This window comes from Aquarana catesbeiana, unplaced genomic scaffold (genome assembly GCF_042186555.1).
Source record: "Aquarana catesbeiana isolate 2022-GZ unplaced genomic scaffold, ASM4218655v1 unanchor233, whole genome shotgun sequence".
Lineage (NCBI taxonomy): Eukaryota > Metazoa > Chordata > Amphibia > Anura > Ranidae > Aquarana > Aquarana catesbeiana.
Window position 1 is genome coordinate 2437119 of NW_027362661.1, and position 121896 is coordinate 2559014.

The following is a 121896-nucleotide window of genomic DNA, read 5'->3' on the forward strand; positions in this document are numbered from 1 at the left end:
GTTAGGTAAGGAAGCAGTGGTTTTGGGAGTGTTAACCCATGATCCACAATTGTGTCAGGCAATGTGAAAAGTGCGAGAGTTTAGTGTGAATTTTTCACTGTTCTACCTCGTGGGAGATGGAATAGTCCGAGTATACGCTAGTCCTACTGACCTGGAAAATACCTACCCCTGGATATCAATAGGAGAGGATATTTCCAGGTTCTTTACATCTGCTCTGCACTCTAATCTGATGAAGTCTGCACCATTTAATCTCAGGGCTCCCTTTTTGTCCTTGCTGGGAGGCCTGGGATTAAACAGCAAGATTCGTGAAGCCACTACCCTTTTAAGCCAGTTGGGGGAGCTAGAGGCGACTAAAACCAAACCTGTCAGGGCAGTAGATAAGATCAAGGCCAGACAGGAAGAATACAAGCAGAAAATAACTTACAGAGAAGAAAGGGAATGTAGGAGAGAAGACAGGAGGTGAAGAGAAAACCAGGCTAGTTATCTCTAGAAAAGAAATGTGGGTAGACTTATTAAAGACAGGAGTACCTAAAGATGAGATAGATGGGATTTTTACTGCAGAAATGCTCAAGAGGTGGAAACATTTATTAGGGAAAACTGTCAGGGCTAGAAACACTACTCCTAGTGAAGATATCAGCCTAGACCTAGAGAAAACTGAACAGAACCCTCCTGTTAGCCCCAAACCAATTCCCAAAACTGAACATGAACCTAAACCCAAATCCCTTTATCCTGGGGAGGAGTTAGAGAGAATCAGAAAAGGGGTCATGCGAAATGGACCCCTGTCTACATTTCTTCACCAGGGAAGCCAGTCTGTCTCAAGCAGTATAGATTCCTCAAAGCCACAAAGAAATTAGGGAAGACTATTCAAGAACTGTTGAGAGTAGGGATCATTAGACCTTTTGTAAGTCCTTTCTCATATCCGGTGTTCCCAGTAAAGAAACCTGATGAGACGGACAGAATGACTGTGAATTACAGAGGTCTAAACAAAGTGGCACCTCCATTGAAGTCAGCTGTACCGGATATGGTCTCAATTGTTGAGAAAATCGCTAAAGAGGCAGGAGAATATTATGCTGTGATAGATCTGGCTAATGCTTTCTTTTAAATTTTGATAGACCCAGTTTGCTATGGTGTGGGACGGCTGCCAGTACACTTTCACTGTCCTTCCACAAGGCTATCCTCCTTCTCCAACAATTAGTCATGGTCTGATTGCCCGAGATTTAAGTACCCTGAATTTGAAAGTCGCTGTGTTTCACTACATTGATGACATCATGATCTCTGGGACAAAATAAGATCTATCTGAAGCATTGCACCTGCTGATACAGCACATGGAGAACAGAGGGTGGGCTATCAACAGAGACAAAGTCCAAGGACCTGCCGCAGAGGTGAAATTCCTACGAATGATGTGGACTGGGCGACAGGAAAATTCCAGAGACAGTTGTGCAAACTATCCAGTCACTGTCGCCCCCTATTACCAAAAAAGGGGCACAGAAGTTCATTGGAGTTGTGGGATGAAGGATGTTCCAGAATCCCACATCTTGGACCAATCCTGAGGCCTATATACAATGTCACCAGAAAAAAGACTGAGTTCTCATGTGGTTCAGAGCAGAAGACCACATTCCTTGCTGCTAAAGAAGCCATTTTGCATCATCAGGGATTGGGACCTGTAAGACAAGGAGTACCATTTCAGCTGGATGTAGTGGAGCAGAATGGTACCATATCTTTGAGTCTGTGGCAGCCAAATGAAAAGAAAGGACAGAGAGCAATACCCATTGGATTTTGGTCCAAGCAATTGACAGGGGCACAGAAGAGATACATGCCGCAAGAGAAGTACCTGTTTGCAGCCTACACAGAACTTCAACATGTAGAGACCATTACAGGAAAGGACACAGTCATCATCCATACTACATTGACAATAGCAGGATGGGTGAGAAATAATGGACTGACCACTAGGGCAGCTGTAGCCCAGAACCAGACACTGATGAAATGGAAGTGGTACCTTCAAGAAAGAGGGGGTATTGCAGCTAGGGATGTCAGAGACATTTCAAAACAGTTGGCAGGGCTTGTTACTTTCACCAGCACCTGTGCTGTAGTGATCCACCATTCACAAGGCTCCACCCTTTTGAGTCTCTGTCAGAATACATGAAGGAGTCAGCATGGTTCACTGATGGTTCAGCCATAGTCACCTCGTTTGGGCGTAAATGGACAGCAGCAGCAGCCTACAACTCCAGAACAGACACAGTCCAGCAGGAGACCGGAATTGGAGGATCCAGTTAGTATGCAGAGTTGAAAGCCATAGTGATGACTTTTCAGGAGGATCCTTCCCAAGTCACTATCTACACTGACAGCTGGGTGGTTTTTAAAGGACTGACAACTTGGATGCCCACGTGGAAGTCCAGTGAATGGATGATTCATGGAAAGGTGGTGTGGGGAGGCAAGAAAGTCTGGGACTACATCTGGAAGGAAGCTCACTCCCACACCATAAAATTGGTGCATGTTGACGCACATTTGCCCCTGATCCCAGACTTTTAACAGAGTGGCAGATGAAAATGCCAAGGTGAATGCAGTTGTGCCAATTGATCCTGTCTTGATGAACTTGGCCAACTGGGCCCACAAGCAATTTGGACATTTGGGGCAAAAAGCGACATATGAATGGGCACAGTAGAGAGAATTGCCCATATCCATGGACATGATAAAGACTGTAATAGGGAGCTGTACAGTGTGTGAAGAAGTGCAACAATGGCCATCAGGTAATGTTAAAACGTAAAAATATCCCACCAAGTTTTAACTTGTTTCTCCAAAAGATATTCCAAATTCTTTAAGGATCCCGAGACATCTTCCTTGCCATCAGTGATTATCTGATTAACGGAGAAGATATCTTCCGGGATTGTCCGTCTGTTAGACAGAAAATTAATGGCATCCATGGCTGCAGTCTAACAGATGGACAATTCCGGAAGATATCTTCTCCGCTAATCAGATAATCACTGATGGCGAGGAAGATGTCTCGGGATCCTTAAAGAATTTGGAATATCTTTTGGAAAAACAAGTTAAAACTTGGTGGGATATTTTTACGTTTGAACATTAAGCAAAGTAGAATCTCATTTTTATAAGCCTGAGATGGGAGGTGTCCCCTCAGGATGATCTTACTGAATAAGTATATGGATGAATGGCTTGAAGTGACCACTGATGATATATCGCTATTTTCCTTTTCTTAGACTCACTTGCAGTCATCCATAGTTTTTATCAATGGGATTAGATTGTGTTTCAGTCATGGTTTGTCCTATGCAGCTGTATGATAGTATCATGACTAATATATATAGCTTATATTTTTAACTAGACAAATTCATTATCTCCTATTGAAACATTTATTTTAATTTAATAATATATAGATTTTATTTTTTCATTTTTATTGGTTGCTTTTCCACATTATCACTGTAACTAGTGGTGGATTATAAGTTAGGATATGTCATATAAGGTAATGCTGGACACAGCATTCTAACTACACACCATAAAAATGTTTGTGATCCAATAATTTATTTTAGTCTTTGTACCTGTGCTTCATGGTCATGGGGACACGATGAGTGAGCATGTGCGGAGCAGGGGATCACATGACTGATGATGATCACATGATTGATCATGGGTAGTATATTAGGATTGAAGGACCGCTTGTGTAACCAATCCCATTTGAAGAAGTCTTTTCGACGAAACATGTCTGGGGCATGGTTACACGGTATTCCATCGCACTGACATTAGACACTGCTGTCTGAGGAGGACTACACCGATCGGATTGCTGGGCCTTAGAAGTCATAAAAAGAAAAAAGGGGGGTCAAAAAGGACACCCTGGGCGGACTTTAGAGGCACAACAAACCTGAGAAAGTATAGTCAGAATAACAATATAATCAATTTTATTAAATATAAATACATTGTCATGGTTATGCAATAGAGTTTGTCGATCAGCATACCTGTCTCCATGTGTTCATCTCTAGAGACCAGCTGACCCTCACCTGACTGCTTTTGTAACCTCTCCTCTAAGCATGGCCCCACCCCAGGCCCTATCAGGGAACCCTATATTAACCTGTGCACTGCAAGCCAGCAGTGCTGATCAACCTTTGTGTGTTTGGCTTCCTGTTCCTGCTTGCCGTGTGCTCTACATTTATTTCTGTTACCGACCTTGGCGTGTTCTATACTATTCCTGTCTGCTCGTGACCCTGACCTTTTGGCATGTCCCCGACTATCCCTGTTTGCCTGTGACCCTGAACCTTGGCGTGTACTCTGTTGTCCTTGTCTGCTTGTGGCCCTGACCTTGGCTTATTCCTTACTATCCTTATCCTTCTGTTGCCTACTGTGGGTGTGAGCTGGGGGACCCTGGGGGTCGTGACCTGGAGCCAGTTGCAGCCCAGTCCATCCTCACCATCAGAGGCTCTGGTGAAAACCTGCTGGCTCTTAGACTCCGCGCCCCAGGGAATCCTACGCTCTAACCCCGGTGGGATCTGTGTTGGTGGTCCAGCGACCCTGCCTTCCTTATACCCGGATTCCCATCCGCAGCAGTCAGCCGTAGGGTCCACTGCCTTGCGGTGCACTTCTGATCCCAACGGTGTGCATCTGTCACCTAGCCTCAAGGTGACCTGACATACATACAGTACAAAGACATTGACAAAAAGTAATAAAAATCATCTATATAGAAATATACATGATACAAGCCCAGATGTGTCTACGCGTTTCGTATAGAACTTCTTCAGGAAACATTCAGGTTTCAGTTAATACGGAAAGGGGTTTCACTTGTACAGAGGCTTTCGCAAGCTCAAGAACAGTAATTCAAATTCATTCATGTATAGACGTCAAGGTCTTAGCAATAGATGTTAATAACCATCAACTGTTTCCATTTACAACCAATTTTGGGGTTCCTCCTGGGAACAGCTCTGTATCCTCCTGGGGACTTACATCCAATTTTACTTCAAGCTCCCCCAGTGCATTTTGCACGGCTCCATATGGACCATTGAGCAGATACGGTCCATGAGCTCTTTGATGCCCTCTGATGGTTGCTGCAGTGCGACTATTTATCATTGGCTATTCATAGGCTCTTTCTTTGTTGAAACCAAACCCTGAGATTGGTTATAACTGGAAATAGGCTCTCACAGTGCATTTTTGCACGGCTCCATATGGACCATTGAGCAGATACGGTCTATGGGCTCCTTGTTGCCCTCCCATGGTTGCTGCATTGCGACTCATTATCACTGGCTATTTATTGGCTTTTTCCTTGTTGGGACTGAACCCCGAAATTGGTTGTAAATGGAAACAGTTGAGGGTTATCCACATCTATTGCTAAGACCTTGACATCTATACATGAATGAATTTGAATTACTGTTCTTGAGCTTGCGAAAGCCACTGTACAAGTGAAACCCCTTTGTGTATTAACTGAAACCTGAATGTGTCCTGAAGAAGTTCTATACGAAACTCGTAGACACATCTGGGCTTGTATCATGTATATTTCTTTATAGATGATTTTTATTACTTTTTGTCAATGTCTTTGTACTGTATGTATTTATATTTAATAAAATTGATTATATTGTTATTCTGACTATACTTTCTCAGGTTTGTTGTGCCTCTAAAGTCTGCCCAGGGTGTCCTTGTTGACCCCCCTTTTTTTCTTTTTATGATATACAATTTATTCGGATGTGGCTATAGGAGTGTCCCTTTTTTTCTATTTTTGTCTTAGAAGGTTGGGTGAGAGATACACCAGATCACACTTCAGGTCCGCTGTGACCACGGTGCACTGTTGGATCATTGATCCTGTTGCTTGCTGTGGTTTTGTTCAAAGGCTTTTTTGTTTCAGTTTAAAAGTGAGTGTAACCATTGAAGTGTGTTTGGAGTGATTTTAATAAATCTGTCAAAATGGTATCACACTATGTGGAGCACTTTATTCATTTTTTCACATATGGAGCTGGCTTGATTGGAGTCACAGTTCATCACATGCAACCCAGGTGTGGTTCAATTGCTGTTTTGCCAAACACGAGAGTGGGAGGCTATACAATCTGGTGAGTTCGCTCTTCAGAGGGAGTCGTGTCACTATCATGGTGGTGTGGTGGAAGAGTAGAAGATTTTTCACACAAGAAAATTGAAAAACAACTGTTGAGCTTAATCATTTAGTTCATGTAATTTATTATCTTATAGTGACACTCTTCACTGGGTGTTGAAATTTTTTTTTCATGATAAAAATAATTTTTTTTCATGATACTATTATTTTTATGTATAATTAGAGGGTCATAGGCATCATGCTGCTCTGACTCATTATTTTACACAATTTATATTAGCGTTACTATCTCTATCTGTACACATGTGAGAGGTATAGTTTTGGGATTCTGATCAACATACCGTAGGTCTGCCCTCTACATTGTACACACCCCAGGACATGACCCATGTGCACAGCTGGAGATCATCTTTCCAGAATCATTCCACTAACGGAACGCACACCACCAGATTTGTACTGGTGGTCCAATCAGAACACTCCAGGCCCTTAGCAGTGCACACCCCCAGATTAATACGATATGGGCACTGGTGGCCCAATTAGGACACTCCATGCCCCAGCAGTGCACACCCCCAGATTAATATGACACATGTATTGCTGGTCCAATCAGAACACTCTAGGCCCCAGCAATGCACACCCCCAGATTAATACAACATGTGTACTGGTGGACAGAACACTCGGGGCCCCAGCAGTAATCACCGGCCCTGAATTCTCTTCAGTGGAACTCTCCAGTGAAATCTACACCTATCAATTACTAGCTGGATTCTCTATATTACCTCCTGTATGTACAAAACTACCCCAAACCCCTCCCCCCTCCTCACCATCCAATAGAAATTGGAGAAATTGTTTCTTCTTCCTGAAATCCAGACTTAGAGAGGAATAGAAAGGATCTAACAAACACCACAAAGTCTTTTTATAGAGATTTATTACATCTAATCCAAAACTATTTTACACATATTTATTCCATGGAATATGAAGAGATTTTTATATCAATAAGCCATCAAATCTCCATTTTTGTTGGACTTCATGCCAGCAATAATCAATCAGGAATCCATGTCAGATCAATAGGGATTTTTCCAATATTCAGTAATAACGGTTTTATCCTCCAACATAACCAGTGCACAAAATTATAAATCTATCACATGACATGTATCTTATTGATTGGTTGATGTCATTTATTGATCTATTGATTCCCTTATATGATAGAATAGATTGATTTCTCCATGTATTGATCATCTTCTCCATATATCTCTTCACCTTGTCTAACATTGCCTAACATAATACAAATCCTAAATGTAATAAATCTCAGTCATGTCCATGAATTGTATCTGAATTGGGTCTTTATAATATGATATACTGGACTTTTACTTTATTCCCTATTTGTATATCGTTTTCTTACACCTGTCCTGATGAAGTCACACTTTAAAGCCATGAAACACGTTGATGGTGTATTTTACAGTTGTTGTCCAATAAACTGTCTTTTTGAAGAAAACATTTAAAAGTTTCCTCCTTTACTATGGGGGCCTCTGCCGACTTCACTCTAATTTTTTATTGGGGTGAAACTTCTCCACCAGGATACGAATACTGCTTAGTATGTGACCATCTGGAATTCCCCAATGACCATGGAGTGTGACCACCCATTGACGTCAGTGAGGAGACAGACATATTCTCTACAAGTCCTCAGATAGGTTTTCTGATCCCTGTATAGGTTCCCCACAACCTCACAGACGTGAGTACATGCACCGTACTTCTACCCATCTTCTAGAACAATCTCACACCTTCTGGTATTATCACTATACTTAGTCCCATCTCTCCCATTGTCTTTTATCCTCTTTTGGAGAATTTCTACATATCGCCCTCATGACAGGTCCAATTTAATTGTATGCAGAGTAGAGGGGAAGGAGTATAAAGACTCCTCCCAGTGTTGGTTTATGAGGGAGAACTATAGGGTATTCTGACCTGTCCAAACACAATATCCCCCGAGGACCCCCCCCCTGTGTGCAGGTACCCCCCAGACATGAGACTGTCCTCCAATCTGGTCATTTCCTGATAGATCAGATGACAAAGTCCTATCCATGATGGTGTCTGTCATGTCAGGTCTATGGGTCCCTTATATAACCCATCCCCCTGCACCTCCTGACCTGTACTGGGAAATATCCAGGCTGTGATTGGTGAAGACAATACTGCTATTATCTCCAATATTGTTCTATGTGTGTGATTTCTATTTCTTAGACCTGTGTCCGGTGATACAGAGACTGGTGGTCAGAGCTCCTTCAGATTAAAGAAGAGAGTCCGGTGTGTCCTCATCCGTCTACAGAGGAGAGTTGGGATGAAGGATGGAGATTGCCCCCCCCACTGTCCTCATCCATCCACAGAGGAGAATTGGGATGAAGGATGGGGATTGTCCCCCACTGTCTTCATCTATCCACAGAGTAGAATTGGGATGAAGGAAGGACAGTGCCCCCACTGTCCTTATCTGTTCACAGAGGAGAAATGGGATAAAGGATGGAGATCCCCCTGTCCTCATCCATCCACAGAGGAGAATTGGGATGAAAGAAGGAGATCACCTCCCACTGTCCTCATCCACAGAGGAGAATTGGAATGAAGGATGGAGAGCACCCCCCACTGTCCTCACCATACCGCCACTGTGTGTTTAGTGTTTTCTACTTGTATAGTAGGAATGTTCATGTCATGAACAGGAATTTCCCAGCATGCTGGTCTCATCAGTGATGGCAGTTTTGGTGTGAAGATCCACAAATCACATTTTACAACCAATTATCATCTGAAGGTAAAGAAAAGAAAAATGATGAATATAAGTTCTACGAACAGGTTAATCTAAAATAATTCTATTCTGGACATTCTCTTCATATCAAGATCAGTGTATTACCTGCAGAGGAAAGGGAGATGACTTCATATTGACCATTTTCTAAGATGCTTCTGTATATATTTACTTTCCAGCGTGCATCCCTTCATAGAAGAATAAAATGAGAGTGTTAGATGAGGAAATGTTGCTGTGATGATGGAAAAAGGGGGTACTCACACTGTGCTCTGTAAGAAATGCTGGTCATTTTTATACACACTAAAGCTAACCACAGTTGGTTTGAAATTCACTGTGGTTGAACAGAAGTCAATCTATGATAAACTTCTGTACAACCACCTGGGAACATCCAGCTAGAGATTTGACCAGTACAGCAAATCTCAAACTAACACTTCCAAATGCATCATTAAAAAAAAAAAAAGGAGACCACATTTATATAGGCATCACAGTGCTGTTTACAAAATCCAATCCAATCGCACTTCCAGGGAACACTGCGGTAGTGTGGTGATGTCAGGTAGCATGTCTCCACCCCACTAATTTCATCAAATTTGATGGCTTCCGAAGAATGGAAGCCACGCGTAACTTCACGCATTAAATACCCTCTAAGTGCCGTAAATAGGACAAATAGAACCAAGTCTCAATCTCAATTCTAGAGGGGAACCAAGCCTCACTTGGGATTTAAGATGGCTCTTGATCTTCTCAAAATAGAGAAAACAATACCCGGGGTAAGACAAGGACCAAGCCTCACTCTCATCTGAGGCATATGCCTTTCCGATCGTAAATCCACTTAGTTTTTAATCAGAATATTTCACATCCTTCACCCACTGCCCCCCCCCCCCCCCCAAAAAAAAAATATCACAATTAGAAAATAAGTGGATCTGAACAAATACTCCCCTCAGGGTTGTAATGTTGAGTGGGATGGTAATGTGTTTATTAACAACTAAACTCCTTCTTTTACATTGTCTTGTATTCTCCACCATTTTTGCACATATTGTGCTTTTTATAAAGTCCTTTATTTTCTTCCCTTTTTATATTTTATTGATAACATTGAAATATGCTTTTTAGATGGCTTTTATTGTTATGTTATATATGTAGCAATACCCCCATAGGGGCTGCAAGTAACAGGGTTCCCCACTGCTGCACAGCCAGGCACATAGCATCTCTAACTTGCATCCAGACACAGAAAACAGTCCTTGAGCTTTGTTTTTTGATGTTTTATTAGGGGATAATATGGGGATAGGAATTATGGGATGCCCACATTGACAGTAACAAAAAAGGAACCAGAAACAATTTCCTCCCTATTTACAGCTTCCACTTGATCCTCCTGCACATATTCATTCACAGATTCATTCATTCAGTCTTTTTTTAGCTTAGCAACAGCTCCTTACAAGCTAGGAACTCTCAGTCCCTTGAGAAAAGTAGCACATGTGTTTGTGAACTGCATTCTGGAGCACCTAGACTTCCTTGTAGACACTGGTTCCAGCTCTACCACTGCAGGAAATGCTAGCCCACCTGGCTGCCTCTTCACTAGCCCACCTGGATGCGTATTATTTCCAGTCTGACTGATAATCTGCACCAGTCCACCTGGCTGACACTCCGGAGATCTCCCAGGGCAAGTCTGAAGACTTAAGCACATCGCTGTTTTCAAGAGAGACCTGACACAATTGGCAGTCTCCCCACTTGTCTGTCCCGGCACTGTGCTGATCTACTCACTCTGTCCTTCCAGGCCAGCCACCTGAACCTCAGCCTGAGGTAAAACCCCTCAATAGCAGGGGTCCCTCAAGGGCCACCGACAGTCTCCCTCAGCACTGAATCTCCATCTTCCATCCTACTCCCCTGCTGGCATGACTCATATCTATTTAAGTCCCCTGCCAGACCCTCTTCCTGGGGATTGGCTAAGGGCCCCTAAATATGCAGGGCAATCCTCCTAGCCTCCACCCACTAATGTCTAGAACATTATCCAACATTCTAGAACCAGGGTGAGGCACCAGAGAGCTGCCTGGATGAGTTATCCATCCCTCAACTCTAATGAACCCTGACCCAGATTCCATGACTCAGGCTTAGCCCTGAACCAAAAACTATATTTTACCTACACTACCACTAGAAGCACACTAGAGGGTGCTACATATGATATGCAGTATATATATATATATATATATATATATATATATATATATATACATTCACACACATATACAGTATATACAATATACATAGTATACACTATATTGTCAAAAGTATTGGGACACCTGCCTTTACACGTAAAATGAACTTTAGAAGAATGGTCAAACATTCCCATAGACACACTCCTAAACTTTGTGGACAGCCTTACCAGAAGAGTTGAACCTGTTAAAGCTGCAAAGGGTGGGCCAACTCAATATTGAACCCTATGGACTAAGACTGGGATACCATTAACGTCCATGTGTGTGTAAAGGCGGGCGTCCAAATACTTTTGACAATATAGTGTATATACTCTATAAGTGCCCTGGATGAATTATTCATGAATTTATTACCTTTTATTTAGGAATAGTGGGAGCCATCTTCCATCCCGAATGAGGCTTGGTTCCCTTTTTCCTATCCGCGGCACTGGGAGGGTATTTAATGTATCAGGGATAGCATGGCCTCAGTGCCCTAAAAGATGTCAAACTTAAAGAGGAAGTAAACCCTGATGGGTGTTACTTCCTCTTTGTTTCCCTGCAAAGATAAAGCATAATGGGTCACTTACCTGCAGGAGAAGCCTGCGATGTCCCCATCTTCTTCGTTAGTCCATTCTTCACCCCTCTTTGTTCCGGGGCCGCGAACTCCGGCTCTGTGACTGGCCGGAGTCACGTGATGGCGCATGGCGTCACTCCCGCGTGCCCTTTCTAACTCCGGCGCATGCACAGAAGAAATCGCCTCACGGCGATTTGCAAATATCTCCTATCACCATGCAGGTCTGGGAGATATTTCAAGCACCTACAGGTAAGCCTTAATCTAGGCTTACCTGTAGGTTAAAGTGGTTGTAAAGAGTTTACAACCATTTTAACAAAACACGTAGGGTGGAGCCACACAATGTGACATTATCACGCTGCCAAAGTGTTCCCTGGTAGTGTGATTCAGCCATATTTTATGCTGTACACAGCACTGTAATACCCATATTAATATGAGTAAAATATATCCATTTTTATTCTACATTTTTGGGATTTTACACTATGTGGAGTGTTGGTCTTCTTTCTTCTTTTTTAAACATGGTGCATTTGAAAGTGCGAGTTAAAGAGGTGCTTTAGCGGTCGTATCTCTGGCTTTCCCAAGGTCTGAGCTTGTGTCCTGCTTTCCTGACTGTATTATTAACATGCCTAATATGACTTCTCTACAAATTGAGGGTCATATTTGTCCAGTAGGTCTCTGTTGTATCTCTGTGGTGGTGGCGATTCTAGTGGAGGGAGATTCACACTGTTTAGATTTCCTGCACTTTTGTGGAATATTTCATGATTTGTGGACTCCAATTTTGATAAATTTTATGTTGTTTATTATATGTATGAAATACACAGTTTTGATTAATATTTGAGTGCAGCACTTTGTGACACATGCAAATACACCAAAAGCTGAATCACCCACCTAATACTGAGGGTCTATCACCATGGCAGGAGACCACACATTTAATGTTGTCCAACCATTGGGATACCAGACTGTGTGCCCGGTGTGCTGGGCTGCCATGTGTACAGGCTGAGAACACACATCAGTTATACTTAGTTAAACTGACAAATTTGATAGGCAGTGGGGATGTTTTTTTTAAGTTATTTTTCTGTAAAGGTTAAAGTTTTCTGGAAGATTGAAGGACTTGACTAAGATTATTAGTAGAGGATCTGATTTTCCTCATCCCCCATCTGTAATGATAAAACTTGGGAAGAGGAATAAATTCTCCATCATCTGGGAAATCTGTGACTGGCACAGGAAATATCAATCATCTCTCTCATTATCTGTATAACTACAGAGACCTCCAATGGGTTCTACAGAAACTGTAGAGAATGTTTGTCACCTCGTCCTTCCATTTTCATTACAGTGCAGATTGGGTGTCAGAAGACCTCCCAACAACGTCCCACTTCCATCATCTCATCACCATCCAATGTTGTCTGCATTTTACTATTCACATTCTAAGGCTTTGTATGCGTGTTACCACATATATGACAGTTCTTACAGTTTATACCTCCATAACAACTGTTTTTGCTCTCTTTTCACAGTGAAACCCACATGCTGGAGAGCATCACAACAACGATCCACTTCTGAGTCCAAAATTTTCTCATCATCATCCAATGTTGTCTCGAGTATGTTCAGAGTTCGGTTTGTGGTGATAACTGAGCAAAGATCATCACAGCACGAAAATGTCACTTTACAGTCAGAAACTCTGGTAAAGGAAACAGGAAAGAAAGGTGAAATGTTCTTCCAGGGAGAGGCAGAAGTAGACACATCCAGTGAATAATCAGTGGGCGGGGTCTTAGAAAATGAAATGGTGGGACATTTGGATGGATGATTTCATGGAATATTGGTTGGACCTCCCCTGTAAAATGGAGGTAAGTTGTCACCCACCTGAAAAGTCTGGAGTTACACTGGTGCTAGTACATTGCAGCGTACGTGGTAATGCACACATTGGAGGTGTGAGTGGCTCCATATAGATTCCCTTTCACACTAAACTGCAGCACATCGATGTGAACCGGCCACATAAGAAATAATGGCATTTCTACTTCATATGTGTCTCTATGCAGCAAAATCCATGAGTATTGCTGCATAAAAACAGATAAGTGTGAATAAGACCTTAAGGCTGATATCACATGTATGAAGGAGACTCATCTAACCAATACTAAACTCCATCACCTAAAAATTGATTGGGTAAACCCACCATTATTGTTCTCTTAAAAATAACAGTGGTGGGTTGACAGTCCTAGTCAGTAGGTATCGTATGAACTCTCAAAGTTTCTTGTAAATCCATCAAACCGTTTAAAAAAAATAATGCACTTCATGACTTTTAAATTATGACCAGCAGGCTTAGAATAGATAAAATGGGGGCGTCTGGATAAACCACCCCCCTCATTATAAAAGGGATAAGGTTAGAGAAGCTGAAAAATTGCATCAGGGGACATTAAGGATCGCATTTCTTGCTTTTTGAGAAATCAACTAATTTGCAGATTTTTTTTTTAATTATTATTATTGAGGGCTTTTTTGTATTTAAGTTAATTTTAGGGGGTGGTAGGGTGGTATTTGGGGGGGGGGGTCCATTTCTTTTTGGACTAAATTGGTGTTTATTTTATACTAAAAAGGCCCTGTTTTATGTTTGGGGTGCTCAAAGTGGCACGTTCATTTGTTGCTGATCCATCTGTTCTTGGAGGTTCCTTTTGTTTGCCGAACACCACTGCATTATGTGAAGGAAAAAAAAGTGGAATAAAAGTGTGCTCCTAAACCACCTACATATTATCACTCACATTCCCTATAGAAAAAAAATAAAAAGTTTAGTCCTAGTCTCCATGTTTTAATGTTTCCTACTGTATCCCAAATATATACTGTGTCATCCGTGTCTCTGAATTGTAGTGTAGCACCCTCTAGTGTGTGCTACTAGTAGTGGGAATAAGCAAACTATACTCTGACTCATGTTTAGCTTATGGGTCTGTAATTGGGTCAGGGTTACTAGAGTTCAGAATAAGGTGACTCATTCTGGCAGCTCCCTGGTGCCTCCCCATGTTTCTAGAATGTTGGAGAACATTCTAGAAGATAGTGAGCGGAAGCTAGGAGGGGTTGCCTTAAATATTTAGGGGCCCTTAGCCAACCCCCAGGAGTGGGTCTGGCAGGGCACTAAGGAGCTGTACATAAGGGAACCAAGTTTGTGCAGGAGGCAGGAAGAAGAGGAATCTGTAAATAAGGAAGAAGTTGTCCCTGGTTTTGTGTTGAAGATTTTCAAGTTGGGCATTCCATAAACCCTTATTACCAAGTTATCATCCCCTAATAAATCATCAAAAACAAACCAATGGACTGATTTCTGTGTCTGGATGCAAGAAGGAAAAGCTGGTGATGGGGGGTAGTGCAACAGTAATAAAATACTTGTCTGTGCACTAAGTCTCTAGTACAGTCTGGCCTAGTGTTGCTCACTAAAACTGTCCTACTGTTGGCCAGTTTTACACTGCTTTATCACTGTCTCCTAATTCTTAATGAGTATTACTACTTGATTAAAAAGCATGTGTTACTACAAAGCTACCTGTATTGTTTTTGTTAAATTGTTACTAAACCTACAACAGTAAAATAAGTCTGTATTGTATATGCAATAAAGCATGCTTGTTTTACTAACTTTAGAACGTAAGCAGTTAATCCTCCTCATTGTGTAAAAAAGCTGTTTGATCCTATCTCCTCTGATCCTTCCCTTCTTCCACTGTCCCCAATCCATCTCCTGCATAGTACAGAGCCTTGGAGTCGCTCTGCACATGCTCAGTTTGGTGTGTATTGCTAGAGAGGTTTTTTTTTTTCTTGGGAGGGTGCATGTGATCAGCACAGGGCCAATCAACACTGTCCAAACAGAGGGTCAGGGATCCTGCAGCCTCATAGGACAGTCCGAGGATAATGAAAACTCCTCCTACAAGCTTTAACCAGACATTGATAGAAGTCACAAGACTGCTACATACTGCTGATGAGAAAATGAATTTAGCAGTTTATATTTACTAAGATAATTGCATGTCCATGTTCTGAGTACTGTGGGAGACCAGATATAGTGAATGCAGGCTCCAGGGTAGAAAAGATATAGTGAATGCTGGCAACTGAGGAGACCAGATATAGTGAATGCAGACTCCTGGGGAGAGCAGATATAGTGAATGCAGGCTCCTGGGGAGAGCAGATATAGTGAATGCAGGCTCCTGCAGAGACCAGATATAGTGAATGCAAACTCCTGGGGAGAACAGATATAGTGAATGCAGGCTCCTGGGGAGAGCAGATATAGTGAATGCAGGCTCCTGCGGAGACCAGATATAGTGAATGCAGGCTCCTGCGGAGACCAGATATAGTGAATGCAGGCTCCTGCGGAGACCAGATATAGTGAATGCAGGCTCCTGGGGAGCAGGGACGTCTTTAAATGGGGCAGCTGCCCAGGGCCCTGTCACTGTTTGGGGCCCAAAGCAGAGCTGTCCGTTAAGCCCGCGTGTGCTGAAAATCCCCACACACACAGACAGTCTGTCAGGGCCGATCCTAGGCGGTGCAGTGCACCCGGGCGCCACAGAGGTGGGGGGCACTGAAGCGCTAGAGTGCTCCCCTTCCTCCTCCTCCTCCTCTCCTTGTCCGTGTTCAGAGCTGGTGTTCTCTCTGCCGGTCACCGCCGCCGCCTTGTTTCCTGCACAAGCCTGTCCTCCCTCCCTCCCTCCTCCTGTCAAAGAAAGAGAGCGAAGCAGCTGGAGATCGGAGACCAGCCACGCAGTGACGTCGCTGGGGGGGGTGGTCCGTGCCTGACATGATCTGTTCTCCACCCGGGCGGCGCGGCTGAACACTGTCCTCTCCAGCTGCCGTTGAGTGTATTTTTGTACCCTAATGCGGGGGGGGGGTGGTTTGTCCTGGGGGGGGTCTGTACTAATGGAGGGGGGTTTGTCCTGGGGGTAGGATCTGCACTAATGGGGGGTTGTCCTGGGGGGGATCTGTACTAATGGAGGGGGGTTTGTCCTGGGGGGATCTGTACTAATGGAGGGGGTGGTTTGTCTTGGGGGGTTCTGTACTAATGGAGGGGGGTTTGTCCTGGGGGGATCTGTACTAATGGAGGGGGGTTTGTCCTGGGGGGGCGGATCTGTACTAATGGAGGGGGCGGTTTGTCCTGGGGGGGGTTCTGTACTAATAGAGGGGGGTTTGTCCTGGAGGGGGATCTGTACTAATGGAGGGGGGCGGTTTGTCCTGGGGGGTCTGTACTAATAGAGGGGGGTTTGTCCTGGGGGGGATCTGTACTAATGCAGGGGGGTTTGTCCTAAGGGGGATCTGTACTAATAGAAGGGGTTTTGTCCTGGGGGGATCTGTACTAAAGGAGGGGGGTTTGTCCTGGGGGGTCTGTACTAATGGAGGGGGGACGGTTTGTCCTGGGGGGTCTGTACTAATGGAGGGGGCAGTTTGTCCTGGGGGGGTCTGTACTAATGGAGGGGGGTGGTTTGTCCTGGGGGGGTCTGTACTAATGGAGGGGGGCGGTTTGTCCTGGGGGTCTGTACTAATGGAGGGGGCGGTTTGTCCTGGGGGGTCTGTACTAATGGAGGGGGTGGTTTGTCCAGGGGGAATCTGTACTAATGGAGGGGGGTGGCTTGTCTTGTGGGGGATCTGTACTAATGGAGGGGGTGGTTTGTCCTGGGGGGGCCTGTACTAATGGAGGGGGTGGAATATGTACTAATGGAGGAGGGTGGTTTGTCCTGGGGGGTCTGTACTAATGGAGGGGGGGAATCTGTACTAATGGAGGGGGGTGATTTGTCCTGGGGAGTCTGTACTAATGGAGGGGGGGTGGTTTGTCCTGGGGGGTCTGTACTAATGGAGGGGGGCGGTATGTCCTGGGGGGGTCTGTACTAATGGAGGGGGCAGTTTGTCCTGGGGGGTCTGTACTAATGAAGGGGGGTGGTTTGTCCTGGGGGGGTCTGTACTAATGGAGGGGGGCGGTTTGTCCTGGGGGTCTGTACTAATGGAGGGGGCGGTTTGTCCTGGGGGGTCTGTACTAATGGAGGGGGTGGTTTGTCCGGGGGGAATCTGTACTAATGGAGGGGGGTGGCTTGTCTTGTGGGGGATCTGTACTAATGGAGGGGGTGGTTTGTCCTGGGGGGGCCTGTACTAATGGAGGGGGTGGAATATGTACTAATGGAGGAGGGTGGTTTGTCCTGGGGGGTCTGTACTAATGGAGGGGGGGTGGTTTGTCCTGGGGGGGAATCTGTACTAATGGAGGGGGGTGATTTGTCCTGGGGAGTCTGTACTAATGGAGGGGGGGTGGTTTGTCCTGGGGGGGGTCTGTACTAATGGAGGGGGGCGATTTGTCCTGGGGGGTCTGTACTAATGGAGGGGGGCGGTATGTCCTGGGGGGTCTGTACTAATGGAGGGGGGGCGGTTTGTCCTGGGGGGGTCTGTACTAATGGAGGGGGCGGTTTGTCCTGGGAGGTCTGTACTAATGAAGGGGGTGGTTTGTACTGGGGGGAATCTGTACTAATGGAGGGGGGTGGTTTGTCATGGGGGGGAATCTGTACTAATGGAGGGGGGTGGTTTGTCCTGGGGGGGTCTGTACTAATGTAGGGGGGGTGGTTTGTACTAATGGAGGGGTCATGGTTTGTCCTGGGGGTCTGTACTAATGAAGGGGGGGTGGTTTGTCCTGGGGGTCTGTACTAATGAAGGGGGGTGGTTTGTCCTGGGGGGAAATCTGTACTAATGGAGAGGGGTGGTTTGTCCTGGGGGGTCTGTACTAATGGAGGGGGGGTGGTTTGTCCTGGGGGTCTGTAATAATGAAGGGGGGTGGTTTGTCCTGGGGGGGTCTGTACTAATGGAGGGGGGCGGTTTGTCCTGGGGGGGGTCTGTACTAATGGAGGGGGGGTGGTTTGTCCTGGGGGTCTGTACTAATGGAGGGGGGGTGGTTTGTCCTGGGGCATCTGTACTAGTGGAGGGGGGCAGCCCTGCAGTCTGTCACTGTTATCAGCAGCGTGCGCACAGTGCAGCAGTGCCAGTGCTGCATTTTCTCGATCGAGGAGCGGGCTGCAGGTGGGGGGGGCTTGAGCTCCACTGACGCTCTGGCCCCGCCCCTTGCTATGCGTGCACAGTGTACCTGATCGGAGGAGCGGAGGCCTCGGTAGGAGGAGTCAGACCGCGGCGTGTAGTGGAATGCTGCTTGGTGCCTGGTCTGGTGCAGGACTCTGCTTTTACTATATCTGGTCTCCCCAGGACCCTGCAGTCACTATATCTGGTCTCCCCAGGACCCTGCAGTCACTATATCTGGTCTCCCCAGGACCATGCATTCTCTATATCTGGTCTCCCCAGGAGCCTGCATTCACTATATCTGCACTCCCCAGCAGCGCCATCTTTAATATCAGTGCTATCAAAATGCATTGATTACTGTGTAAATGACACTGGCAGGGAAGGGGTTAACCACTAGGGGACGATGAAGGGGTTAAGTGTGTCCTAGGGAGTGATTCTAACTGTGGGGGGGATGGGCTACAACTCACATGACAGGGAGCAGTGATCTCTGTCATGACACAAGGCAGAACGGCGAACTGCCTTGTTAACATGGCACTTCCCCGTTCTGCGGCTCTGTGACACGATCACAGGCACGCTCACGCTGTAGGCGGCGGGCGTTCGCCTGCTAACCAAGCCAATTAAAGGGGACCTACAGGTACGCCCATTTGCCCACCGCTGCCATTGTGCCGACGTATATCGGCGTGCAGCAGTCGGCAAGTGGTTAAAATACATACTAACCACTTAACCTCCGGAAGATTTACCCCCTTCCTGACCAGGCCATTTTATGCGATTCGGCACTGTGTTACTTTATTTGACAATTGCGCGCTCGTGTGACACTGTACTCAAATAAAATTGGTGTCCTTTATGGGCTTTCTTTTGGTGGCATTTAATCACCTCTGGGTTTTTTATTTTTTGCACTATAAACAAAGAACGACCGAGAATTTTGAAAAAAAAAAAAATATATAATTTTTTACTTTCTGCTATAAAACATCCAATTAAAAAAAAGTTAAAAAAATCTAATTTCTTCATCAATTTAGGCCAATATGTATTCTGCTACATATTTTTGGTAAAAAAATACCAATAAGCGTATATTGATTGGTTTGCGCAAAAGTTATAGTGTCTACAAGCTATGGGATATTTTTATTTATTTACTAGTAATGGCGGCGATCAGCAACTTATAGCGGGACTGCGGCAGACAAATCAGACACCTAACTGACACTTTTGACACTTTTTGGGAATCAGTGACACCGATACAGTGATCAATGCTAAAAATATGCTAATGACACTGGCTGGGATGGGGTTAACATCAGGGGAAATCAAAAGGTTAAATGTGTACCTAGGTTGTGCTTACTCACTGTGGGGGAGGTGCTTTGACCAGGGAAAGGTAAAGATCCGTGTTTTTCAAAAAACACAGGATCAATACCTTCCTTTCAGACAGAATGACAATCTGCCTTGTTTACATAGGCAGATTGTCATTCTGCCTGTGTCCTGTGTAATCGGTGGGTTCCAGCAGACATTGCTATGCCTTTTACAATTAAAAACAAATATTTAGAGACCATGATAGTTCCTTTTGCACATCAAAGATGAGCTCAGGCATGTTCAAGTCCAAACTCATCTAAGCTTTCCCATCAGGAAGCTGTCAAAATGAACAGTCAATCATAGGCAGCAGAAGAATTCACTGTCCTGCAGCTTCATGTACTGTATACAGACCCCTTGTTTATGTGGAGCTATGGAGTGGGGAATACTTTCACTGCCTATGATTGGCTGTCTGCTCTGACAGCTTCCAGGTAGGATAGCTCAGGTGGGTTTGAACTCTTGTACAAACATGCCCGAGCTAATTCCTAATGAACACCCAAAAAGTTATTATCATAACATTTCCACCTCCTCACCACCTATATATAACAGAGATTGATCAATGAATAGAAGCCAACGGCGGCAGGTGACTCAAAGGACTATGATAGCAACCCCCAGTCTGGATCCCTCACACAAAAGTTTTATTCCAAAATCCAGCAGAATTTATATAATTTATAGTATACATTTTCCTTCATCTTATGCAGGCTACAGCCTAGGTGCAGGGCTGTTAATAAGGCAGTACAACCAGCCCTCCTGTACTGGGCCCAGGCCTCATCAGTTCAAAAAGGGGGGTCCATGCACCTGCCGAGCAGGAGGCCCAGCAGTACTGCTCATTGCTGACACTTGTGAGTCTTGTGCAGTGCTGCAGGCTTCCACTTTTCTTCCTCTGGCTGTACTGCAGGATGATCGATTCTAGTATCTGCGCCCCCTTCCCGGTGCTGTCTGGGACCCCTGTGTGCGCCGTCCCCCGCAGTGCTGCCATTTTCCCTCCTCTCCTGCTGGGAGCTGCTGAGGGCACACAGGAGGGTTATTTTAGGATGGTGAGCAGGGTGCACCATTCTGAATGAACACAATGAGTGATCACTACCATTCGCTCACTGTGGGAGTGCAAATATTACCTTTGTGCCCCTATTTACTTGAATAGGTCTGGTTCAACGGGGTTATAATTTCTTTTTTTTTTTTTAATTCTTTTTATTGTAGTATTCCAATTAAGTTACAAAATAGAGCCTATTGGGCATACCCAGGTTCGAACGAACATACAGCAAACCTAACTAAAACAACACCTATAGAACTTGACCACAACCACTAAAAACTTGGTACGCTCGGACCACCTATACAGTTTGAATCATATCTGCTTCACCAGTTAAACTTCAGAACCTGGTTTACTATGAGGATAGATTTCCACCGGAGTACAATGGCCTTGCGTGCATAATAAACTAATAATCCCAGGAGGGTTCTGACTGCTCGACTATGAGCCAGAGGGTCGACAAGACACATCAGGCACACCTCCACCATTAGTGGGATTTTTGTGGTGGTGACAGTGGAGATAACTGTAGCTACTTCCCTCCAAAAATGTTTAATTTGAGGACAGGTCCAAAATACATGACTAAAATCCGCTCTCGGAGCAACACATCGCCAACACAAAGCTGGAACAGACGGTTATATTTTATGTAGACGTGAGGGTGTGTAATACACTCTATGCATGATCTTAAAATGTACTAGTCTGTCTCTAACAGAGACCAACTGTGTGAAGGAACATTCCCATGCCTCTTCCCAGTCCTCCATGTCCATATCAGGGAAGTCCTCCACCCACTTGGCCCTAAGAGTTTCAAGTCCTGTGTTTATATTAGGTGACAATGTTTTGTATATGTTGGACAGAGGCTTGGTTATAGATCTGTCTCTGAGTAGGTCATCCAGAGACGAAATATAGAAAGCCACTTGAGAATTTTCAAATTGAGCATTAAAAGCATGCCTAAGCTGAAAGAACCTAAACAAGTATGAGTTAGGCAGTTCGTATTTTTGTTTCAATCCATCAAAGGTCAGCAGTCGACCCCCGGTACAAATCTGATCCACATATTTAATGCCCTTAATTGCCCAGATATTGGGATCTGGAATTGACATAAACTGCAACAGTGATGGATTAAACTAAAGGGGAGTATGTGGGGAGATACGACCAGAAGACATGGGGCGCAAAGAAAGAGCCGCCGCCAATGCCATCAGGACAGTTTGCATAGCCACTGTCAGGTGAAAAGGTGCAGAGGGTCCACGGTAGATTAAGTTCTGCAATGCCTTGTAGGAGCCCAGACAGGCTGCCTCCAGAACCACTGCTGCATTGGACTCATCAGAGACTAACCAACTGTGTGCGTGCAACAACTGAGCTGCCAAGAAGTATTTATGTAGGTCAGGACAAGCCAAACCCCCCTCCTTCTAAGGTCTCTGCAACACCACCAACTGAAATCTCGGCTGGCCTGTGCCCCATAAAAAAAAAAGCACAGTAGTATTCATTAGACGGAACACCTTCTTGGGTATCCACACTGGGGAATGTCTAAGAACATAGAGAAAGGTTTTATCATTTCTACCATGGCTGCAAAGCATAGCATTGTGGGCGTTACATTATAGCAAAAATATTAATTTGATATTTTTGGAGGAGGGGGGCCCTGTCAGGAAGGCTGTATGGGGCCCCATGATTTCCATCAGCAGCCCTGCCTGAGTGTCTGAGTCCCCCACACCGGTTTTATCTCAGAGCCCTGCAGAATATTATATAATTTATAGCATAATGCTCAACTCAGCTCTAGAAGGGTATATCCCAAATCTCTGAGCTCATCACACAATAGGTTTATTACAGAGTGCTGAAGATTATTTTATCATTAACAGTATAATTCTCACCTCAGCTCCTGCAGAGTACAACCAGGATGTCTGAGTCCCTCACACAGAAGTTTTATTCCAGAGTCCTGCAGCTTGTTCCCTGATAAATTGAGTTTGGTGAGGGATCCATTTGTGATAAGAACAGAACTGAGATCATCACAGCACAAAGGAGACAGATTACAACTCTGAAGGCTGCAGGGACAAAACAGACCCAACAAAACTTGTGTTAAAAGATAAAAAAAAAATTATTGTTGCTCATCACACAAATTATGGTATTCTCATCTTGCGCACCAGCATGGTACAGTTTACACCATTTAGTCCTTCACACAGAAGGCGTATTCCAAATTCCTGCAGATTATTGTATCATTTAGGTCTCTTTCAGACTTGTGGTAATGTTTACCACCCCCTGAAAAGCTATCTACTATGGGTCACTTTTTAGAGGGCAGTATAGCAGAGGCTGACAGATGTTCAGGAGGTGCTCTTGCCACCTTTCTTTACTTGTTGTTTGTTCTTTTTTTTTGTAACTGCACAAATTTACATTGGGGAACTGCACAGAAACTATGAGAAAAAGCATTTGTTTTGTATTTGTGACACAGCCCTATTAATCTCAATGGGCAAGTTTGACAGACGGTGCCACCTGTCAAAACTCTGCAGTCTGAGGTGAAAATATTACAACTGTGAAACAAAGCATTCTGGCCGTGGCATGTGTACAGCCAAGGAGTGGCTGGGGGGGGGGGGGGGGGGGATAAATTGTAACTCACTTGTTTTTACTGCCCTTGTGAAAAAGTCCCCATAGTATAATTCTCACCTCAGTTCCTGTAGTGTACAGCCTGGATCTCTGATTCCCGCCAACAGAAGTTTTATTCCAAAGTCCTGCAGACTGTTATTTGATAAATCCAGTTTGATGAGAGATCGATTGGTGATAAGAATGGAGTGGAAATAATCACAGCACAAATGAGACAAATCACATTCACAGAGGCTGCAGGGACAAAATAGACCAATGAAAGTATGTAAAAATATAATTACAACATTTTGGAGGATTATTTAGCAAAGAATCAATGGTAAATTCACCTGACAATTACCCAAAAATTCACCCATTCTTTCAACATCATTTACATAATAAAACCAATATAAACTGAAAATTATATTCCCTGACATATACCAGCATCTGCTAGCTAATAACAGAAAGTCTTTACTGCAATATTCACACCATTAAAAAAGGTGAATGTTACCTCCCCTGCACAGTCACATGGGATGAGGTTTAGAGCAAAGCAGAATTTGGTCTATACTTTGCCTATCTGATGAATGGGCAAATTAAATGGGGTGTTCACTAGAGTTAGGCGAATGGTTCGGCAAACACCCAAATTTGCAGGGCATTCAGTGGGTGTTCGCCCGGCCAAAGGCCCTGCAATGCAAAGGGCATTCTAAGCCCTAATTGGGCAAAGCTTTGCCCAATCAGGGCACAGTGAATAGCTTATTGTTAAGGAGCAGGGCCAGGAAACCAGGCGTGGCATCCTTAAAAGAGAAGTAAAGGAAATTTTTTTTCTGATTTATACTTATCTAGGTGGATGCAGCATCGGTCTGATGCTGCATCTGTCCCCCGGCCCCTCTACACTGAGAACTGAGTGATCGAACACCGCAGATCACTCAGTTTTCACAGCTCTGTGAGCAGAGAGCTCTAGACTGTCAGTCACAGCTCTCTGCTTTGCTTCCTCCTTGCTCATTGAAGCGCTGGGCTGTGGAGCAGGGCGGAAAGGCTGGATCAGGCTCTCAGCAGCTCGGATTTATATCAAGGGACATTGTTTTTTTTTATTTTTAATAAAGGAACTGTCAAAAACTGCCACCTGTTTTTATTTATTTTTACACTTTTTTGGTGAAATGGTAGGGGTATATGTACCCCATACTCATTCACATAGGGGGGCAGAATCTCGGGCCCCCTTGTTAAAGGGGGCTTCCAGGTTCCAATATGTCCCCCGCCTGCAGACCCCCACAGCCACAGCCCAGGGTTGTTGAGAAGAGGTCCTTGTCCTCCTCAAAGCTACAAAGCACCCCCCTATTTTGAGAGCATGTGGCTTGGTATGGTTCAGGAGGGGGGGGCGCTCGATTGCCCCCCCCCCTTTCCTGACCTGCTAGGCTGCATGTTTGTATAAGGGTCTGGTATGGATTTTGGAGGGGAACCCAGGCTGTTTTATTTTAATTTTAGCTTGGGGTTCCCCTTAAAATCCATACCAGACTCGAAGGGCCTGGTATGGATTGGGGGGACCCCCACGCCATTTTGTTTTACATTTTTCTATTTCCAGCATTGGTTTTGTATTGCCGGCAATTTAAATGTCATTTCATTCATTTTTTTCTTTATAAATGTCAGTTTTGCTGCAGCAGGTTCTATAAATGGTACAGATGCCCACCGAACCAAACCCCTGACTGCAGCAGGAAGCAATACATTTAGCACCGGTATTACCATTGTTGCTAAATGTGACCACTTCTCGCTCAGGACGCTTGTTTGGTAGCCAGTGGTTAAAGCAACCAATGATGCATCTCCAATTGGTCATTCACATGTCACTCCTTAAGGGTCTGTTTTGTATTTCAGGGGGTTCCCATGCCATCTTACAATAAATAAAACAAAGTTGGCAGGAAAATTTACTGGCAATTTTTTTTTTTAATAAATGCCAGTTTTGCTGTAGTATAGTGTATACATCAATGAGCAGGGCCCTTCTATTCCTTCTGTATTGAACTTTATTGTAACTGTACTGTCCCCCCTTCTACATTGTAAAGCGCTGTGTAAACTGTTGACATTATATAAATCCTGTATAATAATAATAATAATAACTGTACAGGTGCAGCAGTTCACAGGCAGGCTTAGGTAATTCTGCTAGGCATTAGACGTGCAGAATGAAAAAAAGTGTTTAAATTTTGATCAATCTGTTAAGTTGCTAATTTAGTTTTGTTGCATTCATAACAAAATTTGTTTAGCCTAATTTCTTGTTGTGTATTAGCTTTTGACCGGATTCAGATTTTTTCAATGGATTTGAAGTATTTGAATTAAATTAGAATCATAAATATCAAATCGATCCAAATTCATTGTAAAATTCAGGAGACGGCTTTTTTTTTTTAATTTTTTTTTTATTCTGTTAACTTGATTCTATTCTATTCATTTCTTTTCTAGTCTCTTCCTTTATGTTCTATTCTATTTTCCTCCAAGAAAAATGTGTCCGGCAACTCCAGAATCCCATGAAAATCTTTATTTGCTACATAAAGGTCAGGATAAAAAACACCTGACGCGTTTCAGCTTAAAGCCTTGTTCAAAGCATATTCACAAAATAAATGACAGAACATTTATACTACATGCCTCATATGAGGAAAAGCAGTGTCAATAAAGCAATTATTCAATTAAAATAAAAAACTGGAAGATGACAGAAAGAAGCAGCACTGGATTCTAGTTGTATCGGACGTGGGCTTACAACACTATGAAAAGATTCAGCATATCAAAAAGACACATTTGGGATATTTGAGTACCTCAGAAATAGGTTTATGAGTCCTTTTGATTAGTATATCATATACTAATATGATATGAATATAATTCTCACCTCAGCTCCTGTAGGGTGCAGCCTGGATCTCTGAGCCCATCACAGACAAGTTTTATTCCAGAGTCCTTCAGTTTATTATATGATAAATCAAGTTTGGTGAGGGATTGATTTGTGATAAGAACAGACCTGAGATCATCACAGCACAGATGAGTCAGATCACAACTCCAGAGGCTGCAGGGACAAAATAGACCAATAAAAGTATGCAAAGAGATCATTACAAAGATTTATAGGATTATTTTTCAAAAATTCAATGCCTGGCAATCACCCAAAAATTCACCCAAATTCTTCTTACCCTACATATAAAGCTAATATTCACCCAGTGAAAATAACATTATGTGGCTTTTGACAGCATCTTCAGAACATCTGCTACATCTGCTGAAAGTCTTTACTGCAATATTCACTCTATTACAAAATTAATCTAATTGAGCTGTCAAATGTTTGCACAGGTTCAGCATTTTCATGGTTCATTTTTTACAGTCCTAAAAAAGCTCAGCTTACTTTCCCAGAGCTAACCAGCCTGGCATATCTGGTATGTGGGCTGGTATTCCCATAGCAAAGGAAGGATGTCCCCCAAAATGTAACATCCATCAAGGCACTAGTAAGCAATGCTGATGGGTACCGGGCTCTTTAGTGTTTGGAATGATTGACAGGGAGGAAAGCTTACATCCCACCTACTCCTCACTGCTCCACCTTGGAAATTTTATGAAGATGTATTTTAATATGTATTGTCATAGTGTCTCCCAGTGTTATTTCTCCCGCAAGCCGCTCTAAAGAGCTGACTGGGGCAGACTGACGCTGATTGAGATCCATTTGGTAGTGGAAAACTTCCTGAGGTTGGAGAGAAGTGTTTGCAGAGTGGAGATATGTCAGCCGGCAAGGGTCCCTCTGAGATGCACAGAAAAATTGTCTGGGGGGGATGTGTTTGCTCTGCAAAGACATTATCGGTTTAGCGGATGTGCACTTGTGTCACCCCTGTATGCCTGATCAACATATTTGGGGTGCCATGGCGTACACCTGCAGATAATCTCCCATCAGCAGGAACGTACCCATCCTATTGGAAGGATTTCCTGTGTTGACATTCATATCCTGTGTTGTCATATCCTGTGTTGTCATATCCTGTGAGGTCATTTCCCACGGAGGAAGCGATCGCCTGTTGGGGCCAGGACTGTTTGTGATTTCTTTTGTGTGTGTGAATAAAAGCCAAGAGCCTCTGCCCAGGAGGGGCAGATGAAGGAGCGATGGAGCTAAGATGGTGATTATGTTTGTTTACTGTGGAAATGCGGGAGACATGGGTTATTTAAAGATGCATTATACCATTATACTGAAAGGGAGCGTATTAGCGCAAAAGAGGATAGTGGGTTTTTCCACGACAACCTCAAGATTGAGCAATGAGGGGTGTCTACCAGTGACATGACTTTCGTGTTTTTGCGAAAACTAATAAAAAATATATGCACTGTCACACAAAACAGATATCATAATCCATAACCCTAGTGCTCAGCTTCTGCAAAACACCTAATGTCTGTTCATCCACCAAAATCAACAAATCATAATGTAGCAATAACTCTCGGTGGAGCTGCTGGTTTAAGCGGGCTTGTTACCTTCACTCTCGATACCTCTGTTTCACCGGCACCAGGTCTAGGGTTCCATTGAGTTTACCTCTGGACGATACAAGCACCGACACTTGAGTACGTTTTCAATGCTTTATTGAACCAAGTAACAAAGGAAGTAGCAGGAAAGAGGCGGGAGGGAAACTGCAGGGAAGCTCAAGTACCTTTCTTTAGGATTCTTTAGAACGTCCTTTAAAGCTGAATACTATAATTGAATGCGATCCCCTTGTGGGACACGATCTTTGCTCACCTGGATAGGCCTCTCTCACTTGCCTAGCAGCCAGTACGTAGCACGAACAAAAGTCTCTGCCACAGACTTGTTTGGGATAAACCTGTACGATCCTCTGCTACAGGATGTATTGGTTAGCGGTGAATATCAGACACAGTACTTGAACCTTTAAGCCAACCCGGCAGTACTATGCAGTGAAACTGCTTCAGGATACGTCCTCCAACGAGTCACCAGGCCCCTCTCCAGACCAGCACTCTGCGTGATCCTTCCATGACGGGTCCTCCCCTGGGATCTCCTCGGTTGTCCAGCTTCTTCACTCTGGATAGACAGCTCAGGACCATTCCTTGGCTGCTGTGGTAGGCCCCAGACAGACCTCTGGGCCCACCCACGCGCCGCAGCGATGCGGGCCTCTGGAACGGAGGACCACGAGGTGGTATTCTAACACATACCTGTCGGCCAGGAGGGCCAGCAGTTGGCTGTAAAACAAACCCCTAAACATGGCGTCTGTCCCATAAATACCCTCTCCCAGAATGCAACTCGGAGGACCACCTCCACCGAGTTGTCTCCGGGACAGAGGAGCACCCATACGTTGCTTTTCCAACACCAGCTAAGGGTAACAACGACACCCAGCGGCTCAGTGTGGAATCACACGCAACGTCAGCCAAGCTGGAACAGAGGTAAATCTAACTTCCTATAACGAGCAATTCACTAAATTTACCTATCAGATGGTAGATCATAAATCTACCAGCGCTACAATAAAATAAAATTTTGTGTTGCGCTACTGAAATAAACAAAACTTTAAAATAAATCCATGTTATGTATCCTTCATCATACATATGTCATTCGGCAACATCACGGTGTAATATATTTGAATCATAGACCATAAATGATATATACCAATCTTAGCAAACTTACTCCCTCCCTTTTGCCTCCAAACTCCTTTAAGGTCTGGTCTACAACCAACTGAGCTGCTACCTCATTCAGAACAACCTTCCTGATTACCTTCCGTCTGGATTATGCCCACAACATTGCCATCAGTGCAATACAGTTTAGTAACATGCATCTCAACAATAGGGATGAGCCCGATGTTCAAGTCAAGTCGGGTGTTCGCCTGTTCGCCGAACAGCGAACATTATGCGGTGTTCGCTGCAAATTCGAAAGCAAATTCAAAAGCCGCGGAACACTGTTAAAGTCCATGGGACATTAACATTAAAAAAGTGCTCATTTTAAAGGCTTATGTGCAATTTATTGCCATAAAAAGTGTTTGGGGACCCGGGTCCTGCCCCAGGGGAGATGTTCAAGTCAAGTCGGGTGTTCACCTGTTCGCCGAACAGCGAACATTATGCGGTGTTCGCGGCAAATTCGAAAGCCGCGGAACACCGTTAAAGTCCATGGGACATTAACATTTTTAAAAATATGCTCATTTTAAAGGCTTATATTCAATTTATTGCCATAAAAAGTGTTTGGGGACCCGGTTCCTGCCCCAGGGGTGATGTATTAATGCAAAAAAAGTTTTAAAAACTGACATTTTTTCAGGAGCAGTGATTTTAATAATGCTTAAAGTGAAACAATAAAATTTAAATATTCCTTTAAATATCGTGCCTGAGGGGTGTCTTGGCAATATAGATAAAACTCATTGAAAAAAACGGCATTGGCTCCCCCCGCAGTCCATTACCAGGCCCTTTGGGTCTGGTAGAATATTAAGGGGAACCCTGAACCAAAAAATAAAAATAAAAAATTGTTTGGGGGTCCCCCCAAAATCCATATCAGGCCCTTCAGGTCTGGTTTGGATATTAAGAGGAACCCTGTACCATTTTTTTTTAAAAATGGCATAGGGGTCGCCCTAAAATCCATACCAGACCCCCAACCTGTGACGTCAGGGCCCCCCCTACCCCAAAGCACCTTGTCCCCATGTTGATGAGGGGCCTCTTCCCGACAACCTTGGCCGTTGTTTGTCAGGGTCTGCGGGCGCGGAGCTTATCGGAATCCGGGAGCCCCCATTAATAAGGGGACCCAGATCCCGGACCCCCACCCTATGTGAATGAGTATGGGGTACATCGTACCTCTACCCATTCACCTAGGGAAAAAGTGTCAATAAATAAAACACACTACACAGGTTTTTAAGTAATTTATTAAGCAGCTCCGGGGGTCTTCTTCCGACTCCGGGGGTCTTCTTCCGACTTTTTCGCTCTCTCTGGCCTCTTCTCTCTGTGTCCGGTTCTTCTCCCGGTGTTCGGCCTCTTCTCCCGGTGTTTGGCCTTTTCTCCCGATGTCCGGTTCTTCTGCCGGGCTCTTCCGCTATCTTCTGCCGCTCTTTCGCTAGTGGTGGCCCGGTCTTCTGCACCATCTTCTCCCCTCTTCTCTTCTTCCGATGTTGACACGATGCTCTCTTCCACTGTAATGCTGTGTGCGAGCTGCGCAACCATTTATATAGGCATGGGGCGTGGTCACCGGGTGATGTCACCCGGTGACCCCGCCCCCTTATGACGCCACAGTCCCTGCGCATGCTGGGAATGTGAAGTCATAAGGGGGCGGGGTCACTGCCTATATAAGTCATTGCGCAGCTCGCACACAGCATTACAGTGGGAGAGAGTGTCGTGTTAACATCAGAAGAAGAGAAGAGGGGAGAAGACGGTGCAGATGACCGGGCCACCGCTAGCAAAACAGCGGCAGAAGATAGCGGAAGAGCCCGGCAGAAGAACCGGACACCGGGAGAAGAGGCCGGACACCGGGAGAAGAGGCCGAACACCGGGAGAAGAGGCCGGAGAGAGCGGAGAAGTCGAAAGAAGTCCCCCGAAATCGGAAGAAGACCCCCGGAGCTGCTTAATAAATTACTTTAAAAACCTGTGTAGTGTGTTTTATTTATTGACACTTTTTTCCCTAGGTGAATGGGTAGGGGTACGATGTACCCCATACTCATTCATATAGGGTGGGGGGGCTGGGATCTGGGGGCCCCCTTATTAAAGGGGGCTCCCGGGTTCTGATAAGCTCCGTATACGCAGACCCCGACAACCAATGGCCAGGGTTGTCGGGAAGAGGCCCTTATCCTCATCAATACGGGGACAAGGTGCTTTGGGGTGGGGGGGGCGCAGGGCACACCCCTCCCCCAAAGCCTCCCCCATGTTGAGGGCATGCGGCCTGGTATGGTTCAGGAGGGGCGCTCGCTCATCCCCACTCCCTTTCCTTACCGGCCAGGCTGCGTGCTCGGATAAGGGTCTGGTATGGATTTTGGGGGACCCCCACGCTAATTTTTTCGGTGTAGGGGGTTCCCCTTAAAATCCACACCAAGCTGAGGGGCCTGGTATGCTCCTGGAGGGGAACCCATGCCGTTTTTTTATTTAAAATTTGGTTTGGCGTTTCCCTTCATGATTCATACCAGACAGCTGTCAGCAATGCGTGTCGCTCATTGGGAAAGGGAAATTTTTTTTCCTTTCCTGATGAGCGAGCCAGCTCAGCACTGGCTCCCACGACAGGGCTCGCAGGTGTCAAATCTCGCCGATAACAACGGCGAGATTGACACAATATCGCAGTCACCTACTGTATATATAAGTTTCTCCATTCGGAGCACCGCACCAATGTTAGTGATCCATTCCTTTATGGTTGGGGGATTCTCAGACATCCAATGTATCATAATTAGTTTCCTGGCCTGGAATAAGACTCTGTGGATAGCCTTTCTAGTGTGCACCTCTCACTCATATCCTTTCAGCAAACCCAGGAGACATGCTGTCGGGTCCTATGGAAGAGAAACTTTAAATACTGAATTGACCATAGTCACTACTCAGGCCCAATATGTGTGTAGTTTGGGACAGCGCGATAGTAGGTGCATGAGGTCCCCATGGTCACGTTTACATCTCTAAGTTCATCAGGTGGAGTCTGTAGGGAGTATAATAAATTCGCAAAAGTATGAATAACTGGGTAAGTCTTTGTGGTACATTCAGTGAGCAAGTACCTATTGCCTGAAATATCTCTTCCCATTGCTCCCCATCTAGTTGTCCAACGTCTGCCTCCTATTTCTCCCTCACTTTCAGGGGGTGTTGCTTCAAAAAGGATTGTAACAATATAGCATAACATTGGGAAATAAAACCTTAATGCCCCGTACACACGGTCGGACTTTGTTCGGACATTCCGACAACAAAATCCTCGGATTTTTTCCGACGGATGTTGGCTCAAACTTGTTTTGCCTACACACGGTCACACAAAGTTGTCGGAATTTCCGATCGACAACCACGCGGTCACGTACACCACGTACGACGAGACTAGAAAAGGCCGGTTCAGAACCAAGCGCGGCACCCTTTGGGCTCCTTTTGCTAATCTCGTGTTAGTAAAAGTTTGGTGAGAGATGATTCGCGCTTTTTCAGACTCGTGGCTTTCAGATCGTTTTCTGCTGTTCAGTTTGTGCTTGTGGGTTTGTATCTGCTCTTCAGTGCGTGCAGTCAGTTCGTATCAGAGTTTTCTGTGTGATCTTGCCTGCTCGTTGCTGTTTTTCAGGTCGCTCCTCACAGGCCTTGCTGTTCTTCAGTGCGTTCTGTTACTTCGTTCTGAGCAGCCGACCGTTTTCTAGCCATGTTTCGTATGCGTACTCCTCGTACAGTTCGTGCTGTGCGGGGGCTTGGTGTTGGGGTCCTGACCTGGACACAAGTCCAGTCCATGAACAGGGTGGGGAGGAGTTCATGGACCAAGAATTGGTTGCTTCAGCGTGACCAGTTCTCTCATATGCCTTTGCTCCGTGAGATCCGTGAGAATAATCCTGATGATTTCAGGAACTTTCTCAGGATGACGGACCCCGTGTTTCACCGTTTGTTGGCTTTGCTGACCCCTTATATTAGCAGGCAGGATACCTGCATGAGGCAAGCCATCACTGCGGAGCAGAGGTTGGTCGCTACCTTGCGGTATTTGGCCACAGGGAGAAGCCTGCAGGACCTCAAGTTCTCGACAGGCATCTCCCCCCAGGCTCTTCTTTGTGGACATTTACTGCTTGTGTTTGTTTTAGCTGACCCTGACAGAAATGTGTGGAGTGCAGAAAATGTCGTGATTGTGTAACCTTATACAAAGCACTGTTGGCTGTTATTTACTAAATGCAAAGACACTTTTCACTACAAGTGCACTTGCAACTGCACTGAAACTGCACTTGTAGTGCAAAGTGGATTTGCTCTTAGGAAATTACCCCCATTTTCTCATAAAACAACAATTACATCACCCCAAAAGTGTTGTAGCGTGAGACAATAATCCACACATTCTTGATGAGCAATCTTTTTAATACCTGCACAATCACATGTGCATTTACCAAAGGTTTTTCTGACAAACCAACATGTTTGTTGTATACCAATTTTTGTGTTGTCATTATCCAAAATCAAAATGTGCATTTTATAGAAAACAGGCCTGTGTAAAACCAACAAGAAAGACACAAATCTTGATCTTACAAAGTTCACATTTGGTAGAACTGGAAGGCAATATCAGACATGAGTATTTTGGAACTGTGTTTGATATAGCGTTCAGATGGGGGAAATCACCCCTGGAAAAGCCAAATTTGGAAGATGCACACAAATTTCCCAATGTCAACATGTGCTAGCTGCCATCACGGGGGATCAAGGGACGTGTTTTGGGGGAGAAAGCCCTTCCTCACCGCTACTTTATAATTGAGGAAGGGGTTGCACCCCCAAAACGCGTCCATTGATCTCCCGTGATGGCAGATAGCACATGTTGACACACTGTGTGCATCCTCCAAATTTGGCTTTGGGAAAAATCACAAAAAGATTTAGCACACAAATCTTGTAGCACACAAAAGAAGAAAGTGATTTGGAGGGGCTTTAAACTCACCCCAAAACATCAATGATGTTTTTATATTTTGGAATAAAATCATTGATGTTTTGCTTGATGTTTTCCAATTGTAAATTACACCCCATGATCTCCCCGATCACGATCTGGGCACTTTCGGATGTGAAAGGATCTGCATCCACAACCTCATGATCACCTAAAAAGAGAGGAAACCCAAAATAAATTAGGTTTCAAAAAAATGCCGCAATCCATCTCTTATCTGAGCCTGTGGTCGCAGACACTCACCTGTTGTGGTAACTACTTCCACCACGTCTTCATCCTCCTGCTCATCTTGTGTTGGGGGGATTTCCCCTTCTTCCAGAGGGGGGGGGGGGCTCTGGTCTCCTCGGATGAGGGGTGTCCTCCGAGTCTTTTCTCCCCTATGTAAAACAAAAATGGTATAATTAGCACACAGATATTTAATGTCAGAACTATAAAGATGAAACATTGCTTGGAAGTGGGGTACAATTGTCTATTTTAGCCGAGTTCCAAGATGTAGCTTTTTTAGTGCCCTTTGTCAAGCTGCAATACTTTACCTGTTTGGTAAAAGCTTCACAGATGTAGCCCCCCCTATAGTATACACTGGGGCACCTGTGTGGCCCCCCTAATAAAAATGGTGTTCTGGGGTCCCACACTAGTGTCCAGATGTGAAAACAGCTGCTCAGTGTCCTCTCCTTACACACAATCTAGTTTGCATTTCATTCTAGTAACAAAGCCATCTACACAACCCAATTCTTTGAAGACAAGTATAGGGCGTCAAAATGGTGGCCAAATGCATATGGCCTAAACAATGGTATTTTATCGTCCGAAATAACAATGTGTGATCCGAACAAATAATGTGCCCATGAACATGAAAGTTGCCATTTTAAACTGTACAACAGTTCCTAAAAGCACATGGAGCAGCACGAACGTAATAAACATAAAGAATAGGAACACAGCACAACTACTTACTTTTTTGCAGCAATCTCCGGATCTTTCTGTACTGCTCGTGTTCTCGTAATTTCAGGTCCGACCACCGCTTCCTGAGCTGATCTTTCGATCATCGTACCCCGAATTTCCGGTGCAGACTCCTGACCACTTTCGCCATGATCTTGGCCTTTCTGACATTGGGGTTGGGGTAAGGCCCATACTTTCCATCATAGTCGGCCTTCTTCAGGATGTCCACCATTTCCAACATCTCCCCAAAGGACATATTTGAGTCCTTTAATCTCCTTCTGGATCGGGACGTTTCAGGCTCCAGCCTTTCCTCCTCCTCCTCCTCCTTGTTGCTACAATTAGCACGATCCTGCTGTCTATCCGCCATGTGCTCTTCCCCCACTGCGCCGAACGAAAAGGGGCGGGGAATAGACTAGAAAGAACGTCAGGGGCGGGCGGAGTTATACGCATGCGCAGTGTGTATAAATCGTAACGCGCGCGTCTTACGTACGATCTGTGAGCGGAGGAAGGAGCATCGGAGACGCCGATCGTGCTAACGAAGGTAGGATCTAAACTTGGGCCTATACTGCTTCGAAATGGAAGCCTATATTGTAACAAGATTAGGGGAGTTTGGCCTGACATTAGGCTTTGTCTTGTGTTGTGTCTTACAGAGAAAATGGATGGGTTCAACGACCACAATTTCCTGCCCCTGTTCATAGACAAGTACAGGGAGCTGCCCTGTCTGTGGCAAGTGAGACACCCCCACTATAATCACAAACAGAAGAGGCAGGCAGCGCTGGAGAAACTGCTGGAGTTGGTGAAGCCGGTGGTCCCCACAGCAACCATCCCTTATTTGAAAGCTAAAATTGGTGGCCTGAGGAGCACTTATCTTAGGGAGCGCAAGAAGGTCACAGATTCCCAGAGGTCCGGAGCTGCAGCAGATGACGTTTATGTCCCCAGGCTGTGGTACTATGAGAGACTGCGATTTCTGTCAGACCACACTGAAGTCAGGGAATCCCTCTCCACTCTTCCTTCCACGCTTCCTTCCACCCCAGCTGAGGCTTCCGATGTCCAACCTGGGCCTTCCAGCCAGGAAGAAATGGAGGAGCTCAGCTGGAGTCAGGTATAGCATTCTTCTACAGATTTCTGGTCAATAAATAAATGATGTTTATTAGATGTTATTATTGATCACTAATTGCTGATTAAAAAAAGTGCTTTACATATCAATAGACAGTAGTGGGCACCCAAAATTGGGAAAAGAATGAAAACTGCTGGGCTCAGAAGGATAGTCTGTTATATTTGTTAACATTCAATTTGCAGCAGTCAGGAGGTGAAAATTGTGTGTGATTGATGAATAAAAAACTAAAACTATGTCCCTTTTTCATACACAGGAAGACCTCAGCCAGGAGGAGGCTGTGGAATGTGGCAGTCAGGAGGAGGCGGGGATTATTAGTGTCAGCCAGGAGGAGGCAGGGATTAGTGGCAGCCAGGAGGAGGCGGGGCTAAGTGTCAGCCAAGAGAAGCCTGGGACAAGTCGCAGCCTGACTGAGTCTCAGGTCCCTCCCCTCCGCCTGCCATATAAACGAGCCAGGAAGGCCACTCCGAGTCCCGTGCAGGATTCAGCGTACAGGCTGATCCAGGAGGCTTCGGTGTCCCTCAGAGCCTTCCCCAGTCCTGAAGAGGCCTTTGCCTGCATGGCTGCCACAAAATTGCAGGGCATGCAGGAGGGTCAACGCAAGATCTCTGAAGACCTGATTTATAAAGTCCTTCGTAAGGGGGAGAGTGGGGAACTGACACACAAGACGGATGTCATTGAGAGGGACGATCCTCCTCCTCCTCCTCCTGCTGCCACAACTCCACCACCACAGCCAAAGCCTGTAAGGAAGCGTGGAAGGAAGACCTGAGAGTGATGACCCTGGGTTCAGTCTGGTCTGACAGAAGATGCAGTCTCTCGTATGACCACAGCCTGGGGACACAGATGTCATCTGCTGCTTTCCGGATCTCTGGGACTTCTGGACCAGACTGCCCTCCCTTATGATATGGACTCCTCAGGCCACCAATTTTGCTTTTAAATAGTTGATGTCTGCCCCAGGGGTCCAAGGCTTCACCCACTTCTGCAGTTTCTCCAGCGTTGCCTCCCTCTTTGTTTATAGTTGTGACCCCTTAATAAAATTTTTTTGGGTAAATTCTACTCTCCTGTGTGTGTTTTCATCCAAAAAGGACAGTTTGTTGGTGACGATTCAGGTACATTTCTAAAGTACAATGTGAAATTAACAAGGGACAACAACACCAAACAATCTCCTACAGATTAAATAGAACAACATATTAGTGGTGTTGTGGGAACTTGTCACCAAAAACACACACAAACATTTTCGGGAATACAAATCAAAATCACCAAAAAATAAAAAAATAAAAAAGAGAAACACAAAAAAAGAATCTACATTAAAGTCCAAAAAAAAAAAAAAAATTTGTTGTCAGATGTGAGAAATCAAAATATATTGAGAGAATCCCGATAAATAGTAACGAAATAAGTTTGTGAGAAGTGTGTGTGAATATGAGCAGCAAAACTACTTAATTCTTGTCACATTATAACGAAGAAGAGAGTGCGCTGTACAGGGGGTCCCCGGGTTACGAACAGGATAGGGACTGTAGGTTTGTTCTTAAGTCGAATTTGTTTGTAAGTCGGAACAGTACCTTTTTTAAGTGCAAATCTAGTCTCAGAGACAGGATGTAAACCCAAATCAACAGAGAAAGGCAACCGGATGGCTGGGGTGGCATGGTTAGTTCAAATATGTTTTGTTTCTTTTATTTTTTTACTTTTTAATCACTTTTTTTTATTTGTATTTATTTGTAGCTTGTCGTTTACTTTTTTTTATTTTTGTATAATTTTCTTATTTTTAATATTATTTTTCTTATTCTTTACATTTTTTAATTTTTTTTTTTATTTTATTAATTTAATTATTACTGTATTTCTTATTTTTATTTTTTTTATCAATTTTTTTTTCACTTAACTTTATTGCTATCACACAGGAGGAAACAATTCCCTGTGTGATAGCAATTGGAGGTGACAGGTTCTCTTTATTGACCCTGTCACTTCCAAAACAGGAGTCCAGGATCGCAGCTGAGCACAGCTCTCCCCTCTCACTATTTTCATGGCAGCAGCAACAGGAGACTGCAGAGAGGTACACTGTATGGCACAGCAGGGAGATGGATGGTGAAAGCAGCCATCAGAGGCCAGGCAGGCCGGCCGGCCGCGGTGCACCATCGCGGGGCAGCGGCGTAGGAAAGACCGGGGATCGTGGAGGCTTCGTAGGCCGCACAAGGCCTCGGCCACGACGGGCAGTTTCAGCGGCCTGGCAAGCCACCGGACCATACCAGGCCTGTGGATGGGCAGGCAGGAGGACGAAGGGGACCCGCAGCCAAGACAGGAACGGAGGAAAGGCTCAGGAGAGGAAGATTCGGCCAGCAGTGACGTCATTCGGGCCCCGTTCGTAAGTAGGGGTCGTTCGTAAGTCGGATGTTCGTAAGTCGGGGACCCCCTGTATTAAACCATTTTGAACATTGCAGCGTGATGAAAGTGCTGTATCCATTCCGAACGCTACATTTACCAGAACGAGCTGTCCCGTGTCGGAATTTCTTCTGAGCATGCGTGGCACTTTGTGCGTCGGAACAGGCCACACGCGGTCGGAATTGAAGCGATCGGATTTTGTTGTCGGAAAATTTTATCTCCTGCTGTCCAACTTTGTGTGTCGGAAAATCCGATGGAAAATGTCTGATGGCGCCCACACACGGTCGGAATTTCCGACAACACGCTCCGATCGGACATTGTCCATCGGAAAATACGACCGTGTGTACGGGGCATTAGATGAAACAGCATCCCTAATAAGGCTAAACACCGGGGTCGGGGATAGATGCCACTCTGAGGACCGACTTTGTGCTGCAACTGCGTGGCTTAGTTGTAGGTAATGGAAATTCATCGAGGACAGTAGGTTGTATGTCTCCTTCAGGTCGGTGAAGATGTGTAGCACCCCATTATGGAAGATTTGCTTAAGATGGGTAACCCCATGTGCTTTCCATCTATCTCCAAATTGCAGCTTGGCCAATTCAGTGTAAGTGTCATTCAGCCAAATAGGGCTAAAAGCAGTATAGCCATCCACCTTCTAGGGATATTTTGATTTATTCCATACCTTTTGAACTAGGCTATAGGTTTGGTACTTTTTATGTGGCTTAGCGAAGGCTTGAGCCTCCAAAGCCATGGGAATTGGTCCTCTGCATACAGTGTGGAGGATCAGTGTCTGTGAAGAACTTTGAGACCCAGTCTCTGCCTCTCCCAAAGACCCAAATGTGCCAATGAGATGTTGCAGCTGTGCTGCCAGGTAATACAACCAGGGGTTTTGCTAAGCCAAGCCCCCGTCATCTTTTGGCCTTTGTAGATGCTCTAGTTTAATCCTAGGGGGACTATCTTTTCAAATGAGGCCGCAGAAAATGGTGTTTACTATTCTGAAAATCTTTAAGAGGATAACCATGGGGGGGCGCTGTGAAGAAAGTAAATCATTTGCAGCACGAGTATCATCTTTATTAAGATTACTTGGCCAGCCACCGTTAAGTGGAGGGTGTTCCACGTTTTTACCTTTTCCCTAAACCGTTGGAGGAGGGGGGAGATGTTTAGATGAATGTAGTCCCTCGGCCTAGATGTGACCTGAATCCCCAGATATTTAAAGGAGGTGGCAATAGGTATAGGACATGTGGAAGTCACAGATTGTGTGTCCTCCTCATCCAATAGGAGTAGAGCAGATTTTGACCAATTTATGTGTAAACCGGAAAATCCACTGAATTTGGTTATGGTCAACATTGCCTCCCGCAAGGAAAGATCAGTATCTCCCAGCATGAACAAGGTATCGTCAGCGTATAGCATTACCTTTTCCTGCATATTGCCATACCAAAAACCCGTAATGCGCTGATTAGCCCTTATCTCAATAGCCAGTGGTTCAATAACCAGTGCAAAAAGGAGGGGGGAAAGCGGGCATCCTTGCCTAGTGCCCCTCCTTAATGGGAAGCCGTGAGACAGGGTACCAAAGGCCCGGATAGCAGCCTGTGGTTGACTATAGAGAAGGTGTACCCATGATATGTAAGTAGGGCCAAATCCGAACTTCTTCAATACTGCCCACAAATAGTTCCAATCTATACTGTCAAATGCCTTTGTGGCGTCTAATGATAGTAACGCTCTGCTACCCATGTTATCCGCCTGGGACTGAATGTTTAAGAACAGCCGTCGCAGGTTAATGGCTGTGTGGATTTACTGGGCATGAAGCAAGCCTGGTCATCATGCACAATAGATGCTACGCCATTTAGCTGAATTGCCAACACCTTCGCCAAGATCTTGACATCACTCTGCAACAGGCACTTATAGACAGCACTGATGGGCACTGATAGGCAGCACTGATAGGTGGCACTGATAGGTGGCACTGATAGGAAGTATGATTGGCACTGATAGGTGGCATTGGTTGTCACTGACTGGCAGCACTGATTGGCACTGACAGGTGGCACGGATTGTCTCTGATAGGTGGCATTGGTCGGCACCGACAGGTGGCACTGATGGGCACTGGTGGTCACTGACAGATGGCACTGGTGGGCACTGATGGGCACTGACATGTGGCACTGGTGGGCACTGATTGGCACTGACATGTGGCACTTATGGGAACTGAAAGGTGGCACTGGTGGGCACTGATTGGCACTGACAGGTGGCACTGATGGGTACTGACAGGTGGCAATCATTGGCGGCACTGATAGGTGGCATTGGTTGGCAATAAAAGGTGGCACTGATGGGCATTGATAGGCGGCACCGATTGACACTGATCTAGGAGAGGGGAAGTTTCCCATTGACCAGTCAACTAGGCATGTAAGAGCAGCTCAGTGCGTGAAACTGTAATGTAATGTCACTGTTTGCAGAGAGGAGCTGTCAGAACTCAGAGCTGATGTTGGGGGTGGCTGGGACCGAATAGCTAGCCTATCAAACACAAGCCAGCGGGATAGGGGCTGGGCGGGCTGCTTCGTGTATATGGCCCCGCCCCCTTTCTTAAGCAGCCCAATCATTGGCTGTTTTTTAATAGCCGATAGAAAAGGGCGGAGCCACATACACAGAGCGGCCCGCCCAGCCCTCGACATCAGCGTGTTTGATAGGCTAGCTGTTTGGTCCTGCCCACCCCCCGACATCAGCCCCGAGTTTTGACAGCTCCTATCTGCAAGCAGTGACATTACATTACAGTTTAAAGCACTAAACCGTTCTTCCATGCCTCCCTGACTGCTCAATGGGAAACTATCTCACAGGCAGCTCCCTATACAGTCTCTTGCAGCATCTTACAGCAGATCTCTGGACACACATTAGGGTGTGCCCAGGCACACCACGTGTGCACACCTATGGTCAGGACAGTAGAGATACCTCCCAAATGACCCCTTTTTGTAAAGATGACAGTCCAAGGTATTTAATAAGAGGCATACCGGTAGTGAGTTTTTTGAAGTTACAATTTTTTTGCCCACAATAGTTTTGAAAATTATGATTTTTTTTCACAAAATGAATTATTTCTCACACATGGCATAGATAAACTTGAAATTACACCCCAAAATGTATTCTGCTACTCCTCCTGAGTATGGCAATACCACATGTGTGAGACTTTTTCACAGCCTGGCCACATACAGAGGCCCAACATGCAGGAAGCACCATCAGGTGTTCTAAGGGCATAAATTACACATTTATGCCGCATACACACGATCGGACATTCCGACAACAAAATTCATGGATTTTTTCTGACGGATGTTGGCTCAAACTTGTCTTTCATACACACGGTCACAAAAATCTTGTTGGAAATTCCGAGCGTCAAGAATGCGGTGACGTATAACATGTACAACGAGCCGAGAAAAATGAAGTTCAATAGCCAGTGCGGTTCTTCTGCTTGATTCCGAGCATGCGTGGAACCAGCTCTCAAATTTTGTGTGACAGAAATTCTGATGGAAAATGTCCGATGGAGCTTACACACGATTGGATTTTCCGACAACAAGCTCCCATCGAACATTTTCAGTCTGAAAATCCAACAGTGTGTACGGGGCATTAGTTTCCTGACTACCTATCACATTTTTGAAGGCCCTGGAGCACCAGGACAATGAAATTACCTACAAAATGACCCCATTTTGCAAAGCAAACAGCCCAATATAAAGTCTAGGAGGCATAATGAGTGGTTTGAACATGTCATTTTTTCCACAAGTTTTTGGAAAATGTGGAAAGAAAATGAAAATGTATTTTCTTTTACACAAAGTTGTGAATTTATAAGATATTTCTAACACATAGCAAAAATTACCATCCAAAATATATTCTGTCACTCCGCCTGAGTATGGCAATACCACATTTAAGTTTGAGACTGTTACACAGCCTGGCCACATACAGAGGCCCAACATGCAGGAAGCACCATCAGGCATTCTAAAGGCGTAAATTACACATTTCATTTCCTGAGTACCTATCACATTTTTGAAGGCCCTGGAACACAAGGACAATGGAATTAAATGTGGCAGATGATCACTGACAGATATAGCAGATGATCACAGATGTGTGCCAGATGACCATGGACAGATGTGCGCAGATGATCATGGACAGATATGCCAAATAATCATGGACAGATGTGCCAGATGATCACAGACACATGTGGCAGATGATCACAGACACATGTGTGCCAGATATGCGCCAGATGATCACGGACAGATGTGTGCCAGATGTGCACCAGATGATCACGGACAAATGTGTACCAGATGTGCGCCAGATGATCATGGAAAAATGTGTGCCAGATGTGCGCAGATGATCATGGACAGATGTGCCAGATGATCACGCAACACATGTGCCAGATGATCATGGACACATGAGCGCCATTGTTATGGTTATGATTAAGAGCTACAATCGAGCTCAAGGTTATCTGCTGCTGTCTCTAATTTGAAAAGTGTAGATATGCATGCATATAAAAGTAAACACTCTGAGACACGCTCAGAATTGCTAACTCATTCCACTTCTGATTTATTCAAGGCGGTGTTAATGTTTTATACACACAAATACGTCATTGCTATGTTAGTCTAATAGGTACATCTCATTGGTTAAGATAGAAAAGAAGATGCATAATTTTCATAACGAGGTTTGGCTCTCTTTGGTCTTATCTCCAGTTCCGCGTTCTTCTGTGTGTGGGATGCAGGGGGTAATCGCCATCTTGAGAAAATATAGGAACAGAGCAAACCTGTATACTTATATAATGAGTAAGGAGAAAAATATGTATGCACATAAGAAAATAGACATTTTCAGATTACTATTATTATTATTTACATCACATTCCTTCACAATCCCCCCTAAAATGACTATTTTCTCTTTTCTGTCCCTAATACTAAAGGTCCTACTTTTTGGCCTGGCCCTTCTCCTCAGCAACTCTTTTAGACTGTATATAGAATTGGGCAGTAACTGTTCACTTCCCTCCTCGATACAGCTGGAGAGGTGCAGTCAGGCGCTATCTATCCCTATAATCCTATAGGATTGTGAGATTATGGACAGGGAGTGACTGTAGAGGAGTGAAGGGTTTGTCATCTTCCATCATAAGGGGGTCCTCTTCTTCTTGGTGGAGAAATGTAGGTGTGCTATTGTCTACAGCCTTGCTCATTAACTTTTTTACAAAAGGTAGAATACAGCATACAATCAGGGCTAAAAGAACCAGGATTATTAATACCGTTACCCGTATCTGGACGAGCACCTTCTGCCACCCACTCATCCAGCTAAAATATTGATCCCATGGGTCTGTGATACCTGAGTTCTTCTTCAACTCCAGTGACAGATCTTCTAATTTCTTTATAGCTAAAGTAACCTTACCATTTGGGCCAGTATTATCAGGAATGTATGTGCAGCAAGTTCCTGTTTTTTCTATCATTTTACAGACACCCCCCTTCTCGGCTAACACCATGTCTAAGGCCATCCGGTTCTGGAATGTCATGTAGGAAGTGGGGGCTAGCTGGTCAGCAATTCCCTGGAGGGCGTCTTTAGTGTAATTTACGAATCTCTGTTGGTTATAATATGTGTAGTGTCAGGTCACCTAGAGGCTGGGTGACAGATGCACACCGTTGGGATCAGGAGTGCACCGCAAGGTAGTAGACCCTACGGCTGACTGCTGCGGATTGTACCCTGGGAGGTTCAGGAATCAGGTCTACTGGATCACTGACACAGATCCCACTGGGAGCTAGAGCATAGATTCCCCAGGGCGCGGAGTCTAAGAGCCAGCGGGTGTTCACCAGAGCCTCTAGTGGTGAGGATGGACTGCGCTGCAGTCTGGCTCCAGGTCGCGGCCCCCGGGGTCTCACAGCTCACGCTCACACTACAGGAGAAGAGGAAGGAGGCAGCAGACTGGAACAACAAGGAAAGTAAGGTACAAGCCAAGGTCGGTAACCAGAATCAGATGTAGGAAACACAGCAAGTACACACAGAGGCTAACACACAGTGGTTGATCAGCACTGCTGGCTTGCAGTGCACAGGTTAATATAGGGTTCCCTGATAGGGCCTGGGGTGGGGCCATGCTTATAGGAGAGGTTACAAAAGCTGTCAGGTGAGGGTCAGCTGGCGTAATTATGTTATCATTTTTGTGATGGCCACCTCCTGGGCCCCTCCCCCCTAGATCAAACAGAAAAAGGATATGCAGCACCCGAAAACACGCTCTCCTGCAGTGATAAGCGTGCATTCAGGTGTTCTTCCTGGCCAACTTGACTGAGGTGGCTGTGGTCAGCAAAACTTGGAATGGACCATCATAACTTGGCTCAAGGATCTCCAGACAGTAGTTGGTGTGTTCCTGTATCTAATTCAGGATCTGGAATGGAAGAAAACACCTGGACATGCATTCAGGTTAATTCTCGTGATAATGTGGTTACATAATTAGTCAACACATCAGATTGTAACTGTTGTGGAAAGTAACAACCAAGTCTGGGAGCTGAACCAAACAAAATTTCATAAGGGGATAGGGCATGTTTCCCCTGGGGGTGTGTCTGACACTGAACAGGGCAATGGGCTAACTGTCTGGCCAACTCATGTTAGTCTCTTGGGCCATCTTTAACATCCTGTTTTTAGTGTCCCATTCATCCTTTCTACCTTCCCGCTACTTTGAGGGTGGTATGGGATGTGTAGTGCCAACTGAACCCCCAGTGCTGCCCAAATCTCTTTAGTAAGGGTTGTTGTTAGGGCTGGTCCCTGATCTCTCAATATCACCTCTGGGACCCCAAATCTACATACTATCTCACTCAGTAATTTCTTAGCTGTGGTCCTGGCAGTCATGACCACTTCCACTAGGGCGTATTCGAATCTGCCACTTCTTGGCACTTGAGAATGATCAATTTGCATCCTCTGGAATGGGGTATAGGGCTTTTGCCAGGTGCTTCTTCTGTGCATTCTGGGTTACATTTGGTGCAGATAATGCATGATCTGCAGAAGCTGTCGGTCAGTGGAGTAACTCTTGGTGCAACACTTGTTGATAAGAGAGTTCATAAAAGTCTTTGTCAAGTGGGCAGCTCCATGTGCCCATTGCACCACGGCTGGGTACATACTCCTGGGTAGACAAGGCTTCTTGTTGCACTCGAATAGTCCATTTCTGAGAGTTGTTCCTCTCCGTTTCCAGCTTTCCTTCTTATCCGGACTTGCTGTTTCCTGTAGTTCTTTTAGATAAACTCTGTCCACTGGGAAAGTCTGTAAGGTAAGCACGGGGTGGTCTTCTTCTACCACCCTGCTGTCCACTTCCCGCGGACCACCAGCTGTCTGTTTGGCAGCTGTATTGGCTCGATGATTGCCTTAAGCTTCTTTTGAGTTCATTTTGTCGTGTGCTTTTACTCAGAATAGTCACTTGGGTTGGGAGAAGCAAGGCATCAATCAAGTTTTCACAGGTGTTCCTGCAGCCATCAGGAATCCTCTGTCCTAGATAACACCATAATCATGGGCAATGCTGAAAGCATATCTTGAGTCCATGAATGTTGGCTCTTTTTCCCTCTGCCCATTTACGTGCTGTAGTAAGTGCTTATAGCTCTGCCTCCTGTGTAGACATCACCGGTGTTAAGGCTTCAGCTTGTAGAACAGTGTTTTCAGTGGTGACCGCGTGTCCTGTGCGGTCACGGGGGTAACAAGTCAAGACTCTACTCCTCCTCCTCCTCCTCCTCCTCCTTTCCCCCCTCGAGAAGTGGAAGAAGGGTGGTAGGGTTCAGTGTTTGACAACTTAATAGAGTAATGCTGTCCAGTAGGAGGGAACACAGGAGTCTCAAGTGTCTGGTAGTGGACAAGTGTTTCGGCTGGATCTTGGTTGAATATGGCAACAACGTCATGGGGAACAAGCAGAACGAGGCAGTGTCCGAGGACCAAGTTCAAAGTTTTGTCAAGCAAGACTTGTGTAGCAAATCCAGCTCGCAGACACAATAGGCCTCCTCTTGCTACCGCATCCAGCCGACAGGAATAATATCCTATGGGGCGTAGGCTGATGCCGTGTGATTGGGTGAGTACACCTGCAGCATGTCCCAGACGTTCGGATACAAAGAGCTTGAGCGTTTTGTCGTAGGCTGGGAGCCCTAGCGCCGGGGGTGGCGCACTCAAGGGTTTCAAACTTTAGATATTTCTTCAGGAGACATCTGGAAGGGTCTGATTGCAGAGCATCAGTAGGAAGGCTTCTGGAATCCATGCTCTGCACTAGGAAATTAGTCCAAGGAAAATGACAGGTGTTGAGCACCACTGCAATTTGGGCTTTGAGGCTCTGCAGCCCTGGTTGGCAAGATAGCACAACAGGCTTTCTGAGGTGACTTCAAGAGGGGGTAAGTCAGCTGCACAAAAGAGAAGGTCATCAACATGTTGGAAGAGAATCACTTCCGGGTGTTCCTTTTGTCATGTGTCAAGGATGATAGCCATAGCTTTTGCAAACTGGCTTGGAAAGTTCTGTGCCCCTTGTGGCACAACTGTTTAGGTATGTTGCCGTTTCTTTCCGTGGATGAATGCGAAAAGGTACCAGCAGAAGGGGTGAGGGTGGACACTGAAGAAAACGTTTGTAAGGTCCACCTCTGTGAGGTATTTTGCAGTCAAAGGCATCCACAGTAGGTACCTGGTTCTCTTTTTAGGATTCTCTTCTTGGGGTTATTGTGGTTTCCGGGGCAATGAAGCGCCCTCTTTTAGCTTGACTGAAACTGGTGGCACCTTTAAGTTACCGTTGTCTCCCGGTCCTGTGGACCATAGGCACGCAGGGATTCTGTCAAGTACTTCCTGCAGTATTGAACTTGAAGTTTTTTTCTTCATTAAGTGTCATCATGAGAGGCAGAGAACACAAGGCAGATGAGTCGTCCAAAGATAGGGGAGTATGTAACTTCACCCCCCCTTCAGGGGTGAATATGATTGAAGCCTGTAGTCTGGACAGCACGTCAGCTCCTAGCAGATTTAAGGGACATGTAGAGGAGACTACAAATCTGGCAAGTAAATCAGGAAATGCTCCCACTTGTAGTGGCTCAGTAAGTGGACTGGAGCGGGGTACCCCATCCACTCCTACACAGGAAACATCAATAGTAGAAAGAAAAGAATTATCAGGCAGGTCCACAGCCCTCAACACGCTTCTGGCTGCACCCGTGTCAATGAGAAAGGTGGTAGGTTTTCCTTGTATGGGTAACGTGACCTTTGCTAGGGGTCCCCCAGTTCCACTCGAGGACACTGCCATAAGGGGTGACACGGGTTTGCCCATTTCCTAGTGAGAGTTGGGGCGTGGTGGTTCATGTCCCCGTTGCCCTGCATAGGGTTCCCTGCCTCGTCTGGGACATCTTGGGGCTCTGCATTCTTTTCTGTAGTGACCCCGTTTCCCACAGTTGTAACAGGTGATCCTTTCCCTGGTATTGGGCAGTGGTGGTGGACGAGTGTAGGTGGGATCTTCGTCATGGGTTACCATGAGGGGCGTTGGTTTTTTACCTTTTTGATTTTCTATACCTCTAGCCACCAACAATAAATCAGACATTTTCATTGAACGGTATTCTGGGCGGGCCACCATCAGGCCTTTTCTAACATCTTCCTTGAGTCCTGAAACAAAAGCAGTTGATAACATGTTTGTGTGTGCCTTTTCATAATGGGAGAAGCCCAGATCATCAAAGGCCTGTATGAGTCTAGCATGGTACTTCTCCACAGACTCCCCTTTGTCTTGGGCAATATCTTGGATTGTGGTAGTCTGGTCTGTCAATTTCTCCTTTGCCCAATCACGAAGTTGTGCACAGAACTCCGCACCTGAGGTGTAGGAAGTGGCACTTGTCAGGCAGGCATCATTGAAGGCTGTCTGCATGACCGGCCAAAAGACATGTCCTGCTTTGATTTGGCATAGGCTGATCAAGTCTCTCCAGGCAGCTGAGTAAGTTTCTTGTATCTGCACTATCCTGCGGTAGAAGGGCATTGGCTGCTTCTCTGGGTCAGGCAGACTTGTCACTAAGGCCGCTGCTTGTGATGGAGTAAAAGCGACATACATCACTGGTGCCCCTTCTGGTAACCGAGACTGTTGTTGTTGCGGGGGCTGGGAAGGGACACTGTTCCTTATGGTTGTCAGCATGTGTTTGAGATCCTCTTTAAACTGTGAGTCTGGAACTGGATTGGGGGTTAAATCAGCAGGTGGTCTTGCTGCCTGTTGTTGGTCTTCCCACTCAGATGCTTCTTCATCATTAATATATCCGGCCTGTGAATGTGGTGCTTCCGTATTGGGGAAGACAGGTGTGTGGAAGGAACCATCCCTGTTTAAAACAGGGAGGACTGGGTACAGGCGGTGTTTGAGCTCACTGGGTGTACCAAGATGGCCTCCGGCAGGAAGTGCACTGGGCTGGGCAGTGAGTGAAGGCATGGGTGCACCAAGATGGCCGCCGGCAGGAAGTGCACTGGGCTGGGCAGTGAGTGAAGGCATGGGTGCACCAAGATGGCCGCCGGCAGGAGTTGTCACTGTGGGCTGTGCTTGGGCTGGGAGGGAGAGGAGTGGTTGTTAGACGGAGGGCAGTACTGTCCCTCCCCTCCTTTGTTTTAAGTTCCAACATATCATCAGCTCTGTGATAAACATACATAATACAATCGCCATCTTTCTTAACTTCCTTTATCCAATTTTCTTTATCACACAGGATTTTTCTCCCTGTTTCTTCTGCAACATAACTTTCGTCACTTCTTTCAACTTTGTTAACTATTTCAACATCTGCTTCTCTCCTTCTTTGCAATATCACTTTCTTTTCCTTTTTTTTTAAAAGAGAAAAATCACTTTCTTTTCCTCTCGTACAACCAAGGGGTTAATATTTTTCTCAGCGTTCTTATCAGCAAATTCCTTCGGTGGGAGCTCATAAGACTAATGTACGGTTAATCTCAGAACAAGAACAAACACATTAGGGGTAGTGAGGAGCAACGGCCCGCGACCCAACAGATCTCCCGGGCAGCCCCCCTCCGATTTTAACCAGTCCCCACCCCCTCTCGTGTATATAGCAAACAATAAACCACAAATACAATCACGACAGGACATTACACCTGCCACTCTTCGAACCGTAAAGCCTCAGCAGGCTAAGATAACCGCAAGGGCAGACCACCCTGCAAAAAATAAACCCGTTTATAGACGTTTTTCTACAGCTCTACACCAAGAGGCCGACAACTCTTCTTGGGGTGAGTCCTCTGTAACGCTTTCAGACTGCAAAGCCCGCAGCTGAGATAACCCTCAAAGGTTCCTTGAACCTAGAGTACACCCGTCTATAAACGACTGCTACAAGGAAACTATCTCATCCCAGAGGCCGACAGCTCGTCTGGAGATGAGACCATACATTCACGCATGTAGCACTTTTAGACTGCTGAGTTTCGTAACCCAAAGAATGACAGACAGTGAACAAAAAATACAGTCAGCAGAAACCCATCAGCAGGTTCGTTAAACAACCTCAGGCGAGGAAATACCTGCCTCTAAGACAGTCTCAGCATACCGACAGAATCCAGCCGTCAACCGAAAGATAAGAGAGTCGTACAGTGGTAAGAATATAAATCAACTCACCGGTACTGTTAGGGCTGCGCAAACCCCCTCTCATCAATCAGTTAACGCCCGAATGCTTGTCGCGGTATAACTTCGACCGTAGCCTGAGGTCCCGGGTTTCGGCACCATCTGTTATGGTTATGATTAAGAGCTACAATCGAGCTCAAGGTTATCTGCTGCTGTCTCTAATTTGAAAAGTGTAGATATGCATGCATATAAAAGTAAACACTCTGAGACACGCTCAGAATTGCTAACTCATTCCACTTCTGATTTATTCAAGGCGGTGTTAATGTTTTATACACACAAATACGTCATTGCTATGTTAGTCTAATAGGTACATCTCATTGGTTAAGATAGAAAAGAAGATGCATAATTTTCATAACGAGGTTTGGCTCTCTTTGGTCTTATCTCCAGTTCCGCGTTCTTCTGTGTGTGGGATGCAGGGGGTAATCGCCATCTTGAGAAAATATAGGAACAGAGCAAACCTGTATACTTATATAATGAGTAAGGAGAAAAATATGTATGCACATAAGAAAATAGACATTTTCAGATTACTATTATTATTATTTACATCACATTCCTTCACACCATATGATAACGGACACATGTGCGCCAGATGATCACTGACAGATGTGTGCCAGAAGTGCGCAAATGATCACAGACAGATATGCCAGATGATCATGGACATATGTGCCAGATGATCACAGACACGTGCACCAGATATGCGCCAGATGATCACGAACACATGCGCCAGATGTGCACAGATGATCACGGACAGATGTGTGTCAGATGTGCACCAGATGATCATGGACAGATGTGCCAGGTGATCATGGACAGATGTGACAGATGATCATGGACAGATGTTCAGTGGGACAGAGTTTTAGTGGGACAGATGTGGACAGATGTTTACTGGGACAGATGTTTACTGGGAGAGATGTGTGATAGGTGTTGGTGTTTTTCACTATGTTGGGGACACTGTTTGGGGACCCTAGCTGGGTGATCTGTAAAAAACAGTTCATAGACACTGATTCCCAGCTCGCAGATCTACTTCTCACTGACTCTGTGTGAGGAGAAGCAGAGCCCATCACCTGGCAGTGGCTCTCGGCTTACACTACATGACCGCTGTGATTGGACACAGCCATCATGTGATCAGGAGGGAAAATCACAGAGCCCTCCTGCCGAGTGACATTGCCCTGTCTCTGGGGGACACGGGCATATCGGATTGCGCCACTGCACGGCCACGCGATCCCACTTCCTGTGACGTCCCCCCCCAGGCTGTTTACATCACATAATGGCTGTGATTGGACAAAGCCATCATGTGATCAGGAGGGCAAATCGCAGAGCCCTCCTACCTATCCGACATGCTGCGTGTCTGGGGGACATGCGCGCATCGGGATCGAGCAACCACACGCCCTCTTCTTCTGAAGGACATTCAGGAACGTTCAGTCAGAAGGAGGAAGCACCCACCTGGCCATTTATGTGCAGTGGCTGGGTGGGAAGTGGATAATATGCAAAATGTTGTCCACAGTTTGTTGAGGTGCGAAAGCTTTGTGTACTTAGGGAAAAATAGGTAGATTGTCTTGAGAGGTGGTAAGCACAGTGTACTGACCTTGGGTGAGGGAACAGTTGCTGTGACTGGGAGCTGAGGTTTTGGGACAACGTGTAAGAAATATGATGCAAACGATGCAACCAATTGTCTCCTGCTGCTACCTCCTTCACTTCACAGAAAGTAATGCTTTGCTGAGACATTGTGCTGACAAAGAAAGAGTTAACCGTCTGTCTCTGAGAAATGTATCAATTGCTTAGCTGTCTGGTGGTTGTTTTGTGAAGTACAGACTGCTTTAAGACTCACCTGTTTGAAAAGGTATAATAAGCAGAAGTCGGAAAAGTATGTTGTAATGCAGACAGCTTGTACAGTATACTGCACATGTTTGATTCACAAACTGGTATACATGTATGATTTATGATTCACAAACTGGTTTACATGTACAGTATGATGTATGATTCACAAACTGGCTTGTATAAAACAGCTCTATAAGACAATATTGAGGTGTTGTTGCCTTGTTGACTGTAGGATGGTGTACTGTACATCCTAAAAATGTTACAATTTTCCTTTAGATTTATCAAAACCATATAATTTGAAGTCAAACCTAAAAACTTTCAATCTGTATGCAATCAAGCAGGCATTTACATTACATAGTTGAAGGTAAGTGTAAAGGAAATGGAATAAGAAAATGTTATAATGTATGGCCAGCTGTATAGTATAGTCCTCACCTCAGATCCTGCAGAGAACAGCCCGGATGTCTGAGTCCCTCACACAAATGTTTTACTCCAGAGTCCTGCAGATTGTTGTATGACAATTCCAGTCTGGTCAGAGACTTGTTTGTAAAAAGAACAGAATGGAAAACCTCCCAGCAAGAAGGAGTCACACCACATCCATGGAGACTGCAGAGACAAATACAGACACATAATATTATACATCAAAATAAGTAGAAAGACATTTAGTGGTTAAAAAAAAGTCTAATAAGGGTGCTTTTGTCACATATGCTTATTTCTTTCTACCTTCCTTTTCTTGGTGGATCATTAAAAATTGAAAACAAAAGATTTAGCAAAAATAAGAGTGATTTGCATCTACAGTCAATCACATGGCCATTACTGAACCAGAAAACTGACCCATGGAAAGCACTGTCTCAGTTTCATGGGTGTCATTATCAAGGATGGTAGATATGTTTACCCCATTTAGATACTGCTGATGGAAAGACTTTATAGCAATGTTCCCTCGGAAAAATATACATATAACCATCTACAAATGGATAGGAGACGTCTGGGTAATGTTATGGTTTAAATACGGACCTGAAATTGACCACTTGCCGACCGTATACCTTACATACACAGTGGCAAGGTGGCTCTGCTGCGCCAGATTATGTACCTAGTATGTGTTCCGACACTCCCAGGTAGGGGGTGCAAATGCGCGGTGCTGGTGGCCCGCTGTAATTAAACACAGCAGGAGCTGATCTACGGGTATGGCGGAATTCGATGTTCGCCGGCACCCGCTGATCGTTAGGCAGAGAGCAAGAACGGTGGTCTTCCTATGTAAACAAGGCAGATTGCTGTTCTGACAGGAGGGAAGGCATGGATTTTGTGTCTCTGCAAATCAGGGACATGGATCCATGTCTTCCCCTAGTAAAAGCACCTCCCACAGTACACTAAAACACTGACTAGGAACAAAGGTAACCCTTTGATCGCCCCTCATTTTAACCCATTCCCAGCCAGTGTCATTAGTACAGTGGCAGTGCATGTTTTTAACACTGATCACTGTATTATTGTCCCCTAAAAGTGTCAGTTAGTGTCCGACTGTCCTCTACAATATCTCATTCGAGCTATAAGTCGCTGATCGCCTCCATTACTAGTAAAAAAAAAATATATATAAAAATATCCCATCGTTTTGTAGACACTATATTGGCTGGGAGAGAACACCCAATAAGAGGACAGTATGCATCCAGACTAAACTACGTGGCATGTTCACCAATGCCAGGAGTCTGGTGGACAAGGTGGGAGAACTAGAGCTGCTATTGTACGAGGAGGATTTCAATTTTGTGGGAATTTCAGAGACATAGTTACACAGCTCTCCTGATTGGCTGGCAACCATTCAAGGGTATTCCCTATATCGCAGAGTTAGGTAGGGTAATAAAGGGGAGGGGTATGCCTGTATATCAAAAACGATGTACAAGTGAATGTGAGGGACGACATCGCTAATGGAGCAAGGGAGGACGTGGAATCCTTATGGGTAGAGCTACAAAGGGAGGAAACCAAGGGGAAAGTAATACTGGGAGTATGCTATAGGCCCCCAAACCAGGGGGAGGAGGGGGAGGCGGACCTCCTATCACAGTTTGGAATGGCGGCAAGGATGGGAAGTGTCATCATAATAGGGGATTATAATTATCAGGACATAAACTGGGCAGATAGATAGAGAGGGTAAAAAAGAGGGAGGGGTATGCCTATATATCAAGAATAATGTACAAGTGAATGTGAGAGATGACATCACTAAGGGAGCTAGGGAGGAGGTGGAATCATAATGGGTAGAGCTCCAAAGGGATGAAGCTAAGAGGAAAATAATACTGGGAGTATGCTATAGGCCCCCTAACCTGAGGGAGAAGGGGGAGACGGATCTCTTATCACAAATTGGATTAGCAGCAAGAATGGGAAGTGTTATCATAATGGGGGATTTTAATTATCCATAGACTGGGCAGAGGGAAACACGCATTCATCTAAGGCTCGCCAGTTCCTAAATGTCATGCAGGACAATTTCATGGTTCAGATGGTAGACGCACCAACTAGATATAAAGCCTGACCTGATCACGGATGTGGAAATTCGGAGCAATTTAGGTAACAGCAATCACAGGTCAATTGGCTTCAGTATAAATCACACAAATAGGAAACATAAGGGGAATACAAAGACACTGAATTTCAAAAGAGCCAACTTCCCCAAACTACAAACCTTGCTAGAAGGCATACATTGGGATAAAATCTTAGTAACAAAGAACACGGAGGAGAGATAGGTTTGCTTTAAGAGCAGATTAAATAAGGGCATTAGCCAATGCATCCCATTGGGTAATAAATTTAAAAGAGCGAACAAAAGTCCTGGATGGCTTAACTCCAATGTAAAAATGCATATAAAAGCAAAGGAGAAGGCCTTCAAAAAATACAAGGTTAAGGGATCATCTATAGCATTCAGACTTTATAAAGAATGCAACAGGAAATGTAAGGGTGCAATAAGGACGGCTAAGACGGAACATGAAAGACACATAGTGGAGGAGAGCAAAAAAAATTCCAAGAAATTCTTTAAGTATGTAAACAGTAAAAAGGAGGACAGACCATATTGGCCCCATAAAGAATGAGGAAGGACATCTGGTTACAAAGGATGGGGAGATGGCGAAGGTATTGAATTTATTGTTCTCCTCAGTCTTCACGAGGGAATCGGGGGGCTTCAGTAACCAAAACTGCAGTGTTTATCCTCATGACACAACACAGGAAGCACCTACATGGTTAACAGAGGACAGAATTAAAATTAGACTTGGGAAACTTAACATTAATAAATCACCAGGACCAGATGGCTTGCACCCGAGGGTACTTAGGGAACTCAGTCAGGTAATTGCCAGACCATTGTTCCTAATTTTTACCGACAGTCTACTGACTGGAATGGTACAAGCTGATTGGAGAAAAGCCAATGTAGCATCATTTTTTAAAAAGGGCCAAAATACATCCCTGGGGACTAAGAATCGTTCTTGCCAAACCAGTCTATTAACCTTCTATGAGGAGGTGAGTTGCCATCTAGATAAAGAAAGGCCCCTAGACGTGGTTTATCTGGATTTTGCAAAAGCATCTGACACAGTTCCCCATAAACGTTTACTGTACAAAATAAGGTCCGTTGGCATGGACCATAGGGTGAGTACATGGATTGAATACTAGCTACAACGGTGAGTTCAGAGGGTGGTGATAAATGGGGAGTACTCGGAATGGTCAGGGGTGGGTAGTGGGGTCTCCCAAGGTTCTGTGCTGGGACCAATCCTATTTAATTTGTTCATAAACGACCTGGAGGATGGGGTAAACAGTTCAATCTCTGTATTTGTGGACGATACTAAGCTAAGGGCAATAACTTCTCCGCAGGATGTGGAAACCTTGCAAAAAGATCTGAACAAATTAATGGGGTGGGCAAGTACATGGCAAATGAGGTTAAATGTAGAAAAATATGAAATAATGCATTTGGGTGGCAAAAATATGAATGCAATCTATACACGGGGGGAGAACCTCTGGGGGAATCTAGGATGGAAAAGGACTTGGGGGTCCCAGTAGATGATAGGCTCAGCAATGGCATGCAATGCGAAGCTGCTGCTAACAAAGCAAACAGAATATTGGCATGCATTAAAAAGGGGATTAATTCCAGAGATAAAACGATAATTCTCCCGCTCTACAAGACTCTGGTCCAGCCACACATAGAGTACGCTGTCCAGTTCTGGGTACCAGTCCTCAGGAAGGATGTACTGGAAATGGAGCGAGTACAAAGAAGGGCAACAAAGCTAATAAAGGGTCTGGAGGATATCAGTTATGAGGAAAGGTTGCGAGCACTGAACTTATTCTTTCTGGAGAAGAGACGCTTGAGAAGGGATATGATTTTCACGGAAGGGAGTTTAACCAGACTCGTGGCCACTCAGAGTTAGAAGAAAAGAGGTTTAACCTTAAACTACGTAGAGGGTTCTTTACTGTAAGAGTGGCAAGGAGAGACTCCATAGAATTAACCAGGAAAGATCACCATTATGTTGGAGAAATTGTGGAAAAAAAGTCACAATGATACACATATGGTGGGATTGCCCGAAAATTAGTGTATTCTGGCAGGAAGTAATTATATGTGTAAAGGAGATAACGGGAGAGAAGATAGATAATAATAGACTGACTTGTATGTTCCATGACGCCAACTTTCCCAAAAAGCAATACACGAAAAAAGTAATGCCAAAACTACAAACGCTGCAAAGGGATTGATCCCAAAAAATTGGTTAAAGAGTGAAAACCCAGATTTAAGAGAATGGTTCAATCAAGTGGAGCACTATCACAAAATGGAATTACTTTGTTGGAAAGATAAAGGGCAACTAGATAAATGTACCTCCGTCTGGAATGGGTGGAAAAGATATAAAACCTCGGACAGCTATTGGAAGAAGCTGTTGGAAGGCATAAGATCTTAAGAGGAAATAACATCTGGGAAAGGAAGGAAAAATTCAACGGTGAGGCGGGGGGGGGGGGTGTGTTAATTAGAGAGGAGGGTTGTAGGGGGGTGACGCAGATTGGGAAACATTTTTAAAATCTTTTGTATAAATAAAAGAAAGGAATTTTTGTTTTTGTTTTTCTCTTCTCTTTTTGTTTTTTTTTTTTTGTATAACGTTACCACAATGATGTGAACTCGAGAAAGGACAGGTTTTGAACATTAAGTTGAAATAAGTCTCTCAAAGGTAAACACTGAAGTGGAGAAAAAAAAAAAAGAAAGAAAGAAAAGAAAAAAAAAAAAGAGCGGCAAGGATGTGGAATTCCCTTCCACAGGCGTTGGTCTCAGCGGGGGGCATCGATAGTTTCAAGAAACTATTAGATAAGCACCTGAACGACCGCAACATACAGGGATATACAATGTATTACTGACATACAGTGGGGATGGAAAGTATTCAGACCCCCTTATATTTTTCACTCTTTGTTATATTTGCAGCCATTTGCTAAAATCATTTAAGTTCATTTTTTTCCTCATTAATGTACACACAGCACCCCATATTGACAGAAAAACACAGAATTGTTGACATTTTTGCAGATTTATTAAAAAAAGAAAAACTGAAATATCACATGGTCCTAAGTATTCAGACCCTTTGCTCAGTATTTAGTAGAAGCACCCTTTTGATCTAATACAGCCATGAGTCTTTTTGGAAAGATGCAACAAGTTTTTCACCTCTGGAGAAGGTTTTTGTCCAGGATATCCCTGTACTTGGCCGCATTCATCTTTCCCTCGATTGCAACCAGTCATCCTGTCCCTGCAGCTGAAAAACACCCCCACAGCATGATGCTGCCACCACCACGCTTCACTGTTGGGACTGTATTGGACAGGTGATGAGCAGTGCCTGGTTTTCTCCACACATACCGCTTAGAATTAAGGCCAAAAAGTTCTATCTTGATCTCATCAGACCAGAGAATCTAATTTCTCACCATCTTGGAGTCCTTCGGGTGTTTTTTTAGCAAACTCCATGCGGGCTTTCATGTGTCTTGCACTGAGGGGAGGCTTCCTTCGGGCCACTCTGTCATAAAGCCCCGACTGGTGGAGGGCTGCAGTAATGGTTGACTTTCTACAACTTTGTCCCATCTCCCGACTGCATCTCTGGAGCTCAGCCACAGTGATCTTTGGGTTCTTCTTTACCTCTCTCACCAAGGCTCTTCTTCCCCGATAGCTCAGTTTGGCCGGACGGCCAGCTCTAGAAAGGGTTCTGGTCGTCCCAAACATCTTCCATTTAAGGATTATGGAGGCCACTGCGCTCTTAGGAACCTTAAGTGCAGCAGAAATGTTTTTGTAACCTTGGCCAGATCTGTGCCTTGCCACAATTCTGTCTCTGAGCTCTTCAGGCAGTTCCTTTGACCTCATGATTCTCATTTGCTCTGACATGCACTGTGAGATGTAAGGTCTTATATAGACAGGTGTGTGGCTTTCCTAATCAAGTCCAATCAGTATAATCAAACACAGCTGGACTCAAATGAAGGTGTAGAACCATCTCAAGGATGATCAGAAGAAATGGACAGCACCTGAGTTAAATATACGAGTGTCACAGCAAAGAGTCTGAATACTTAGGACCATGTGATATTTCAGTTTTTCTTTTTTAATAAATATGCAAAAATGTCAACAATTCTGTGTTTTTCTGTCAATATGGGGTGCTGCGTGTACATTAATGAGGAAAAAAATGAACTTAAAGCGGGGTTCCGGCCGTGAAAATTTTTCTTTTAAAGTCAGCAGCTACAAACACTGTAAGTAAGTAGACTTACCTGTCCTGGGTGCCCGCGATGTCGGCCGCCCGAGGCCATCCTGTCTCTTGGCTCTCGGGTCCCGGCACTGCCATCCTAACTAAGGGAAACAGGCAGTGGAGCCTTGCGGCTTCACTGCTAGTTTCCTACTGCGCACGCGCGAGAGGCGTGGTGCTCTGTGAATGGCCCCGTGGTTTTCTGGGAACACACACAGTTCCCAGAAGGCAATGGGGCCGCTCACCGAGGAGCAGGACACGCCGCGGAATAGGAAGAGGCAGATTAGGAAGACTGCCTAGCAACAAGGGTTTCAGGTAAGTAAATTTTTTTTTTTCACTTTTTTTTTACATTTTTTGCAGATTTTTGGTGCAATTTTTTTTTTTTAGGGTGGCCCTCCACTTTAAATTATTTTAGCAAATGGCTGCAATATAACAAAGAGTGAAAAATTTAAGGGGATCTGAATACTTTCCGTCCCCACTGTATAATCACACACACAGGTTGGACTTGATGGACTTGTGTCTTTTTTCGGTTAGATCTTATTCTGAACACACACGGTACATTAACCACTTGCCTACGGGGCACTTAAACCCTCTCCTGCCCAGACCAATTTTCAGCTTTCAGTGCTCTCACACTTTGAATGACAATTACTGAATCATGCAATACTGTACCCAAATGAATTTTTTGACCTTTTTGTCATAAAAATAGAGCTTTCTTTTGGTGGTGTTTGATCACCTCTGGGTTTTTTATTTTTTGCTATAAATGAAAAAAGACCAGAAAATCTGAAAAAAAAACAAACTCATTTTTCTTTGTTTCTGTGATAAAATTTTGCAAATAGTCATTTTTCTTCATAACTTTTGGCCACAATTTATATTGCTACATATCTTTTGTAAAAATAACCCAAATTAGTATATATTATTTGGTCTGTGTGAAGGTTAGAGAGTCTACAAGCTGTGGTGCAAATCATAAAAAATTGATCACACTTGATGTACTGGTGGCCTATCTCATTTCTTGAGACCTTAACAAGCCAGGAAAGTACATATGTCCCCACAAATTACCCCTTTTTGTAAAGTAAGACTTTACAAGATATTTAGTAGGAGGCATGGTGAGTTTTTTGAAGTTGTCATTTTTTTCCACAATTCTTTGCAAAATGATTTTTCATTTCTTTTTTCTTCACAAAATTGTCATTGTTATAGGTTATTTCTCTCACATGGCATGTGCATACCACAAATGACACCCCAAAATACATTCTTCTACTCCTCCTGAGTATGGCGATACCACATGTTTGAGACTTTTACACAGCCTGGCCACATAGAGGCCCAACATTGAAGTAGCACCTTCAGGCATTATAGGAGCATAAATGACACATCTAATCTCTCAACCACCTATTACACTTTTGAAGGCCCTGGAGCACCAAGACAATGGAAACGCGTACAAAATGACCCCATTTTGGAAAGCTAACACCCCAACTTATAATCTATGAGGCATAATGAGTCTTTTGAATGGTTTGTTTTTTTCAGAAGTTTTTGGAAAATGTGGGAAAAAAATGAAAACACATTTTTTTTTTTTTTAACATAAAATTGTCCATTTATAAGATATATCCAACACATAACATGTACATAGCAAAAATTGTACCCCAAATTTTGGACATTATTGTTGGTGGTGATGAGACTGCACAGGTGTGTGCTAAGCCTGTACTGATGGGCACTGATGAGGTGGCACAGATGTGTGCTAATAAGCCTGCACTGATGGGCACTGATGAGGTGGCACTGATTGATGGCACAGATGTGCACTGGTGAGGTGGCACAGATGTGCACTGATTGATGGCACAGATGTGCACTGATGAGGATGCACCGATGGGCACTGATTGATAGCACAGATGTGCACTAATGAGGCAGAACAGATGTGCACTGATTGATGGCACAGATGTGCACTGATGAGGCGGCACAGATGGGCACTGATGGCACAGACTGATGGCACAGATGGGCACTGTGACACTGACCCTGATGGGCACTGTGACACTGATTGGCACTGTGGCACTGTATATTATTAGACAGTAATAGTAGGTGAGGCAAGTCCGTGAGATCTTATTTTGAAGACACATGGTACATTAATAGACAGTAACAGTAGGTGAAGAGAGTCCGGTGAGATCTTATACTGATGAAACATGGTACATTAATAGTAATAGTAGGTGAGTAGAGCCCGGTGAGATGTTATTCTGAAGACACACGGTACAATAACCACTTCAGCCCTAGAAGATTTGGCTGCTCAATGACCAGGCCATATTTTGAGATACAGCACTTTGTCAATTTAACTGACTATTGCGCGATCATGCGACGCTGTACTCAAACAAAATTTACGCCCTTTTTTTCCAACAAATAGAGCTTTCTTTTGGTGGTATTTGATCATCTCTGCAGTTTTTATTTTTTGCGCTATAAACAGAAAAAGAGCGTCAATTTAAAAAAAAAACAAATATTTTTTACTTTTTGGGGATATAATAAATATCCCCAATTTTTTTTTTAAAAGGAAATTTTTTCCTCAGTTTAGGCCGATATGTATTCTTTTACATATTTTTTGTAATAAAAATCGCAATAAGCGTATATTGATTGGTTTGCGCAAAAGTTATAGCATCTACAAAATAGGGGAAAGATTTATGTCATTTTTATTATTATTATTATTTTTTCACTAGTAATGGCAGTGATCAGCGATTTTTATTGGGACTGTGACATTATGGTGGACAGATCAGACACTTTTGACACATTTTTGGGAACATTGGCATATATACAACGATCAATGCTATAAAAATGCACTGATTACTGTGTAAATGTCAATGGCAGGGAAGGGGTTAACACTAGGGGGCGATCAAGGGGTTAACTGTGATTCTAGTGATTGTAGGGAGTGATTCTAACTGTGGGGGGATGGGACTGACTGGGTGAGGAGAGCGATCATTGTTCATACTTAGTATGAACAACAGATCGCTCTCCTCACCCATGACAGCATGGAGATCTGTCTGTTTACATTGACAGATCTCAGTTCTGTCTCTGTGTGGAGCAATCGTGGGTGCCCGACGTTTATCGTGACCGCCGGGATCGCACATTGGCTCCGGCGTTGCACTGCAGGCGCCTGCCTCCGGTGGCATGAATGCCCCCCTAGTGGTCAAAAGGCGAACCGATGTATAGTTACGTAGGTTTGCCCAGTGCAACTGCGGTGGCTGGTCGGGATGGGTTTAATAGACAGTAATATTAGGTGAGGAGAGCCTGGTGAGATCTTATTCTGAAGACACACGGACATTAATAGACAGTAATAGTAGGTGAGGACAGTCCGGTGACATCTTATACTGAAGCAACCAAAAACAGGAGGCCTAGGGGACCACCTTGCTGCCAGCGTCCTTCCCTTCAGAGCTAGTATTCTCCATAAGGAGAGCCTGCACTGTGTCCCTTACTGCCAAACTGACAGTAAAACACCTCCTGCTTCCACAAAGAGCTTTTCAAACAAATTCAGGCTTACATTCCTCCAGCCAAGCCTCGCTGACATGCTTCCAGTCCATACTGCGCATGTGTTCGCCCATCTACTCTGAGCATCCACTTCTACTACAAACCAAAAGAAAAAACATCCCCAATGCTCTTTGCAACAGAGAAACAATACAAAGTGCTCCTGCAGTCCCAAAATGCAGGAAGACTAACAGACTGCTCATAGGTTTATTATAAGCAACCAGGGACAAAGAACACAACTCTGTCCCTGGCAGCCTAACCATAATCCCCACCAAAGGACCCCCCCCCCCCCACTGTAAAAAACAAACACTCACCTATTTCCCGCTGCATGATCCTATATCTACTCAGATGGCTCAGTCTCAAGCTTTAGTTACCAAGGGAGAGGCAAACATATTTTGTAGGTCTGTATTTAGAAACCAATGGTGCTATGTGTCACCAGATTATGAGCATACCTTGCGTTAAGATAAGAATTTTATATAAAAGGTAAAAACAAAAAACAATTTAAGACATCAGTTAAAAATATATAAACCAAACCAATCAATCAATCAATCAATCACTAAATCTGAGCCAATACCATTTTTTTTACAGTTACAAAAAACCCAAGGGAAGTCATTAAAGAGGACTTCATGACCCCAAGTGAGAGATTTCTTTATAGAGGGGAGAAAGGGGCAGGTGATGGAAAATGCTACATCGGTGAGGATGGAAGACAACCAGAGCTTTAAGAAAACACTTAGAAATGGGAACAATTGTAAGATATCACATTTTCTGATCACTGTAGGATCACAGATTTCTCTTACCCTAAATCCTTAATTTTACTCTCTGGATTAATAAGAAAGGAAAGATTGGCAGGATCCATTTTATCTTCTGAAGAGGAGGATCCTTCTTCATCTTCTGCTTTCAACTCTCCCAGATAACTTTCCCCACACTTACTATGAAATTTACACCTTATAAACCTAAAAGAAAACAATGACATAAAATGAACACCAAGAATATTACTTCTGACAGCAATAACAACCAGCATTTAAATCAGATGTGAATCCAAACCGGGTGATAATAATGTAGCACTGCCCCTATGAGGGCCGCTTAAATAATCTGTACCCCACTGGCCATGGGATTGCCCTGACCTTGCAAATCCTCTGACACTTTGGATTGTGACATTCTTGTGGTGATAAAGATATTTAGAAACACACACAATCAAGTAAAGCAATTGAATATTATTTACTGAATTGATAGCAATGAAGTTCAGTAACATATCATCTGCTAGGGGTTTACTACAATAAATAAACCTGACAGCAGAAACAGTCAAAGAGTTACAAATGGTTGCAGTATGATATGAACACTTACACAAACCCAACAAACTGCTTGAATTGGGCTCTATGGTTCCAGGCAGGGGAAGGGTAGAGGAATGACCAGTTCGTGTCAGACCACTCCTTTCTATACCCCAACACCACAGTCCCAGAAATGTATAACACTGTGTTTAATTTAATGCAAGCAACTTAAACATTAAGTTTTTAGATCCGTTCACTTAGTAAATAGAGTACTGGGTGAACGTATGGGCCCTTATGGCACCAATGGCTTTAATCTCTAGTGGGGGGATATGTTGTAGCCTCCCAGAAAAAAAGAAGGCCTTGTGTCTTCAGCTAGCTCTTTAGTAATGTACTTGAGATAACCTGGTAAGCAGAGTGAAATAAAGTTGGCTGGTGGTGTCCTGGCAAGCAGAGTTACAGACAGGTCCATAAAAAATTGGGACATCGACGCAATTCTAATCTTTTTGGCTCTATACACCACCACAATGGGTTTGAAATGAAACGAACAAGATGTGCTTTAACTGCAGACTTTCAGCTTTAATTTGAGGGTATTTACATCTAAACCAGGTGAACGGTCTAGGAATTACAACAGTTTGTATATGTGCCTCCCACTTTTTAAGGGACCAAAAGTAATGGGACAGATTAACAATCATCCATCAAACTTTCACTTTTTAATACTTGGTTGCAAATCCTTTGCAATCAATTACAGCCTGAAATCTGGAACGCATAGACATCACCAGATGCTGGGTTTCATCCCTGGTGATGCTCTGCCAGGCCTCTACTGCAACTGTCTTCAGTTCCTGCTTGTTCTTGGGGCATTTTCCCTTCAATTTTGTCTTCAGCAAGTGAAATTCATGCTCAATCGGATTCAGGTCAGGCGATTGACTTGGCCATTGCATAACATTCCACTTCTTTCCCTTAAAAAACTCTTTGGTTGCTTTCACAGTATGCTTCAGGTCATTGTCCATCTGCACTGTGAAGCGCCGTCCAATGAGTTCTGAAGCATTTTGCTGAATATGAGCAGATAATATTGCCTGAAACACTTCAGAATTCATCCTGTTGCTTTTGTCAGCAGTCACATCATCAATAAATACAAGAGAACCAGTTCCACTGGCAGCCATACATGCCCACACCATGACACTACCACCACCATGCTTCAGTGATGAGGTGGTATGCTTTGGATCATGAACAGTTCCTTTCCTTCTCCATACTCTTCTCTTCCCATCACTCTAGTACGATTTGATCTTGGTCTCATCTGTCCATAGGATGTTGTTCCAGAACTGTGAAGGCTTTTTTAGATGTTGTTTGGCAAACTCTAATCTGGCCTTTCTGTTTTTGAGGCTCACCAATGGTTTACACCTTGTGGTGAACCCTCTGTATTCACTCTGGTGAAGTCTTCTCTTGATTGTTGACTTTGACACACATACACCTACCTCCTGGAGAGTGTTCTTGATCCGGCCAACTGTTGTGAAGGGTGTTTTCTTCACCAGGGAAAGAATTCTTCGGTCATCAGTCACAGTTGTTTTCTGTGGTCTTCTGGGTCTTTTGGTGTTGCTGAGCTCACCGGTGCGTTCTTTCTTTTTAAGGATGTTCCAAACAGTTGATTTGGCCACACCTAATGTTTTTGCTATCTCTCTGATGGGTTTGTTTTGTTTTTTCAGCCTAATGATGGCTTGCTTCACTGATAGTGACAGCTCTTTGGATCTTATATTGAGAGTTGACAGCAACAGATTCCAAATGCAAACAGCACACTTGAAATGAACTCTGGACCTTTTATCCGCTCCTTGTAAATGGGATAATGAGGGAATAACACACACCTGGCCATGGAACAGCTGAGCAGCCCATTACTTTTGGTCCCTTACAAAGTGTGAGGCACATATACAAACTGTTGTAATTCCTACACCGTTCACCTGATTTGGATGTAAATACCCTCAAATTAAAGCTGAAAGTCTGCAGTTAAAGCAAATCTTGTTTGTTTCATTTCAGATCCATTGTGTTGGTGTATAGAGCCAAAAAGGATGGTAGTGATGCCAGACATCCACCAGATCGAACACGCCCATCCAGGGGACCACCAAAAGGTAGATGAGAGTCTGTCCAAATCGGGAGAAGGAGTCATATTGAAGTCCCCCATAATCAATACATCATCAATACCGTATGTCATCACTTTCTGCATAACAGTGGTAAGCACAGAAATGTCAGGTGGGGGGGCAAATAAAGGCTCATCAACACCAGGGGAGCATTGGACACAAGAGCATGCATTATTATAAATCGAGCCTCCGGGTCTATCTTAAGATCAAGGAGCTGGAAGGGGAGTGGTCTATGCACTAGTATACTGACCCCCCTGGAGTAACTGGAGTGCATGGCATGATAGTGTGTGCCGACCCACGCCCTCTTAAGACCCAAAACACGGGATCCAATAAGATGGGTCTCCTGAAGTGCAACTATCTGGGGAGAGTATTTTTTAAGGTAATTAAATACCACAGATGTTTTTATGGCAGAGTTCAGACCCCGCACATTCCACAAAATTATAGTAGGCGTAGACATAGTGTTAATATTGAGTGAATGCAACGCATGGGGAGCAGGTACACCAGCACTCCTAGGGGCGACAGGAAGAGGTGTGGCTCCACCCAGGGAAGCATCGTCCCTGTCCATGCCCTCCCGTCATGATACCCCACCATATTTCTTAGCAAAGAGGTATTCCATGCCATAAAGGAACAGTGTTCAAAATGAAAGCACACAAAAACATATAACCAAGCCTAAGAACTTTAGATGTCTATCCATGGTCAGCAACGGCCAACCTTCCCATCCCCCCACCCCACAGATACCACATAGTGCGAGTCTGCTTTAGTGCCCTATAACCTGCCCGCAGGCAACTGGAAGCACAGGAGACGTGTTTCAAATGTGGAGCAACAGTGAAACCATAACAGTAGGTACTTGCACCTTTTTCCTGGAGTTAAGTATCAAGTATTGATGCATATAGTTCCCAACAGGAGGTGCTGGATTAAGGAGAAAGTAATACCTGAGTTAGAGTATTCACTTGGCGTACGCCAGGGGCACAAATCTTAGGGTGGCCTCGCAGTAACAATGGCTCCAACTGCTCTCAGTATGTCCAGGAGTTTGGAGGTGATTCCCCTAAATGACACATGGCAGAACTGAGTAACTGTCAGGGCCCAAAAACAAACAAACAAAAACAAGGGGGAAAAAAGATTTCACAGCCCCCATCTGCAGAATTGATGCCATATGTAAAAAAAAAAAAAAAAAAGTTGCAGAATCAACAGAGAGAAGCACATCAGTAGAACTAGATCCAGACTGCAACCATGCCAGGAGCCATCATCCCTGTGGAGGTAAGGATTCCAGCCAGTTTGCTGCATCTCTTGAAGAGGTAAAGAACCGCACTGTTTCCCTTACAACTCGCAACTTGGCTGGGAAGATCACACTGTATTTCATTTTCTTGTCGTGAAGGGCAGCTTTATTAAATGACCTGCGGAGCTTTTGTGTCTCTACAGAATAATCTGGAAACATTATTAACTGATTATTCTTGTAATGCAACTCTCCTGCCAATCTCACTGCCCTCAACAGTTCATCCCGGTCCCTAAAGTTAAGAAACGGTAGGATGAACATGCGTGGGGGGGCTCCTTGCAGGCTTGGTTGTGGCAGCATACGGTGGGCCCTTTCCACAGTAAAGTATGGGGACAGCTGGGCTGCAGGTAGGAGGGAGCGCAGGACCTCCTCAATGAAGACCGTAGGATTCTTCCCCTCAACTCCCTCCGCCAGACCGAAAATGAGAATCTTATTACGGCGGCAGCGATTTTCCACGTCTTCCACCCTGTATTCCAAGATTTTTAGTTTGGATTGCAGCATGCGGAGAGTCCCAACATGCTCCGCCACCATGTCCTCCACATGTCCCACTTGCCCCTCCACGTTAGTTAGCCGAGACTGGACCTTGTCCATATCCTGATGGATAAGTCCCATGTCTAGCTGCACTGCCTCAGTTTTGCTGGTAAGGGTCATCTATAGCCGCCATGACCTCTGGGATCCCCGGAGGGGTGGCAGAGGCTTCCACAGGAGAGTCTGTCTTGGAAGCCATATTGGCACATGTCAGTAGGGCAGTCCGTGGCAGAAGCTCGGGGCCAGCAATATCGGGAATATCCGGGGGAAAGCGGAGTCCCTTGCCACGGCCCGATTATTTGGAAGGCAAACGCCGACAGATGCTGCAGCTCCGGTTGTCTGATCTCTCAGGTACAGGGAAAAGTAGGATAAAGTCCCAGCAGAGCTCCGGGAAGGACGTCTGGTACTCCACCATCTTGGACATGCCCCATGCTGATGATACCTTACTGTAGTTAAATGATGCTGGCCTTTTGCTAAGGGCTGCCCTGGAGTTATTGGATACTTTTGGCACATTTTAACCGAAAAAGAAGACTAAGGAGGCAGGGAGTGCAGAGAGGGAGCCGTGACAAGAGCCGAGAATTAGCACCAGATCAGAAGGTAAGATCGTGTCTGAATGGTAGCAGTAATGTACACTGTGGAGGGGAGAACAGGAGGTGACATCCTATGTATTGCAGCACTAAATGCAGACTGCAGAGCAGAGGAGCACACAGCTGGAACAGGCTGAAAGTAGCAGGAGGTGAGATTATAATAGCTTCATGTTATGTCATAATTGTACATTATGCTATCATGATCTCACCTCCTGCTACTTTTAGCCTGATCCCGCTGTGTGCCCCCACTCTCTTCTCCCCCTTCTGCAGTCTGCATTCAGTCACTGCCATACACAGGATCTTGCCTCCAGCAACATTCAGCCATGTGCTCCCACTGTCAGCACTCCTCCTGGCACCACCCTCACAGGTTCAGAGGAGCTGGAACTATAGAAGGGGGAAGCGGTTATTAATGCGCATTGACAGTACTCGCTGTCAATGTACATTGAAAACAACATTGGTATCATGTGCGTATATACATTTTTCTGCAGAGAAAAATGCTCAAATGACACCAGCATTGTGGTGTAAACAGGGCACATAGAAATCAATTATTTTTTTTATGTCCTTGCAGAGACCTACATTAGGAAAATGCATGTCTCTGCACATGATGTGGACCAAAGTATTCTATGCAGGTCAAATCTGCACAATTTTCCATCAATTCCATCATTTATGCATGTATATTGTGAACAAGGCCCAACTGTTCCCGTAGTCTGCTGTACTATTTATCAATCACAATATTTGAGAGTTTTTTTCAAATTCAGCAAGGCCTCGTTCACAGCATACGTGCAAAAAAACTGATGGAAAATATGTGCAAATTTGACTTGCATAGAATATTTTAAGCTTGTTCTAACGTAGGTCTCTGCAAGGACATAAAGAAAAGAATTGTTTTTTTGTGCCCTGTTCACATTATAATGTTGGTGTCAGGTGAGTTCTAATATTTATTCTATTATTTAAAGCTATTTCTACAATAATTGTGGCTATATCTACAGCTCGCTGATCAGAGCCAATGTTCCTTGAGCTGTAGATCTGAAATTTTTTTTAGGGGTTCCCTGAGATCTCAAATGTTTTTTCAAGGGTTCCTCCACGGTAAAAAGGTTGAGAAACACTGGCGTAGAGGGATAACTTTTTCTCCAACTTCCCAATCCGCAACCCTGGACCACCGAAGATTCCCTGACTAAGACCGCCAGAGGCTCCAAGGCTAGGGCAAACAGACTAGGAGACAGGGGACATCCCTGACAGGTACCTCTGTGCAGTAGAAATGGATCAGAAATCCAATCATTGGTGTGGACCCATGCCTAGGCACCCTGTAGAGCACATGTGTCAAACACAATGCCCACAGGCTGATTCATGTGGCCATCACACCCAGTTTTGCAGCCAAAACTCCCTTACGTCACCTCTGGTTCTCGCCCTCTGCTCTCCGCTGTCACTTGTAAACACGGAAGCCTTCTCTGTTTACAAGGATAGCTTTGCTATTAGTGGCTCCCAGATCTAACAGATCTGTGCATGCACTTATGGAACGACAGATCTCCAAAATCTGAGAGAGAAAACAATTTCCCTGCAAGGCCCAGCAGAGCTTCCTACACAGGGACGTACTAGAGTTGAATACATGGGTAGTAGAGCTGCCTACAAAGGGAGCCTGGCCAGTTAGGAAAGAGAGATGCAAGGATGCTTTGGGCATGGAGGTGGGTGGGTTTGAGGCTGCACACTGTGGATAGCACACTCCTAAACCCTGCACTCCATACACAGCACACCCCTGAACTCTGCACTCTGTATTTAACACACTCCTGAACCCTGCACGCTGTACATAGCGCACCCCAGATATAACTGCCCCTTTGAGGGCATTCGTAGTGCTGATGCGGCCAACGATTAAATTGAATTTGACACTCCTGCTGAAGAACATCCGGAGCCAATGTAAAAGGTTGGGACCAAACCCAAAATTGTTTTTGGACCTCCCACGTGTTCACTTAATCAAAATCCTTCTTTGTATCTAGGGAAGCCACTACTCGCAAACCAGTGCTATTATGGATCCTGAAAAAGTTCAGGAAAAAGAATCTGATGTTGATGTCAGTACCCTGCCCGGCATGAAACCAGCCTGGTCTACTTGAATCAAATCCGTAATAACTTAATTAAATAGATAAAAGAGAGGCCAAGAACCTTGGCATCTACATTTAACAAGGATATAGGCCTATAAGAGGCACACTCCTGTGGGTCCTTGCCTGGATTGGGTACCAACACAATTATCGCCTCCTCCATGGACTCAGGAAGGGACTCTGAGAATGCAAATTCAGATAAGAGAGCAGTAAGTCTAGGGGCCAGTAGTTTAGCGTATTGGGAATAAAATTTATCCGTGCCGGGAATTTTTCTCACCCTGCAGAACCCCAATGGCTGCCTGAACCTCCTCTAAAGTAATATCTACCTCTAACTGACTCCCAATAAAATCCTCCAATGTAGGAAAAGGGATTCCATCTAGGAATTCCTGTAAATCAGAGGGGGAGAAATGAGCTCTAGAGGTGTCCTGAAAAAATTCTGAAAACCTGGCATTAATCCCTTCAGGAGAAGTAAAAAAAAGAGGTCTCTGACAGGGAGTAGTACTAAGCAGAGGGTGTGCCACATCCCAAAAATCCAAAAAGACCAAAGCATTCCCCTAGAGCGGGACTTTTGAGGCACTACCATCAATGATGCAATGTAAGTAAAAAATATATAATTTTATTACAAAATTCAAAAGTACAACAAAAAATATATACAAAAATACAAATCAAATACAGACAATATATACACAATAGGATACATCAAAAAGCAAGGACATGTAATTTGGACACAACTGCATCACATTGAGAGGAAAACCAAAAGTGGAAATGTAATAAGTCTCACTAAACCGACGCGTTTCGGAGAATCCTTCATCAGGGTTCATTAAGTGAGAGTCACCATTTCCAAAATACATGTGCTATAGAAGTATCCAAGGCATAAAATCAGCTTCACAACGGTCTCCCAGGCCATGTGCATACAAAGAGAGCCAGATCGCGGAACATGTAGAGTGAAATTGTAATGACTGGTGCATATAATGCAATCCCAATGGGTTCTGAAAACTGCCGCGCCTAAGATTTGGCACGGCGTTTGTGCGCGGGCTGGGGTCCAAAAATTAACCGGACCTGTAAGCTAGATCCAAACGGGGGAGACCTACAGGTTGTGATGTAGGGGGAAGGAGGAGGACTCGGGGTCCGGGCTGACAACCATAAAGCTGCAGATAGTAAAGGAGAGAGAGGGATCTGTATAATCAGTCCAACAGCATAGTATCAACGAGGCATCCTCCTCCGATCACGTGATCTTAGGCGCGGCGGTTTTCAGCACCCATTGGGATTGCATTATATGCACCAGTCATTACAATTTCACTCTACATGTTCCGCGATCTGGCTCTCTTTGTATGCACATGGCCTGGGAGACCGTTGTGAAGCTGATTTTATGCCTTGGATACTTCTATAGCACATGTATTTTGGAAATGGTAACTCTCACTTAATGAACCCTGATGAAGGATTCTCCGAAACGCGTCGGTTTAGTGAGACTTATTACATTTCCACTTTTGGTTTTCCTCTCAGTGTGATGCAGTTGTGTCCAAATTACATGTCCTTGCTTTTTGATGTATCCTATTGTGTATATATTGTCTGTATTTGATTTGTATTTTTGTATATATTTTTTGTTGTACTTTTGAATTTTGTAATAAAATTATATATTTTTTACTTACATTGCATCATTGATGGTAGTGCCTCAAAAGTCCCGCTCTAGGGGAATGCTTTGGTCTTTCAGGAGAAGTCAAAATCGAACCCTGCACATCCCGAATGCCAGCTTTATGAGTGGAGGCTACCCGTCCCCTAGCCAGCCAGGGCAACAGCTGACCATTCTTATCACCTCATTTAAATTCTGGGCAGAATGCAACAATGATTTCTTGGTTTGTTCAGTTCTAAAAATAGAAAGCTCTCTCACTGCCCGCTGCCAGGACAAATAACTGTTACTATACTGGGATTCCACATATGCCACCTCACATCTCTTAGCCTCCTCCTCCAGTGAACGAGCTGCCTCCTTCTGAAGTATATTTATTTATTTATTTTATTTATTTCAGGTACTTATTTAGCACCGTCAATTTACGCAGCGCTTTTACATATACATTGTACATTCACATAAGTCCCTACCCTCAAGGAGCTTACAATCTAAGGTATATAAATACGGGAAATGTATTCACACCAAACCCAGGATTTTAAGGGATCACATATCACTTTATGGTTAGCGGAATCCTTGTTAAGGATCCAATAGGTACAGATAGCTTCCATAAGTGGCTCCTGTATTTTAGTGTCTAGTGCCCAAAGCCTGGACAGGCACCACAACCTTAAGCTCGGGGAGTTAGAAACTGAAAGGGTGAGACATACAGGAGGCTAGTCTGAGACCTCTAGATAAATGTTGAACCTTCTGTACCCAGATAAGGGCCAGAGATGAGGCAAAAGCTAAATCAATATGGAACAGGGCTCTATACGAGTTTGAAAGGCATGTATTTTCTCTACTATTGGGAGGAAGGTGTCACCAGACATCCATCAGCATAAAAGTAGTTGCCCAATTCCCATTGCTGAAGATCAGCTGAGAGGCGGACAGTGGAGTGAAGCCTATCCAGTTCCTCCACAGAAGGTACCATTTCAATACTGGGCATTTTCACCCCCTTCCTTCCCAGACCAATTTTTAGTTTTCAGCGCTGTTGCATTTCAAATGACAATTGCGCGGTCGTGCGACGTTGTACCCAAAAAAAATTGACGTCCTTTTTTCCCCACAAATAGAGCTTTCTTTTGGTGGTATTTGATCACCTCTGCGGTTTTTATTTTTTGCGCTATAAACAAAAGAAGAGCGACAATTTTGAAAAAAACACAATATTTTTTACTTTTTGCTATAATAAATATCCCAATTTTTAAAAAAAAAACTAATTTTTTCCTCAGTTTCAGCCGATATGTATTCTTCTACATATTTTTGGTAAAAAAAATCACAATAAGCGTATATTTATTGGTTTGCGCAAAAGTTATAGCGTCTGCAAAATACGGGATAGATTTATGGCATTTAAAAAAAAAAAAAATGTATTTATTTTTTTTACTAGTAATGGCAGCGATAGCGATTTTTTTCGTGACTGCGACATTATGGCGGACACATCGGACACTTTTGACACATTTTTGGGACCATTCACATTTATACAGCGATCAATGCTATAAAATTGCATTGATTACTGTATAAATGTGACAGGCAGTGAAGGGTTAATCACTAGGGGGACACAAGGGGTTAATTATGTTTCTAACTGTAGGAGGGAGTGATTCTAACTGTAGGGGGAGGGGACGCACAAGAGGAGGAGACCGATCAGTGTTCCTCTGTACTGGGAACACAGATCGGTCTCCTCTCACCTGACAGGACGTGGATCTGTGTGTTTACAGCCTGAGGAGGGGAACCCAGGGATCCAGGTGCAATCTGGATATGGTGAGCCCTTCCATGATTAAATAAGGGTAGATTTGAGCCTCAGGCAGCAAGGATCTAAGAAGCTTCTTAAAAAACAGTAGGATTTTTGCCTTCCACTCCTTTAGGCAGCCCCACGATGCCCAGGTTGTTACTTCTATTTCTGTTTTCTTCATTATCCACTTTATATTCCAGCGCCCGGACTTTAGATGCAAAGTGCGGAGAGACTAATTGTGTTTCACAACAGTATCTTCTGTCTGGCCAATTGGCTGCTCTGCAACCGACAGACGCAAACAGATTTTGTCTAGGTCCTACCGGACAAGCCCTACATTTAGCTGAACAGCCTCAATCTTGGTAGCTTGGCAAGAGGTGATCGCTGCCATGACCTCTTGGAAACCAGGCTGTAGGGAATCAGCAGGCTCTGAATCCTCTATCTGGGGTGCCATGTTGGAGAGGCTGGGAGAAAGCTGCCACATGGTGCCCCGAGTCCAGTGTGGCAGCTTTCAGTAAGCGATGGGAAGCAAAGCTTCTTTACCCTCTGCTGTGGTCCAGAGGTTTTGTGAGGCATCCAAGAGACGCACCGACCGAGGGGGTAACAGCTACGGGTCCTTTCACACTGGGGTGGTTTGCAGGCGCTATTGCGCTAATAATAGCGCCTGCAAACCGACCCGAAAGTGCCGCTGCTTTGATTCCAGTGTGAAAGCCCCGAGGGCTTTCACACTGGAGCGATGCACTGGCAGGACGGTAAAAAAAGTCCTTCTAGCAGCATCTTCAGGGCGGTAAAGGAGCGGAGTGTATACCGCTCCTTCACCGCTCCTGCCCATTGAAATCAATGGGACGGCACGGCTATATCGCCGGCAAAGCGCCTCAGCAGAGGCGCTTTGCGGTGGTTTTTAACCATTTCTCGGCCGCTAGCGGGGGGTAAAACCGCCCCGATAGCGGCCGCATACCGATGGTAAAGCGCCGCTTACAATAGCGGCGCTTTACCGCCGCCGCCACCCGCCCCAGTGTGAAAGGGGCCTTAGAGTCAGCTAAGGAGTAATATAGGTCAGGCCAGCATCCACTCAGGTCGCCATCTTGGACAAGACCCAATCTTAAAATGTTTGAGTATCTTTAATCAAAGTAGCTCTAAACCACACCTCCAAACTCATTTAATTAATTGAACTCCAGGTGTGCAAACTACTGACCCCAATTGGCTTTTGTTGAAGCAATTAGTTCACTTACTTTTTCCTCCAGCACTGTGAAGCTTAATGAGTGTGTTCAATAAAGACATGAGAAATTTGAATCTTTTGTGTGTTATCAGCTTAAGCACATTTTGTTTGTCTAATGTCGTGACTTAGAGTAGGGTCAGATCGCATTTTATGGCAAATTACTGCAGAAAGACAGTTAATTCCAGGGTTTCACATACTTTTTCTTGTCCTTGTAGCTACCTGGAGACAGGGTTACATTAACTGAGTATCCAACTTGCTTGGCCCTTACGATAGGGCTAGAGGTCTATAACCACCATTTTAGGATGAGGAAGGTATAAGTTTGACTGTTCTACTCTATGTAGGTTCCTGTGCATTACAGCCTATAAGGTACGGAAACTGAACTGACTTTTTCTGCATTCAGTTATGATATCCTCACACTCACTTACTTGACCTCTTGACATCTGTGCAGTAACGGAGAGAGATTTTTCTGGCACTCTGGATCCACAGAAAGATAATGAAACTCTGAACGCTGAAAACTTTCACTCTTCAAAGTCTTCAAGCAATAGACCAGTTGTTTGGAATAATTACTGTCCATATTCATAACATCAGTGTTATAGCTATACATTGTCAAATCTGAACAAGAAGACAAAATTCTCCTTATGAAGTCCTCATTCTGAGTCTCATAGAGACAGAAAATATAAAAAATAGAAAAACGCCCATCAATGCTCTTGAGGGCACGTTTTTGTATTTTATAAGTTGCTTGAAATGAGATGTTGATGCCTGTGCTCTTTGTGAATGCTTTCAACTCCTTTTCATTTAGGAGACCAAACAGGAACTGCACAGCTAAAGCTACATGTGGATGTTCAAAAAGTAAGTCTGAAAGTGATTCCCCTGTATAGATTTCCAGGAGTGAAGGGTCTTTTATCTCTTCAGAGGTCCCTTCCTCATTTCCAGAACCATCATCCAACCCGTAATGCAAAGCAGCAAGGAATTCCTGTACACTAAGGTGGATGAAGCTGTAGCAGGTCTGGGTGCGAGCGTCCCAGTGAAAGTTGTTCTCATTCAAAAATACAGACTCCACCTCAGAAAGAGAAAGTCCATGTCTTTCTAGATCTCCTTCCTCAAATAATATTTGTTGGTTCAAAACTCCCTCATTGGCCAGAGCACACAGCTTTTTCAGACAAGTGTGTGAGGCCTTGGGATTCCTATCCATAGCCCGGTTCTTCTTTCTATGATGCTTTATTAAAACTTCCAGGTATAGGAGGTAAATAGAAGTCACTGTTTTAAATTGAATTAAACCCAAATCTTTTTTTATTTCTTGCTTTATTATGGTGCAAACAATCCAGCATGTGATGGGGACAGCACACATGGTGTACAGAATGTCGCTGTTTATTATACTGAGAACCTTGTCTGCATCTTCTTTGTTTCCAAAGAATTTATGGACATATTCTTCTCGACCTTCCCTTGTAAATCCGTGAATTTCCACATAGCGAGAAACATCTATAAATGTGTTAAGTTTCTCCAGGGCCAGTGACCTCGTGGTGATGATCAGAGAAGATTGTCGAAGAATCTGTTTCTTGAGCAATCTTTGGAGAAGTATCTCTTTATGGGTTTCCTCAAAAGCATCAAGACAAACCTCAGGTTCCTCCTCCAGAGTCCATCTCAGTTCATCAAACCCATCAACTATGAAGAGAAGTCTTCTATGATTTCTAGGATCCTTCAGAATAGACACCAGGTCATCTGAACATTGCTCTCTGCAGGCTCTGCATAAAAGTTCCACGAGGCTTATGTTTCTAGTGATAGTGTTGATTTCTCTACAGTTCAGAAAAAATACAAAGTCAAACTTGTCTTGGTAGAGATCCCCAGAGGCCCAGTCCAGCATGATCTTCTTGGAGGTCATTGTTTTTCCAATCCCAGCAGGTCCTTCTAAAACCACAATCTTTGGGATGAAACCATCTTCATCAGGGTCAAAGAGGGCCTGGATTGTGGTTGGGGAGGATTCATCAGAGTGTCTTTTATCCATGATCTGTAGATGTCTTCTGTCTGAACTCCTTATTTCTTGTTCTTTTTCCTCTTTATTCTGGGTTCCCTTTCTCATTAATAACTTGATGTATCTTTTCTGTAGATTAACACTCTCTCCAGTAAGAGAATTATATTCTTTAAACCGCAGCAACATCTCTTTCACAGACTCTCTGTATTCATTTCCAAACTCTTAACAAGAGAAAAGAAAATATTTTATTCCTCATACACACATGAAATAGTATTTATAAGACAGAGTTGGAAATATTGTATTCTTCTAACCATAAACACGAAGGATAGAACCCTAAAAGAAGATATCCCATGAAATACAGGAAGATTGTGGAAGAATCCAAACTATGTACACATCATCCAGACTACAACACAACAAATGTTCAGCCAAGGAACGAAAGAGATTTCATATGTCCTACTAACCTGTTAATCTACTGTCGTGTGTCAACTTCTTCAGTTTGGCTGGAAAATAAAATATATATATTTAGGTGGATTCACAGGACACAAGGCTCAGAACACTTAGCAACACTCATGAGGTCTCTCTGGAACACGGCCACAAATGTCGAGTTTCAGTGAGATAGGCAAGTGGCTGCAATTATATTACACTGTTCGGCATGCAAATTGAAGCTGTGAAGGTGATGAAGGGTGATGAAATTAGTGATGCAGTTAGATGCAAATCAGGATTCCTCTTACTTAAAGTCTCAGTGAAACACTTACAGTGTATTTGTGACCCTGTGTATCTGAATTCCTAGGCAGCCAACTGCAACAGATTTATTACCGAAGATGAGACAGATTTTCTCTCTAAACAGACATGGGACTGAGAATGTAGCAGAGGAGCCGTGTGTTCTCTCTCTTTTATGGAGAGGTCTAGTCAGGAAGACATGACCCAATAATCATGAGATAACCAAATTTACTATGTTTCAACCTTACTCAATGTTATTAGAAGATCTACCTGATTATGGAATTATGGATTATGGAATTACACTGATCCCACTGTTGTGGACTGTTTTCACTCAAGATGTTTGGGGGGGGTGATCTAGTGTGGGATGTGAGCAGATGTTTCCTTTTTCAGCTTTGTTGTATCTCTCCGCTATCAGGTTCTATCCTATTCAAAAATCATCATCAGCTGCTCCCTGTTTTTTCTTTTGTGCCATAGAAGATTCCTTGCACTCCAGTGTCTGACAGGTGGATGGGCAGGCACAGAAAACAACCTCTGGCCAGAATGAGTATTACCACCCACTCCTGCCAAAATGGCCGCTGCTTCATGACACCATGTTCCTCACCAGTCTCCACATCTCAAAGACCCAGAGGATACAGTTAACCCCCTCGATCCAAAATTCACTAACCCCAGTAGTAAGCTGCAAGAAACAAAAGATAAAATGCATGATCCTGAAAACAGGTTGCAGAGGAATAATCAGAGATTGATCGGTCTGAGAGTGTGGAGAGACCTGACCTTGTTGCTTTTATCTAGAGCTGGCTAATACAGGAGTTTGGCCATGACTTTTACCTGTGCTTTATTATTGAATGGGCTCAGAGAGTTAGTGGCAGACCTCTCCTACTGTGCAACCCACCGCACCCTATGGTTATATGTGTCCTAATCTCTATTTTAAGGGCAGCCAGAAACAAGGAAAGTGTCCATATTAACAATGCAGTGGCCTCCTTATTCCCAAACTACTCTATGCATGTTTGCAAACCTCAGGCATGATTTCAGTTAGCTAAACAGAAACTGAGAGCCCTCAACATTCAAAATGTAAATCTTTTTCCAGCTAAACTGTGAGTTGTACATCAAGAGCAAATCCTTTTTCTTCAGGACAGCGTTAAGTGCCCTAACCTGGGTAGAAACAACCAGCAGGTTCCCCTCCACTTTATCCACCACTGGGTTTCTTTATTTTTCGCTTAATAAAAAGACTGACAATTTTTTATTAAAAAAATACATTTCTTAGTTTCTCTGTATAAAAGTTTGCAAATAAGACATTTTTTTTCCTTCACCGATGTGCGGTAATGAGGCTGCACTGAAGAGCACTGATAGGCTGCACTGATGGCCACTGATTGGCTGCACTGAGGAGCACTAATGTGGCGGCACTGATGGGCACTAATAGGCGGCACTAATGAGTAGGCACTGATAGATGGCACTGATAGGCTGCACTGATGCTCAGTGCCCTGATTATGTAGATGTCCCCTGTGTGGATTGCCGCTTACCGGCTCTCGTTTTCTCATGCACTGTCAGCGTGAGGAGAGGAATGTCAATATCCTGTTTACACTGTGATCAGCTTTGACTGGACACAGCTGATCACATGGTAAAGGGCCGCAGTGATTAGTCCTTTACTCCAATCTGTTATCAGCTGTGTCAGCTGTGACAGATTATGGTCGGCAAGAGGTAAAAAGTCCCTAAAAAGAGCCTTTTTTTGTATTCATAACACAGATGATGGCAGTAAGTGTCTTCTTTTTATGTTAACCCCTTGTCGCCGAGCGTACACAGATGTGCGTACCCGGCTTTCGGGGGTTATACCGGGATGATGCCCGCAGCTGCGGCCATTGTCCCGGTACTGTTTTTTAGAGCCGGCAATCGGCTTTCCAGGGATAACAACTGATGCGGCTAAAAGAATCCCCCCCTCCCGCCGCCTCCCGCCGCTCTAACCGGGCCTCCCGTCCCACCGGGAGACCCGATCTACAATCTGATGCCGGGGGCGTGGCCTAGCGCATGGAGCCGTAGGTCGCACTTTACAGCGGCTCCCGGTCCTACGGATCTCCACGAGGATACAACAAGGGCATCCCGCCTCACACCGCTCCCAAACCGCACAGATGGGCAAAGGAAAGCCCAAGGAGCACCCCAAGCCCGTCGGCGATCGTACGCAGAGCGATCTGGGCAGATTTGTGACCAGAGCGTGTGCGGCCTACAGCTCACAGGGACAGCCTAAGATGGTGCCGGCAACTCCGTCCCCCGCCCGCTCTGAGCCTTCAGACATCATGCAGGTACGCTCCAGGGCCCGCTCTGCCGCACTAGCTGATCTTGAGCCCACACTACAGAGCCAGCACAGCCCACACAGCCCCTACAATCAGTCACAGACATCCCTGAACTCAGGAGACGGATGGGACTTAGAATCGCAGATGCGATCCCTCCATACATATATACGCTCCCTCCCAACAAAAGCCGATTTTGAGCACTACACCGCCCGCATGGAAAAAGCATACAGGCAGGAGATTGCGGAGCTTAAAAGGGACATGGGAATCCGTATTGAGGATGTGGAAAACACCACGGAGGGCATATGTACTACCCTGCAATCCCATGAGGAAATTTTGAACTCTCATACTGTCCTAATCCAACAGCTCATGTACCACCAGGACGATATTGAAAACAGTAACAGACGGAATAATATTAGAATACGCGGCATCCCTGAAACCATTGAGCATAAAGACCTGGCAGGGGCTGTAACCTCTATCTTTAATCAAATACTTCAGCAACCCAAAGACACTCACATTGAATTGGATAGAGTACATAGGACCTCCGGTCCCCGCAATCCAGACTCTGCTTATGTCCGTGACACCCTGTGTAGAGTGCATTTTTATAAGGTAAAAGAAAACATCATGCGAGTGGCAAGCACCCAGGACTCCATCAGGCTAAATGACACCCCTGTCATGCTACTCCCAGACCTCTCCCGCCAAACGCTAGCCATGAGGCGCTCTCTGAAACCCCTTACTTCAATCCTGCAAGAGAGACAAATCAGATACCAATGGCGCTTTCCGTTTCAACTGCGAGTTCAGTACGAGGGCAAGACGGCCATCTTTCGTACCTTAGGAGACTTACCGCGATTCCTGAGCACCCTGGAACTTCCACAGGTTTCCCTACCAGACTGGCCTCTCCCAACTACCACACCTGGTCTTCCATTCAACACGCAATGGCAGAAGACCGGCAGGCAGAAGTGCCCCAGGTCCTCACCTCATAAATCACCTGATGGCTGATGTTCCCTTATGAAACAGGGTGATACCTGTTACCACTCTTTTTTTTCCTTCCCTCTTGCTTCGTCAACAAGAGACAAATTTATTTCTGGACTTCCAGATCTGCCAACATCACATTGTTTACAGACGATGCACACAAGTTTTTCTAATTTTTTCCTCAGCTTTTTGTTTTTGGTCTTGTAGCGCATCCTCTTATACATACCAGCTTTTTCTTTAATATTTTTTCTTTTTTCTCACTCCTCATGTTTAAAGTTAACGGTTGTTGGTGCGGGGTGGGGGAGGGGGGGGGGGGGGGGGACTGGCTGGGACAAGGGAAGTATATACTTGTTTTGGTATTGCTGATGATAAACCTTAATTTACTATAATTACAATGTTACACTGGTGCCTTCCTTCCACACTAGGCTTTGTTCTAGTCTCCCCAGAATATAGGGGGATTGTCGCCCCCTTCCCCCCCTCCCGCCAATGTGACTCCCTGTAAGCTGTTTGAGTACACGGAGGACTCCCGTGCTTCATGAAGCATTTTGGAAGTGGTGCGGAAGAAAGGCAGACGTGTCATACTAGGGCCGCTACATTACGCCCATGGCTAGAGATGTTTGTGAGCGTTGTCCTCAGGTTAATCGTGTTCTCTGTACGGTGGGGATCCCGGGACCGGGGGGCGCTTCGTGCGCTTACCACGTTTGAACCCCACTTAGGACCAATAGTGCTTATTACTGCACTGTTTATGTTATTTAGTATTTTTTATCCAGTTAACATGCGATTATACCCCATGATTTGTTTTAGGTTACCACTCTATGGTTTTAACCTCCTTTTCCACCTCTGTTTCTCATGGTGGCTCTTTCTGCCTGTATGGTGGATGTGTTTTGTTTTTACATGTCTGAGACGGTTTCTGCCCACCTTCTTTGCTTTTCTCACTTCTTCTATTCCCACTCCTTCTCTTTACCCATCCTTCGTTACTTTCCCCTCTCTCTCCCTCTCCCCCCATGCAGGGCAGGTCCTGGGTCACGTAGGGGTCATTAGAGTTCTGACGGGAGATCTTGGGTTTGTCTCCGCCCCATTGCTCTCATGCCTCCACTAGATCACATTACCTTAGCCTCCTATAATTGCAGAGGTTTTAACACCCCTGAGAAAAGGAGCCAAGTGTTATATCATTTCCACAAAGCCAAAACTCAAATCTTACTACTTCAAGAAACGCATTTTAAGGGCTCGGCCATCCCAACCTTGAATAACCCCCACTTCCATAAATGGTTCCATAGCACTAACCCACTTACTAAATCCAAAGGAGTGTCTATAGCTTTCCACAAGTCCTTTCACCCGGAAATATTAGACACCTTGATAGACATATATATTCGAGAGAGATTACAGCTGTTATTCGGTCGCTCATAACTCATATAGTCGCATTGACTATTTCCTAGTATCCCAATCCCTACTTGATGTCCCTATACAAGCTTCCCTGGGTAACATTCTTTGGTCAGATCACACCCCCGCCCATTTAAGCTTAGCCCACCCACCTAAAGCACACAAAACATTTTCCTGGCGTCTAAATGACAATTTACTAAAAGATAGCCTTTGTGTGACAGACACCCAGCAGGCAATTCGAAACTTTGTTCATGACCATCGTTCAGATGACACTAACCCCCTTACCAAGTGGGAAGGCCTGAAATGTGTGTTACGGGGAATTTTCATCCAACATGGCGCACGATTAAAGAAGGCTAGATCGGCCGACATCGTCAAACTACTATCTTCTATTCACACCTTAGAAAGCACACATAAGAAAGACCTTGCGCATAGTACCTTTGTGGATCTCTCCAACGCCCGCAGAGACTTACTCCGCATCCTTGATGCAAACACTCTTATAGCCAGAGACAAAGGACGAAATCGTCACTACATGCTAGCTAATAAATGCGGACAACACCTAGCTAAGGTTCTGCACCCTCGTCCCCCTAGACGCCCCATACCGTTCATTTGCAACACAAACCAACAAAAGATCAGAACCCCTAGGGGCATTGCTGATGCTTTCCAACATTATTATTCTCAACTTTATAACCTCCCCACACGACCCCAACAATCCCCACGACAAGACTCACAACTCTCTGACATGGAAAATTATATTTCAGAAACGGCCCTCCCACGAATAGATCCCCCCACTTCCACGGCCTTAGAGGAAGTCCTGACATCTTCGGACTTCCTATTAGCTATTAAAGGTTTGAAATCTGGTAAATGCCTGGGACCTGATGGCTTCTCACCCAGATTCTACAAATTATTTGCCCATTCATTAGCCCCACTTCTCGCAGCGGAGTTTAACTACCTAGATGACGATCATCCCCTCTCCAAATCCCTTTTGTCTGCCACCATCTCAATAATACCTAAATCCGGAAAAGACCCTTCTCAATGTACTAGTTATAGACCTATTTCCCTCCTTAATGTAGACATTAAACTCTTTGCCAAGATTCTAGCCAATCGCCTCTCACCCCTCTTACCCTCCATCGTACACAGAGATCAAGTAGGCTTTGTCCCTGGTAGGGAGGCCAGGGACAATACCACAAAAACGATCCACCTAATCTCTTACATCCGCAAACACAACCTGAAGGCCTGCATCCTCTCTTTCGACGCTGAAAAGGCGTTTGACCGGGTTAACTGGCAATTTCTACGCCTTTCTCTAGAATAGATTGGACTCGGTCCTTCATTTATATCCAAGGTGATGGCGCTCTATTCTCATCCCACAGCCTCTGTACTAGTCAATGGTTCCGCATCCACCCCATTTGTGATATCCAATAGAACAAGGCAGGGTTGCCCGTTGTCTCCCTTGCTCTTTGTTCTAGTGATGGAGCACTTAGCAACGGCCATTAGGCAAAACAATAACATTATGGGAATACCGACGCCATCATCTGAAGTTAAACTCTCGCTCTATGCAGATGACCTCCTTGTCTACATTCAACAACCCCATACCTTCCTACCCTCCTTAATGCAGGAGTTCCGCAGATTTGGAGACTTAAGTAATTTTAAGCTTAATATGTCTAAGACAGAAGCCCTTAATATATCCCTAACTCCCTCTACCCTCACACAATTACGGACTAATTTCCCATTCCAGTGGGGAGCAAGGGGCATTTCCTACCTTGGAGTCACCATCCCATCTAACCTAGCCGACCTTTACAACCTCAATTTCCCTCCTCTCCTATCCCGAATCTGGAAAGAATTAGATACATGGAATCAGACCCCACTACCTTGGTTCGGCCGTATCAATACATTAAAAATGGATACACTCCCTAAACTTCTATACGTTTTCCAGACGATTCCGATACTTATCCCCCAGCGCTTCTTTGCTTCTCTACATTCTATGTCTATATGCTTTGTCTGGCAGCAAGGGATGTCTCGTATTCGCCCTGCTGACATACCCTAAAACCCGGGGTGGGGTTGGCCTCCCAGACTTCGAAATGTACCATAGGGATGCAGTTCTATCTAGGATCCTCGAGTGGTTCCCTCGCCCGTTCCCCAAGGCATCCACTGCCATAGAACAAGACCTCTCCACTTCCGACCTTTGAGCTCTGCTCTGGGGTTATGGTCGAGGGCTTTCCACCCTAGCTAATTGCTCCCCATTAACAACTGCAGCACTACACCTGTGGTATAGAAAGGGATTATTACCAATACTATCTACTGACCCCTCGCCGCTTACTTCGCTCTTCGATCATCCAGATCTCCCCCAGGGTATGGGCTCTAATTTAGTGGGCCCATATTCACGAGATGCCTGGCCTACAGCCAACTCATTCATACACCCTAACACGGGTACGCCGGTTCTCCCGGGAGACAAAGGTAATTGGCTCACAGCCTTACGCATCTCCTCCTTTTACTCTGACCTATTCTCTTCCACCCACACCCATAGACCCCTAACAGACTACGAGCAGCTGTGTTCTCTCTCGGAAACACCCAGGCATCTACTATCCACCATTTACAAATTATTACACTCACTGACTCACGATCAACTACCACCTTACACGAGGAGATGGGCCACTGACCTAGGCAAAGACCTTTCACCAGGTGACTGGCAAAAGTCTTTTCACTTTACACACAAGTCCTCCATCTCTTGCCATATACAAGAGAAAAATTTTAAGCTCTTGGCACGATGGTACAGGGACCCCCAATCGTTACACAAAATTTTTCCCTCTACTGCCACGACTTGTTGGAGATGTGGAGATCCAGAGGGCAGTTATCTCCACATATGGTGGAACTGCAATGCCATCCAGCCATCATGGTCACAGGTTTTTGCCGTATACGGTAGCCTCTACGATAGACCCACGACGCCCACGCCTGAAGTGGCGCTGCTGTCCATGTTACCAGGCTCAATACCCTCTCAGAAACGAACCCTACTTTGTTTTTTTCTCTCAGCAGCTAGGCAACTCATACCACTTTACTGGAAGACTACTACTACCCCACCGCTGTCCTCTTGGGTCTCCATAGTTAATGATATCATGCAAATGGAGGAGATGATCGCCTTAGACAATGACACCTACGATAAATTCAAAACTATGTGGCTAATATGGATTGATTACGCCACCTCAAATGCTCTGAAAAGTCTGCTAAAGCCACCTGACTAAATAGATTCCATCCAGAGCTCCCAATGTGTTGCCCCAGGGCCTGCCAGCTCGACTTGACCCTCCTACCCTTACCTGTTCCCCACCTTCTTTCCTCTCCTCTTCTCCTCTCTCTTTCTCTTCTTTTCACCATTCTCTGCTTCCCCTTCCTTTTATGATATAAACAGCAGATGTTGAAATTAACGAACTGTAGCTGTTCTGTAACATGGTTTATATATCATTCATGGGATTGAAACTGAATCAAACTGATATACATTCATTTTTATGTACTCCGCTCTTTATATGTATACTTTGTGCACAGGCGAATTGATTTCTACCATGTTAATCGCTATATATTACGTTTTGCCAATGTTAAATGGCTCTGTATAACCCTGCAAACTTAATAAAAATATATTTGACTCTACAATCTGATGCCTCCGGCGGCTAGGGACAGACTGGAACAAAGCCAGAAAAGGCTTTGTTTCAGTCTCCTGATTGTAAACACGGAAGCAACATCATGACGTCACTTCTCGTTTACTTGGCTGCCAATGGCGCCGGTTTTAAATAAATATACAGTATTCAGAATTGCCGAAAATGGCAATCTGAATACTTTAAAGTGTAATGGAGGGATCGGGGGTCTTTGTCTGCTATTAAAAGGGATGCAGATGGTCCCAACTTACCCATAGTTAATGAAGCTGGTCAGGGAGGAAGAAGCCTTGTTGGATGAAAAAAATCAAGGATCACGAGAAGGGACGAAAGTCCCCCTGAAGAGAGGGAAAGTGTCAACCCAGACAGTGCAGGTAGAGAAGGTGGTTCAAGAAGTGGACAGTGATGAAGAATCAGAGTGGGGGGAGTGCCCCAAGACTCCTCTAGTACCGTCTGTTCCTAAGAACACCCCGGTTAAATTGCTTACACAAGTAGCTCAAGCCCAAGATCAGATGCAACAAACATTGCTACGGGTGAAGGAAGCTCAAGCTACAGCCCAGCTAGACAAGACTGATCCCAGGAAGTGTTTTCAGTGTAAGGAGCCTGGGCATTTTCGTGGGCAGTGCCCCCAAAGAAAGGGAGAGTAAAACTTCCTGGAGGAATTGTTGAGGGCACTTCAGCAGTTGCTAACAATTCAGCAGGTGGGAAATTTCGGGGGGTCTCAGTGAGGGAGTCAACTGAGAGCCCTAAGAAGTAACTGAGCTCCAAGAGTCAAAAGAAAAGACAACAGAATGAGAAGAAATGTCGGAAGAAGAGTGTGACAACTCCCAAATCAAATAACCCGTCACCAGGGTCTGGGACTCGGGCACAGGGAGTCAAGAGGGCAGCACCACACTAGAAATTATTCTAATGTATAGATTCCATTCTCTCATCATTTATATGGAATAATACTACCCCAAAAGTTGCTAGATGCTCTTTACAAGTGGCCCTCACTGATGGTGGATTGGCCTACCTTAATCTATTTATGTAGGAGTAACTAGAAGCCCCCTATACAAAAGTTCTCTTCTGCAAACAACCACAGTAAAGTTTGTTTCATTCAGTTAGAAGCTTCTGATGTTAAAGAAGGATTAAAGTGGAGTTGAATCCACTTTTACAGCTCTTCAGCATCCCTCACTAAACTGTGCACTGTAAACAAATTGGATATTTTTTTATTTTTTTTCTCAGCACCTACTGTATATCTGCTGTATTCATTTTTCACTTCCTCCTCCCTGGCTGCGGCCCATCGCATCATTTCCTGTTTGCAATGCTTTCTGGGAAGGGGCGGCAACTTCCTCTGAAACTGCCGTTGCTATGGAAACCTGACCTGAAACCTATTACACTGCTTGTGCTGTGCTGAGCATGTGCAAGATCTGCAAGGATGAGATCCAGGAAGAAATGCAGTCTGGCTTCAGATGCCCACACTTAAGATGGCCACGGCCTGCTGTAAATGTATAAAATAACAAGCTACTGCTATAAACTAACCAAACAGACCTTAGTTTACAGACTAACTTTACTAGAATACATTAAGCTTGTGTATTATAGGGGTATTTTTATTTAACAAGTATAATTTCGGCCAGAACACCACTTTAAAGCAGAATGGGGATTTTCATCGTCTGTACTGTCATGGCCTCATCAGACGCCAACTGCCAACAATACATCCTGCTTTGTAACACAACAGACTGACACACATTTTCAAATGGAGACATTGATCAGGAATTGTTAGGAAATGGTCATTACAGACGGGAACTCACCATTTTGTGCTTTCCTCTTCTGGAGGTCATTTGCGGGTCCCATCAGACCGATCAGTGTAAAGACTTTAATTGTGACTTTCAGAGCCCCTTCTTCTCCATATGTGCTTATCAGGAGGTCCTTGGTTGTGATCCAGTCTGCATTTTCTAGTCTTCCTCGGGGAAGGGGAAGTTTATCTTCATAGGAGAAATCAGATAATTTGTTCTTAAATTTTTTAAAGTCACGTCCTTTCAGATCCTCCAGAGAATATAGGATAAGATCCCCGTGAGTTTGTTTCCGCTTTCCGTCAACACCAGGAGCCAGCCCTGCGGAGAGGAAAATCAACAACTGTAAACATTAACCACTTCAGCTCCAGAAGGTTTTACCCCCTTCCTAACCAGGCCATTTATTGCAATACGGCACTGTATTATTTAACCACTTCAGCCCCGGAAGGATTTACCCCCTTCCTGACCACAGCACTTTTTGCGATTCGGCACTGCGCCGCTTTAACTGATAAGTACGCGGTCGTGCAACGTTGTAGCCAAACAAAATTGACGTCTTTTTTTCCCCACAAATAGAGCTTTCTTTTGGTGGTATTTGATCACCTCTGCGGTTTTTATTTTTTGCGCTATAAACAAAAAAACAGCGACAATTTTGAAAAAAAAGCAATATTTTTTACTTTTTTATAAAATGAAATGTATATACCTCCCTAAATAAGAAAGTATTAACAGGGGGCGTGGCCTGACCTCGGGAGAAGATGGCAGCTTGAATTCTATGCTCCCGCTGACAGAGAGGATAATCTGACTAAAACATAGGTTTATTGCTCGCCTGCGCACCTGAGAACCATGGGGACCTCTTCCCGCAGTTCCTCTGCATCTCGCTCCAGATCTCCCCGAGATTTGACTGGCAGGATTAGCCAGAATATTCCAGAAATGTTCCGGTCACAATCCGGCAACATGGCGCCCACACGAGGCTCACCTCAGTCATCAGGCCTGACAGCAGGAACCAACCTATCCCCAGACAATGGAGCGGTAATCCTCATACCGCACTCACACCCCAGCCTGCACGATCTCCATTCCGTGACAACTGACATCAAAAACACCCTCACGGCGGCACTAACAGCCGCAATCACGGACCTCAGGATCGACATACAATCGATTGCAGGCAGGGTTCAAGACGTGGAAAAGACGACCACAACCCACTCCAATGTGCTACGACGTACCTGTCAGGTCTTAGACACCCACACCCTGCAGCTACGGGACCTCAATCGCCACATAGAAGATTTAGACAATCGCGGCAGGCGCCATAATCTCCGTGTACGAGGCCTACCCGAAACGATCGAGGCAGACCAGCTGCAAGCAGAAGTGACCTGCTTATTTAACAACCTCCTGGAAAAGCCCCCCACTACTCCAATAGGAATGGAACGAATCCATCGCGCTCTTCGTCCACGGGGTAGAGATTCAGACCCACCTAGAGATGTGATTTTCAATATAATCGACTACCAGCTAAAAGAAGAGATTCTTTAAAAAGCCCGCATCAGTACACAGATATCACATAATGGTGCGGACATTCGCCTATTCCAAGACCTCTCCACTATAACGCTGCAACGCCGAAGAGAATTGTGCCCCCTTTTGGAAGTCCTGCGTACCAAGGGGATTCCATACAGGTGGAAGTTCCCCTTCTGCCTGTCAGCTTCGTCACAAGGCCGCTCCGCACTCCTCAGAGTGCCAGAGGATCTGCGGTATTTCTGTGAAACCCTAGACATACCCTTCACAGAGGTGCTCGAGTGGTACGCGGAGTTCCGTCCCCCGACCTCAAGAAACACCCCACCTAACAGCGAACCCATGGAGACCCAAACTCACCGCTACAGGAGACAGCGTTCCCCGTCTGAAACCCGACCGCATCATCCAGCGCCAGGATCGAACCACGGCTCCAGCCCATCGAAAACCCCGTAATCCAGGAGAGCGCGTCGAGACCGCTGAACTACAATGATAGATCTTGCAATACCCAGCTGACTTAACTTTCAGTTACCCTTCAATCCTCCCTGTTTCAGCTACTATCTTCAAAGGTCCTCCTGGTTAATGAAATGACTCGTTAATCCCATACACTATCAACATGTCCTCCCTACGTCCTAGGATTTCATCCCTGCCTACCGTATAACACAAAGGTTTACAAGACTTTGAAGGTAAGCCCTTCCCCTTGGAGCATGCGGCAGACCTATGCACTGCTGCCACACACGAGAGATCGAAACAGTCCAACAATCTTTATTCCACAGGAGCTACTGGACCTTAAGAAGATAACAGACATATCCCCTTGCACTTCACAGGTCATTTACTATAGAAGCATATGAGCCCAACACGTATCCTTCCTTATCCTTACCCCCTACCCCCCTTGCTCAAGGGTGGAGGAAAGGGAGACTGTTGTATGTTTTTATTTAACAAAATTCTTTTTTCATGACGTTTTACTTTTTTGTCAACGATCAAAACTTGCATGACAAGTGGTGGTAGGGGTGATGATCCGCGGGACTATACAAATTCATTACACAATACATCAATACCCCTCTGCAGGCTGTAACAGTCCTCGCGGATAGACATATACATTTCTGATACTGCACATAATGACCAGTAGTCATTGGTTGTCTCCACACAAACAGCTCTCGACATGAGAGACTACACGCCTAAATGTGGCACCAATTCCAATACCTACTCATGCCCACCCACCCCCTGGTTTATAGTCAGGGAGATTGGACCCCTGCGGATCATCACCACCTATGATACTATATGGCTCACTGCATTCTTAAGGAATAGACGCTGGGGTTCCTTGATTAGGGTTCAGATTTATTGTGTTCACTACTCTACCGATACTTGCTTACCCAAATATACCAACATCCCCGCGCGGTGGGGGCCGCTCTTAGGGGTACACAGCACCCACATCTTTAGCTGCGCCATCTAAATGCAACTGGGATTACACCCTTACGATACAAATGGATCACCCCCTGTGTTTCTAACTTCATTCAGACGCTTCCCAATTTTGCTGGGGTTCCTCACCCCATGACAACAGTCTACATGGGTGGCTGAAGGGCTAACCGATTCCACCACACAAAATGTACCCCAGCAGAGTTGGGCTCCCCTTTTCTTTTTCCTTTGCAAAAGGAAAGGGGGAAAAATTTTATTTATTTTGACAGAGCGACTCCCCAGACGCTTCTCTCGCTTTAAGTGGATACTCTCTGAAAACACACTGCATGTTTATATTGATATGTCAGGTAGATACTACAACTTGAAGACCCCAACACACATTTACGACACATGCTGCATCCCCATCTGCCAGCATCTAGTATCCCCATAATCGGTTAGCAGACGGATCCCCAACGGGCCCCTAACCCTTCAAGTTGGGAGTAACAACCCCTGTGGAGTGCATGGCATGCTTGGTAGGTGGATCACCCACCCTCCTACCTCAAAGTTCTTACTCCAGTTCCTACCTCCCCAATAACCGAAAGGAAAACAGGCTTACTCAGCTTCAGATACCCTACACACTTTTTGACCCACCGCAGGACATGGCACAGGGCCCTGACTCGCTTACCTCACGAACAAGGTGAAAACTATATCAAGCCCTATTAGGTAGGACAACGATGAGTGCAAATCTTACCTGAGATACCGGTCTGTTGTGTTTTGTTTCACATACCCCAGTAGTCCCTAGTTGTTGTTAAGGGTTGCTTAAGACTTTTTATTACATCCTGTTGTTAAACGCTTTATATGGTTTGCAATCTTATTTTCGGTTGAACAGAGGCCTATAGGGAAAACCCACAATTTACTCCCACACCTCATGGGTACACTAACTGGTCACACAGAGTACACTCCCACTCCAAACTATATGCTCTACCCCATACATAAATTACCTCCCTCTATCATAACACCGCCCATTCTTTCACCTGCAATCTATATCCCGATCACCTGTAACCCGGATAAGCTTCCGGGTTACACCTCAACACTAGTCTGATACCCTCTTTAACCTCCTCATCTTGCTCACATCATATCCCTCTTTGTCTAGTGGACAGCAACTCTTCTGCGAAGCTCACCTCTTACCACCGACTCCAGCTGCTCCCCCCCTCAGTGGCGTTTCACTTTATAAATCTCAATATATATATATACATCTGACCCTACCTCCCGCCACTGACTCACTCCGGGTATAGCTAAACACAGGTATATACTCCCCGCGGACTAGCGAGCAGACTCTCGCTATTCACCGGAAACGATCACCTACCCACACGGGCACACCTCAATCTCTTCGTTCACAGACGCCCCCCGATTGAGATTGATAAACATACACAACTTTTTCACCTAACCTCTCTCCTCGTTCTACCCCCTACCCTATACCAAAACCTCTCTAGATAGGACACAAATTTTCTGTTCTCTAGTTTCCATTTCCTTACTCCATCCCTCCTCCTCCTCCGACGGGCAAACATAGCAATACACCAACCACCTCTCTCTGTTTGCTAGCACTCCAAGACCTGAACCATCCCCACAATATGCCGCAAATGTCACGCACTAAACACAAAACAATCAAAATAATATCCCTAAATGTACGGGGCCTTAACCTACCAGAAAAACGCTCTCAATTACTACTTTCTTTACAAAGAAATAATGCGGACATTGTCTTTCTTCAAGAGACCCATTTCAGAACAGGCTCCACCCCAAAACTCTCCAACTACCGATTCCCAACCTTAATTCACACAACTAACCACTCTACAAAAACCAAAGGAGTCTCTATTCTATTCGCAAAAAACTGCCCGTTTCAAATCAAAGACACCTGCGCAGATGAGGAAGCACGCTACCTTTTTGTGAAAGGCACACTACAGTAGGTGACCGCGATATTGTGTCAATCTCGCCGCACTTCTCGGCGAGATTTGACACCTACGAGCCCCGTCGCAGGGGCCAGCGCCGAGATGGCTCACTCATCGCGAAAGGAAAACTTTGTTTTCCTTCCGCGATGAGTGACAGGCAGTGCTGACAGCTGTCTGGTATGAATCCTGAGGCGGGAACACCGCGCCAAATTTTAAATGAAAAAACCGGCGTGGGTTCCCCCCTCGGGGGCATACCAGGCCCTTAGGTCTGGCATGGATTGTAAGGGGAACCCCCTATGCCGAAAAATCGGCGTGGGGGTCCCCCCCAAATCCATACCAGACCCTTATCCGAGCATGCAGCCCGGCCGGCCAGGAAAGGGGGTGGGGACGAGCGAGCGCCCCCCCCCCTCCTGAGCCGTACCAGGCCGCATGCCCTCAACATGGGGGGGTGGGTGCCTTGGGGGAGGGGGGCGCCCTGCGGCCCCCCCACCCCAAAGCACCTTGTCCCCATGTTGATGAGGACAAGGGCCTCTTCCCGACAACCCTGGCCGTTGGTTGTCGGGGTCTGCGGGCGGGGGGGCTTATCGGAATCCGGGAGCCCCCCTTAATAAGGGGGCCCCCAGATCCCGGCCCCCCACCCTGTGTGAATGAGTTTGGGGTACATGGTACCCCTACCCATTCACCTAGGGAAAAGTGTCAATGTAAAAAAAAACACACTACACAGGTTTTAAGAATAATTTATTAGTCAGCTCCGGGGGTCTTCTTCCGACTTCGGGGGGTCCCCTTCCGACTTCTCCCGGTGTTCGGCCTCTTCTCCCGGTGTTCGGCCTCTTCTCCCGGGCCCCACCGCTATCTTCTTCCAGCTCTATTGCCAGCGAGGGGCCCGGTCTGCTGCCGCTGTCTTGTCGCCGCTGTCTTGTCGCCGCTGTCTTGTCGCCGCTGTCTCGCCGCCGCTGTCTTGCCGCTTCTTCTCTTCTTTTCTTCTTCCCCGATGTTGACACGACGCTCTCTCCGACTCGAATGCTGTGTGCGAGCTGCGGAGCCATTTATATAGGCGGTAACCCCGCCCCCTTACGACGTCATGGTCCCAGCATGCGCAGGGACTCTGGCGTCATAAGGGGGCGTGACCCCAGAGTCCCTGCGCATGCTGGGACCATGACGTCGTAAGGGGGCGGGGTTACCGCCTATATAAATGGCTCCGCAGCTCGCACACAGCATTCGAGTCGGAGAGAGCGTCGTGTCAACATCGGGGAAGAAGAAAAGAAGAGAAGAAGCGGCAAGACAGCGGCGACAAGACAGCGGCGACAAGACAGCGGCGACAAGACAGCGGCAGCAGACCGGGCCCCTCGCTGGCAATAGAGCTGGAAGAAGATAGCGGTGGGGCCCGGGAGAAGAGGCCGAACACCGGGAGAAGAGGCCGAACACCGGGAGAAGTCGGAAGGGGACCCCCCGAAGTCGGAAGAAGACCCCCGGAGCTGACTAATAAATTATTCTTAAAACCTGTGTAGTGTGTTTTTTTTTACATTGACACTTTTCCCTAGGTGAATGGGTAGGGGTACCATGTACCCCAAACTCATTCACACAGGGTGGGGGGCCGGGATCTGGGGGCCCCCTTATTAAGGGGGGCTCCCGGATTCCGATAAGCCCCCCGCCCGCAGACCCCGACAACCAACGGCCAGGGTTGTCGGGAAGAGGCCCTTGTCCTCATCAACATGGGGACAAGGTGCTTTGGGGTGGGGGGGCCGCAGGGCGCCCCCCTCCCCCAAGGCACCCACCCCCCCATGTTGAGGGCATGCGGCCTGGTACGGCTCAGGAGGGGGGGGGGCCGCTCGCTCGTCCCCACCCCCTTTCCTGGCCGGCCGGGCTGCATGCTCGGATAAGGGTCTGGTATGGATTTGGGGGGGACCCCCACGCCGATTTTTCGGCATAGGGGGTTCCCCTTACAATCCATGCCAGACCTAAGGGCCTGGTATGCCTCCGAGGGGGGAACCCACGCCGGTTTTTTCATTTAAAATTTGGCGCGGTGTTCCCGCCTCAGGATTCATACCAGACAGCTGTCAGCGCTGCCTGTCACTCATCGCGGAAGGAAAACAAAGTTTTCCTTTCCCGATGAGCGAGCCAGCGCGACATTCACAGTACCCTGTCGCCGAGAACCAGCGCGATGGTATCGCGCTGGAAACACAATCTCGCGGTCAGGTACTGTACTTGGAAAACGTATCACCCACGCCAATATATACGCACCCAACACAAAACAGGTCCCCTTCTTCAAGTCCACTTTACAAAAACTCTCCTCGTTCCAAGAAGGCCTTCTTGTCCTAGGAAGGGATTTCAACGTCCCTCTGAACCCCCTACATGATACCTCGGCAGGCACCTCAACCATGCCATATAGCGCGCTACGAGCCATTAAGACACAACTAAAGGAGCTGTCATTACATGACTCATGGCATACACTTCACCCGAATGAGAAGGATTTCACATTCTACTCGGCTCCACATAACCGATACTCTGGACTTGACTACCTATTCCTATCACAAAGGGACCTGCCGATGTTAATCAAAGCCACCATTGACCCCATGTTTCTTTCGGATCACCACCCTATATCCATGACCCTTGAATTCACAGATGCCCATCCCAGATCCCTAATTTGGTGCCTGGATCCCTCGCTTCTCACAGACACCGCCATAACGACTGACATACACAAACGCCTCTCGCTTTAATTCCAGGAAAATGACTCCCCTGACGTTCCACCCATGATGCGATGGGAGGCTCATAAAAGCACCATCCGGGGGGAAATAATAGCAATCTCGGCGAAACGAAGGAAAGACAGACAGGCACACATTACTAAACTGACTTCCCGTATTCAAGCACTGGAAAGTGCTCATAAAACTTCCCAAGCACTAACATCCCTTCCAGAACTACTCCAAGCCAGGACTGACCTTCTAGAGGCTCTAAACAAGAAAGTATTAACAGCGCTTTAAATGAATAAAAAATTCACAAGAATGATATATCATATAGTGCAAATACAATTAAAATATTATTGATAAAAGAACTTAGTCCACAAGATCTATGGAGCATAAATCAGGACAATCCGGCAAGTCTTTCTATTGATAAATTCATGCATGCAACTGACGGCGTAAAGGATGAACTTCCAGTCAACCAGAGCGCGCTTGGTTTTTATGCCTGCAGAAAATGCAAGGCCTGTCAGCAAGTTGCCACTCATTTGGAGGGGTCTGACAAGTTTTGTGTCAACAGCTAATGGTAAGGAATTCCAATTCAAAGAATTCATCTCATGCGTGTCCACACATGTAGTGTACGCCCTGGAATGTCCGTGCGGCCTCATGTATATCGGACGCAGAAAAAAGAACATTGGGCAAAAGAGTGTCAGAACACATTTATAATATCACAATAGGATACAAAGAACACAGCGTATCCTTACATTTCAGGGAAAAGCACGACAGAAACCCCGTTGGCCACAAATTCTGGGGTATTGCCAAACTTCACCCCAGATGGAGAGGAGCTAATAATGGTGAGAGAGATTGAGAGAGAGAGAAATAAATAAATAAATAAAACAAAACAAAACCTATCATCTTTTCATTTGTGTCGGTCTCAATTCACCATTTTGCTCACTGTTTCACTCCCTTTGTTCTGTTTTGAGTTCACTATTTTATCTTTAGTAGCGTTCACTGTGCACATACAATTTCTTTTTTCTTGTTTCTTGTTTATGTCTTGCTCTTTTCCTTCTTTTCTTTTTTTTTCTTTAATATTTCACTTCTTTGTCTTTTAATTTTCCCCTTCCCCTTTTCCCTCTTGTTTCTTTCCCACACCTTTTTCCCCTTCCTCATTTCTTCCCCATTTAATAATTTTTTTTTTCCCCATTGCCACTTTTCCTTCCCACCCATCCCCCCAGGTCTGTGTGTGTTTGACTCCCCTTCAATATCCTTTTTCTATCTTTTTCTTTCTTTTTCTTTTCCTTTTCTCTTTCTTTTCCTTCTCACTTGCACCATTTTTGTCTTCTTCTCCTGGGTATACCTGGATACATGCTATTATTTCTTGACTATCAAGTACATCCAAGTACATATAATTTAATTGCTGTGACAATTAGATAAATAATTTAAATTTTGGTTAAAATTATGATTCTTCAAAATATCTAAACGGTGAACAAAATACATATAAAGAAGAAAAAATAGTGGCGCTATTACAACTAACATAGTGCAATTTAAAACATAATGATAAATTGTCCACTGTAAATAACTTGCAAAAAAATGTAATGAAACACTCAAACCACATAGTGACTTTAAAAGTGATTGAATCCAACAAAATGTCACTTGGTGGTTTGAGTGTTTCATTACATTTTTTTGGACTTAAAGTTATTTACAGTGGACAATTTGTCATTATGTTTTAAATTGCACTATGTTAGTTGTAATAGCGCCACTATTTTTTCTTCTTTATATGTATTTTGTTCACCGTTTAGATATTTTGAAGGATTATATTTAGTTTAGCACTATCTAATTTATAGTGGCAGCTTCATTTACTTAGTTGTATATTTATTAGGTTCATCTGTGGTGCGGTGGTGGTAATTAGAGTAAGGGGCGGTTATTTACTTTGTTACTTATAGCTATCTAAAATTATGATTATTATCATTTAACTAATTCAAGCATACACATTTTGAATGAAATCATAATTATATTCCCTCGAAAGCACTAATCAGTGCCATTGCTTGATGTTCAGGTCGCAGGTGCCGTTAGCCCACACGCCCCTTACCAACCACGGGGCATTCCACAATGTGTAGTCCATCGTAAGTTGCGCAGTTGTGCTCGGCCTTTTTCCTTGGGTACTGGCGGACTGGGGGGATTCGGGCCGGGGACCGTTTGGTGGAGGTCTGTTGAAAGTTTCAGATTCAGGAGAAATGGCTATACATACGTGATTGGTAACTATGCCTTAAATTGTTTTTTGCATCTTTACATCCATTGTACATCATTTTGATACAATTGATTAATAGAATTGACACAACTTTAATATATGTAAACCTTTTCTACAGCGCATACATAACCTCTGAAGAAGACCCGATGGGGTCGAAACGCGTCAGGATTATCCAAGCGCTTGATTATTTGTACAATTGCGTGTCGTTTTATATGCACCTTTGCACTTTTTACAATTTCTTCTGTACCACAGCTCATGCTTTTTACTCTACTGTCGCATATTTCAATAAAAATTACTCCTTTTAATTGAGTGTCACCCTTATACATTACTTGCTGTCTAGAAAACCCTTTCCTCCTGGGGGAGAATTTCTTTTCAACAAGATCTCTCTCTTCCTCTGACAGAATGGCGGTCTGCCTCTCCTGTGAATGATCGCAGGTGGCCAGTGGCCATCTTGGCCGCTGGACCTGCTGATTGGCTCCCACTGTGTTCAATCACAGTGGGAGCGGGGCTCCAGTGACGTGCGCGCGTGCCCCAAAGGCGTTCTGAGGAGTTACGTACAGGTACGTGATTTTGTGCTTAACCGCTAGCCGACCAGCGCACGACAATGTACGTCGGCACAATGGCATGGCTGGGCAAATGGGCGTACAGGTACGTCCCCTTTAAATCACGCCATTGTGGGCGCGCGCGAGGCGCCGGCGGCGCGCGCCCATCACGTACTCCATGACCGTGCCCGCGGGTCCCACGGACTCGATGTCCGCCGCCCATGATCGTGTCACAGAGCGGAAGAACAGGGAGATGCCTTTGTAAACAAGGCATTTCCCCGTTCTGCCTTGTGACATGACAGAGATCTACTGCTCCCTGTCATCAAGAGCAGTGATCGCTGTCATGTCAGTGGTAGCCCACCCCCCCCACAGTTAGAAGAACTCCCTAGGACGCACTTAACCCCTTCATCGCCCCCTAGTGTTTAACCCCTTCCCTGCCAGTGTCATTTACACAGTAATCAGTGCATTTTTATAGCACTGATTGCTGTATAAATGACAATGGTCCCAAAATGGTGTCAAAAGTGTTCGATGTGTCCGCCATAATGTCGCAGTCACGATAAAAATCGCAGATCGCCGCCATTACTAATAAAAAAAAAATATATAATAAAAATGCCATAAATCTATCCCCTATTTTGTAGACGCTATAAGATTTGCGCAAACCAATCAATATACGCTTATTACGATTTTTTTTTTACCAAAAATATGTAGAAGAATACATATCGGCCTAAACTGAGAAATAAATTAGTTTTTTTATATATATATTTTTTGGGGATATCTATTATAGCAAAAAGTAGAAAATATTGTTTTTTTTTTCAAAATTTCTCACTTTGTTTTTTGTTTATAGCGCGAAAAATAAAAACCGCAGAGGTGATCAAATACCAAAGTGGTTAATTATGGTTGGACAGTTTCTGACGCATGACAGCAGGTAAGTCTGTACTGGCAGCTGCCAATGCAAAAAGAACATGTAGAGGGAGTAAGGAGACTATTTCCCAATATGTCTCTATGTACCTTATTCTATGAAGAGATTGGCTTCCCTGTAATAACCTCATATGACTGCATCCATGAAGGTAACTTTCCTCTTATTGGGTGAAAACACCTAAGGGTCTTAACAAGCTGTCACCAATAACCCCTTATATATTTAATCCCTGTGATTGGCAGCTCCATCTAGTGACCATAATGCAGTATTTTATGGAAATATCTCAACCTGGAAAATGCTGCATTTTGGCCATTAGATGGAGCTCTCAGCCACAGGAAATAATGCATTAGGCACATTACGAGGATCATTTATGACAGCTGTGTGAATAGTTGATGAATTTTCAGGGCGATTTATTTATAATTAGCCCCCCCCCCCCTTGTGTATATATCAGGATAACCATTTTCTGACATCATATTTAGTGTTTTTTTTCCCTAACAAAGATAAAGAAATTTTAAAGCCCCTAAAAAAAGTTGCTCCCTGAATAATGATGTGTCTGAACAGTGTAAATGAATAACTCTGATTACACCCAAATCTCTCAGCAACATGTGTCATGCAACACGGAGCTGTTTTCTCCTAAGCATTATAGACGAAGGATTACCCCAAACACTACACAAATAACCATAACATTTCAGGGTCATCCAGTCATTGTGAAGCACTGGGCCTTATTTCCATCAATGATATGTACAGCTACCCTTGTGGAAGCAGCTGGTTAAGCATAGGTCCTCTGTTCTTTGCCTCGACCTCCATGAGAAGTTCAACCCCTCTGACACACTATTTTGAGTGTAAAAAAAAAAAAAAATGCAATATCACAGAAAAACACTGAAAGTAGTACCTGCTAACAGTAAAAATACCACCTAGAAAACTAGCACTGAACCAGTTAGTAAAGGCAAACTTAATGTATTGTCACCCAACATGGTGGGTAATGAGGCAAACATGAACAAGTATTAAAATTCGAGTTCCTCCCAAAAATGGAACTTCCGCTTTTCCGGTTCTTTTCCCCCTTCGTTGTCACATTTGGCACCTTTCAGGGGGGGGAGCAGATACCCGTCCAATACAGGTATTTGGTCCCACTTCTGGCGATAGATCCGGGGCGATCTACGCCATGTACGGCCCCTCTCCTCCTCGCTGTCTTCTGGGAGACACAAAGGTCCCAGAAGACAGCAGGGACCAGTCAGGACGCCCAGCACCACTCACGCATGCGCAGTAGGGAACCAGGCGGTGAAAGTGGTTGTAAACCCTCCCTAGTGACTTTTATCTATAGGTAAGCCTAGAATAGGGCTTACCTATAGATAGTGGAAATATTTCCTACGTGTGCACCGTTTACGAGATATTTCACTTGTAGTGCACCTGGGCATGTATATACATCTATACATATATATAGTATTTTTTTTTTTATATTTTAAGAGTTCTGTGTATTTCAAATAGTGTAACTAAACATTATATCTATTTGGAATTTTTATATTTCACTATTATTATCTTCTAACCTTTAATCTTATTAAAGCAAATGCATCAAAGGTGTATATATATATATATATATAATTTTTTCCTTGTCTTTCCCGAGCGCTGTTGCTATGTATCAGGCCCTCCCCTCTATAAATATGCATTAAAGATCGTTCCTGCTGTGAGCTCCGTGCTCCTGGCCTGTTGAATGATATTGGCTGTTCTGTGGGAGGGGCCGGAGGTTCTTCACATTTAAAAGCAGGCTAGAGGAGAGAAGGGGCGCGACCTGAAGAAGGAGGCCGCGCCTCCGAAACATGTTATCGTGGCAACTGCTCTGCTAGCTGGGAGGAGTTACTTCACTCACTTTGGTCTTCCTTGCACGGCCACGAGTGACGTCACGCTGCGCCGGCGGGACCGCGCGAGTGTTATACATCAAACACAGCATGACACGATGAGGGAACGGGGTTCGCTCTGATACATTCCCCATCCATACCACTTGTCTTTGGGAGGCTATCCATTCATTTAGGGCCAGGAGAGGAGACATCTGCCTTGCTGTAAATCCGACCCTCTGATCCATGTTTGTGAGTGTAACCCTTTTAACTTGAATCTGCATCTTTGCCATTAAACAGTATTACACTAGGGCAGCCTTGCGCTCTCTTCTCTTTGTACATTCTTTGCAGAGTGAAGCTTTACCTCATTTACTAAGCCCTGGAGCAACTGCACTTTGCAAAGTGCACAGTCTATTTGCCGTTAGTAAATCAACCCCTATATTGCTGAACTGCATTAATGGCCACTGTACTAGGCCTAGACCGACCGGATGTGCATTGTCTGGAAAAATGAAAGAAAAGGGAGAAGGGATCACAAGGGACTTGTTGGTTTTACTGGAAAGGTAGTCCTAGACCTTGTTCTTCAGTCAGCTACCTTTGGGGCCCTTTAAAAAGTGGCGGTGCACTTAAAGCAGAACTTCAGGCAAAAACGTTTTTTCCATGTTCTCGTTGCTGATCTCCTACCTTCACCAACTATGTCATCCATGTTCTTCTGAGCTCTGTAGTTCCTCTGCAATAGCCTTCTGATCTTCCTGAAAAATTATTGCCTGGTGATTTCCTGTTTGCAAGGCCACTGGCTGCCATCTCTCCAGCGAGCAGGGAGTTATACTTCCGCCTAGCTCACTGTAGTGGGTGGAGGGGGTCTCACAGCCCCCGGTCTGTGCCGCCCATAGAGGTGGTGTCCTCCCCCTCCCTGCCAGCACCCCCCACCTGCGCTGCTAGCGCCCACTCGCCATCCCGCCCTCTCTCTCCAGTGCGGGGATAGTTACAGATAATCGGGAGACAAAGCGCATCTCGGGCTGACAGGTCTGTATGTGAAAACACCGCTCCCCGTACAGCCTCCCTGCACATTGGAACAGTGCGCTCTGCGCTGTCTATCACAATTCCACGCAGGGAGGTGATCTGTCTCCTGATTATCTGTGTAACTATCCCTGCACGGCACTGATGGGCACTGATAACCTGCACTGGTGACACCGCACTGATGGGCACTGATAATCTGCACTGGTGACACCACACTGATGGGCACTGATAATCTGCACTGGTGACACCGCACTGATGGGCACTGATAATCTGCACTGGTGACACCGCACTGATGGGCACTGATAATCTGCACTGGTGACACCGCACTGATGGGCACTGATAATCTGCACTGGTGACACCGCACTGATGGGCACTGATAATCTGCACTGGTGACACCGCACTGATGGGCACTGATAATCTGCACTGGTGACACCACACTGATGGGCACTGATAATCTGCACTGGTGACACCGCACTGATGGGCACTGATAATCTGCACTGGTGACACCACACTGATGGGCACTGATAATCTGCACTGGTGACACCACACTGATGGGCACTGATAATCTGCACTGGTGACACAGCACTGATGGGCACTGATAATCTGCACTGGTGACACCGCACTGATGGGCACTGATAATCTGCACTGGTGACAGCACACTGATGGGCACTGATAATCTGCACTAGTGATATCGCACTGATAATCTGCACTGGTGACAGCACACTGATGAGCACTGATAATCTGTACTGGTGACACCGCACTGATGGGCACTGATAATCTGCACTGGTGACACCGCACTGATGGGCACTGATAATCTGCACTGGTGACACCACACTGATGGGCACTGATAATCTGCACTGGTGACACCACACTGATGGGCACTGATAATCTGCACTGGTGACACCGCACTGATGGGCACTGATAATCTGCACTGGTGACACCACACTGATGGGCACTGATAATCTGCACTGGTGACAGCACACTGATGGGCACTGATAATCTGCACTAGTGATATCGCACTGATAATCTGCACTAGTGATATCGCACTGATAATCTGCACTAGTGATATCGCACTGATAATCTGCACTGGTGACAGCACACTGATGAGCACTGATAATCTGCACTGGTGACAGTGCACTGATGGGCACTGTAATCTGCACTGGTGACAATGCACTGATGGGCACTGATAATCTGCACTGGTGACAATGCACTGATGGGCACTGATAATCTGCACTGGTGACACCGCACTGATGGGCACTGATAATCTGCACTGGTGACACCGCACTGATGGGCACTGATAAACTGCACTGAGGTGGCACTGAAGAGGCTGCACTGATAAACTGCACTGATAAGCTGCACTGAGGTGGCACTGAAGAGGCTGCACTGATAAACTGCACTGAGGAGGCTGTGTGATAGAAGCCCAGTTTAAGTAATATGTCTGAACTTGAAGAAGATGGAGACTGTAACAAAATGGTTGTTTCAGATTAAATGTTTTTTTTTTTTACTTGCAAGGAGTAGAGAACTTCAAATAACACCGACATCAACCCCCCCCCCCCCCCTTCATTTCCTGTAAATGCCATGAATAGCTGTAGTTTGTCTGTCAATAGTTTGTCAGATAAGAGGAAGTTAGCTGCTCATAGTAATTGTGAAACTTAGTGGGGCCTTTTGGATAGTGGAAGCTAGCAATATATTTAGTAAACAGCAAAATGCTATGTGCAAAACTAGTTCAGTTTAAGTTGCCCAGAAACAAATACGTAAAGAGTTTTAAATATGTATATCTTTATCATTGGTTAAAAGAACCAGGAGTCTCCTCCTTAGAGGAAATATGGAATTGTGATGCAAAAGCTGGTATATATATATATATATATATATAATGTTGTAAATGCCCCTAAAGAATCACTTGGTCTTTTGGACACGAGTCCTGCTGAGTTCTTCTTTTTGCTAGCAAAATAAAAGGTTTGTATTCCTGAGTCTGATGTCCCAGCATTATTCCTGGTATCCCAAGAAAATGGAGCAGTTTGCTCCTACAGCTGCACTTATAAGCTGCACTAGTGGGCACTGATGAGACCGCTCTGATGGGCACTGACAAAATGCACTAATGGGCATTAAGGCTGCACTTATGGGCACTGAAAAGTTGCACTAATAAGGCAGCACTGATATGCTGCACTGATGAGGCTACACATATCGGCACTGATGAGGCTGCACATATCGGCACTGATGAGGCTACACATACCGACACTGATGAGGCTGCACATATCGGCACTGATGAGGCTACACATATCGGCACTGATGAGGCTACACATATCGGCACTGATGAGGCTACACATACCGGCACTGATGAGGCTGCACATATCGGCACTGATGAGGCTACACATATCGGCACTGATGAGGCTACACATACCGGCACTGATGAGGCTGCACATATTGGCACTGATGAGGCTGCACATATCGGCACTGATGAGGCTACACATATCGGCACTGATGAGGCTACACATATCGGCACTGATGAGGCTGCACATATCGGCACTGATGAGGCTACACATATCGGCACTGATGAGGCTGCACATATCGGCACTGATGAGGCTACACATATCGGCACTGATGAGGCTGCACATATCGGCACTGATGAGGCTACACATATCGGCACTGATGAGGCTGCACATATCGGCACTGATGAGGCTACACATATCAGCACTGATGAGGCTGCACATATCGGCACTGATGAGGCTGCACATATCGGCACTGATGAGGCTGCACATATCGGCACTGATGAGGCTACACATATCGGCACTGATGAGGCTGCACATATCGGCACTGATGAGGCTACACATATCGGCACTGATGAGGCTACACATATCGGCACTGATGAGGCTGCACATATCGGCACTGATGAGGCTACACATATCGGCACTGATGAGGCTGCACATATCGGCACTGATGAGGCTACACATATCGGCACTGATGAGGCTACACATATCGGCACTGATGAGACTGCACATATCGGCACTGATGAGGCTGCACATATCGGCACTGATGAGGCTACACTGATAAGCAGTGGACACCATCCACTGCTTTACTTACACCATCCACTGCTTTACTGACATCTTCCACTGCCAAATATCTGTAGGAGAAGTTTCCACCATCCCTGCAAAGTTTGCAGTCTTTTTTTTTCTTCTTCTTATGTTCAGTGTGATGTGTATTATATGTGACATTACATATCACAGAGACCGGTATTGTGGTGATATTGAAGCTTACTGAGATTGAAGTGGCAACGGGGGGTCACTTCATGGGGCCATAGTTATGTGTGTAGTAAGACTGATCTAGAGTTTCAGCTAAAAATCATTCTGCACATCTTATATTCAGTGTACTTGTGACAGGCTGTGGTCAGACACTGAACTCACTCAAAAACTCCCCCCCTCCCATCACAGACATCTGTTACCTTTGCTTCCTGAGCCATAGTATGTTAGCTGATTGACAAGATAGATAAGGAAACCACAAGAGCATACCTGCAAACTTTGCAAGAGTACAAGTTATTAGCTTTGCTGAATTTGTCTTGTATCCAAAAAGTTCAAAGATTGACTGTTAAAAGGTTAAACGTTTGTATAACGGAAATATTCGCTTATATATATTGAAAACATATATACACTGTGTAAGCTGTAATTGTTAACGCTTGATCTTTCAGGCGAGAGTCTGTCAAGTGGGACCATCCTGGCCAGGGTGGAATAAAAATCCCTTAAACGAGTCCTGTGTCCAGCAAAGTCATTTAATGATGTTCCACCTGCTACATCAGGATCTCCATACATTAGAAGGTTCCACCATTGTTGTGTTAGTAAGTTAGCGCTGCACTTTTTTGTTTTTATCTCATGCTGACATTTACTTGTGTCACACGCTGATGTAAAGCAGCATGTCCCGGCTCTTTCTGCGGTGCGGCTAGGGATGTGCTCATATACACCATACAAGCACTGATTACTGTTAGAAAGATCTCAAAGCTGCATGGGGGGGGAATATTTATAATACTCAATTACGGCAGAGCACAGTGTGTATAATATATCATTATGGGATGCGTCTACAGTTCAGTAATGAGTACATGTAAGGGAAATTTCTTTATCTCCTGCTGTAGCCGGAGGGGAGAGCACAAACATGTTTTACAGTTATAAGAATTTCCCCAATGAGGGTTGTGATTTATGGTGAAGTGGGCTTGTTCACATTTAGTGTACATAGGCCTAGTGCATAGCTCCCAACTGTCCCTAATTTCGAGGGACTGTCCCTGATTTGGAGCAATGTCCCTCTATCCCTCATTCCCCCTCATTTGTCCCTCATTTTGGTCTGATCTACATAGTTGTATATAAAATTCACCTTTTTATCTTTCAAAAAGTGTTTCCCAGTACTAAATCTTTCATTCAATTTCTAAATTGCTGAATTTGTACATTTTAAAGACCAATATAAAGGAATAGCAGTGGTAAAAATAATAATAATAACCTTTTTTTTAGTTAATTCTCCTTTAAAGGGGTGTGGCAGGGGGCGTGTCTTATGCCTACATACATTTGTTAGCAGGTGTCCCTCATTCCCATCTCAAAATGTTGGGAGGTATGCTAGTGTACCCTCCCACATTCACTGCAATATGCAAAGCATGATGGGAAATGTAGTTTAAAGTGGTGTTCCACCCAAAAAAAAAACAAAATCATGAATGTGCCAAAAAAAAAAATGTGCGATTTTTTTTTTTTTTACTCACCTCTAAGTGGCTGTTGCTAGGGGGTCCCTCGTAGTCTGCCTCCTTCAGTGCCTGGGCTTGTGACATCACTTCCCCTGGGCGCAGGAAGGGCTCAGCTCTGCCCCCTCCCTCTTGTCAATCATCTGGGACATGTGACAGGTCCCAGATGAACGCGCAGCCAATCACGGCACGCGGCGCCGCTCGCGCATGCGCAGTGAAGCCACAGCCGGGCGCCCACAGTAGCAATGCCGGCACCACCTAACGGAGGGGGAGACGAGTGGTGCTTCGTTCCCCCGCATCGCTGGACCCTGGGACAGGTAAGTGTCCGATTATTAAAAGTCAGCAGCTGCAGTATTTGTAGCTGCTGACTTTTATTTTTTTTTTTTTTTTGATGGGAACCCCTCTTTAACCACTTGCCGACCGCCGCACGCCGATGCACGTCCAAAGTTTGCCGGCGGATATCGTTGTTATGGCAGCAGCTAGCTGCCATAACCCCGGTATCCCCATTTTCGTGCGGCGGTCGGCTTTCAGATAAAAGTGGTCTCTGCGGCGGATTCGCAGCGAGATCCCTTTTTATCTGTGGCGGAAAAGGGGCCCCCCTCCCGCCGCGATCCGGTGCCCTCCGCCGCTTACTGGAGCCGTCGGTAGCGGCGGAGGCGATCGCGTCTGTCCCCTTGTTGTGCCTGGAGACAAGTGAGGGGAAGATGGTGCCCACTCATCTCCATGACACTGCAGGGCGGAAGCGACGTCAAAACGTCACTTCCGCCCATACGTCTTAAAGGCACATTTTTTTCAATGACTTTTTATTTTTATTTTTTTTATTGCATTTTAGTGTAAATATGAGATCTGAGGTCTTTTTGTCCCCACATCTCATATTTAAGAGGTCCTGTCATGCTTTTTTCTATTACAAGGGATGTTTACATAATAAAAGTGACACATTTTTTTTTTAAACAGTGTAAAAATAAATAAAATCATGTAAAATAAATAAGAAAAAAAAAAAAAAATTGAAAACCCTCCGTCCCGACGAGCTCACGCGCAAAAGCGAACGCATACGTGAGTATCGCCCGCATATGAAAACGGTGGTCAAACCACACATGTGAGGTATCGCCGCGATCGTTAGCAATAATTCTAGCCCTAGACCTCCTCTATAACGCAAAACAGGCAACCTGTGGAATTTTTTAAACGTCGCCCATGGAGATTTTTGAGGATAAAAGTTTGACGCCATTCCACAAGCGGGCGCAGTTTTGAAGCATGACATGTTGGGTGTCAATTTACTCGGCGTAACATTATCTTTCACAATATAAAAAAAAATTTGGGCTAACTTTTACTGTTGTCTTATTTTTTTTAATCAAAAAAATTAATTTTTTCCAAAAATAGCTGCGCAAGTACGGTGTGAAAAAAGTATTGCAAGGACCGCCATTTTATTCTCTAGGGTGTATATATATATATATATATATATATATATATATATAATGTTTGGGGGTTCTAAGTAATTTTCCAACAAAAAAAACCTGTTTTAAACATGTAAACACCTAAATTCCAAAACGAGGCTGGTCTTTAAGTGGTTAATGACAGTGTAAAGAGAGGGGAGAGGATATGATGCAATCCCTGTACTAACACCTCCTCCTTGCCAGAAAACAGGCAGCATTTTTTGAACTACAGAGCTGACTTCCTGAAAATTCAATTAGATGTTTTTCTTGATTGGTAAAGAATTTCACAAATCTAATAACTGTTTAGTGTTTTGGGGGTACTAATGGGGGATTTTTTGCCGATCCCGGAGTACTGCTTTAATGTAAAGATGCAGTCAAGGTGCGGTATAGGTGTGGCACAGGTGCGGTGTAGATACAGGTCAAATGCAGTGACAGTTCAGTATAACTCCAGTATAAGGTTGGTATAGGTACAGCACAGGTTTGGTAGAAAAGGTATAGGGCTGACGTACAATAGATGCTGTGTGGGTTGGGTGCTCTTATGCCGCGTACACACGGTCGGACTTTTCGTCTACAAAAGTCCAACGGACGCCGACGGACTAAAGCTGGCTGGTAATCCGATCGTGTGTGGGCTTCTCCGGACTTTCAGCAGACTTTTTCAGCCTCAAATCCGACGGACTTTAGATTTGAAACATGCTTCAAATCTTTACGTCGTAACTACGACGGACCCCGAAATCCGCTCATCTGTGTGCTAGTCCGACGGACAAAAACCCATGCTAGGGCAGCTATTGGCTACTGGCTATGAACTTCCTTATTTTAGTCCGGTGTACGTCATCACGTACGAATCCGTCAGACTTTTGTGTGGTCGTGTGTAGGCAAGTCCGTTCGTTAGAAAGTCTGCTGCAAGTCCGCCGAAAGTCCGCCGGAAGTCTGTCGGACAGGCTGTCGGACTTTTGTAGACGAAAAGTCCGACCGTGTGTACGCGGCATTAGTCTCCTGCTCCCAGTGGCTCAGTCTCTGCTAGCAGTGTCCATAATGGCCAAATAGCCCTCTCACCAGTTCCCAGTTTGTGTTGTTGGTGCTTACTGTAGAATGGGGCGCCCTCACTCTCTCACCAAAAGCCTCTGGCGATCAGCAGCGACTGATACACCTCCCAGGATTCCAAGCACCCTGCATGGAAGTCCAAGTGGTTTGCTTTGCTTTAGCACTCTTCTACTGACCAGAGGAAAATGTTGCAGCATAACATTAGTAGAAAGTGAAAGTAAACTGATTGCAAAGATGAAAATGTCTCCTGCTCCATGTTTCTGTAGTCCGGTGCTCTGTCAGATAGTTCCGGCCATCGAAAAAAGTGCCCGCACATGCGCAGTATTGAATCGCACTCCAGTTGATTTGCCGATCAGCTGGCCTGACGTAACCATGGAGCATGTGCACATCGTAGGAGGTATCCAGACCTCCCAACATTTTGAGATGGGAATGAGGGACACCTACTAACAAACGTATGTAGGCATAGGACACGCCCCCTGCCACACCCCCTTGAAGGAGAATTAAAGCGGTGTTCCGGCCAAAATTATACTTTTTAAATAAAAATACCCCTTTAATACACAAGCTTAATGTATTCTAGTAAAGTTAGTCTGTAAACTAAGGTCTGTTTTGTTAGTTTATAGCAGTAGTTTGTTATTTTATAAACTTACAGCAGGCTGTGGCCATCTTAAGTGTGGGCATCTGAAGCCAGACTGTATTTCTTCCTGGATCTCATCCTTGCAGATCTCGCACATGCTCAGTGCAGCACAAGCAGTGTAATAGGTTTCAGGTCAGTTTTCCATAGCAACGGCAGTTTCAGAGGAAGTTGCCGCCCCTTCCCAGAAGGCATTGCAAACAGGAAATGATGCGATGGGCCGCGGCCAGGGAGGAGGAAGTGAAAAATGAATACAGCAGATATACAGTAGGTGCTGAGAAAAAAAATAAAAAAATATCCAATTTGTTTACAGTGCACAGTTTAGTGAGGGATGCTGAAGAGTTGTAAAAGTGTGTGGAACTCCACTTTAACCAAAAAAAAAGGTTAATTAAATCCACAAGGACTTTTTTTACCACTACTATTCCTTTATATTCGCTTTTAAAATGTACAAATGCAGCAATTTAGAAATCGGATGAAAGGTTTAGCACTGGGGAACACTTTTTGAAAGATAAAAAGTGCATTTTATATACATCTATATAGATCAGACCAAAATGAGGGACAAATGAGGGAGAAAGAGGGACAGAGGGTCATTGCTCCAAATCAGGGACAGTCCCTCCAAATCAGGGACATTTGGGAGCTATGGGTATTTCTCAATGGGAGATACCATTTCAAAGGCACAATTGAAACCTATACAAACAGCGGAGGGAGACCGTAGTTGTTAGTTTGTGCATCGCTGCTGCTGGAGGGTACAGCTTGTGGCTGTGTTGAAGGGCTGGTTTTGTCTATGTTGCAATCTGCCCTTTCATACAGGCAAAAACGGTCATTCAACGCACCAAACCCCGGCCCTGCAACACAGACAAAACCAGACTGTAAAGCCGCCTCGCAACAGCGAGGCACAATCTGAGAACGACTTTCTCCCTCCGCTGTTTGTATAGGTTTCCATTGTCCCCGTGAAATGGTATCTCCCATCGAGCGATACCTCCTAGGATGTGTGCATGTGCCATGGTTACGTCAGGCCAGCTGATTGGCAAATCAGCTGGAGTGACCTTCCGGGCACTTTTTTTCGATGGCGGGCACTATCCGATAGAACACCGGCACCTGGCCACAGATAAGTAAAATATGAAGACACGGGAATGTGATTGTGGAATTGATGAAAGCTCCTGAACGCTTCTAATGAGTGGACCAACCAGTTGCATACCAGTAATGTCCAGACTACGGAGACATAAGATGTCCTAAAATCTCATTCCATTCTCTGGAGATGGAGGAAAACATTGGAAAGGATTCTCAGGATCAGCAGTCATACCTTGTGAGGAGGAGGAGGAAGAGTTCGCCATGACATCAGGAGATGACCCCAGATGATATCACCTGGAAGAAGCACAAACAATAATAAACTCATTTGTAATTCGATGAACGGAATCAATAAGGAGGAGTTTCCTTCCTTATGTGTATGAAGATTGGCTGCCTAGATGTTCAATCAGAGAAAATCAAAATTCTGTCATTTACAACCCATAACTATGAGGGTCATCCCATAACCTTCATGCCAGCATTCATCTTATTTATATATCGGGATCACAAAGGAATTTTACCCTGTTTAGAGCTACAATTTATACAGGCTCTTACTTTTAGGTGTCACCTCCACAAATCTGTGCCATTCTTAGCCAAAACTGATACTAATCAGCACCAAAGTATCAGCCAGTAAGATGCCTACAGAGAGGTAGGTTGATACTTCAGGTTTGGGCATTACCTAGGGGAAGGGTGGTGACGGGTTAAGGAACATTTAGGGTTAGGGGGTTAAATATTTACTTTCCATTCAAACACGTGTATTTCCAACATTTTGTAATACTCAACATTGTACAGAGTACACAGATTCACCTGGAAATCCATCCCTTCCAGTCTATATTATGTTCCTCCAGTCATAATGAGAGAGTTCAGAGGGCATAGGTGAGGGCATGCTGGGACATGCAAATCCCCACACCCTCATAGTTCCTATGGCTGAGCACACAGGGGATATCAGTGGAGGGATGCTGCGATTTGTAGTTTTCCCATGGCAGGACACACGTGTGATTTCAGTGAAGTGGATTCTGTGACCTGTAGTTCCCCCATGGGCAGAACCTCACTTGCTGGGAGGATATTGAACTGAATGTGCAGTTGCTGTGACGGTCTAAGCTGCTGACCACAGGTGCTCTATGGTCATCTCTTTCTGGATTATGGCTTTTTGAGATCCATTAGCTACCATTAACAACACCTCCATTTCTTAACATCTCTATAATCCCAAGCACTCGAGGTGTTGTTAGCTGATGGTCATCCACTCTTTGGAGCCAGAGTAGAGACAACCCTAGTCCCTACACAGTAATAGCTGACGGACACGATGCCGTTTGTGCCCGGTCCCGATTCTGCTGACGATCTCGGTCTCGCGGCGGTGGCGCTGACATTCGGTTTCTGGACCCCGGTGGCCAACCACTCTCTTTCTCTCCCCCTCTCCTGAATCGGATGCCATGTGATGTTGATCTTGCAATATTATGACAGATGTACACCTTACCTCCAGCCCCTGAAGAAGAGGTCGCAATCACTATAAAATACCTCGAAACGCGTTGGTCCTGTACTGTTAATTAGCTCCTCTGCTCAAACAGCTTCTATGGGTCAAGTGTAGTTCCGTCATTTTGTTTTGTACATTCTTGTTGTATCATTATTATTGTACATTTTGGCATCTACAATACCTTTCTCGTTTTTTGTTATCCCCTATTTAATATGTGTTATGCTTTTAACATTTCGATATAATAAATTTGACATATTTTATACATTTTTTGTTATATTTTTTGGAGACCTCTGCCCTTTAAAATCCCAATTAAGAGGAAAAAAACTTTTCTATTGTATATGGGCAGAACCAAAGGGTATATCAGTGGAGGGATGCTGGGACTTATGGTTCCCCATAGACAGAAACACAAGTGATACAAATGAAGCAGATGTTGGGGCTTGCAGTTCACCATGACTGGACACAGAGGGTATCTGTGGAGAAATGCTGGGATTGTAGTTCCCATGATATCAGTGTAGGGATGCTGGGACTTGTTGTTCCCCAATATATCAGTGGAGGAATGCTGGGACATGTGATTCTCCTATAATATCAGCGAAGGAATGCTGAGACTTGTATTTTCTCCAATATCAGTGGGATGTTGAGACTACCTTTAGTACTGGGGGTAACTGGGAGTACCTAAGTACCTGTGAGAGCCTTAGTACCTGGGAGTACCTAATTACCTGTGAGAGCCTTAGTACCTGGGAGTACCTAAGTACCTGTGAGAGCCTTAGTACCTGGGAGTACCTAAGTACCTGTGAGAGCCTTAGTACCTGGGAGTACCTAAGTACCTGTGAGAGCCTTAGTACCTGGGAGTACCTAAGTACCTGTGAGAGCCTTAGTACCTGGGAGTACCTAATTACCTGTGAGAGCCTTAGTACCTGGGAGTACCTAAGTACCTGTGAGAGCCTTAGTACCTGGGAGTACCTAATTACCTGTGAGTGCCTTAGTACCTGGGAGTACCTAAGTACCTGTGAGAGCCTTAGTACCTGGGAGTACCTAAGTACCTGTGAGAGCCTTAGTACCTGGGAGTACCTAAGTACCTGTGAGAGCCTTAGTACCTGGGAGTACCTAAGTACCTGTGAGAGCCTTAGTACCTGGGAGTACCTAAGTACCTGTGAGAGCCTTAGTACCTGGGAGTACCTAAGTACCTGTGAGAGCCTTAGTACCTGGGAGTACCCTTAGTGATGAGGAAGGTGAAATATCGGTATATGACTTTGTTGGGCACACAGACTCTTTTAAGGGATTTATTCCACTCTGGCCAGAGTGGGCACCTGACAGACTCTCGTCTGAAAGATCAAGTGTAGCCCAAAACAGTTTATACAGTGTACATATAATTTCAATACATATTACGTCACAAGGGAGCAGACGTTATATTTCCATTATACATTACATTAACCTTTTAAACAGTCAAGCATTTTTAGCAAAGCATACATTCTGTACTCTTGCAAAGTTTTTGCAGGTTTTGCTCTTGTGGTTTCCTTATCTATCTCGTTAATCAGCTAACTGGCTATAGCTTCAGGAAAGAGAGCTTGGCAGGTGTCTATGATGGGAGGGGGAGTAAGTGAGTGAGTTTCAGTTTCTAACCACAGCCTGTCACAATTACACTGAACATACAGTGGGGACGGAAAGTATTCAGACCCCCTTAAATTTTTCACTCTTTGTTATATTGCAGCCATTTGCTAAAATCATTTTAGTTTATTTTTTTTCCTCATTAATGTACACACCCCATATTGACAGAAAAACACAGAATTGTTGACATTTTTGCAGATTTATTAAAAAAGAAAAACTGAAATATCACATGGTCCTAAGTATTCAGACCCTTTGCTCAGTATTTAGTAGAAGCACCCTTTTGATCTAATACAGCCATGAGTCTTTTTGGGAAAGATGCAACAAGTTTTTCACACCTGGATTTGGGGATCCTCTGCCATTCCTCCTTGCAGATCCTCTCCAGTTCTGTCAGGTTGGATGGTAAACGTTGGTGGACAGCCATTTTTAGGTCTCTCCAGAGATGCTCAATTGGGTTTAAGTCAGGGCTCTGGCTGGGCCATTCAAGAACAGTCACGGAGTTGTTGTGAAGCCACTCCTTCATTATTTTAGCTGTGTGCTTAGGGTCATTGTCTTGTTGGAAGTTAAACCTTCGGCCCAGTCTGAGGTCCTGAGCACTCTGGAGAAGGTTTTCGTCCAGGATATCCCTGTACTTGGCCGCATTCATCTTTCCCTTGATTGCAAACAGTCGTCCTGTCCCTGCAGCTGAAAAACACCCCCACAGCATGATGCTGCCACCACCATGCTTCACTGTTGGGACTGTATTGGACAGGTGATGAGCAGTGCCTGGTTTTCTCCACACATACCGCTTAGATTTAAGGCCTTGCAGTCCTTCAGGTGTTTTTTAGCAAACTCCATGCAGGCTTTTATGTGTCTTGCACTGAGGAGAGGCTTCTGTCGGGCCACTCTGCCATAAAGCCCCAACTGGTGGAGGGCTGCAGTGATGGTTGACTTTCTACAACTTTCTCCCATCTCCCGACTGCATCTCTGGAGCTCAGCCACAGTGATCTTTGGGTTCTTCTTTACCTCTCTCACCAAGGCTCTTCTCCCCCGATAGCTCAGTTTGGCCGGACGGCCAGCTCTATGAAGGGTTCTGGTCGTCCCAAACGTCTTCCATTTAAGGATTATGGAGGCCACTGCGCTCTTAGGAACCTTAAGTGCAGCAGAAATGTTTTTGTAACCTTGGCTAGATCTGTGCCTTGCCACAATTCTGTCTCTGAGCTCTTCAGGCAGCTTCTTTGACCTCATGATTCTCATTTGCTCTGACATGCACTGTGAGCTGTAAGGTCTTATATAGTCAGGTGTGTGGCTTTCCTAATCAAGTCCAATCAGTATAATCAAACACAGCTGGACTCAAATGAATGTGTAGAACCATCTCAAGGATGATCAGAAGAAATTGACAGCATCTGAGTTAAATATATGAGTGTTACAGCAAAGGGTCTGAATACTTAGGACCATGTGATATTTCAGTTTTTCTTTTTAATAAATCTGCAAAAATGTCAACAATTCTGTGTTTTTCTGTCAATATGGGGTGCTGTGTGTACATTAATGAGGAAAAAAATGAACTTAAATGATTTTAGCAAATGGCTGCATTATAACAAAGAGTGAAAAATTTAAGGGGGTCTGAATACTTTCCGTCCCCACTGTAAGATTTACAGAATGATTTTTAGCTGAAGTTCTAAATGAGCCTTTCTACACACATAACTATGGCCACATAAACTGACCTTCGTTGCCACTTCATTAGTACTTGGGAGTACCTTAGTACCTGGGATTAGCCTTAGTAACTGGGGGTAACTTAGTGACTGGGAGTGCCCTTGGACCTGGGAGTACCTCCTCGTAATTAGGAGTACCTTTACTACCATTGAGGAACTGGTATTACCTTTAGTAACTGGAATTACCTTTAGGTCCTGGGAGTACTAAGAGTTTCTGTAATAACTGGGAGAACTGAGAATAGCTGGAGTGAACCGGAGTAGCACTTGGGAGTACCTTTAGTACCTGGGGCTACTGGGAGCTGTGACTCGGGGTGCTGTGAGGTGACGTTGGGTGCTGTGAGGTGACACAGGGTGCTGAAAGTGAAGCGAGGTACTGAGAGGGGCTGTGAGGTCATTGGAGTACCTGTAGCCCCAGGGGAGAGTAGAGTAGAGTACCAACAGAAAGTCTTTAATTATCCCCATTAGAAAAGAGGGTAAAAATGTCCAACAAGATTGGTGATGCGACCCAGTGCACATCCTGCTCCATGTATGTGTTCCTTGATGAACCAATCAAGGGCGAAGACTGCTGTGCGAGATGTCAGCTAGTTGCTTCTCTGGAAGCCCAGTTCCTGGATCTAGAAAACAAGGTGGCAACACTGCACAGCATCAACAACCTGAAAAGAAGTTTGGACATTACCCAACTGGCGGGGCCAGTGTAGAGAAGGTTGGAGACATGGAGGAACAGGAGCCAGAGGCAGGTAGCTGGGTGACAGCTAGAAGGCAGGGTAGAGGGAATAGCGCTAGGGAGGCCAGTCCTGAGTTGGTACACCCCAACAAAAATGCAAGTTGCTTGATGCTGGGGATATAAGCTCAGGGGTGGCAGTGCTGGAGCAGCCGTCCTCCCCTAGCTGCCAGGGGAGCAACGGCTCTGGTAAGGAAGGAGGCAGAGATGCAGGAAAGGTTAGGCAGGTATTGGTGGTAGGGAACTCAATTATTAGGAGGACACAGAGGGCAACCTGCCATAAAGACCGTAGTCACCGAACAGTATGTTGTTTACCGGGCACTTGGGTTTAGCACATCGTGGAGTGGGTGGACAGATTATTGGGTGGGGATGGGGAGGACCCAGCTGTCATGGTACACGTAAATGTGAAACACCTCTAGTTTGGGATTTTTAAGGCAATGCAATAATTATTTTAGAAAAAAATTCTATATGTAAGAAATTTTATTGTGACATGTAAAAAAGACAAATTGAGTAGAAAAATTCAACATGTTGCATAATTATACAAAGATTAAAAACAATGCATGATGTATTGGATTGAGTTGGAAGTGGTATTTCCCAACTACTTAATGCATGATCACCAGTGGAAACCGGATGGCAAAGAGTAGCATTTCGAATAATAAGTGCATAAGCAAAATCTTCCTCAGGGATTTACACCACTTCTGAAAGTACAAATTGTAGCATTTTAGAATTCATATAAGTACCATATATTTTCAATAGTTGCAAACATATGACATGAACACTTACGCTCTAAATACATGTTTAAGTAACTTTTTGCAGAAGCATTCCCCATATGTCGGTGAAAAAGTCCAAGATTTGCACAAATTGCCCTTCACCCTGTACAGGACTGCTGGATGTGATCCAAATATATGGCACTCAAAGCAGAGAGGGACACCATAGGCTATTTAAAGACAGATAAGGAGAAATAAGTCCAATGGGTGATATGTATACATATACATTACCCACACTACAGCTCCATCTATTGGGGTGTAAAAAATCCCTCAATGGAGCAGGTTAGCAAACCCTAAGCTTGAAAGAGGTTACTTACTGTTAGGAACAGTTTACTTATGAAATCCACAGGTTCCAGAGTAGTAGAACTTCCACCACCTGTATTGGCGCACTCCACCGGTTTCGACTCCTCCAGATATAATCTGGAGGAGAGGAATAGCGCAAGCTACAGTCCCCATATACTGCGCAGGCGCGCCGCGATGACGTCAGATGCATCACCGGCACGTCCCGCGTTGCCACGTCACATCCGGTCTGTTGGATGACAACATCTGGAGACCGGATTGTTGGCCATATTGGAGACAAACGCCGCTGACAAAAAAGCATCCTCTGGTGATTGGAATTACCAATACAACCAGAGGAGAACAAACGGCCCTGATATAAAATATAAGGCCCCTGGAAGACGTGATGATGTCACGAAACGCGTAGGGCGGAGCCAGACGACGCGCTGACGTCACCCCCAAGCGAGTTGTATTCCAGTTGGACGGGTTTGTCCGAGCTCCGGTGGCCACGGAGCCGGACTTAAGGCTGTCTATTCATTTACATTTTGTAAGTGTGCATTTGTATTTTACTTACTTTTTAATAAATTAAATCGGTTTTACACTATGTGAGCCCCTTCTATATTTTATGGTATCTACGCCCTGGGCTGGTGGAGTTGCTGATGATGAGATGACCCCTGGTGGACACCGTTGGCAGTTTCCATTTCTTGGCTTTTAAAGGCTTTTGCTTGCTGTGATCCTCTGTGGTGGGGGGTCATGGCCTTCTGGTAAGGAGTAACCCCTTCCATTCCTGGTGGTGGACCTTCCCTTGTTGTCACAGAATTTTATTATCATCACTTGGACTTTTTTTGTACTTTGTTGGTGATTTGGACTTTTTAAGACACTTTATTGATGTTTTAGTTAATGGTTTTTTATTATCACCTAAATGTTTTTGCACATTGATTATTTTCATTTATGATCACTATATGAATTCTTCTTCACTGTAAATTATTTATTATGTCATATCAGTATTAGCGCTACCCCTTATTTTCTTTTTATGCCTTTTACAATTGATGTTTTTGTGGGGATTGCTGCTTTTCACAATATTTGATTTTTTGGTTGCTAGCGCAGTTTTTTTCACCATTTTTCTATATAAAATATAAGGGCCTTTGTGTGCAGGGTACAGGTTTGAGAACTTGCAAAAAAAGGCATAATTTATACCAACAGGGAAATGCCTCTGCCATTACAAACCAAACAATAAATAAATAATTGCAAAATATGCCATTCCCTCGATAGACTGTCGCATATGTCTCAATCCGTGATGAAGTTAAAAAAAAATGCAAACAGAAAATAGAGAGGGAAAGAACCTGAATATTGCAAAAAAAAAAATAGGTAGAAATGAAAGGAAACCCAAAGGTGTAACATCAATATTTCAGCTCCCAAAGTACAAGGACGAGGAAATCCCACTACGGAGCTAGGAGGAAGATAAGTGACTCAGTTAAATAGATGATAGGCAACTCCTATCCTCATACTGATTAGTGGTTCCAAATTAATAATAACTACTGCAGTAGGGAACAGACACAAAAGATACGCTCAGCATCTTTCCAAATAACTATTCTGCCTTATTATGACGCAATTGAAGGTTTTTATGCACATGATTACGTAGGTATCACATTAATATTACAATTGTACGTTTATGGTAACAAGGGGAGTTACATAGGCAGGCTTATTCTAATCAGGACTCGGAAGAATGTAAACATGTACTGAAAACATTATTAGTGCTGTGTGCACAGTGAGGGCAGTGTGCAATACATACAAAATACAATACAATTATATACAGAACTTACAAATTTCCATTACAATAAGCCACTTTTTTCTACACAATTTGTCTTTTTTTACATGTCAAAATAAAATTATATATATCTATATCTATATTATATATAGAATTTTTTTCTAAAATAATTATTTCATTGCCTTAAAAATCCCAAACTAGAGGTTTTTCACATTTTCTTGTTACCATAGGGATGATGGCAATTACACACCTAGTCACATGAGCCCTCTCATTTTTCCTAAGTCATGGTACACGTTGGCACCAAAGACAAAGTGAGAGGAAGGTGGAGAGTCTGGGGTTGCCACCTGCCCAGGGTTCACCCGGACAATTCGGGTTTTGAATCATGTGCCCGGGTTTCAGTCCACCTGAAACCCGGGGCACATTATTAAGACCAGGCTGTGGCTCCCCAGTAACCGAGATAGTCATACACAAATCTGTTGCCGCTGTGGGCGGCTGTTTGGGGGCAGGTTTGGCATCACTGAAGGGTGGGATTATGATGTCAGTAAGAGCAATTTGGCCACACCCACTGGCGCGCTCTGTGCGCTACATTACTACTCTCCGTGGGGCACCCAAACGTGTCCCAGGTCTTTTATAATCCAATAGTGTTTACTGCAAAAAACATAAAAAATTGCCCTGTCCCGCAAAAGTGTTCGGGTTTGGCTTGAAGAAAAGGTGGCAACCCTAGGAGAGTCCTAAAAAATGATTTCAGGGACTTAAGGAATAGATTGAAGAGAAGGACCTCCAAGGCGGTTTTCTCTGAAATACTACCTGTGCCTTGAGCCACACCAGAGAGGCAGCAGGAGATTAGGGAACTGAACAAGTGGCTGAGGAACTGGAGTAGGAAAGAGGGGTTTATGTTCCTGGAGAACTGGACTGACTTCTCAGTCAGTTACCGGCTCTTTAGTAAGGATGGGCTGCACCTTAATGGGGATGGTGCAGCTCTATTGGGAAGAAAGGTGGCCACAAAGTTGGAGGAGCTTTTAAACTAGGTGTTGAGGGGGAGGGTCCTAAGGAAATGACAGTCAGCAGTGAGCAAAGGACTGAGGGTAATAGTGGAGCCAGTAGTGATAATATAGCCAGAACTTCTAATCCAGGGGCGAATGAGTGGCCAAATAAAAAACAAAGCATGAGAAAACTTAAGGATTAATTAATATGAATTCATACAACACTGAAAGGTGTATACACAAATGGCAGTAGCCTAGCTAACAAAATGGAGGAACTGGAGCTGCTGTTCCACAAGGAGGACTTAGACTTTGTGGGAATAACAGAAACTTGGTTTGACAGCTCACACGCCTGGCTGACTAATATTCAGTGGTATTCCTTGTATCGGAAGGACGGAGAAGGTAGAAGGGGGGGTGTGTCTATCAAAAACAATGTAGGGGTGTAGGGGTGGTAGTGAGGACTCACAACACTGGAATAAGTAGAAACAAAGTATCTTTTGGAACACTTGAACATGATATTTTTTTTTTAGCAGAGACGCTATAGAATACAATGGTGGTTGTTGCAATATTTTATGTCACACTGCAGTAAACGTACACTAATGCAACTCAATAGACTGCAGTTAACGTACACTAATGCACCTCAATATACTGTAGTAAATGTGCACTAACTCACGTCAATATACTACAGTAAATGTGCACTAATGCAATTCAATATATTGCAGTACACGTGCATTAACGAACCTCAGTATACTGCAGTAAACATGCACTAATGCACCTCAATATACTGCAGTAAACGTGCACTAATGCACCTCAATATACTGGAATACACGTGCACTAACAAACCTCAATATACTGCAGTACATGTGCACTATTGCACCTCAATATACTGCAGTAAACGTGCACTAATGCAGTTCAATAGACTGCAGTAAACGTGCCCTGAAACAATACACTGACACTAAAGTAAAAATGAACGGCCACACTACACTATCACTATATTCACACTAAACTGATCCTCTACACTGACAATAGAAGCACAATAGAACACTAAAGCCTCGTACTCAAGATTGGATTTTCCGCAGACAAAACGTCAGAATTCATGCTTGGACCGAATTGTTCGCCCAACACTAATTCTCATTTCCAATGATATCAGTAGAGGAATGTTGTACAGAGGGACACATATAGAATGATACAGACTCTTCTCCTCTCTATATACAGTATACATCATCCATTTATACACTATCTATTTGGAGACTACACAATATACAGACATCTGATCTATGATATCATTGGAGGGATGTTATACACAGGGATATATAGAATGATACAGACTCTCCTCCTCTCTTTATACAGTATTCATCACCCATTTATACATTATCTATATGGAGACTACACAATATACAGACTTCTAGTCTATGATATCAGTGGGGGGATGCTATACACAGGGATATATAGAATGATACAGACTCTCCTCCTCTCTTTATACTGTATACATCACCCACTTATACATTATCTATATGGAGACTACACAATATACAGACTTCTAGTCTATGATATCAGTGGGGGGATGCTATACACAGGGATATATAGAATGATACAGACTCTCCTCCTCTCTTTATACAGTATTCATCACCCACTTATACATTATCTATATGGAGACTACACAATATACAGACTTCTAGTCTATGATATCAGTGGGGGGATGCTATACACAGGGATATATAGAATGATACAGACTCTCCTCCTCTCTTTATACAGTATACATCACCCATTTATACATTATCTATATGGAACCTACACAGTATAAAGACTTCTAGTCTATGATATTAGTGGGGGGATGTTATACACAGGGATATATAGAATGATACAGACTCTCCTCTCTATATACAGTATACATCATCCATTTATACATTATCTATATGGAGACTACACAATATACAGACTTCGGGTCTATGTGGAATTAGAGTGCTGTGAGCAATGAGCGGAGTTCCCATTTCCTGCTGGCTCTCAGAATATGGAACTCGACTTTCTTTAGAGCAGTCAGTAGAATGATTGGTGGGGCCTCACCTTGTTAGATCTGCCCATACATCCTCCAATCAGATTGTTTGTACTTCCCGACAATGAAGAGAGCTGAAAATAGTTCTAGAAAGGTGATGAGTCCAATCACAGAAGTTTCTGGAAGATAAAACCTGGAAACACGGAACTGGGAGCTCCAACTTCCAACTTCTTCTTACTATAAGTAGACAAGATATCCCGTGACTTCTCACCAGCTTTGAACTTGTAAACAGAGATTTCCTCACAATGTTGTTCTGATGCAGGCAGAGGAGGAAGAGGGGAGGAGGATGAAGGGCGAGAGTATGGGGGAGGGGGTTTTTCTGATAACACTGCTATCAGAGTCTTCAATCACTTCTTACACAATACTTTACTTGGTGTATCCAACTTCCTCCTTGTATGTAGAGAAAATAACAGGTCTAATCATAATGGACTAATCTTTTTTTTTTCCATTCGATCAGCGGGATCAATGATTAAGCGCACT

General features: G+C 44.7%; 1 protein-coding gene across 1 annotated transcript; it reads right to left on the reverse strand.

Annotated features, from left to right (window-relative positions):
- Positions 1 to 6932: 6932 nt before the first annotated feature.
- LOC141121835 (NACHT, LRR and PYD domains-containing protein 3-like) lies at positions 6933 to 121696 on the reverse strand. The gene is made up of 13 exons (XM_073611551.1): positions 121428 to 121696; positions 110326 to 110387; positions 87169 to 87471; positions 76854 to 76892; positions 74849 to 76613; positions 62756 to 62911; positions 52207 to 52377; positions 26327 to 26497; positions 23551 to 23721; positions 22764 to 22934; positions 13027 to 13224; positions 8910 to 8989; positions 6933 to 8804 (listed from the first exon to the last, which is right to left on the reverse strand). The coding sequence occupies exons 2-13, from the start codon at positions 110354 to 110356 to the stop codon at positions 8788 to 8790; spliced, it is 3273 nt and encodes a 1090-aa protein (XP_073467652.1). The 5' UTR covers positions 110357 to 110387; positions 121428 to 121696; the 3' UTR covers positions 6933 to 8787.
- Positions 121697 to 121896: the final 200 nt, after the last annotated feature.

Bases quoted from the DNA above. Each gene is read 5' to 3' on its own strand.
- LOC141121835 (XM_073611551.1), bottom strand. From the start codon at position 110,356: ATGGCGAACTCTTCCTCCTCCTCCTCACAAG. The intron at 22,935-23,550 runs GTGAGAATTATA...TTGTCCCTGCAG, and splicing joins TGTACACTACAGGAACTGAG to CCTTCAGAGTTGTAATCTGT. The intron at 8,990-13,026 runs GTATAAACTGTA...TCTTCTATGAAG, and splicing joins CAAAAACAGTTGTTATGGAG to GGATGCACGCTGGAAAGTAA.